This window comes from Phyllostomus discolor, chromosome 9 (assembly GCF_004126475.2).
Source record: "Phyllostomus discolor isolate MPI-MPIP mPhyDis1 chromosome 9, mPhyDis1.pri.v3, whole genome shotgun sequence".
NCBI classification, from domain to species: Eukaryota; Metazoa; Chordata; class Mammalia; order Chiroptera; family Phyllostomidae; genus Phyllostomus; species Phyllostomus discolor.
The window spans coordinates 79612923-79757101 of NC_040911.2; the positions used below are offsets into that span (position 1 = coordinate 79612923).

The 144179-nt window shown below is 40.6% G+C and overlaps 1 protein-coding gene, 1 non-coding gene and 1 pseudogene across 6 annotated transcripts; 2 read left to right on the forward strand and 1 right to left on the reverse strand.

Annotated features, from left to right (window-relative positions):
* Positions 1 to 38592: 38592 nt before the first annotated feature.
* On the forward strand, positions 38593 to 39440 carry LOC114506073 (annotated as a pseudogene).
* A 7449-nt stretch (positions 39441 to 46889) lies between these two features.
* On the reverse strand, positions 46890 to 47008 carry LOC114507180. Its single transcript, XR_003685449.1, has one exon. It is a non-coding gene; the product is annotated as a small nucleolar RNA SNORA26 (small nucleolar RNA).
* Positions 47009 to 59913: 12905 nt separating this feature from the next.
* Positions 59914 to 112652, forward strand: GPCPD1 (glycerophosphocholine phosphodiesterase 1). Of its 5 annotated transcripts, XR_004899347.1 has the most exons (21): positions 59949 to 60121; positions 65866 to 65939; positions 68919 to 69015; positions 71994 to 72078; positions 77935 to 78010; positions 80333 to 80374; positions 82446 to 82569; positions 86563 to 86794; positions 88593 to 88755; positions 89062 to 89194; positions 90240 to 90294; positions 92855 to 92947; positions 96105 to 96182; positions 96888 to 96927; positions 98197 to 98258; positions 101968 to 102033; positions 103323 to 103459; positions 103936 to 104071; positions 104508 to 104668; positions 106938 to 106994; positions 109381 to 109492. XR_004899347.1 is itself a non-coding variant. In XM_028525114.2 (20 exons), the coding sequence occupies exons 2-20, from the start codon at positions 65894 to 65896 to the stop codon at positions 109568 to 109570; spliced, it is 2016 nt and encodes a 671-aa protein (XP_028380915.1). In that variant the 5' UTR covers positions 59914 to 60121; positions 65866 to 65893; the 3' UTR covers positions 109571 to 112652. The 5 variants fall into 5 exon arrangements, 4 of the variants coding, with proteins under 4 accessions (XP_028380915.1, XP_035865481.1, XP_035865479.1 ...); XM_028525114.2 differs by lacking the exon at positions 106938 to 106994 and having other exon boundaries at positions 59914 to 60121; positions 109381 to 112652; XM_036009586.1 differs by lacking the exon at positions 106938 to 106994 and having other exon boundaries at positions 59950 to 60117; positions 109381 to 112652.
* Positions 112653 to 144179: the final 31527 nt, after the last annotated feature.

Here is a 144179-nt window from a genome sequence, read left to right on the forward strand (position 1 = left end):
ATGAATGCCAGGTGATCTGAATAATGAATGTCAGGTGGCCTGGATACGTGAACATTCTTTCCTATGTTCTTCAGAGGGTTATCTACAAAGTTCAAAAGTTAAAGTCATCCGGCTAAAGTTAACATCTGTTCCTTATGCTTCAGCCCATTTGGTTTGAACTGGTTTTGTCAGCTTAACTGTGCAGACTCCATTTTAAGTCAGCTTAGCTCTACTGGCTTCATCTTGTTTCCTTCACTCATTCTTTGGAATCAATGTCTGTAAAGGACCCAGAATGATGCCTGGTGCATAGTAATTATGTTATAATTATTATCTATTATTCCAACTTTTATTGTTGCTGTTAACATTTCAGCAAAATAAAATTCCAGCTAATCGTTGGAAGGCATGGTTTCACATCAAACAGGCCAAACAACAAATAAATAAATAAACAAACAAATAAATAAATAAACAGATGATAGGAGAAAAGGTTTTATCTTGTACACATACAGGAGCCAACAAAGGAAGTAGCTGGCTTGTCCAATAAAGTTAAAGGCTTATATACCCAACTTGGAAAGGGAAAGTGGAAGAGGGGAAGGCTTCTGTGGGAAGAGCAAACAGGTTTCTTTTTAAAAGACCAGTGGGTTTTCAAGAGACAAGTTTGCCACCATGTTTGTGCACATAGGCCTTTCTCTCCTCCTCAGGGCCACAACATCACCCCTCCTAAGGAATTTATGGGAGCCTCATTTCTCAGAGTTGCTGCTCTTCGTCGGATAAGGGAAGACTGGGGTGGCTATTTTTTCTGTATCTGTTGAATCTCAAATGTCTTCAACTTAAAATAATCTTTATGCTAACTCTCCAGTTCCAACTGAGTCCCCACAATGTGTACACACACACACACACACCAAGTTAATGAATGCTCAGAATAAGATTTTTGTTGTTGTTGCTTCGATTCCCAGTCAGGGCGCATGCCTAGGTTTCAGGCCAGGTCTCTGGTTGAGGGTGCGCTGCAGGACACAACCAACTGATGTTTCTCTCACACATTGATGTTCCTCTCTCTCTCTCTCTTTCTCCCTCCCTTCCCCCTCTCTAAAAATAAATAAATAAAATCTTTTTAAAAATCACACTACATGTCAAGTCAGACAGGGAATGCTCTGAAAGTCATGTTTGATCATCTGAGATCATTAAGCAAGACTAACAAAAACATAAAGCATAAAAAATACCCCCAAGCCCCAATATTTTTCAAAGTACTTTTAAGGAGAAAGAGCAGGGCCTTGAAACTTTTGGTTCTTTTTACTTCCTCTGTTGCAAATTGACCTCGTGGTTTTGGCTGTGTAGTGGAGAGTGTGTGTCACCTGTGGGTGGCCCTGCCCACAGCAGGTAGATAGAAGGAAATCTAGTCTAGGTGACTACATTTGGACTCTGAGAGGCAAGCGGAAGGTGAATAGGTAAACAGGTCAAAGTGGCCTTTCTCTGTCTCTCCCTCTCTCTCTTTCTCTCCACCTCCTCTCTCTCTCCCTCTCTTTTTCTCATGCTTAACTTTTCCTTTTCTGCTGCCCAGACATCCTCATCAATGAAAACATCATCATCCTTTTTACCCTTTGCTGCCTCAAACTCCTCACCTTCATCTTCATCCTCTTCCTCACCATCACCTTCTTCTGCCTGTTTTTCAGCCTCCTGCTCACAGTTTCCCTTTTAAGCATTCGTCCAAGCAGCGGGGGTCTCTCCCATTCCCTGCCTGCTCTACAACTTCCTCCAGCTGGTGGGGCATGCCGGGATCTGAAGCAGTAGATTAAAAAGATGTGTGAGGCTGGGGACTCTGGCAGCAAAGCTATGGGTGTCTGTGGTGGCTGCGGAAGTGGGACCCAGGGACATTACAGAGACGGCTTTTCAGTACAGCTGGTCTAATACAACTATTTCTTAGGGACACACAGGTTGACATAATCACCATAAGCACCTCATACCAGACTCATTCAGAATATTCATATATGAACTTATTTTTTTAAATTTTTTAAGATTTTATTTAATTTTTTTAGAGAGGGAAGGGAGGGAGAAAGAGAGAGAGAAACATCAATGTGCGGTTGCTGGGGGCAGTGGCCTGCAACCCAGGCATGTGCCCTGACTGGGAATCGAACCTGTGATGCTTTGGTTTAGAGCCTGTGCTCAATCCACTGAGCTATGCCAGCCAAGCCATATATGAACTTCTTAATTAAGATTTTTTATATCAGTGTTTTTGCCCTAAAGGTTCAGCTCATAATGTCCAGGAAAGAAAGTTCAGTATCTATAATGTGAAAGCAATGCTTCCTATCTCCAGGGAAGGCTGAAAGTTACCAAAGATGGGGGTGATGGGGGTGGGATGTGGTGCCTTGTGGAGACCAGGAGTGGGGGGGCAGTGATGCAGCATTAAATGGATGCTCTAGTGCCTCACCAGGATCCCCTCTTCAGGACCAAGACACTCATCCCCTCAGCTACCAGGAGGGTTGGCCTCTGGCAGCTGTCTTGACCAAGGCTTCATGCCCTTCCTGGGGATAGCCTGTGTCCAAAGACTGGTTGCATGAATTCAAGACAACTCTGAAGGGACACCCCAGTGCCCGAGCTCTAGGTGGGATCAGTTAAGCCTTCTGTAGTGACAACATCACAGCCCAACTTTGCTGACATAGGGAAGGTGTTGCCAGGGGTGTTCAGAGTGCTGACCCCCATTCTCAGCTCTCTGCCAACACCTGGGGGAGAGGATAAGGTTTCATAAGAGAATGGCTGCATACCAGAGAGAGATGATAAAAGTCTGCTAGAAGTCTGCATCTTTGCCTTCTACCTGATCTCCCTGTGCTACATTGATTAAATAATGTCCACATTAGCTGACAAACAATGCATGACCCCCACCCCTCAAAAGTCATCATGTGCTTGCTGTGTCTGCGACAAGGCCCTGGTGCCTTCCTTTGGGCTCACGTCTGCTGCCTTGTGTACTTTGGAGCGCAATCTTTCTTGGCACCTAAATGAATTCCCAGGGTTATTGCCAGAATTCAAATAAACAACCCTGACCTCAGCCTGAACTAATGAAAAAAAAGACAACCTCAAATAACCTTTTCTTCTCACTTTAGGCACACAGGCCTTTTTAGCACATGGCCCACTGAGAGTGCATCTTAAGGCAGTTCTATTCCCTGCCAACATATCTTGAGCTAGAACCTTATAGCTAGCCAAGAAGAACACGTCAGGGGTAGTCATTTATGCTAGATGTTGGCAGACTTTATTAGTGGCAGATGCCCTGTGTGACAAGGGCACTGACCAAGTAAACGCATGCCAGCCAGTCAGAACAGATGCCTGTAAACAAGCTGTACTGGTTTGTACTGGCACAGGTCTACTCTGCAGAGACCTGACTCATTAACTGTCCATAAATTATCAGTGCTAAGTGCTGTCTTAGTTGGATTCCACTCAAAAGCCAAATCAGAGAGAAGGACATAGGTGCAGGTAGTGTATTTGGCAGGTGATCCCAAGAAGCAGAAGGAAGGGCCTGGGAAGAATGAGACAAGGAAGGGATAAAAGACAACAAAGGTTTACTAATGAGCTAGTTAACACTGTGGGCAACTGAGGTGCAGTCCTGCTGGCACTAGGGAGAAAGCACGCCAGAAGTGTTCCACCAGAGGATGGTGGTTGTGGCACTTTACCATGATCCATCCCCCATTAGATGAACATCGCTTCCTGGGTTTGTTAACTCCCTTGCACCTTCAAGTTACCTGAATTTGACTAAGGTATCTTCTGCTACCTTAGAGAAAGCAGAGTGTTGTTTCCATGTATGCTTTATGAAGGGTGCTGGCAAAGTGTGTGAACTGTTTACCAAAGGCACATGAAATCGGATGCACTGAGAGGATGTGCCATATCATATCACAAACATCTGCTACAGATGCTTAATGAAAATATAAATGAAAGCACCTAGTTGGGTGCGCACACCTCCTTAAATCTTTTTTAAGATTTTATTTATTTCTCCCTGCCTGGTGTGGCTCAGTGGATTGTGTGCTGGCCTGTGAACTAAAAGGTCACCAGTCCAATTCTCAGTCAGGGCACATGCCTAGGTTGTGGGCCAGATCCCTGCTTGGGGGTGTGCGAGAGGCAACCAATCATGTATCTCTCACACATCTTTGTTCCTTTCCCTCTCTTCATCCCTTCCTTCCACTCTCTCTAAAAATAAATAGATAAAATCTAAGATTGTATAATTGTGTTTGGTCTATGTGGTATGCAAAATAATATAACCCTTCAAAGATATCACAATCCCTGGAAACTGTAAATATGTTAGATTATGTGGCAAAGGGGATTTAAGGTTGTAGAAGGAATTAAGATCACTAGTCAGCAGATCTTGGCATGGGAGATTATCCTGGATTATCTGCTGGGCGCATGTAATCACAAGGGTCCTCATAAATGCAAAAGTAAGGCAGTAGAACTCAAACCAGGAAGATGACAGCATGAACTGGATGTTACTGGCTTTGAAAGTGGGGAGTTTTCAACAGCTTTGCCTGGAAGTGATGCACTTTGCATCCACTAACCTTTCATTAACCAGAACACGGTCCCCTGGCTCTGCCCAACTGCAAAAAGGCTGGGAAATGTGTTCTATGGGTCCCAGGAGAAAGAGGAAAAGGATTTCAAGAGCAGCTGGGCATTTCAGCCTCTTAAGCTTGGCTGTGAAGTTCTTCCCCTTTTGATCTAACTGGAATTTATATTTATGCCAACAGATTCATCATGAACATAGTCATTTGTTTAAATGAGTCTGCTAAAATTCAGCCTTTACAGAAAGAGATGTAAAGACAATCTTCTATTTTTTTGTTAACCCTTTATTATAAGTTATACTGTCATAGAAAAGTATATGCGAAGTCAGGTAAAAAAAGATGGCCACCTTCTCCTGAGCTCCTAGACCTAGAGTATTTGCATATCAATATTTTGGTTCATAGTACTTATCAAAGAAGAAGAAGAAGAAGAAGAAGAAGAAGAAGAAGAAGAAGAAGGAGAAGAAGGAGAAGAAGGAGAAGAAGAAGAAGAACAAGAACAAGAAGAACAAGAACAAGAAGAACAAGAACAAGAAGAACAAGAACAAGAAGAACAAGAACAAGAAGAACAAGAACAAGAAGAAGAAGAGGAAGAGGAAGAAGAAGAAGAAGCCCCCACCGCCACCACCACTGCTGAGGGTGGCAAGAGTACTATCAGAAAACCCAAAGGATTTTTTTCTACCCCCACACATACTCCCCCACAAATGGAATATCAGGTTCGAAGGAAGCCTGTTCTGGCTCACAAAAGCTCATTAAGTGGTATTAAGTACATTCGCATTATTGTGCAACCAACACCACCATCCATCTTGTAACTCTTTCCATCTTGTAAAACTGGAACCCTGTACCAATTGAACAATAATTCTTCTTTCCCCAGCAACCATACTTTCTCAGCCCATGGCAACCAGCACCCTACTTTCTGTCACTATGATTCTGACTACTCCAGGTGCCTCATGTATGTGAACTCAAATGATGTCTGTCTTTTTGTAACTGACTTTTTTCACTTGGCATAAAGTCCTCAAGGTTTATGTTGAAGCCTGTCAGAATTTCCTGCCTTTTTAAAGCTGAATAATACTCTATTGTATATATATCATAATTTGCTTATCCATTTATTTGTCAATAAACTTTTGGGTTGCTTTCACCTTTTGGCTATTGTGAATAGTAATGCTGTGAACCCAAGTATATAAATATCTCTTTGAGAATTTGCTTTCACTTCTTTGGTATATATACACAGAAATGGAATTGCTGAGTCGTGTGGTAATTTCACATTTAATTTTTTTGGAAGAAACACCATACTATTTCCACAGCAACTATGCCATTTTACATCCCCACCAACAGTGCATAAGGATTCCAGTTTCTCCACATCTTCACCAACCCTTGTAATTTTCTTTTTTTTTTAATGTAGCAGCTATACTAAATGGGCATAAAGTGGCATCTCATTGTGGTTTTGATGTGCACTTCTCTAATGATTAGGATGTTGAGCATCTCTTAATGTATTTATTGGCCATTCATATTTCTTATTTAAGAAATGTCTATTCAGATCCTTTGCCCATTTTTGAATCAGGTTTTTTTGTTGTTATTGAAGTTTAAGAGCTCTTTGTATATTCTGGATATTAATCCCATATCAGACACATGATTTGTGAATGTTTTCTCCCATTCCACAGATTGCCTTTTTACTCTATTGACATTGTTCTTGATGCACAAAAGTTTTAAATTTTACAAAGTTCTGTTTGTCTATTTTTGCTTTTGTTTTCTGCGTCTTTGGTGTCATTTTTAAGAAATTGTTCTCAAATCCAATGTCATGAAGATTTTGCCCTATGTTTTCTTTGAAGAGTTTTGTTGTTTTACCTTTTATGTTTAGATTTGATCTATTTTGAGTTAATTTTTGTATATGATGTTAGGTAAGGGTTCACCATCCCCTTTTAAAACATCTAATTTAATTCTTGTGACAACCCAGTGAGCTAGGTACATACAGATGTACCCATTGTACAGATAACACAAAGAACAGCAAGTTTACTTGCCCAAGGAGACACAACTAGCAAGGAGTTGGAATCAAGATTCAAACCCCTGTGTGTCTGACTGCAGACCCAACTCCACTAGCCCCTTCACAACACTCCTTTGCATGTTTTGAGGGCCTCTATGTGAATATTTGTTTTCCACTGCCTAGTAAACCCTCACCACTTACACCAGGTGCTATAGGTGTTCTACCCATATCCTGTTATCCCCAGCAGTTCAGCTCATGCCAGCCAGGCTTCCAACTGCCAGCACCTGCAACTCTTTGCCTGAGAGCTTTCTGAAGTGCAGGTGCCTGCTCTGCATGCACACATTACAGGCCAGAACCACCAGAAAATTAATGCCCCAGGAGAAGCTCTCACCCAGTGATGATGGGTGTTGGTCATCCCTTTGTGCTTTTGTCCCTTGAATATGGTAGTTCTGGGGAATGGTCTACACTGTTTTCCAGCACCCTCAGGAGGATTAAGGTCCATTTAATCCTGCACTTGTTAAGTTCCTGAACTTGTTAACTTGCTTAATAATTCATTTTTATTGACTTCTTTCCTTTCCCTTTCTCGCTTTCTCATTCCTCTACTGGTGTTTCCTGGGATTATCACCTAAAACAGCTACTTGCCCTCAAATTCTTTTCTTGGAGTTGGCTTCTGGGGGAATCTGACCTAAGACACTGCTCCTTCAAAACCCAGCTCAAACTCCTTCTTTCCTGTGAAGTATTTTCCCCTTTCATCAGCAGTTGGCTGTTTCCTCCTCTGCCCATTGCTAGGGCGCACACTCCTGAAAGATCACATCATTCACATTGCCTTGCAGTGGTCAGTTTACAAATTGGGTGTAGGTTTTCCATTGCTGCTGTAACAAATGATCGCACAGTAGCTAAAACAACACCCATTTATTATCTCACAGTTCTGTAGGTCAGAAGTCCAGGTACAGCATGGCTGAGCTAAGTCCTCTGCTTAAAGTCTCATGAAGCTGTAATCAAGGTGATGGATGGCAAGGCTTTTTTCCTTTCTGGAGGGCCTGAGAATGGATCGGCTTCCAAGTCCATCTAGGTTTTTGGCTGAATTCAGTTTCTTGTGGCTGCAGGACTGAGGTCCCAGTTTATTTTCTGGTTGTCTGCCAGGGGCCAGTCTTTGCTTCTTCAAGACTTCCTGCATTACTTCTCATACTTTGCATGTGGCCCCACTAGCAAAAGCAGGTCCAGCTGGAGAAAGTTGCTTAAAGGTTTATGTAATTAGAGTAGGCCCAGATAATCCAGGATAATCTCCTTGTTTTAAGTTTCTTAACCTTAATTCCACTTGCAAAGTCCTTTTTACCATGTAATATATTATACTTACAGGTTCCAGGGATTCGAAAGTGAACATCTTTGGGGGCCATTTTGCTTACCCCATCAGCCCTCCCCACTGTATCAGCTACCTATTTCTTCATAAAGAAATCACCCCAAAATTTGATGGCTCAAAGCAACAACAATTTTGTGTCCTCAGGATTCCACAGTTGGGACTGGGCTCAGCTTGGAATTTCTTCTGCTGGAGTCACAAGGGGCCAAGCCTCAGAAGCCTATAGCAGGAAGGCAAGCCTGAAAGCTTTGCTCTCTTCCCTGTCTCACCTTCCCCGCTCTCTCAGTTGGGCTTCTTTATTCACCTCCCAAAGAAAGGCCTTGAACCCAAGTCTTCATCATAGGACTGTTACCATCACAGATTTAACATTTTCCTTATTAGTCTTATTTACTTCCTGGGGTTGTCTTCTTGTGGTGTTTCTACCTGATCCCAATCTATCTGAATGTATGTTACCTTTGCAACATGTTTTCTGCTATTATTAAAAATACAACCAGACCTCACTTCTGCCTCACTTGCTGGTCCACACTCCAGGTCTTCCTATGGTCAGAGATCAATTTCTCTGAGTAAATTTGTCCTACTTCAGCCTTTTGTTTCCTCACAGTTTGAGAAACATAGTCCAATTATCTAAATAAACTTCATGCTGAGCTAGAGATTTTAATTTCCTGATTTTCTCTATTACATTCTGCAACTTTCTACTTTTTCCCAAACTCCTGGTCTGAACTTGAAAGCACTGGTGGGTAACTAATTTCTGTTCCTTGACAAATAAAGTCCTGCTTACTTGCACAGCAGTGGAAATCATTAACAATAAAAAGACCACCCGCAGAATGGGAGAACATATTCACCAATACATCTGATGAGGGGTTGATATTCAAAATTTATAAGGCACTTATAAATCTCAGTACTTTGGGAGTAAAAGGGAGAAAACTGTATTTGAACAATGATTAAAATAAAATTTAAAAAATAAATAAATAAATCTCAGTACTAAAAAGCAACCCAATTAAAACATGGGAAAGGACCTGAATAGACACTTCTCCAAAGAGGACATACAGATGGCCAACAGGCATATGAAAAGATGCTCAATATCACTAATCATCAGAGAAATGCAAATTAAAACCACAATGAGATACTATCTCACACCTGTTAGAATAACTACCATCAATAAATCAACAGACAACAAGTACTGGTGAGGAGGTGGAGAAAGGGGAACCCTTTTGCACTGTTGGTGGGAATGCAGACTGGTGCAGCCACTGTGGAAAGCACTATGGAGATACCTCAATAAATTAAAAACAGATCTGCCTTTTGACCCAGAGACCCCACTTCTGGGACTGTATTTGAAGGAACCCAAAACACTAATTTGAAAGAACATAAGCACCCCTATGTTCATTACAGCATTATTTACAATAGCCGAGACAGGGAAACAGCCCAAGTGTCCATCAATAGATGAGTGGATAAAACAACTATGGGACATTTACACATTGGAATGCTACTCAGCCACAAAAAAGAAGAAAGTTTTACCTTTCACAACAGTATACATGAACCTGGAGAATATTATGTTAAGTGAAATAAGCCAATGAGAGAAAGACAAACACCATATAATTTCACTCATATGTGCAATCAGTTTGTGGAACAAACTGAACTAACAAGCAAAAGAGAGACAGACTTATAGATGGAGAGCAGATGACAGCTAGTGGGGGAGAAGGTTAGAGGGTAGAGGGATTCTTCAAAAAGAAAAAAGGACTCATGGGTGTGGACAACAGTGTGGTGATTGCTGGGGGGAGTGGGGTGTAAGGGGACTAAATGATAATGGAAAACATACAATAAAGATTAAATTTAAAATTAGAAGATCCTGTTTACATTTAGAGTTTCCTGTTCTGTTACATAAGAGCCCAGTAGCCACATTTCCTCCTTGTGCTGTGCAAGCAGTTTATATTGGGCTGCTCTACAGATAGCAAGAGAGTAACTGCAGAAATCTTAGGTTCATGGTCCTTCTGTATAACCAGAGTCTGAACACAGAATGTTCTCACTTGTCAGTAGAACATAGAACCTGAAAACAAAACAAAACAAAAAACAACAACAAGCCTATAATAAAAAAGATTAGACTTGTAGTTACCAGAGAGGAAGCTGGGTGTAGGGGGGAATTGGATGAAGGTTGTCCAAGGTTACAAACTTAACAGTTGTAAGATATGTAAGCACTAGGGATGTGGTGTACAACATAGTGATAATAGTTGACATTGCTGTATGGTACATATGAAAGTTATTAAGAGAGTAGGTCCTAAGAGTTCTCATTACAAGGATTTAAAAAAAAACTTCTTTCTTTTCTCTTGGCATTTATCTAAAATGATGGATGTTAACTAAACTTACTGTGGTAATCATTTGACTGAGTATACATAAGTCAAATCATCTTGCCATACACCTTAAACTTATGGTGTTGTATGCCTATTATGTCTCAGCCAAACTGGATAAAAATAAATAAACACAGAATGTTAGGGTTTGAGGGGCCATGATTTACTTTGTGCATTCAAAAAAAAAATATTCTTGAGTGGTGGAATTATGGGTAATTTAAATTTTTTTCTATCTACTCTTCTATAGTTTCCAAATTTTAATAATGGCCATGTCTTATTTTTATAATTAGAGAAAAAACAAGAAGTTTATTTATTTATTTTAATTTTATTTTAATCATTGTTCAAGTACAGTTTTCTCCCCCCTACTCCCATTCCAGCTCACCCACCCAACCTTTCCCACTTCCCCCCCATTACCCCCCACCCCTAGTTTTTGTCCATGTGTCCTCCAAATTTGTTCCTGTAAACCCTACCCATTCCCCCCAGAAGTTTATTTTTAAAAAGTAATGATCTAGTCAGCCTTTCCAATACTTTATTTATTTATTTATTTATTTATTTATTTATTCATTCATTCATTCGTTTATTTATTTATTTTAAATCCTCCTTTAGACTGACCAGCCACTCCCTTTCCAGATAGAAACCAAGGCCCAGACTGCTTACCTGAGGCCATCAGGGTGTTTAGTGGCTGACTAGGACCAGCAGTTCCTGGGAGGACCCTACATATAGGTCTTGTCTTCATGTGGAAACGCTCAGAAGCTCACTCAGAGTAGTAGCTAATGTGGGAGGTGATTCCAGAAAAAAACGCCAGTGAAAGGAGGGGTGGCAGGTGGAAGTGTGAGAAGAGAGGTGAGGATCATCAGTCAGTTGAGGCGAATTATCAAGTGAGCTACCACTCAGAAAGGGAGCTGTGTCCACAGGGGACCTCTGGGAGCCAGTGCAGATCACACCTCACTGCATCCCATTTCAGGGAGAGGGAGCTGGGGTGTGGAATATGCCACCTCTTGTCAGACATCAAGGACCACTCCCAGGGCAGTGACAGTTCCTGAGTATTCTAGCCTGTCACATGGATGGGCAAAGTGGGCTCTGGCAGCTAGAAGTGGGTCCTGCCCACTGAAGGGGTCAGAATGAGGGGACGTGGGTGAGCAACACCAGCATCTACCTCAGGAGTGACAGGGAAGAAACAAAATTGTGAACTTGGAGGGGCACCCCGATGCCTAACTACCAAAACCATAAGCCTGCTCTGGAGGTCATAGGGCCCCAGATTTACCACCTTGGAAAACTTCGTTTAGGTTAACAGATCTCCAGGAAATTATTTGTGAGAAGCAGCACATTATTTCATGGTGCTCAGTAACATCTATGTCAGTAAGGATTCTTTGGTTCCAAGTGACAAAATCCAACTCCAATTAGTGTGGACACAAAAGCAGGGGTGGGGGTGTCACTCCTTATGTAAATAGGACAGAGTGCAAACTTTTTGCAATTCATCCATGAAGTGAGCACAAATCTTGCAATTGGTCCACCCAAAAGAGATGCCTTTTTAAAATGTTACACAATGCCTCATATGCTAGCAGCAACCTAACTATTGCCAGAAGGGAAGGACACTGGCAGATTAACAAATGTCCTCCTCAACACCATGACAAACAAAGTGGCTACCACCCAACAGAAAATAGGGCTGTGAGGGAATCACCATTCACAATTACCCATTCACATTTACCCATTCACACTTGTGGGTAAAACTGTGAACTTATTGGGACATAGAGTCTTCGCAGATATCAATTTAAGATGCAGTCATGCTGCATTAGGATGAGCCTTAACCAACATGGCTGGCACCCTTTTAAGAAGAGAAGAGTCACAGACATGGGAAGAATTTCCTATAATGATGGAAACGGAAATTGGAGCAATGCACCTATAAACCGAGGAATGTCCAGGATTGCTGGCAAGTCCAGAAACTAAAAGAAAGTCATGGAACAAATTCTCCTATAGAGCTTCAAAGAGAGTATGGCACTGCTGACGTCTTCATTCTGGGCTTCTAGCCTTACAGCTATGAAAGAACAAATGTTTGTTGTGCACAGTTTGTTGTAATTTGTTATGGCAGAAGTCTTTGGTCTGCTGGCACCTTAATCTCAGACTTCCCAGTCTCCAGGACTATGAGAGATAAATGTTATGTGTAAGCCAGTCAGTCTGTGGTATTTTGTTATAGCAGCCCAAAAGTACTAAGACAACAGCCCTAGGATACCAGTGCAGTGATTGACTACACACAAATCTGGCAGGAAGGGAGGACCACACTACTGGCAGGACAAGGATATGTCAGCATGAGGACACTGGGTAACCAGAGATGAGAAGGGAACACATGCTGAGCCACTGAGGACTGAGGTGAATGCTCACCCACACACCTTCCTCACCGGGCTGTTTCCCAAGGTTGGCTGTCTCTGTGTAAGGAGTGACACTTTCTACCCAGGCAAAGGTGATGAAAAGGAATGTGGTATCACAATTTCTCCTTTAGATCATTGCAGATCTTCTTTTAGGTGGTTATGACCTCTGTGATCATAAAAGGCAGCAGATATTCTTGAAAGGAACGGTATCATACCTTACTTACAATTTCTATTCCTTGAGTCCATTATTAACAACCACTTAATTTCTCGATTAACCAATATGAGCTAAAGCATGGCAGGGGGCACAGAAGTCATGTATAACATAGCCCTGTTCACATATAACAGCCTATGTTAAGAGAGCAAAGTACAGTGGATTAAATAATAGTGAACCACGCATGATGATAAAACAAAACATAGATGCTCATCTCGTTCCTTGGTGCCTCTTGCTTGAATCACAGCCAATTATTTCTTACTCTGTATTTCTCTCTAATAGATTATATTATGGGCCCAAATATTTTATGACTCCTTTATTCATGTCATTTTCTGAGTAAGTTTGTAAATTTTTCCTACAAATGGATGGAGCCTAAATCCCAGCTCTTTAACTTTGGGTTCAGCCACCTGGCTAACTTTGGCCAATGGAATATAGGAAGAAGTGACAGTGGGCTACCTTGTATCCAGGCCTTAAGCCATGTGTATTTCTGCTTACTCCTCTGCCATTAGAATAATATATATATCTATATTATACACACACACATATGCAAGCTAGCCTATTCATTCCAGAGAAGGATGAGAGATATATGGAGCTGAGTCAAGTCACCCCATCCAAGTCAGCCTAGATCAGCTGACAATGAGACAGCTCTCAGACTTGTAAGCAAAATAATTAGTGCTATATGCTATAGAGAGTTTGGGGCTGTTTGTTACACAGTAATAACTAACTGACACTCTGTTGGGTAGAGCTGACTCTCACAGCTTTTATAGTGCTTATTGCACTAAGTTATCCATATGCCACATCTCTTCTATTATACTGTGAAATTCCATTGGGCAGGTAGTGGGGTTTTTCTTTTTTATTTTTCTGTTCTCAGTACCTAACCTGTGCCTAACACACAGTACCTAACACACAAGGTACATGCAATATATATTCAACCATATGGTTAAATTAATGACTATATGAAAGAATGAGCAAATGAATAGCATTTTCTGCATGGATTTGCTTGAAAATTATCCTTGAAGGTCCAAAAGATCTTGTTATGCAATCTATGAAACTGCTTTTGAATTTTAAACACTGTGTAAAAATGTTATATATATTTATGTCTATAAGTTTATTGAAACAGTATATAAAATAATCATCATAGCTAGCATATCTACTATTGTAAACCTTTTACATCACCTCCAAAATAAAACCAACCAGCTAACATACAACTTGCCCTTAAAACAGAACAACTTCTTCAGGTATTTATTGATTAATAAAAGAAAGTATTTTAAAAAAACATTAGGTACATAAGAATTCTTTATTTGATCCCATAAGGAAAGAGATTTGATTGACCTGAATAATTGCTTTGATCCAAGGAAAATGTCAGTCATCCAGAGACCGTATGTCCTATTTCCAGACACCAGGGCTCCACCAGAGCAGAATACCAACAGCACCCCAAAGGGTCCTATTGGGGCAGCTGGTGAGGATAAAGCAGTCAGGAGTGAAAATGCCCAGGATGACAAAACAATCTCTGTCTACCTAGGTAAACAGGTCAGAGATATGGAAGGACTATTCAATGAAGTCTTTTCTTAAATACAAAATAGATTTCAACATAATACAGACACACTATCATCTGTTTTATAGATGGAAAGTAAATTGCACAAGTTTCCTGAAATCAAAACATGAGACTGGCCGAAAGTTTTTTAAAGCAGATTTGCAACACTTTGACAGCTGTTTGCCCTTCTTTTCCAGGCTGTTAAACTGGCCTCCATCCATTACTAACTTTTACACTGAAAAAAATATTGTGGAATGTTTTAGTGAAAGGTAATCTGATGGAGAAGAAAAAATATGCTAAAGTGTTGACTCTTCTGTTTCACAATTTTAGATAGTTAATCTCCCTTTCATATAGTTCTGTATCTAATAATTTGTTTATTACCAAGTAAAAACAAAATGATTTGCGATGGAAAAAGTAATAAACTTGCATTGCAATCAGATCAGATTCTCTGGTTGCTTTGTTTGGAGGTGGTAAAACAAAGAAAAGTGAAGAATATTAAGAATGCTGTAATGGAAACTGGATCCATTTCTCATACCAAGACTGAAATTCTCATTCTCCTTCCTAGAGGCAACCATTTGCTGTTTCTAGAATATTATCCCTAAAATATCCCATGTGTACATAAGCATCTCATATCTTTGAATATTTAAACAAATGCCAAATCTCTAACACCTGTTGTTTTACATCTTGTCTTTTTCATGTGGAAAAAATCATGGATCTCATTTTATAAGTGACTTCCATTTCAACAGAATCTCTCCAAAGTGACAAGAAAACATGGGAAACCAAGACTGTTTTGAGTTGGTTACTAGTGAAATAATTAGCAAGCAGTCCTTCATGAAAGCACATAGCATGTCCTCTAGCATTCATGAGCTATGTATATGGAAAACTCAGTATGAGACTGAGAAACCAGCTGAAGACCTATGTTGTAATGGCCATTGACTAGAACATTAGCAACATTAACATGGGCCTCATGATAATAATCAGTTTCATGACTTTCATGTCACTGTTGGGGATCATGAGGCATAGTAAAGAGTGCTCTTTAGTGGGGAAGTGCAAATTCAAACAACAATGAGCTATGATTTCAGAACCATTAGTTAACAAAGTTTTCAAGTCATTATAACACCACCTGTGGTGAGAATGGAGAATCAGAAACTGCCTTTCATACTTCATCTGTGGAAGTAAATTTGCAATAATTACAACAGGGAGCAATTTTGTAATACTTAGTAAAGTTAATATGTACATGAGCTCACTTCTGGCCAAGATGGAGTTGTAGGTAGATACACTTTGCTTCCTCACACAACGGAAAAGACAACAACAAATTTAAAAACAAAAAATAACCAGAAATGCCAGAAATTCACACTGTGTGGAAGTCCAACAACCAAGGAATTAAAGAAGAAATATTCATTCAGAATGGTAGGAGGGGCAGAGATGGGTAGCTGGGGCAGAGAGGATGCATGGTAAGGTGGCAGCTGGAGGACCGGGGGTGCCACATTTGTATGAGGATAAACCAGGATGAACAACAAGGAAGCAAGACAGACCAAGCCACCCAGGGTTCCAGTGCTGGAAAAGAAAGCCTTAAAAATATCTGGCTGTAAAAACCTGTGGGAGTTGTGGTGGAGGGAGAAACTCCCAGCCTCATAGGAGAGTTCATTGGAGAGACCCACAGGGTCCTAGAATGTACACAAACCCACTTGCCTGGGAATCAGCACCAGAAGGGCCCAATTTGCTAGTGGGTAGCAGGGGAAGAGACTGAAAGCTAGTGGAGAGCTGAGCAAGGGGCATTGTTCCCTCTCAGACCCCTCCCCCACATACAGCACCACAGCACACCAACTTGGCTTGCTTTACCCTGGCAAATACCTAAGGCTCTACCCCTTCAAATGTAAGTGGTGTGTCAAGACAAAGAAATATATGAAAGAACAGATCAAAACTCCAAAAATAGAACTAATCAATGATGAGATAGGCAACCTATCAGATGCAGAGTTCAAAACACTGGTAATCAGGATGCTCAAAGAAATGGTAGAGTATGGTTGCAAAATACAGGAAAATTGAAGACTATGCAAAGTGAAATAAAGAAAAATATACAGGGAACCAACAGTAAGGGGAAGGAATCTGGGACTTAAATCAACAATTTGGAGCAGAAGGAAGAAATAAACCTTCAACTAGGACAGAATGGGGAAACAAGCATTTGAAACATGAGGAGAGACTTAGGAACCTCTGGGACAACTTTAAATGTTCCAGCATCTGAATCGTAAGGGTGCCAGAAGGAGAAGAGGAGGAGCAACAAATTGAAAATTTATTTGAAAACATAATGAAGGAGAACTTCCCTAATCTGGCAAAGAAAATAGACTTCTAGGGAGTCCAGGAAGCCCAGATAGTCCCAAAGAAGTTGGACCCAAGGAAGCACACACCAAGGCACATCAAAACATTATCCAAGAGTAAAGATAAGGAGAGACTCTTAAAAGCATCAAGAGAAAAGAAGACAGTTACCTACAAAAGAGTTCCTGTAAGACTATCAGCTGATCTCTCAAAAGAAACCTTGCAGGCAAGAAGGGGCTGGAAAGAAGTATTCCAAGTCATGAAAGGCGAGGACCTACATCTAAGGTTACTCTATCCAGCAAAGCTATCATTTAGAAGAGAAGGGCAGATAAAGTGCTTCCCACATAAGGTCAAGTTAAAGGAGTTCATCATCACCAAGTCCTTATTATATAAATTGTTAAAGGTATTTATCTAAGAAGAAGAAGATGATCAAAAATATGAATAGTAAAATGACGACAAACTCACAACTATCAACAACCAAACCTAAAAACAAAAAGGAACTAAGCAAACAACTAGAACAGGAACAGAATCACAGAAATGGAGATCACAAGGAGGGTTATCAGTGGGGACTGGGAAGGAGGAGAATGCGGGGAAAGGCACAGGGAATAAGAAGCATAAATGGTAGGCTCAAAATAGATGGGGGGGGTGGTTAAGAATGGTGTGGGAAATGGAGAAGCCAAAGAACATATATGTATGACCCATGCACATGAACTAAGGTGGGAGGGTGATACTGGTGGGAGGAGGGATGCAGAGTGGAGGAGAATAAAAGGGAGAAAAGAATGGGACAACTGTAATAGCATAATCAATAAAATATACTTTAAAATTATGTACATAATCTCAACTCAGCAAACACACTTTCATGTATAGACTGAAGCAACATTTTTGTACAAATGGATCTGCCATGTGTACATAATAAGCCTGTTCAATGCAACATTGCTTGTGATAGCAAAATGATGGAATACCATAGGGGCAGTTGAAATAAGTGTATGAATTAGAGCTACGTTTTACTTCAGCATGGGTAAATATTTTTAAAAAATGGTAAATGAACAAACCCAAGCTGCAAAAACACATGTAAAAATATGACATTATTTAAGTAAATTTGTAAAATATACAAACAATCCTTTGCTTTGTTGTGGACACATATTCTCAAGTTGGCAGATCCACCTGCCAGCCTTCTCAATCACTCTCTGGCCCTGGGACGGTTTACGGACTTCATCTTCCAGCTCTCTTCCATTGGATTCAGTCGGGTTCACCTAATAGGAGGCACTAGCAGGAGTCTGAAGGGAAGAGAGAGGGAGTCTGAGTGTCACACCCTCTACCCTTTGCAGAGGCTGCATTTTTTCACTGAAGGCCACAGCTGCTGTCAGGTAGTCTGCACCTAGAGTGGCAGGTCTTTCTGGATCTGGTTGCAGTTGTGGGTGTGCAGTGGGTATTTCTCTGTGTCCCTCCAAGCTTAGGCATAATAATGAGTCCATTCAGTTGCCACCTCCCAAGTGCTTCACCATCCCTTGTAGAGCTCCATTATCACAGCCTACACATTTGCAAGTAGAACCTTTAGTAGATGTTCTCTATCACCTGCCAAGATCCCAAAAGATGCACACATTTATGTGAGCAGATTCAAAACTATGCCTGCTAATGTTATACACTCAGTTCAGGAGACTGGTTAGCTGTGTGAAAAGAAGTAGATCTGAGGATGAAGAGAAGGAGAAGGCTTCAGCTATATTTCCAAAGTTTTTTAAAATAAAATGTTTGAAATGGCAGAAGGTATTACATAAAAATGTTTCAATCAGTTAAATCTGGACAGTTAATACATAGGTGCTGTGTAATGTTTTGATTGAAATATTTCTGAAAATACTTTGTTATAATAACAGACTTGAGAAAGTGAAATTCTTCCTCATTCGGGATGACACAAGAGTGTTGCATGAGGCTCTAAACACATTGCATTCGGTGGAAAGTGCTTCTCCCTTACCCTGATTGTTTCTTCACTAGCACTTCCTCTGAAGGCCCAAGATAATTTTGCATCATTGTGTGAGGCATTCCATCCTCTGTGCTTGGAAGTTGTGGGGAAGTGCAGATGTGACACTGGAACTATGACACCTGCAGAAAGTGAGGTAACATTGGCCCCCAGGCAACTCTGGAAGGCATTGTGGTAGGTGACAGCCAGGCAGGGGTGTTCAACTCACTGTGGGCCATATGGGGCTCAGGATGGCTATGAATGCTGCCCAACACAAAATCATAAATTTACTTAAAACCTGGTCTTTGGCTCATCAGATTTTGTTAGTGTTTGTGTATTTAATGTGTGGCCCAAGACAACTCTTCCTCTTCCAGTGGGCCCAGAGATGCCAAAAGGTTGGACACCCCTGGACTAAATAGATCATTTGCATCTTTTTATTTCTGCAAACTATTGTTACTAAGGCTTCAACTCACTCGTTTCCATGTTGCTGAGGAAGTTGCTTGCATCGCCAAAATAGACACAAAACAGGACTGAAAATTGCAGTTATTCAACTTCCTTGAGAGAAACATTTGTTACTCAATCTTGGGGCTTAGAGTCAAAGCCTGTATAACCTTGCCTGTATGTGCATGCATGCTTGTGATTTTAAGGTTCTTAAATATTTTATTGCTTCCTGGGGTATTTACACCAGTCACACTTATTTTGGCAGCAAAGTAATCAAAATGAAGTGTAGAGTTGACAGGACAAGTCCCCTGGGCTCTTCCAGCCCCTCCTAAAGTCCTCCCTTCCCCAGAAATAAATGCTGTTATTAATGAGGTGTGTTCTCCTGAACCATTTTCTGTGCATGTGTGGGCATGTGTGTATAGAAATATTGTCTTTTCTGTTAAAGCTTTAAGACTCTTCTTGGTATTCTACAACTTATTGTCCTCATCTAATAATATGTGCTCTAGTAATGTTTGATACATTTCTGTGACACAAGTACAGTTCATTCTCATTTAAAAAGAAACTATTATTTTCCCCATTTTTCAAATGGAATAGCAGAAGCATAGAAAGCTTATCTGAGCATAGACAGCCAGGGAGTGCCAGTGCCAGGACTGGACTCCCAACAGGCTGGAGTCAGAGCCCTCATTGGCTTCCCCTGCACTGTATATCTCGTCTTTAAGACCTTGTCACGTCACTCCATACAGCTCTTCCTAGATCTTTTTAGGTGCTGCATGGTTCTCTGTAGAATGGAGATGGTGTCTGGACCATTTGGCTCTCACCACTCACACCAAGTGCTTCTTAATACAAGCATAAAGGATTTCCACCTGAGCTAACTCTAGGGTGGGTGGGGAAATAATAGCTCTGGGAGCAGCTCTCAACCAGTGACTGATGGAATTGGTGATAAATACCTGAGCTACCTGAATCCTCAGGTAGGACCAATCTGAGGTGTGCTCTTCACACTCTCCCAGAGTTCTCAGTGACTGAGGCCCAATTGCCCATTCTTCAGTAACACATCCACTGCTTCCTTCCTTTTCCTATGTTGCTTCTTTGCTGCCCTGAAGGTGCTTCCTGGGATCACCTCCAAAATAAACCACTTATATGCACATCCTTGTTTTTGGGCCTATTCCTCGGGAAACCTGTAGCAATGCTCATACAAGGCAATCTCAGCACCCCAGCACCACCCATGTTGGGTGGGCACCTGGCTGTGCCAACTGGATTCCCTCTCCAGGATTCTGGTGTTGGAACAGACAGGATGTTGGTCAGTTTCTGCAGGAGACTGGGGCTCTGACACGTGACCTTGGGAGTTTTGCAAGGTCATAATGTATCACATGTGTGAGAAGCAGAGAGCCAGTCTGAAGGTGGGGGATGGTGGAGAGAATGGGCAAGAGAATCAGAGATGAGAGATGGCTTCCTGTTATAGGACCCTTCCCTTCCTGAAACCCTCTGACATCTGCTTCCTGGTCTGTGAGTTATGCCAGTATAGGTGTAATAAATTTCCCCCTTAAACTAACATAAATAACTTGTTACATACTACCAAACAATGGATGAACACAGAAGATCATCACAATATTAAACTCATTGTGGAAATCTGTGTTCCAAGACTGTTCCCCTTCCCCCATCCCCATTCTCTTCCCAGCCTGGTTCTCTGCTGGGACTCAGGAGGAGAGGAACTCTGATGTCTGACCTCTTCCTGTGACTGGCCTCCTGGTGACTGGCCCGCAGGCTGGGCCTACCAATCATGGCCCCCAGGGAGTTGGTGGGCTCTGCTGAAACGGTCTATTTGTTCTGAATACCCCCTTAGGCAGGGGCAGTCATGTCTGCCCTCACTCCGCCTGTGCCGGCCTCCAAGCCTGGAGCTCTCTCTGGGTGAAGTATCCCCTTGCTGGACAATAACTGGTCCCACCCCTCGCTGTTAGTCCCTTGCTGTCAGCCCCTTGCTTTGTGCCCCTTCATAAGGAGTCTGGGGGTCTTTTCAGGTTCTCTTCACGCCCTCGGCCTAAGGGACACAGGGTGAGGAACATGCTCTCCCCACCCTCTCCTTTTGGGGCATGCTGCAGTGTGGTCACTGCTCATCCAGTATGGGCTGCTTCATTGAGCCCCCGTGTTTCAGAATTTTTTATTCAAAAAGCACGGCTGATCTTGAAGTTCACCAGCACCCCCAAATTCAAAGGGACATATATAAATTCTCCCAAGAATCACCAAGTGCCCCGGGCTGATCTTCTGATATCCTCCCCAGACCTGTTTCTCTATGGCAGGCATCCCTAATCCCAGGGCTGTGGATGGGTACCAGTCCAAGGCCTGTAAGGAACCAGGAGGCACAGCAGTACTGCCTGAGCTCTGCCTCCTGTCTCCTCCCCCAACCCCTTCTGTGGAAAAATTGCCTTCCCCAAAACCAATCCCTGGTGCAAAAATGCCGGGGACTGCTGCTCTACAGGCTCTTCCCATCACAGCTAATGGCAGGCAATTCTATCCTTCCAGATGCTTGGGTCCAAACCCTTCTTCACTCCTTTCTTTTTCCCCACTTTACATCCAATCTGAGAGCAAATCCAGTTAGTTCTATCTTAAAGATATATCCAGAATCCTACCATTTCTCACCACCTGCCTTGCTACTTCCATGTCTTGCCTGAGTGACTGAAATATCCTCTTACCACATCTCCTCCTTCCAGCTTGCTCCCTATATCAGTGGTCCATCATTCTGAGAATGTCAAAGAAACAACCACAAAACCTCAGTGGCATTCATCAGTGATGCATCTGGGCTTGACGGGGGCTCAGCTAAGTGGCTCATCATATCCATGCCTAGGGGTCATCTGGCTGGTTGACAGAGGTTCAGCTCTGCTCCATGTGCTTCTCAGCAGTCAGTGAGCTCACCTGGCAAGTTCTCAAGATGGTAGCATAGATGCAAGACAGCAAGTGGAAAACTGCAAGGCTCCCGAAACCTGGGCTTAGAAGGGTCCTGCCACCACTTTCACCTCCTTCATTCAACCAAAGAAAGTCATAGGGTCAAGCCTTGGTGAGGGGCACCCTTACCAACTTACATGGCTGAAACTAAGTCTAGTGACAGGGAAATGTATTTTGTCTCATAAGAATAAACCCAGACATAAATAGTATCAACAGTGTGAATCCATTTACTAGAAATTCTAGCCCTGGTTGATGTGGCTCAGTGGATTAAGTGCTGGCCTGTGAACTAAAAGGTCAATGGTTCAATTCCTAGTCAGGACACATGTATGGGTGTGAACCAGGTCCCCTGTTGGGGGCACACAAGAGGCAATCACACATTGATGTTTCTCTCCTTCTTTCTCTCTCCCTTTCCCTCTCTTTAAAAATAAATAAATAAAATCTTGGGAAAAAAAGAAATTCTAGAAAAGGCAAAACTGTGTAGACATAAAACCAATCAGTAATTGACTAAGGCTTGGGGTGGGGGAAGATGATATGTCAGGACATTTTGGGGTGATAAAAATGTTCCATATCTTGATTGTGGTGGCAATGAAAATCTTTGTTGAAGGGTAGAGCTCCATTGTATAAGGATGAGGGATATAGTGTGGTTGGAGGGTGTTAGTCTTCCTGAAAACTAGGAATGTTTACAGAACTACAGAGATAAGACTTCCAAATAGGCTGGCTGCAAGTGTGAATAGGGTTTGGGACCCCAAGTGCCACTCTGAGGCCTTGGCAAACAGCCCCTACCTGAACCTGAGGGGAGGGGACAATGGAGGGGGGGGCGTGAAACTCTACTTCTTCCAACTGATCAGAAGGCAAAATATTCTGACTGACCAGGGTACCAGCATGGTTGGGTTCTGGTGAGAACTCTCTTGCTGGCTTGGAGATGGCTGCCTTCTCAATGTGTGCTCACATGGACTTTCCTTTGTACTTGAGTGTGGAGAGAGAAATCTCTCTCTCTTTCTCTTCTTATGAAGTTACCAAGTCTATGACATCAGGACTCAACTCTTATGACCTCATTTAAATTTGATTATCTCTTAAAAGCCCCATTTCCAAATAGTCACATTAGGAGTTATGGCTTCAACATGTGAACTTCTGGGGGGACACAATCCAGTCCATAGCAAAGAGTAAGCAGCCCCTCCCTTGTCTCAGCATGGAAATGTCAATTTAGGCACTGCAGAACCTGTAAGTCATGAAGCAATAATAACTGGTAAGAGTAAAAGAAGACTTTCCAAAGTTGATGTTCTTGTGGGACCATCAAGACTGAGTGCAGATTTTCTACACCCTGAATCCAGCCAGATGTTCCCATGCTCAGTGGCTTCCTATTGCTCTTAAGAAAACATACAGACTCTTTTTAAAAAAAAAAAAATAATTCTCACTGGAGGATATATTCATTGATTTAAGTGAGAAAAGAAGGGGGAGAAAGAGAAGGGGAGAGAGTGAGAAATAACAACGTGAGAGAGAAACATCAGTTTGTTGCCTCTTGTCCATGCCCTGACTGGGGACCAAACACTGCAGCTTAGGCCTATGCCCTGGCTGGGAATTGAACCTGTGACCTTTCAGTGCACCAGATGATGCTCCAACCATTGAACCACATAAGCTAGAGCAACATACAGACTCTTTATCACTGCCTTCTGAATCCCGCATTCCACCTCCCAGCCTCTTTTCTTGCCATGCTCTGACACAATCCTACTGAGCTTTCCTTCAGTCCCAAGGGACTCTCCTTCACCTTCAGGCCTGTACCCCTGTGGTTTCCTCTACCCAAAACACTTATATGCCCCAAACCTCACATTTCATTCTCTCTCCCCCTTGTTTTGTGCCTGCTAGTTCCTCTCATCTCTGAGGTCTCAGTTGAAAGGACACTTCCTTCAGAAAACCTCAGACTACCCCATCAGGGCTGGTTTGTGGAGGAACTCCACCCACAGAGACCCCTGGGCTGCCACGGATGAGAATAAGTCTACCAAGACATGATCTGCTTTGGGAGGAAAGATGGCCAATCTTTCAGAAAAGAAGGGCCCTGAACCTATTCCTCAAGTCCAGGGCTTTTACTGGGTTCAATCTGCACAGGAATACAGGTAAAGCTCATCAATTATTGTCAGGCAGTAATATTCAAACAATAAATATCATTCAAAGAACTATGACGGCTTATTCTGAGTCAGGGTCAGATAGCTAAAGGGCCATAACAAACTCATTTTACGCTCGGACGCTTATCAGAAAATTGAGGGCATTCTTAGCAAAGCAGGTTTCACAGGATTTTACGCATTCTTTCTTTGGCCCGATTGACCCGGGCAACCGCCTGTTCTTGCCCAGTGCTGCACCACCCTCCGACATTGTTTTGGGCTGAAGTCAGGTGGGGGAAGTAAGGCAGCCAAGAGATTAGGAGACTTCTCACAGACCGAAGGAGGACTCAGGCTATATCAAAGCCAAGAGGTAAGGATCCATCACCCCCTTTTTCTACAGTCCCCCAAGTCCTTCCCTGATGGCCCCTCGTGACCATGCCTGTCTTAGGTCATCCCTCCCTTGAGGAATCTTACCTATGGGAGATTGGCTAACCAGTCATCTGCCCGGGGCCAACCATGGTGAAGTAAAGGGTACAGAGGCTGTGCCCCTGCCCGGCGGATAAGCTTTGTCTCCTTAGTGGCTTATGGTCCCAAGGTATTTTTACTCAGCCTTAGCCACAGGGATTTACAGCTTCTGAAACCAGGCAGGGTGGTTCCCAACACTGGTTGCATGCTTTTCATGTTCACTACAGTCCATGGTAGAGAGAACTGTATCGTGAAGTCCCGTGCAGTCACCTCTCAATTTTGTTGGTGGTGAAATATAATCAAACATTCTACCAGTATTTAAATTTCCCCAGTCATCTCGTAAGTAATTCCAATAGCTTATTTGTTTGAATCAAGATCCAGAGTTCACACTTTATGCAATGCAGGGGTCCCTGTTCAGGTGCCACCTGCAGGGGTCCAGCCTCAGCGGGTCTCAGGGTCCCCGAAGGAGGAATGGCTCAGGCGAAACAAGACAGACACCAGATGTGATGCTGGAGGACAACCAGGCTCTCTAGACCTGACTGACTCACAGAGAAAAATCAATCTTTGTTTTTATAGGGGAGGTTATACAACATTCAATACATAATGTGATTATTAAAACAAAAACGAGTACCACAGAAATAATTTCTAAAAACACAGAAGGTTTTACAAATTAATCATGTTAAACAAAGAAATAACTGAAAAGTACAGGAAGTCCCACGGATCAACCATATTAAACAAAGGTTATTTTGACCAAGAGGGTTATTACTCAGATAGCCAATGAAGCTATACAAGCACAAACGTTCAAATGCTGACTATAATTAAATATCTACTAAGTTTCTATAGATTGGTCTAAATCAAAGGGGTATAAAGAGTGATTTAAAAATTAGTTATTGTTTATAGAAATTAGATTGTCTGAATTAGATAAATGATTTTTTGCCTAGCTCTATTAACTACATATCTGGAGGGTGGCTATATTATGTTTCCATATACTGAGATTATTATATTTTAATTAAAACTCCTTCCTCCCCTATTTACCTGGTCCCATCAATAACTGCTGCTGCCCAGGGCATGGGAAAGGCAGTGGTTCTAATAAATCTTGAGCTTTGGAATGGTGACTGCCTAAACATTCCTAGCAACGGCCTCCTCCAGCATTCTGGCAGCTAGTCTGCCAATAGTTTAAATCTATTCTTAACTTTCCAGGTGCAGGGAGTGGGCAGCATTAGGATTATTAGAGGCTTCTAGTTAGCGGCCAGCAAATCATTTCATACAGAATCAGAGGCATCGTGCAAGGTTTTTGTTATAAAGCACAGGTGTCCAAAAATCTCACCACCTGATGCTAATAGGGACAGGCATATGGAAAGAGATAGACAGGAGACCCAGCCACAGCCGCTTCTGCTGTGCAGACACATCTCACCCGACCCGACTGTGTCCAAGGTCAGCTGTAGGTCGGCTCCCAACAATACAATAGCACTTAAAATTTTCTTCTGAATTATTATATGTAATATTTACCCACTGCACATCCTTTATCACATCGGTTGGACCACAAAGCATTTGTCTGCCCCTTATACCCCAGACCACAAACTTGGTATGCACACTTGAAGTCCACACTTGTATTTACAAAGCTAATCTGTAACCACAAACTGCTATTGACATTGTTCCCTCAAAGAGAACTCACACAAATTTATTGACATACAGCCCAGATACACCACCAATATGGTCTTTTCAGCACAATCTCACTTCACTGTAAGGTTCTCCAAGAGCTAGGAAATTGACAATGTGCTTTAAAGGAAGAGGAGGGGAAGGATGTGTGATGCTCTGGCTGGCAGACCCAGAGCACAGCCTTTGAGGGCATCTCAGGAAGTTTATAATGTGTTGCATACGTGTTTGTGTACATGTACCCTGTGAGACATAAGCTTTTTGTGCAAAAGCTAGGTCTAAGTTTAGGTGAATTCCAAGATCTTCTCCTGCCAGATCCTCTGAAAATAGCTTCTGCGTTACTTAGGAAACCTGTCTTGCTCCTGAACAGAAATATACTTTGACTTGACTCCAATAGGAAAAAAAAGTACTATCAGCTGAAAGAAAAAACAGGGCACCCTGGCTTGGTACCTCAGTTGTTTAGAACATCATCCTGGTACACCAAAGTTGAAGGTTTCAGCCCAAGTCAGGACATATACAAGAAACAACCAATGGCCCTGGCTGGCATGGCACAGTTAGTTGGAGTGTCATCAACTAACTGAAAGGTTGCAGGTTCAACTCCTGGTAGGGGCATATGCCTGATCTCGAGTTCTATCTCTGGTCTGGGCGGGTGTGTGTAATCCCCCCATCTGAATGTGGGCCCCTGGTCTGGCCACAAGTGGGAGGCAGCTGGTCAGTGCTTCTCTCTCTCATTGGTATTTCTCTCTCTCCCTTCTTCTCTTCCTTCCTCTCTCTCTAAAAGCAATGAAAAGAAAATGCCCTCGGGTGAGGATAACAAATAAATAAAATAAAAATAAAGAAATACTGAAAAAAAGAATCAACTACTGAATGTGTAACTTAGTGGAACAATAAATTGATGTTTCTCTCTCCTTCTCTCTCTCTCCTTGCCTCAAATGAATAAATAAAAATTAAAAACAAACCAAACAAAAACAAAACAGAGCCCTTATGAGGGACCTGGATGGGTAAGGAACTACCTGAAATTACTTTCCTCGTCTTTTAGAAGGTAGGCAATCTCCCTCTCCCCATTGCTGTGTGCTACACTGAAAACAGTGGAGAGGGGCTGCACCATTGAAATCTGGTGAGTGTAGGAAGAAGGAGATACAGGCAGCATTTTAAGTCCTGCTTTGTGACACAGAGCATGTAAGAGAGCAAAATGCTGAAAAACAGAATAGGGGAGGATTTATATTTCCATGTTGGCAGTTGATCACATTCAGTCTTATTCAGCAAAGCTGCTTCAGTGACTGTTGCTATGGGAACCAGACATGAGTAAGTGGTTTACTGAATGCAGCTTTCATGAGCTGACATTCTAAAGCTGGGTCAGGGTTTCGCTCTCACTCCAGGTGTTCTAAAGCTGCCAGAATGTTTTTTTCTGGTAGGTGTGTTTTTAATTTCACTATCTATGAAAACCCAAAACATCTATGATGAAAAGGTTGCTCTCATGAACCTAATAGTTGTAGGATTTTATTATCTTTCAGGAATGAAATAATTTGATGTATTTGCCAGAAGGAGGATATAATCATAATTTCTATGTGAGTGCATGCTGAGTTTTGCATCACACTGTAGAAGGGATCATCTTACCTTGTGAGATCACCAAGGCCTGATTCGTAATCTTTTCTCTTTCCTGACTCTGCCAATTCAGAAAAACATTCACCATTGTAGTGCCTTCTTTGTAATCTTTCCAAGTTCTTCATTATTCCCCATTTGTTCAAACTGGATAATTCTCTGGTGAGAACCTGGCCAGACACTGTGCCTCCCTAACCACATGACGAAATGCAGTATCACTGGTTTCCTCCTCACGTTCAGCCCTCCAGTTTCCCGTACTCACCTCACACACATGGATGGGCAGCTGACACTGAGGTACTGTGTATCTGGGACTCTTTCCAGAAACACTGTGCAGTGGTCAGTGTGTAGAAATTGGCACACAGTAAGCAGAAAGCAACAAGTTGGAGCAGTGCTGTCTAGGAGGCCTGCATGCAGACCTGGACTCTATTTCTTAGAAGCTGAGTGACTTGTTTCCTTTGACACAACTGCATTATGACTCCTGGGACATGCTGCCCAGATTCCTCTTTCAGCTAGGTCTTATTTTCCCAGTTGCTGACAGTTTTGTCAGCTAATGTCTGAGTGCCTTTTCAGGAATTGCCTGCTCTTGAAAGGAGCCGGCTTCCTCAGGGCCACGCGTCCTCCTGGGCACCCGACAAACAATATCTAGTTCATGGAATTAGGGGGTATACAGGCTCAGCCCTCTTACTCCCACCCATCTTACTCTGAGTAAGCTACCTCTGAAGGGTCATCCCAGCTCCAGGGATCCCTGTAGAGCTGCTGAATGCTTGTTGAAATCCTTTGCAGTCCAGCTTCTCCCTCTTCTCAGCCCTGCTGCCTTCCTTTCCTTTCCAGGGGTGCTACTCATAAGGGAGCTCCCTAATACATCTGTACATTAATGTTCGTCTCGGAACTTGCTTCCCAGGATAAAAATCTGTGGTAACCCTGAACTTGCTTTGGGACGTTCCCTCCCCTATTATTGCAATGCAATTTGGGGGTGATTTATTCCATACTCAGCCTCAGGCTTGTGGCATTTGGAAAAATCCATCCTTTCCTTATCCCTGGGCCACACTGATTTCTGAATTGGGGCAACAAAACAATGAGAGGGGGTCTGGAGGCTCTGAAAAAGAAGCTTTCCCAGTTTTCCAAAAGATTTACCAGAGAGATATTCTCTGTCATGGGATGTGAACAAAGAAGCGTGTGGCCTCTGAGTTGCTGACAGACATCTTAAGGTCATGAGAGAAGCTTGCTGAGATTATAGCCAACACGGGCAAGTGGAAGTGAGAAATAATCACAAGATTTGAGCCACTGGTTCCAACTACACCTGTACTAGACACACCTGAAGCCAGCCTACCTCAGGATTTCTCAACCTGTGAACCAATAAATTCACTTTATTTTCTAAGTCAACTTCAAGTTGTCACTGTAAAATAGCATTGATGGTACTGGAACCTACTTCATGGGGATGTTTTAGAGAATAAATGATCAATTCTTTCAGCACATCAGAAGTGCCCTGCAGATGTTAGTCACCCACATGGCTTCAAATCCCATAGCTGATCTATATAATAGAAGGTCATGCATTTCTTTTAAGCATGGGCTCGTCAGAGGTACAAAGGTCTTTATTGGACAACATTTCAGACTTTCCTTCTACCTATAGTATGAAGCTTCATCCAGAGCTGAGATTTTTAATTTTTAAGTGGTAGCATTTTTGAAAACTGAAATCTCATGTGAAAACCACAGATAGGTATATTCACAATAATCACAAAAATGCTCAGGGCCCTTGCTATGTGCCAGGTACTGTGCTTAGCACTTTACTTCTAGGTTATATGTGTGTGTTTGTGTTATATATGAATTCACTGAAACCTCCCAACAACCGTGTGAGGTAAGCTCTAGTGTTATCTCTATTGCAGTTTTCAGGAAACCTCTCTGATTCATTCACAAGAGTACAGAGAATCCCATGTGCAATTTGTAACTTTGATTCTTTTATTTATTTATATCCTCACCTGAGGACATTTTTTTTCATTGCTTTTAGAGAGAGAGAAAGAGCAAGATTGATGTGAGAGAGAAGCATCGATCGGTTGCCTCCAGCATGCACTTGAACCAGGGATTGAATTGTGCCCTGACCAGGAATTGAACCCGCAACCTTTTGGTTACAAGATGATGCTCTAACCAACTGAGCCACACCAACCAGGGCATAGACTCTTTATTTACTCTGGATAACAGATAGTTTGAATGCAGCTTTGGGTCACAAGACTTTTTTTAAGATTTTATTTATTTATTTTTAGAGAGAGGGGAAAGGTGGGAGAAAGAGAGAGAGCAACATCAATGTGAGAGAGGTACATTGATCAGCTGCCTCTCACACACCCACAACTGGGGACCTGGCCCACTACCCAGGCCACGTGCCTTGCCTGGGAATCAAACCAGCAACCTGTTGGTTCACAGGCCGGCGCTCAATCCACTGAGCCACACCAGTCAGGGAAAGACTTTTTTTTTTAAAGCAGGAGATAGTATATAGTTAGCACAAATAGCCTAAAGTAATCACACACACAAATATATTTATTTCAGAGCTTCAGTTGGTCTTTGTGTGGCTGAGAGCAGTTGCTGAGAAATGCTGCAGCTCAGTCACAGACCTTTTTCATATTCCAGACAGGCCTGAGAAAACCATTTGAAAGGGGCAAGGAGAGGGCAAGGCCGATTAAAGAAAGAAATGAATAATACTGCCTTATATAGAAATGCAAAATTTTATATTCATTGGGGAGAAATAACTATGCAAATTATAGGGTGTGTTAGGAAAATGTTTCACTTCCTCCTTTTGGGTTTACCCTGCACAGTCAGAGAATTAATGTCTGCCTTTGGGAAGCTGCCTATGTTTGTGTGTGTAGAAACCTTCAATTCCCTGATGGGCAACTAGGAAATGAAGAGTTATATCTGCAACTACACTGATAGGGATTAAGCCAAAAAAAGAAAAAGAAAAAGGACTCATGGACATGGACAACAGTGTGGTAATTACACTGGCAGGGAGATTTGGAGTTCAGGTTTAGGATTTAGGAGGGATCCCTGTCTGAGGCAGGAGATACTCAGGAAGTAGGAAACTCCAGAAGCACCCAGAGCTGAGATAAAGGACTGGGATACAAGACAGAGATGCTGTTCTAAGAACAGTTGTTCCCATTGTTTAAAAGCGATGAATCATGGTGAATCATGAATGCACCTGCCAGAAGATGCTAGATGACCCCTGTTTCATTATAATAGCATTTAATAAATTAACATTGTGCGACCCCCTTCTCTGGTGGCCAATCAAGGAAAATCATGGGAGACCACATGCGCAGTAGCTTTAAAGTAATATAACTACTTGTACATGCACAATAAAAGCCCACCAAAACTAACGAGGATATATCCACCCTATAAGAGTAGAATCCCTTCAGCCCCTGAGGTCAATCTCTGCTTGGAGTTGGTCCACTCCCATATTCTGCAGAGGGTACTATTACTTAATAAATCTGTTCTCTTTCTGCTATAAACTCTCTGTGTGCTTGATTCAGTTCTTTGTGATCACCAAGAACCTGGTTTCCTGTGCTCACCTGTGACATGTCCACACTGGACTCTTTGAAAGGGAGTGGAATGCTAAAACCTTTGAGAACTGACCTGACACCCACACTCCCAAGGTGTGGACTCAGACTAAACAAATGAGCTTCAGGGCCGTGTTCCACTCAGGGAGGGACCTGATGCGGAGCCAAGTCCAAGTCTGATGGCAAGATATCAGGGTAGCAAGAAAGGAGAGTGGTATGGAATGAGAAGCCAAGAGCTCCAGTTTCAACACAACACCAGCCAGCAGGGTAACCTCAGGCATATTTCTTCTCGGTTTCTTGGAGCCTCAGATTTCTCTTCTTTAAAATGAGAGGTTTGCAAATTCCACAATTAGAGATTCATTCTTTTGGCCTGCAGTGTTTCTTCCTGGTAAAATATATATTCATCTGAGAATGTTGTCAGAAACTATAATCAGGCATTTATGCTAAAGTGATTTTTTTCAAGAACAGGCTTTGATGGGAGAACTGGAAGGAGCCACTGAAGTGGATAAAGGGCACAGAAAGGGGAGGCCAGACAGGCCAATGTACATTTATGATTGGAACTAATAAGATAAGAAAAATGAAGAGTTTTGACAGTGTCACTTTGTCAAGGGAAGAGGGAGGTAGAATACATATACATGTCACCACAGTAAAAGTTGAGTTTTACTATATTTGTAAACAACTGCTTACATGGATAAACAACTGCTAGCAATGCTGATTGAAACCCCAGAGTACAGAAGCATCATCCTGAGTTTCTTCCAGGGTGGTGGTATGATTGCCAGGTATACTCTGAGTGGGAAAATTAATTCCTTTCTTTCAAATCTCCCCTCTAAATGTATGTCCTGTCATCATTTTCTAATTAAGTCATTTATATATTGAGAATGTAGGAAAGTTTACTTTGTTTTATCAACTCTAAATCAAAGATTTATTGCTCTGGCTGGTGTGGCCAAATCATACCACTGCACCCACCCCCCACCACCCAAGGAATATTTCAAGTATTTCAAAATAAGTCAGTGGACTGAGTGCCAGCCAGAGAATTGAAAAGTTTTTGGTTTGATTCCCAGTCAGGGCACATGTCTGGGTTGTGGGCCAGATCCCTAGTTGGGGTCATTCGAGAAGCAACCAATCAGTGTATCTCTCACACATTGATGTTTTTCCCCTTCTTTTTCTCCTTCCCTTATCCTCTCTTTAAAAGCAAATAAATAAATTTTTTTAAAAAATCAAATCAAAGACTTTTTTAAAAAATTAGAGCTTTGGCCCTGGCTGGCATAGCTCAGTGGATTGAGCGTGGGCTTCGAACCAGGCATCGCAGGTTCGATTCCCAGTCAGGGCACATGCCTAGGTTGCAGGCCCTGGCCCCCAGCAACCGCACATTGATGTCTCTCTCTCTCTCTCTCTCTGTCTCTCTCTCCCTTCCCTCTCTAAAAAAAAAATAAATAAATAAAATCTTTTAAAAAATTAGAGCTTTAGAGAAAATAATCTGCATGTCTCTATTCTAGCTTTAAAATATTTTGGCTGTGTGTCATGCCTTAATTCCTGAAGGTGGAGGTGTCTGAAGGAGGACCAGCCCCATGGGGACCAATTAAAAGATAAGGTGCCATACTCAGGGCTGACCAATTTTGCTGACTCGTTGAAATCAGAAATATATCCTGTCTGCAGTTGTTGAGAAATAAAAGGAGAGCTGTGTTTTGTAGCTCATGGGATCTTACCATTTCTTCCAGGAGTTTGGCAATCACGGTGAATTAGAGATCAAACTGATATATATTTCTGCATAGAAGTTAAGCCGGGCAACTCAGCGCAGTGCACAGTATAGACAACTCCCTCTAGAAGCAGCCAAGAAAATGGTTTAACAGAAGTAGCATGTGTAGGTGGTTTAGAACCACCACTTCGCCCAATCTTCTGACTCTTAGAGTTCAAAAAACAGAACAAAATGCTTCTCTCCACGTCATTTTAAATTTTTAATTGGGTTCTGATTAAGAATTGTCTTAAAGTGGCAGGAGAAAATTAAGGCATTTTAGCTCTGAAGAAAGCTTTTTTTCCTCACAGAAACGTGTACGAACAACTGGACTTATTTCCTCTTTCAAGTTTCCTCAGGGACAGATGAGCCTGTGATCTTTGACCTTGTGGTATCTGGTGACTCACTTTCTATGTGCAAAAATCATTTTAGTTGTCTGAAGATTTACTAACACAGGTCTATTCCCTGCAGAATACACTTTTCCCAGAGAATTCTGTCTACCCATTCACTAATTTATGGTTTATTTTGAAGCATTTGACTTATTTTGAAGTACTTGAAACATTCCTTGGGTGGTGGGGGCCGGGTGCAGTGGTATGATTTGAATTCACCCGACAAAATCTAGGCTGCTTTGGGTGTTAGAACTTCAGGATCTGTAACTCAACAAAGGAGATTTGTGGCTTTTATGAATGTTGGAAAGTAGGAGCTTCAATGGGTTAAATTCCACCAAAAATTTGCTAGTGATTTATACCCAACATTCAGTGATTTTTTTTTAAGATTTTATTTATTTATTTTTAGAGAGAGCAGAAGGGAGAGAGAAAGAAAGAGAGAAACATTGATCGGCTGTCTCTCACACACACCCTAACCAGGCACCAATCCCACAACTCAGGTTTGTGCCCTGAGCAGAATCAAACCAGAGACCTTTTACTTTGTGGGATTATGCCCAACCAACTGAGCCACACAAGTCAGGGCCATTTAGTGATCTATTGACAAAACATAGAAGCTGTTTAAGTTGTTAGAACAGAATTCAAACTCCTGAGTATGTTTTAACCAAGTAAATGATAACTTCAAGTGCATAATTATCAAGTGGTCAGCTCAGTGTATATGACACTTTAAAGGATATATTTTTTCAATGTTATTTTCTGTCAAGTGAAGAGTTTTAAGGTGCCAAAATCTAGTCTGGAGTTTCATTCATGCACTCATATACGAAAGTATTTAAGTTTAGTTCAAACCCTTTTCTCTTATTCCATCAAGACAAGGTCCATCTCATGGGAGTTTGGTCTTAGAGGAGGGAAAAAAAGACAGCAACAATAAATTCCAATGAGAAATACAGGAAATGAGACTTGTCGTGAGAAAATTCTTCCAGTCTTTGCATGTTAGCTTTAGTGAAGCTATGTCATTGAGGGCCAAGACCTCAAGAAAACAAGAACTGTTTAGCTAAATGCTTTCCACTGCAGGGGTCTCAAGAATGTCTTTATTTTTGGTTTAAGATGCTGATTTACTTCAACAATTTTTAGATATGGGTCACATCCAGAAAGATCCCAAGTTAGGAGAGAAGTAGTTCATTGTTCATACTGGCTTTGATTTGTTTCCACTTAACAAGTTCCTTAAAATCTCCTGTTATCCTCATTTTTGGAAAAAAAATAGGCTGGCATTATTACTATGGGAATAACCGTGATGATGGAAAGCAAAAAGGAGCTAAGAAGAGGATTACCTTAGACAGAATTGTCAAAAGAGACCTCTCTGGGTAAGCAATAATTAAGCTAAAATAAAAAAAAAAAACAGAACAACAACAAAACCAGACAGAACCAACATAAGAAGAGAATAGGAAGAGCTCCTATGAAAAAAGAAACAGCATATGCAAAGGCTCTGAGGCTGAACAAAGCTGGGGTAGTGAGCCAAAGAGAGAGTGGTATAAAATGAGCTTAGGAAGGATGTAGGTTCCATAGTAGCTTAAAGGGACTGCAAGTTTATATTTAATTCAAGTTTATATTTAATCCTAAGTGTAGTAGAAATCTATTAAAGGATATTAAGTAGACTGTTGCACAATCTGATTTTTATTCTAAGATCCATTTATTTTCTGTATAGATAATGGGCTGGAGAGGGCAAGGAGATGGGGTGATAATGGAGGTGGACAGGTTTCAAATGGGCTTTCAAGATAAAATCACCAACACTTCTGATGAATTGAATATAGAAAGTGAGAAACAGGATGAGTCAAGATATAGTGAAGTTTCTCCCTAAATGAAAGGTGCTACCATTTATAAGACAGGTAAGGCTTAGGGTGGGGCAATAGGTTTCGGAGGTGAGGAACAAAGAGTGCCAGGAGACACATTGTGACATCTGTGAAATTCCCTAGTGAGAATTTCAGGAAGGTAGTTGAAATCTTGAGTTCTAGAAAGAGATCAAGGATAGAGATATTAACATTGACATTGTTGGCATCTAAATGGTATCTCAGCCATGGGATTGGATAAGATCACACAGAAAGAGCGTAGAAAGACAAGAGACAAAATGCTCAGGATTCCCAACATTTAGAGGTGAATAGTGGTGAAAGAACTTACATAAATGGCAAGGGGGTGGCAAACAAAGAGAAAATGATATCCCAGAAACCAGAAAGAATATTTCTAGAAACAATAGGGTCAGTGCTGCTTAGAAATCAGTAAATTCAAAAACAACAACAACGCAATGTCCATCCAGTTGGACAACAAGGAGGCCGTTGTTAACCATGATGAAAGCAGGTCTGATGAAGTGGTGGGGGCACAGCCAGACCAGAAGGAAAGGGGAGGTGAGGAAGTAGAGACAGCATGTAGAGGGCATTCTTCCAAGAAATTTGGCCCTGACGAAAGCCATCTAAAAAACTTTGTTTTCCTACACATTGTAAAAGAACAAAGCTCTAAGGTTCTTGTCATATTACAGTCTGGTTTCCCTTCCTGTTTTGATTGCAAAATTCTCTTGTTCAATTTTCAATTAGCACTAACCAGAAAAACACCTCCTTTCATCCCAGCATGAAACCTGGACATTATTGTCCTGTAAAGTAACTACTAATTATGTTGGCAAAAGTAAACTTCCTGAAAGTCTGTGTCCTTGCTGAACAAAGATTTCATTTAGGCGACCCTGATTTCTTGTTAGAAGCTGAAAATATCTTTCCATGTTGACAAAACCAATTAATTATTCAGGAGAAATATTCCCCTTATAGTTCAGCCAAGAAATTGAAAATGACCTTTTAAGGGCAGGAGCAGCTTGTTTCCTACCATTAGAATAAGAATAACTTTGAGAGGAAAGGAATTGGTTTATATTCTTCTTGCTTCTGTCGCACCTCCTGTCTTTAACAAGATGTGTGAGGGACTATCTGTTCTCAAGACTTTCTACCCCATTCCCAGCTCCAGAACCTAAACCAGTGTTTTACATTTCCTTAAAATCCCTCTGGCTCCAACATTATATATGTCCTTTGTCTCTTTCCACCTCAACACCATCCCTTCCTTGGCTTAACTAAATTCAGTTGCCAAGATGGCCCCCAAAGGTGCCTACCTCCTAATATTTACGCCCTTGAGTCATCCCCTTTTTCACTAAATAGGGTCGATCTCTGACCAATAGGTTATTACAGAGATGACAGAGAATGACTTCCAAGGCTAGGTCACAAAAAGCATTATAGCCTCTCCCTTGCTCCCTCTTGGATTGTTTACTCTGGAAAAAGTCAGCCACTTTGTCAAGGGAAAGGTAAAGTAATGCATGGAGAGGTCCTTATGTGAAGGATCAGAAAGTTCCTGCCTATAACCAGAACTATGTGAGTGCACCATCATGGAAACAGATTTTCCAGTCCCAGTCAAGCTTTCAGATGACCACAGCCCCAACTGACAGCTTTCTGTGAGCCCCAGAGCCAGAACTGAGGCAGAAGACAGCATAGGAAGAATTCAGAGACTGCACTGCTGTTACTGGCCAGCATCTAGCATCTTGGTTGCCAGGAAATGCCTTTTAGCACTTAGGTAGAGTGAAGAGCAAACCAAGGCAGGAAGGAGAAGGGAGACATGTCTCACCCACTAATTCAGCAGTCCTGAGCCTGTTCCAATAATATTGCCAGGTATTCCAACATCACAAGAACTACTATGTTAGCATGGGAGGAGGGAAGTCCTTGAAATTCTATGTAGCGTTTCCACTATCTGGGAAAGAAAGCCTTGAAACTGTGCTTCCATCCCAAGGCCTGAAACGTGGGACAGGGTCCACAGTGCCCAAAGAAGAAGTCCATAAATAACTTCGGGTAACTGCTCCAACTTTAATTAACTGCCTCCTGCCACGTATCTATTTTACAACAAGATGAACAAATGGAGTCTGGGGCAAGATAAGTGTTCGGGCTAACAGACCCCCACATGTACTTAAATCTGGGTAGTCACATCCCCCAGGGGAAAGCTGGCACCACATTTACCTGTCAATCAATATGTAACTTTTTTATTCCCATCATGCCAGCTATACAAGTCCTCGAAAAAAGGACTAGCTCCCTTGGCTCCCTGGCCACCTGGCCTATGGCCACCTGGGGGCCTGCCATGCCAGCCGGCCTTCAGTTGCCTTTACTTTTGCCACCCTGGGGTGCCCAGAACCTATGCCTTTCACACCCACCCCCAACATTAGCTGGGCCCATTCTCTTCCATGGGAACAAATCACTAATAAATGCTGATTGCACTCTAATAGATTTGCTGATCTGTATCGGCAAGAAGAACCAGGTCTCTCCCCTCAACAGAACCACTCAGCTAAGCTGCTTCTAAATTCCTGACCCATAGAAACTACGATATAAAATGATTATTGTTTTACAACACTAAGCTTCAGGGTTATATAGCAATAGATAACTAATACATCACTGAGACTAAATTACTGGGAGCAGCTCCACAACCTTCTAAAGAGAAATGTTTTAAGCTCAAACCTGTAACTGATAAATTTTAGAAAACAGAAAAAGTGGCGTAAAAGATTCAAGGCAGAGGATAAGATGAGGACGTAATTTTTCTGTGCTTGTGTGTGTTTTTGAAAGCAGGTGAGGGCAGAAGATGCTAATATACGGTTAAGTGGGTCCTGATAGCCTGTCTTCAAATTCAGCCCCTCCTAAACCTGTGCTTCTTGTCAGAGCTTCTTTTCTTCCTTCCCTTTAAAAAAATATTTCATTGAAATAGATGATGGTAGATATGAAATAGCCATTCTGGGGGAAGCGAGCCACCTTGAAAGATGTCTGACTATCTTTAGACCACCACGCTGGGAGAAAACCCAAGATAACCATCTGGAGAGGTACTTGAAAAGAGAGATGCCTGGCCAGCCTCCAGCTACTCCAGCCACCCCAAGTGAAGTGCTAGACATGCAAGAGGAGAAGCCGTCTTGGACACCTGGTCCAGTCTGCCTTTCGGCCAAATGCAGCCCCACCCGCTGTCTAACTGCAACTACACAAGAAACTCTGAGCAAGAACCGCCCAACTGAGCCCAGTCAGCCCACAGAATTGAAATGATAAAATGGTCGTTTTAAGCCACTAAGTTTTGGAGTGGTTTGTCCTGCAGCAAAAAGAATCAGAATAATGAAAAAGGGAGTAGCGCCAGCATCTCTGGAGACAGCAGCCTTGGATTCAAGCTTTCTTCTTTCGTCTCCCTTCCCACAGGAGTATCCTTCCCTTCACCCCACACCTTGGATGTGAACTTCTTGGCTAAGGACTGGAAAGACTAGTTCAAAAATGGAAAACCAAGAAGCAGCAGATTCTTCCTGAAAAACCAAACAGTTCGTTATTTCAGAAGAGTTAATTGCAGAAGGAAAATGGGTCAAGTTTGAAAAAACAACTTACATGGATCCTACTAGTAAAACAAGAACTTGGGAAACTGTGAAACGTACAACCAGGAAAGGACCGTTGGCTGATGGTGTGACAATTATCCCAGTGCTGCAAAGAACTCTTCATTATGATTGTATCTTTCTGATGAAACAGTCCCGTCCACCCGTGGGAGGCTGCTGCCTAGAATTCCCCACAGGTCTCATAGGTGGTGACGAAAGTCCAGAAACAGATGCTCTGCAAGAGTTGGAGGAAGAAACTGGCTATAAAGGTGATGTTGCTGAATGTTCTCCAGCTGTCTGTATGGATCCAGGCTTGTCAAACTGTACCACACACGTCATGACAGTAACTATTAATGGAGATGAGGCTGAAAATGTTGGTCTTGAGCCAAAGCTAGAAGTTGGAGAATTTGTGGAAGTAATTTCCTTACCCAATGAAGAAACTCGAAGCTCTGGTAGCTGAAGAACACCTGACAGTGGATACTAGGGTCGACTCCTGTGCTGCAGCACCGAAACGTGCAAACAAAAGCCTTCTGAAGGGCCCTTCCTGAGAGCTGGAGGCCAGAGGAGAGTAGCCGTGTTTCTTTATATAAATGAGGTCGCCAGGCTTCCTTCACCAAGGCTTTGAATTCAGCTAAGTTTAATGGAGATTTGAAATGACTTTTTTCATAAAATATAAACAACAAAGACTGCAAAAGAAGAAGAAGCATGAAAAGGGAATTTATCAAAGAACACTAGGACTTCTTGTCAAGGCTGGTGGTTACTGATTTGTAGCAGAGCCATCGGTCTAACTGTGTGACTTTCTCCAGTTCAGTTTCTCAGGTTCAGGATCAGAGGGAATGAACAGCAGGGCTTACGCAAGATCGTTATTTTGCCACATGATGTGAAGAGACATCAAACACCCAAGGAGAGATAAATGGGCATTTAACGAGACTGTGTTTGATCTTAAAAAGAGAAAAGGAATCCAGAAAATGAAGGTATGGTTCCCAAAGATTTATTGCCTAGGCCAGCGTTGCCCAAAGAATTAAACTGTTTAAAAAATATATTTTTAAAGCTAATGGTTGACCATTAGCAGTTTTCTCTTCCGAACTCTCAGTCACCTTGTTTCACGCACAGTTTTGTACCTTCGACTGTAATTACATAGGCAGACACTTGAGCCAATCCCTGCTATGAGATGATGGCATCCACCAGGGCAAGGGCCATCTTATTCTTTTGAACAGCCCTACAGCCCCCTGTCCTATGCTTCAAACAGGCCTTCGAGAAACTTTTGTAGTGCTGCTAGGCATTTACTTTTTAAGAAGTATCAGTGTAAGAATGTCCAAACCTCTAGAGAATTTTTATAATAACTTATTTGAGTCAAACAGAGGATTCTTGGAAGCAAGATCACATAGTGAGAAAAAAATGCTTTGGAGAGCAGTGTGCAGTTTCTTTTATGCATTTGAGTTTAAGGAGAGAATTATATGGAAGATCATATGAAGGTGGGAGAAAGCATGGCAGGGATCAGATTACAGGATAATTAAGATTCCGTACTCTCTTGAGGGTGGTCACCTTTAGAAAGAGAAGTCCAAAAGGGGACATTTCAAAGGTGTGTTAACCTAGATCCACAGAAACAATGGACAGGGCTTGCTGGAGGCAAAGATAAGCCTTAAAGAAGTTACTTGCCTGGGGGCGTGACTACCCACCATGACCTGTCCAGTTAGGAATTTATTATCAGATCACTTTAGAGATTACTTTTCACAGAATGCCCACAAAAGAAACCTCAGCATCCTCTTATTGTTAACATTTCTTTTTTTTTAAGATTTTATTTATTTATTTTTGGAGAAAAAGGAAGGGACGGAGAAAGAGAAGGTAAGAAACATTGATCAGCTGCTTCTTGCAGGTCCCCCAGCCAGGAAACTAGCCCCTGGTCTGAAACCCAGGCATGTGCCCTGACCAGGAATCAAACTGGCGACCTTTCCGTTTGTGGGATGCCACCTGACTAACTGAGCCACACCAGTCAGAGTTTGTTAATGTTTCTTGGTCATGAAACTGAGAGCTGGAAGCTTTCAAAACCACCTGAAATATGCTTCCTATCATGGTCTTTGGTCACTTTGATGACTCCTGTTGGTCAGGTCAATCTCTTCCTTCTTGAGGTAGCTCTTGACTTTGTTGAAGGCTTCCAATAGCAAATACTTCAAGCTCAGATGTTAACTATACCATTTAATAATAATAAAAAATGCTGACTTTTCAGTGAAGTAGGAAAAAGCAGCATGACTTTTTTAAAAAATATAAGAGTCTGGCAGGATCTCTGGCTGACAAGAAGATGGCATTTGAGAGATTAGAGAAAAGACTTTGGAACTGAGTGTCCCTAGGCTTACCAAGTGGATGGTTTCTACTAACATATAGTCAAGAATAAGGGGATTTATTTCAGAAAGTAGGGACATGCTATTAGGAGTCAACAGGTGGCATGCTCTCCGTCTTAGGTGCATGTCTGCGCCCTTCCCTTCCCAACCTTGGTCCCCCCAGACACATTACCTTTGCCTTCTCCTAAACTCTAAGGACCCTTCTACCTCTCTAAGTTGTTCCTGAGCCTATGCAGCCCTCCTGGATCACTTCTACAATTCTACCTCGGTAACATTCTAAATAAACTTTCTCTTATAATTTGAAAAAAAAAAGACAGTCAATAGAACCCAAGTTTATTCTCTTGACTTGTACCACCCACTATTTTGAGGCTGTTCTACCTGGAGAACAAAGTGTGACTTCTTGCCTCATGTTTCTATAGAATCAGGTCAACGTTTCTTGATAAGTTACAACTCTGCAACAACCACTCCCAAACCAACAAAACAGGCCTGAACCCATTCTTGATTGGTGAGTAGCTGTAATTTCACAAAACAAAAGTAAGAAAAGTAAAAGTGGGTAGAGACCAAGATTTCATCCCATAATTGTGTTGACTGGGTGTGGAATGGAGAATATGCAGAGTTTACACAACTGAGTTTTTAATCCCACTAAATATATACGAACTTTCAAAATATTGACAGCAGACAATCAAATCTAAATATTTGATTACATCCACCAAAGCCTAAAAAATTAAGGATAGAAAACACTGGCTTTATTTTCTACACAGCTTGAAAAAGGATTTTTAGATGAGTTAATATTTTTGAAATTAAAGCAGCTGTAATTATCTAAACTCATTGTATCAAACAAATGGGTAGGATATTTTGTGAGTCTATCATTCAACTTGGAAAACTTTTCTTTTTGTCATTTAAAGAACACTTTAAAGAGGGACTCCTGGCTGGCGTAGCTCAGTGGATTGAGCGCAGGCTGCAAACCAAGCGTCGCAGGTTCGATTCCCAGCCAGGGTACATGCCTGGGTTGCAGGCCATAACCCCCAGCAACCGTACATTGATGTTCCTCTCTCTCTCTCTATCTCCCTCCCTCCCCTCTCTAAAAATAAATAAATAAAATCCTTAAAAAAAAAAGACGGACTAATAGGTCTCTGTGTCTCTTCCACATGAATTTTGTTAGTAGCTTTTAATCCTTTTGTTATTAAAAGAGTGGCATCTTGAAATTAAATGGTAGATATTTGTGGTAATAAGTACAGTATAGATAAAAGTCTTTGAAAGGTAAAATCCTTATTAAGTAAAATGAATTTTTTAAAATTATGAACTATTTAAATAAATGAATTTTTAAAATTATGAACTATTTAAATAAACTTTGTCTTTTTTAAATACATTTTATTGATTATGCTATTACAGTTGTTCCATTTTCCCCCCTTCACTCCCCTCCACCCTGCACACCCTCTCCCACCCACATCCCTCCCCTTTAGTCCATGTCCATGTGTCATACTTATAAGTCCTTGGCTTCTACATTTCCCATACTATTCTTACCCTCCCCCTCTCTATTTCTACCTACCATGTATGCTACTTATTCTCTGTACCTTTTCCGCCTCACTCCTCCTCCCACTCCTCTGTTGCTAACCCTCCATGTGATCTTCATTTCTGTGGTTCTGTTCCTGTTCTAGTTGTTTGCTTAGTTCGTTTTTGTTTTAGGTGTGGTTGTTAATTATTGTGAGTTTGCTGTCATTTTACTGTACATGTTTTTTCTTTATCTTCTTTTCTTAGATAAGTCCCTTTAACATTTCATACAATAAGGGCTTGGTGATGATGAACTCCTTTAACTTGACCTTATCTGAGAAGCACTTTATCTGCCCTTCCATTCTAAATGAAAGCTTTGCTGAATACAGCAATCTTGGATGTAGGTCCTTGCCTTTCATGACTTGGAATTCTTCTTTCCAGCCCCTTCTTGCCTGCAAGATCTCTTTTGAGAAATCAGCTGACAGTCTGATGGGAACTCCTTTGTAGGTGACTGTCCTCTTATCTCTTGCTGCTTCCAGGATTCTCTCCTTCATTTTAATCTTGGGTAATGTACTTATGATGTGCCTTGGTGTGTTCCTCCTTGTGTCCAACTTTTTTGGGATTCTCTGAGCTTGCTGGACTTCCTGGAAGTCTATTTCCTTAGCCAGAATGGGGAAGTTCTCCTTTATTATATGTTCAAATAAGTTTTCCACTTACTGCTTTTCCTCTTCTTCTTCTGGTACCCCTATAATTCGGATGTTGGAATGTTTAAAAATGTTCTGGAGGTTCCTAAGCTTCTCATTTTTTTTGAATTCTTATTTCTTCATTCTTTTCTGATTGGATGTTTCTTTCTTCCTTCTGGTCCACTCCATTGATTTGAGTCCCAGTTTCCTTCCCATCACTATTGGTTCCCTGTACATTTAACTTTATTTCATTTAGTAACTTTCATTTTTTCATCTAATTTGTGACCAAATTCAACCAATTCTGTGAGCATCCTGATCACCAGTGTTTTGAACTGTGCATCTGATAGGTTGGCTATCTCTTCGTTGCTTAATCATATTTTTTCTGGAGCTTTGATCTGTTCTTTTGTTTGGGTCATTTTTTTTTGTCTTGTCTCGTCTGTTACTTATGAGGGGCAGAGCCTTAGGTGTTCACCAGAGTGGGGCCACCCAGTTGCTGGGTTGTGACTCTGTACGTGGGGGTGGGGTCCAAGAGGGGACAACGGCTCTTGCTCCGCTCTCTGCCGGATTTCAGTTACTTCCCCCACTTTCCACAAGCAAATTGTGCCCTTCTGGTGCTGATTCCATGTGGGTGGGTTTGTGTACATTCTAGGACCCTGTGGGTCTCTCCAACGAATTCTCCTGTGAGGCTGGGAGTCTCTCTGGGTGCCTCAACCCCTACAGGTGTTTTTAATTGATGTTTTGAGGCTTTATTTCCCCTCAGTGGGAGCCTGGATTGCATGGTCTGTCTTGCTCCCCAGTTTTGCCTGGTTTATCTGTGTGCGAATTTGGGACTAGATGCGCTGCACCCCTTTACCATCCACCACCTCCCTGGGTCTGCCAGCTGCTGCTTTGCCTGCCTGGGGTCCACCTGCTGCTGCCTTGTGCTCTGGGTCTAATCCGACAGAGGCCCTGCTGTGAGCCTTCTGGGTCCCAGCTCCCCAACTCCACCCCTCTTACTGGTCTGGATGAATGTGTCTACTTTAACTCCTTGGTTGTCGGACTTCCATACAGTTCAATTTTCTGTCAGTTCTGGTTGTTTTTTTGTTTTTAAATTATTGTTGTCCTTCTTTTGGTTGTGTGAGGAGGCACAGTATATCTACGCGTGCCTCCATCTTGGCCGAAAGTCCACCTAATTGCCTTTTTATTTGTTTGATCAATAACGCTTTAAAGATATATATCACATTGCAATTGTTTAAATTCTAAGCTATAAATTCTAAGTTATTTATATTTAATATAAATAGCTATCCTTTTAGCAACTGAGACTGGAAACGAGAGGGCACATTTCACAAATAATCAAGTTGTGTGGGATCTGCAAGCTCAAAAGAAACATTTGTGTAGGTGAAAATGATCTGGTATAGCTTATTGTAGCCTGACTTCTACTTGCCTTGAGAAATTTGTAGGCTTTATCTCTGTATTTGCGACTGCCACAGCTAGCTTTTACAGAAAAACAATTTTTGTGGAGACAAATCACCCAACCCACTTTTTCACAGTATTGTTGGTGGGTTATAAGCATGATTTTCTCTGCTTACTAGCTGTAGAAATAACATGTGGTTACATGATTTATCTAAAGTCACCACAAATGTGATGTGAGACAAGATAAATAAAATTGGAACAAAAGATGTTGAGTGTAATCTTGATGTTTGATATTTACCTTGTATGCAAATACATCCCAGCTATCGGTTTGCTCTCATGAATTATGGAAAAGCAACTGTGCAACTGCAGGGCGTGGGTGATCAACTGGCATCTGCTTGCAAGGGAGGTGATTTAAACCCAAGTTTGCGGCACCAGGTCAAGCGCAGTGAATAAGGCTACGATTTTAGGTGCTTTGTGTTTGCTTAGTGATTTACCATCCAGAGCTCCTAAAATATATCATCTAACCCAAAAACACCAGGTGAGAGATAGATGCTAAAGGCCTACAAAATGATGTATTCCTTGAACATTCTCCCCTGTGGTTGGACTGCGGTGCACCTTGCTACTTAAGAGGCTGGTAGCATCAGCATCCCCTGGGAGCTCGTTAGAAATACAGAATCTGTAGAAGTGATCTGCAAGGAATCAGATTCCCTGTGTGAAGTAGTTTAAAATGTCATTCAGTGTTCAGTACTCAGGTACGTAGTAACTACTGTAGTTTTTTTTTGGGGGGGGGGCAGATGTGTAGATATTTTTAAATATTTGCCATCATTTCACTCCTTTTTTTGTATTTTTATCTGATGGCATTGTTTCTTATAACAAAACACTTTTCTGATTGAAAAACAAAGCAATACAGAATCTCAGGTCCTAAACCTGCTGAAACAGAATGTGCATTTTAACAAGAGCCACCCACTATACCCCCAAGTGATTCAAAGATAATTTAAAGTTTGTGAGGCACTGACCTAGCCCTAGATTCTAGGGCATCCCATAATTTTATTTGATTCCTGTGAATTATCCAATGATCCATGACACCTCTTTCCCTCTCTCCTCTACCCACTTCTCTTGTTCTCTGCATCTTCTTCTCTATCTCTTCCTCCCTTCCCTCTTCCCTCTCTTCTTCCTCTTCTCTTCTTCTCCCTCCTCCCCTTTCTCTCTCTGTCTCTCTCCACACACATACACACACAGATGACTACTTATCCAAATCATTTGTGAAAAACTGTATCCATCATGCCCCTTACACACACACACACATGCACACACACAACCTTTTTATGTGGGAGAGCAGAGGATCACACAATATTTTCTCAAACTTGTGACTTCAGTTTCATGATTTTGGATATTATTTATACTGTTTATTTAATAAGAAACTCAAAGTTCACCATACTAGAGAGCTTGCCTCATTCATAAATGTCACTCATAGTTAAGTAGGGCTTTCTTTTTTCTTTTATGCCTGCTTCAATACTTTATAATCTTTGGGAATAAGTGGCTACATTTTAACTAACATTCTAGTCATGTATGTGTAATTTTTGATATGTCAGAAGGGAAAACTGATGAGGACTTACCACTGTTTGGATTTGAGTATGGTATTTTTTTCCTCCCAGATTTATTGGGATATAATTAACATATAACATTGTGTAAGTTTAAGGTGTTTGATGTGTTGACTTGATACATTTCTATATTGCAAAATGATTACCACCAAAGCATTAGCTAACACTTCCACCCCACCACATAATTACCATTTCTTTCTTGTGGTGAGAACATTAAAGATTTACTCTCTTAGCAACTTTCTTTTTTTTTTAAGAAAAGTTTTTAAGTGACCTTTTAAACAGATAGGAAAAAAAACCTTGAGGTACATTCTTTCCAGTTTGTTTCAAAGGATGTCCAGGAAAGGCCTTGGGTACATGTGTTCCATCCTCTGGATTTTTTCCACCCTCAAAGATAACCAAAGTATCCACATTCTCTTATCTATCTGAATATACTAGATGGTATCCCCTGAGGAATTTTAAAAGCATACCTGAAGGTATCATCAAAGCTAGGTTAAGTTTAAATTTATATACATAATATGTACTGTGTAAAAATATCACAAAGTACTCAAAGGAATTTTTTTCCTGGTTCAGCAGTGACTCCAGAAATAATCCAAAGAGGAGTTTTAGACAATCTCTTTTCTGGGAGTTATGGAGACTTTACCCTCTGTGTTACCCTCTCAAGGCACTGTGGCAACCTTACAAGGACACAGGAAAGGGCGTCTTAGGAGCTTTCAAGCACAGTCATACCTCAGTACTTCAGGCTTCAGAATTTGTCAAACCCTGTACTCGTTGCATTTGGATGAGAAAAAAATGTGTCAGTACTAGGTTCTTGCTCAGGACTGGCCACTCACTGTACTTGCTAGAACTTGTGTGAGTCACGATGCCACCCAGCAAGAGAAAGTGCTTCGTCTTCAGGTGAGGAGGTGGGAAGGGAGAAAGTTTACTGCACTGATCAAAGAAGTGTGAGGGAAATGGGTTGAACTTCAGAACTTTGTGGAAAAGCGTCACCCAGACAAAGTTCTAGGAAGCCGAAAACATGAACCTGTTAATGAACAATGTCACACTTTAGAAACCCTTTGAAACAGGGACAGAAACAAGTTTCTCTTGATAAGTTTTTAGAGAAGCTCCATAAATCTGAGTCTCCAACAGTGTTCAGTGAAGCCAAGAGACAGAAAACAGAAGAAATCCCTAAGAAATCGCCTGAAATTGTCATGGAAGAAGAACCCTATTCCAACAATTAACCCCTCTCCTCTCCCTCCTCCTCTACCTCGCCAACCATCCCACTATGCCAGGAACCCCTGTCAGTACAAGTGAAGTGAAGTTAAATTTTACTTTATTTTTATAGAATCAATTACTTTTAAATCCATGTCTGTTTAATTTTAAGGTTTTGTATTACAAAACAACCTCATTACTTAGTATTGTACCAGTAAATGTGAAAGTTCAGGGAACTTTCATAAATTATTTCTAATTGCATTATTTTTTATGGGAAAAACTTGTTCAGTACCAGTTTCAGCACTTGTCACGAGTTCCAGAACAAATTAACATGAATACCAAGGTCTACTCTATAGTACACTTTATGTCATATTATTAGCTATGATCACCATGCTGTACATTAGATCCCCATGGACATTAGACCTTATAACTGCACCCTTTGACCATCTCTCTCCATTTCCCGCACCCTCCAGGCTCCCGTAACCACCACTCCAATCTCTGTTGCCTCCTCCCCTCCAACAGCTGTCAATCTGTTCCATGTATCCATGCTTTTGTTTCTGTTTTGTTTGTTAGTTTATTTTGTTCATTCCATAAAACTGCATCCTGAGGCTATAAAGATTCTATCCTATATTTTCTTCTAATACTTATAAAATTTTCTTTTCACATTTAAGTTCTTTGTCTTTGTGCAATTTATTTAGTGTATGATAAAGGAGGAATCCAACTACATATGCCACATTTACACAATCGTGTAAATCAGAATTTCTTTGCCAACAACATACTATATTCCTTAAGAAGAAAGAGATGTAATATAGTGAATTATGTGCATTCAAAAGTCTTGGGAAGACTGAAGATAGGCTCTAGACTGGGCTTCAAAGAATACTCTCAACAAACCAATGTGTTAACATTGAAACAGCTCCAGATGTTAGACCTCGGTCCTTGAGTTTTGGCTAAAAAGAATTCGGAGTCAAGACTCAGATAGTAGCAAAAGTTCATTTAGAAAGTTGCTGAAGTAGAAGTGAGCTTGCTGGGCTGTTTGAGATCAGAAAACAAGTTACAAAGGCAAAAGCAGGGCCCTTGGAGTTTAGGAGAAAGTAAAATGTGCCTTGAGGAAAGAAGGGGGGGGGGGGGAGATGTAGGTATGCTCAAGAGAGAGAGCATGCCCAAAGGCATGGGAGTGTGTGTGTGACAGAGAGAGCGCCACTTAGATTATATGTTTTTGACTTACCCCAAGTATTATTGTGCCCTTCCACCTTTGTTTTTTCTAAACTACAATTGGTGAATTTTAGAAGGCTCGTGCAAGAAATGTTTTGATAGGATTGATACTAAGGACTCCATGACCAAATTTCAAATTCTCAACTCCAATAAACTATGGAGTAAACTGTGTTTACAGCCAGGGTGGAAGAGCCAAGCAGCTCTCTGCAACAGTAAAAATAGCCTGTCCTTCAGGTATCAGCGTGGGCTTGGGAAATGCAAAAAATTTGTGGGGCCAGACTCTCAATGGACAGGACCCAGCAAGGCCATGCTGGGCGGTGGACTCTTTGGAGTCTTGGGGAAGGGAATATGAGTATTTGTCAGAAAGGATAGGCCTAATATTAGTTAATGTTCTTTGGACTACAGAATAACAAAAGGGTGTCTCTCCTTACCTTGTAAGAAAGGGAATATATTGAAATATAGTAACTGATACTGAGAGCCTGGTCAGACTGCTGGGAGCAGGCAGAGGGTAGGGAACACAGATCTTTGTCTCAGAGTTTGCTTTGGAGAACTACAAATTAAAATAATAAGAAGGAGAAATCCGATTGTTCCACGCTGACACTGTTCCTCACTTTTGGATCAAATAGCTACAGGCTGGGTCTCTTAACACAGAGCTGGCCAGTTCTTACACACCCTGAGGGATGAGCACAGTTTCCAAGCCATGAAGAATTGTTGTGAGCCCCACAGGCACTGCAAGGGAGGCCTGAAGGAACTCGCAGCTTGTGAAAATGTGTATACAAGGAGGCATTTGAGAGGAAGGAAGTTGATGTGGAATCAAAAGGAACTGAATCTCCGCTGCAGAGCTTGTGGGTGTGATGTGTCTGAAACTCAGGGGCTTCAGTGCATTTAGCTCGGTGGTTATCAGGCTGAGAAGTTGTGATCCAACAAAGTAAGTTTTTAAAAATTTGGGCCTGGACATAGGATTGCCAGGCTGTAATTTTGCCAAATAGAACATTATAAAATAAAACAAATTCTTGTTGTTTCCATTTTAATGAATATTTTGGCCATTAAAACATAAATGTGAAGGACATTTATCATAGGATATCTTTCTAAGGAAATCAATTTGGCTTCGTGGAAAACTTATGACATTTTCTTTCTATTTCTCACTTTTCTTGTGGCTGGTAAGCATGTCTTGAGGAATCATCACCTGTTTTCCATGGACTTTGGGGAACATCACTCTTTTTCTCAGAGTTCTTCCTAATGGTTTTACAGAATAGAAAGAGAAACTCTCTCCAGTGAACCAAAAGAAGAAAATGAGTGAATTAATGGAAGGGATGCATGGAAACCACACTCTCCATTTTTCAGGGTTGTTTCCTCTCCTTCCCTCTATACATGTGTTCCACCTCTTTCTCCCCTTTCCCATTGCCTTCCTCTGTTGACTCACCTCAGATGTGGCCTGATAATTTACAACCTCCAGGCCTAAATATATAGCATGTATTGAGGACTTACTTCTCAGTGTCTGTTATGGGATGAACTGTGCCCCTCAAAAAGATATGTTCAAATTCTAACCCCCATATCTGTGAATATGACCTTATTTTAAAATAAAGTCTTTGCAGTTGTAACGAAGATGAAGCCGTTAGGGTGGTCATCAGTCCAGCATGACTGCTGTCCTAAGAGGAGAAGACACAGAGACAGGCATGCACAGAGGGAAGACAGCGTGAAGACAGATGATGTGAGGACGGAGACAGAGATTGGAATGTTGCATTTACACATCAAGGAATGCCAGAGATGTTGGCAACACCAGAAGCTAAGAGAAAAGCACGGGGCAGATTCTCTCCTCGTGCCTTCAGAAAAAGCAGGGCTCTGTCAACACGTTGATTTTGTAATTTTTGTCTCCAGAACTATGACCAAATAAGTTTCTGTTGCTTTTAGCCACTAAGTTTGTGGTACTTTGTTGCAGGATTCCTAGAAAGCTAATACAGTATCCTGGCTGAAGCTGCAGGGAGAGGCCGATTAGCTTCCTCTGATCATGGGTTGAACCCTCATCCAATCAAAAGCCAGCCTAGCTTTTCTTCCCAGCCTGGGCAACTAGGTGTGGGACAGTTTGACCTACATGTCTAACACAGGAAAGCTGGCAAGCAAAGACCTACTCCAGAAAGGCCAGTGAGTGTGACCAGTGGATTGAAGACAATGAGGAAAATGAAGACTCACCTGTACCTCCCCACCCCCATTTGATTGAACTTCCACAATGAACTCCAATAGAAAGTTTCCCATTTCTGCCCTGGCTGGTGTGCCTAAGTTGGTTGGAGCATCATCTTGTGGACCAAAAGCTTGTGGACTTGATGCCCAATCATGGCACATGCCCAGGTTGAGGGTTGGATATCAGGTTGGGGCATGTATGAGAAGGCAACCAATTGTTTCTCACATCTGTGTTTCTCTCTCTCTCTCTGCCCCCCTCCTCTCTCTCTAAAAGTGATGGGATAAAAATGTTTTGGATGATGTTTTTCAATGTTTTAAAAAAAGTTTCCAATTGTGTCAGCCATAATGAGGGAGTCTTCATATTTTATCATGAAGGAAAGGGAAGTTTTTCGTGGTTGAACACCAACCACTGAATTAATGTTGGCCAATACTGCCTCATGTTGACAAAATATCTTAATTTCTCCATGCCAGGTGTTCTTGCAAGACACAGTTCCTGAGGAGAGGAAACACTGTCTGGTTAATGAACTGGCTACTTCAAGGCACAAGTATGCCAAACAAACTGGGCTATTCAGAAAACAAGTCATTGAGGCTGCTCTCCCCTCGGGAGCACATCCCTCACCTTTTCCTCCCCTTCTCCCCCCAACGGCACCCCCCCCCCCCCCCCCGCCATCCTCCAGCCTCCAGGCACATTACCTTTCCTAAGCTCCAAGAGTCATACTTTTGCTTCCGTAACTTGTTTCTTAAGACTTCGCAGCCCAGCTGGCTCATTTCTACTACTTCGGTAACTTTCTAAATAAGTTTTCTTATGTTAAAAACAAATTATTAGTCTGGGCTCTTTATGGTACCAAAGGGCAAGATAAACATTTTTTTAAAGCACATATCAGCACCTGAAGATGTTTTGTGGGGTATATTGTGTTTCCCTGATCAGACTGAAAGAGTTGAAATGGGAAAAAATCTTTTTCTGGAGGCTTTTTGTTGTTGTCTTGTTTTTTGTTTTGGGGGGTTTTGTGTTTTTTTGTTTTGTTTTGTTTTGTTTTTGCCATTCTTGTAATTCCTTCACATTCCAGCTGGGGAAATAGGCCTTGGGACTTGCAGAGCCAAGTTATGAATCATTCCCCGAAAGTAAATAATAAACCCTGTATTTGAGCCAGACCAGTAAATTCATTAACTTTCAGTCTGGGAGCTGTGGTGTGCTGCTAAATAGCCAACAATTGTCTATCCGAGGAGAAAAGCCCTGATCTGCAGTTTGTTGGATTTTGACTCCATGGATAATTTCAAGTCACCAGTCTAAGACAGTGAACTTGAAGTTGGAAGGAGAGGTGCAAAGCTGCCACCCAAGCTAGCTTCTACACACTATTGCTTGGGAGTCTGTCCTAATGGTCACACGTGACATCTGTAGAAAACTTTTAAAAAATTGTTTTCTTTATACCAGGTGTTTTACATAAGATCTTCTTGATAGCTGACATTCTTTTTCAGCCTTACACTTGATGAGGTAAACACTATCTACATTTTATAGGCCATAAAGTTGAGGGCCTAGGAAAATAAGTGGTTTGTATAAAGCCAGGTAGTCAAGCTGAACGAGGAAAGGTATTTAACCTGAATAGTCTTGGTTTCCTTTTCTGCATGGTGTGTTATAATGGTATCTCAAAGATGATTGGGAGGGTTTAATTAGATAATGCATGTTAAATTCTTAGCACATTGCCAGGTATGTAGTTTTCTCCATTTCAAGTGCAATAAATATTCACTGTAGAACATTAGAAAGCACCGATATGCAACAAAGGGAAAAATTTAAAATACTTATGACTAGTAACAATCTTGGTATGGAATTCTGGTTCTGGCTTAATATGATTTATGAACAGCAGGCAGTGCAAGCACATGAAATGCTTTTTTTCAGTACTGAAGCATTTGAGCAATTGTTGAATGCAATTCTGTTTGAATCATGATGGAAGCTTAGGTTGCATATCAATGTATTTAAATTACTTTTTAAAATAAATTACAGCAGGAATAATATGTCATGTTCTATGCTATTCTTCCTGGAGTGGGAGTCCAAAGAAAGAAAATGCAATCAAGGCCCAGGGTGTTTAATAACCATAATGGGACACCCACGGGGACACGTGGTATCTATAAATCACACCTCGCATGAATGCTGCAAGAGAGATGAAGGGAGAACTGAGTTGGACAAATTCACAGTTAGGGAGAGCTAATGTGTTTCTTGCAAGCCCAGTCTGTTGGAAGTGTTCCCTGGAGTACTGTGTTGAGCAGCCCTGTCAATGGGGCCCCAGGCCAATGGGGCCTGTCCCGTAGGGCGAGTGGCAGGGTGGTGGGGGTGGGGAGGAAAGGGAGAGGAGTGGGGTAGAAGGGCGGTTGCAGGACTGTGTGTGCATTGTGTCCACACTGGGCAGAGGAGGGGGGGCAGTGGTTCAAATGCCACGTGTGTCCTATTTTTGGTAGGTGATAGATCTCTACCTGATTTGATTAAAAATTTTTTTTCAGTGGAAACAAAAAGGGATAGTTTTGTCTTGAAATTTTCACATGCTCTTGTTTTATTTGTGTTTCTTTTGTTACCATAATTTAGTATTTCTAAGATAGGCTTATAGTTTAGTTTGTTTATACACAAAAAAAATCTTTTCTATCATTTTCAGGTACAATTTAAAAATTAACATATATTGCCCTGGCTGGGTGGCTCATTTGGTTGGAGCACCATCATGTGCACCAAAAAAGTTGTGGGTTCAATCCCCAGTCAGGGGAATGTACTGGAGGCAACTGATGGATGTTTCTCTCTCACATCAATGTCTCTCTCTCTCTCTTTCTCTTTCCCTTCCTCTCTCTAAAATCAATAAAACATACTTTGAGGGGAGAATTTAAAAATCTGTTTTAAATTAACATGTATTCACTTAGGATATTTGAAAAATTAGAAAGATGCAAAGCAGCAAAATCTTCATATATCCCCACGACTTTTTATGCATTCATTTAGCCTTTTAAAAATGCTATACCAACATATAATTCTATAACTATATACATATATAAATTAGATTTTAAAAGACAAGTGGGATCACACTATACATACTACCATTTACTTTTTTTAATTGAACAGTAGAATGTGGACATCTTTCCAATTGGCTATACAAGAAGTAATCACATTCTTTTAGTGGATGTGTATTTCTGTGTAAATAAATGAGCATCATTTATGTAACTATTGTAAAATATCACACTGAGGGATGTTTACATTGCTTTTACTTAATGTTTTTTGTGTGATTTTAAGCTATGTTACATGAATATTCTTGGTATATCCATTTGCCTATACTAGTATTTCTGTAAATATACATTTCTAGACATACAATTTCTGGGTTTAAAACTTATGCACAGTTAAATTTTTCATAGTTATGACCTCAGTATTCTCCATAAAAGTGTTATCACTGAATACCCTTAGCATTAATGTACCAAATAATTCATTTCCTCCCAGCTTCCCAAAACTGGGTGTTAGAAATCCTTGCTTTTATCATTGACAAGTTTCTGTAGTTCCCTTAAGGCCTGATTATAGGAGGAAAAAATAGAGATATAACAGATAAAAGCAACAGAGTGTTATTTCTCAGCCTCATTTTCATTTCATAGGTAAAATAATAAAGGAATGGGGACAGTAGAAGAGAGAGCAGACTCATCGCCTCTTATCGCCTCATCTAAATCACTAAATCATTCACATAATAAATACACGGCCATTGCCAAGACCCTCTGCTATCCTGACTCCAGTCCCAGCTCTCTGGCCCACTGCCAGCCTGGTGTGAGCAGCTGGGTTTTTGAGCCTGGTGCATAATAGCAGTGCTGTCAGAAATCTTTTTGTTCAGAGTAAGGATATGCCCTGAAAATAGCAGCTCATTCTGAAGACAGTCATCAATATTTTCACTAAAGTGATAGAATGGTAGCCAGTCAATTATTGAACAATTTGAGCAGCAAAGGAAATTCCCTTGGGGAATTCACATTAATGCAGAACGCAGGAGACTGAGAGACAAAAAGTAATAACAAACAGAACAGGCTAAAAAAATGGCTCAGTTCAGTGGTTTCTGATATAACTTTTGTTTCTTAGTTTCTCGGTTTTACAAGGTCTTGACTGCTGAAGTGTCCATAGGAGAGATAGTTTTCAGAGTTGCAATGATGTTCAATTATGTTATGGGTGGTGATTTTTCTTTATTATTTTAAAAGAATATGTATTTACTTTTAGAGAAGAGGAAAGGGAGGAAGAAAGAGAGGGAGAGAAACATCAGTGTGTGAGAGATACATTTATCCTTGCCTCTCACAGGGGGGACAACTGGGGGCCTGGCTGGCAGCCCAGGCATGTGCCCTGACTGGGAATTGAACCAGAAACCTTTTGGTTTACAGGCCAATGCTCAATCCACTGAGCCACACCAGCCAAGGGCAGTGGTGATTTTTCTTTAGAGAGTGTTTCATAATATCCAGTTTCATCAATGTACTAGTATTTTACAAACAGTATCTCACTGATCGAGATGTTTCTATACCACATTGTATTAACTGAACACGAAAATTTGAACTAACACTTGTAGGGGGCTGATGGTCCACAAATGATTTCTTTAGAGATGAAAAGTTACCTTTGATTTTCCCAATCAGTTATGAAAAATGATTATTCTACTGTTATTTTTTTTTGTGGAGGACTCTACATAGTAATGGACAAATCTTTCTAGATTATTTCTCCATTAAATAAAAACTTTTGAAGCTCTCCCTTTTTAATTTTATAGATTTAAAACATGGGTAAGGAGCCCTGATCAGTGTGGCTCAGTTGGTTGGGCATTGTCCCACAAAGCAAAACATTGCAGGTTCAATTCCCATTCAGGGCACATGATGGGATTTCATGGTGGGAATCTGGGTTTCAGATTGGGACCCTGGTCAGGGGGCATGTATGAGAGGCTACAGATTGATGTTTCTCTTACACATTTATGTTTCTCTCCCTCTCTTTCTCCCTTCCTTTCCCTCCTCTAAAATAAATAAATAAAATCTTTTTTAAAAATGGGTAAGGAAATATAATGGGTAACTAACTGTAGATTGACTATCTGTCTGTCTGTCTACACAATTAAATTGCCACACTTCAGCAAATTAAGGTGGGTATTACTTTATTTCACCCATTTTGAGGTCTCTTTTTTATAATTTTAATGTCTGAAATCACTGCTGGCCAGGCAGTGATCCTGACACAGTTGTCATCCTCTGGGTTTTCTTGAATGTGGCTGTTTTTCCTGGTGGCATGACTAACAGCCGTAAGGACCATCTGAAGATGGAAGAGTCTGGACTGTTGTCTGCAGACCTTCACTCCTACCTTCTTTTGAGATCAGTGGATTGGAGAAAGTCCCAGGGATATTATTTGAACACTAATGTTATTGGATAATCTGTTTAGAAAAACAAGAACAACAAAATGTTACTGAGAATTGAACTATAAACAAAATGTTACAGAGAATTGAACTATACATGTGAAGTCTGAGGAATACTTGATTTATTTCACTTGAGCAGTAAAGGGAATTCCCTTGGAAAATTCACATGAATGAAGAATGCACAAGACTGAGATGCATTTGGAAAGATAAAAAATAATAAGTGGAATTTTCTTTTGTATATATGCACAAGAATGGTATATAAGCTCTGGCCAGGTAGCTCAGTTGGTTAGAGCATTGTCCCAATAAGCCAAGATTGTGGATTTGATCCCTTGCAGAGCATATGCTAGATCAACCAATGAATGCATAAGTAGAACAAGAAATCAATGCCCCCCCTCTTACTCTCTCTCTCATCACTAAATTTTTTTAAAAGAATGATATATAATACAATTTATATCTAAATAGGTATAAAAGAATACTTTCAGTAAGTAAAGTGAAACATTCTAAATTACAAGACAGTATGATGGCATAGTTGAAAGGGCAGTTCTTTTTTTTTCATTTTAGTGTTGTCTTACAACAGACTTCTCAGATTTGATGAAACTCATAGTTCCTTTATATAACTGAGGATCAGTGAAGGCCTCGGAGGGATACAAACATTGGGAGCAGCGTGTACTGTGGTAGATGCTGGGTGTCTTCTCAAACTTCATCTCAAATAACCTGTGTTGTTTAAATTTCCATTCTACTGATGAAGAAAAAGGTCAAGGAGGACATTCTGACCCTGCCATTTGAATCTCTTCCGCTACAGATGTTTTGATCCTATGATGCATTTGAAAGCTTGGAAAGTAATATACTGGAAAAGCTGCAGCCAGTTTGAAGTTAGTTTAAAGGTTCACATTCAAGGCACCTAAATAGTTTTAAAAATCAGCAATTTAGTGTGTGTGTGTGTGTGTGTGTGTGTGAAATTTTATCAAAGTTGATTTGAGCCAAACCGATGACATATGCCAGGAAGCAGGGTCTCAAATCATCTGGAAATCAACAATTTTCTTGGTTTCCTAAATATAAAATTGACCTTTATATGAAAGAAAAATCTATTGCAAAAACTGAACTATAACAATTATGTCACCTGTATGAAAAATAAGTAGTGCACACTGTAATTTGGGACATTGTTCATGGACTAATGCAGAGGAAATGAAAGGTATGGACAGTATGTTTGGGGAGCAGGGCCACTAGTGAGATAAATAAGCTACAGAAAATCAAGAGTGTTTTAAGTCTGACAGTGGAGCAATTGTGGAATATCTCAGGAGAATATTTACAGTATTTTGATGGAATGATCAAGAGATAAGTGCAAATGGTCAGCCTTCTATCCAAGTCATAATGAAGATTTCTGAGAGAAGAATCAGTCCAAAACAACGATGGTAGCATCCTTTGACAGGATTTGGGGAAGGAGCACGAATTAGGTCCATCGGCTTGACCTACAAGCATTAGGCAAGTAATTGCGTGACTAAATGGTCATTACAGGAAAATAAAGATCTATAATAAACATTTAAAGGAAGCAAACTTGTATGAAAGAAATTCATCACTGTAGTATGACTAACAGCAGAGGAATGAAATAAACTCCAAGTTACTAGGAAATGCAGAACAGCAGACTTTAGCAGATAATGGTACATAATTAGGAGGAAATTTTAATTCTTCAAGAAATGTGGAATTAATATGAAGGCCATCAAAAAAAAACCCATTTTATCCTGTGCCTATCACAAAGTAGACACCTAATAATTACTTATTATCTGAATGGATGACATTGTCTAAAATGCCCTGGGATCTAATCTAAGTTCAGATGCCAAATGTCATGAACAATCTGATTTACAAAACTGGAAGTTCTAAAGCTAGAGCTCTTCTAATCCAAATGCCTCCCCAGTAGGCTCATTCCAACCAATTCACAACTCAAACTATCTCTATTACATGTCCTTCAACATTCCCTACAGAAGTGGCTCTGTGGAGAGCAGGACCCCTACAATGGCAATTGTCTGATTAAGATGGCAAAGTGGAATCACTTATGCTAACTAAAATGGCTCTCAGTCAGCCATGAAACTTTGGTCCAAGAGGTAAATTACCTAAGTCAGAGCAAAAGTATCTGGCAAGGAGACACACTTAAGATGTGTGGTCAGAGTAGCTGTGTCTGCAGGGCAGGACCACCCATATAAAGAATCCTGGGCAAATCCCCCACTTGGCATCAGGGGTATCAAGACATTTATCTAAAAGACTCAGAAGGGTGGAGTACACTACTTTAGAAGTATAACCGAGGCAAGCTCCAGACCATTGCTGAGACAGCTGAGCTCCACACACCAGAGTGCTGCTCCACATACCACGCTGATTTCCCTTCACATCGGCCACCAGAGGCTCTGCCCTGCTGGACTGAGGACTTCACCTGCCCTGCTGCCCACCTGGCTCTGGAGATCCTTCTTTGCAAGATGCTGACAACTCCTTTGCCCACCATGCTGTCTGTCTCCCGGACCTGCAGACCGAGACTCTGGGACTTGTGTTCCTTATCCCCCAATTGATTACTGTGTGTGTATGTTATATTCCTCTTAGATAGTTAGAGTGTGAGTAGGACATTAATGTGTGTTGATGTTCCATTCTGAGTGAAACTGCATTCAATAAAAGCTGAGTGAATAGCATAGTTACTGTGTGTGACCCTTGTCTATTCCTTGGTGCCTAGCTGCTCAAGCTAGCTGAACAATTGCCTGGCTGACTTATAGGAAAGACTGTATCAGGAACAGATGTTCCTGACAGGCTCTTTTTAATTTTCAGTATCTCACTGATTTTAACGAATCTGGTAACATAGTTTTTATGTTAGTGGTTAGTTGGGGTTAATCTTGATGCTGGAAAGACAACAGTTTAAGTTGGTAACTAGCAAACGCTGATCAATTTTTCTGGGACCACCAAAAGAGAAAAACAAACTTTTTTTGTGTGGGGCCCATGTATTTTCCAGAAAATAAATGACAAAAGACTTTGACAGAGGATCTTTTTTAGCTTTCCGAAAAGTTCCTTCCCACTTTAATTTACATACAAATAACCTGGGGCTCTTGTTACGCGGATTTGATTTGGCAGGTCTGTGAGTCCTGAGACTGCAACTTAGACAACTCCCAAGTGGTGCAGCTGGCTCGTACACCGTACTTTGCGTGGCCACAGTTACAAACACTTAACCATCTGAAGTCATTAATTCTCGCTTTCAACTTTAAAGATGTGATCCAAGTGTGCTAGTCGTTTAGTAATAAAAGTTTCCAAAAAACATCTGGTCTGCTAATTTTCCTCACTTTCGAACAGGAAACAGTGCAATTCAGAATTGCAGCTCCAGCCTCCAGATACTTGGTTGTTCTAAATAGCCTTTGAAAAACAAGGTACGCGTCTATGATTATGAGCCGGGTCTCCTCCGGGTCGCCGCGGCTCCTCTGTCACAGTCTACTGCGGCTCCGGGTCAGCGGAAAAAGCGGATCCCAGGAGCTCCGGGGATGCCCCACAACCTTCGGGCGCTGACTCGGCCCCTTTCCAGGAACGCAGGGCCCGCCCCTCCGCGCGCGACCGCCGATTGGCAGGGTGGGCGCCGGGCTTGACGTCAAGCCCCGCCCCGCCGTGCCTCAGGCTCCGCCCCGCGGGGTGGCCTGGCGGTTTGGTCTGGAGCAGCTGAAACCGGTTTGAGCGCAGCCGCTTCCTGCCGCTGGGCGCTGCTGCGGGCTGCCTTGGGGAGCGCTGGCGAGGCGCGGCGGCCGAACCCGGCAGTTCGGCTGGGGGGTCTCACTCTTGGGCGCAGCGGCGTCCGCAGCGGGGATCCGCCGACCCGCGGGCCCGGCAGGTGAGATGGGCAGCCGAGCGGGCGGGGGCTCGATGCAGGGACCTGGGCGGCCGCTCACGTGTCAGCCGAGCTGTCAGGGCGGCCGAGCCTGGGGACGCGGCGGGGCGGGGGGCGTCGGGACACGCGGCTGGGCCGAGGGGTGGACAGTGTCCCCCACCCCAGGCCGGGCACTGCTTGACGGGGAATCAGCGGCCTGGACGTTCCGTCGGGTAAGTGGGTGGGTAGCATCTATTTATTCGACTTTTATTGTTTGCTGCCACGTTTCCGCTGGTCTGTTGCTTAGTTCCTCTCTGAAATTTTTGCGAAGTAATGCAAAGAGCGTAGGACCACCGCGAGTATGGGAAGGACCAAGCTAAGGAACGAAGAAACAAAAATGAAGCCGAAGTTGTCTGTGTACCCTAACCCACAGCTTGTCCCTTGCCCACCACTGCTCTCCCCGTCCGTCCCTACATCGGAGTGCTGTGACAACTGCTTATTTTCTGAAATTGCCTAACCACGTAATCGGGGGCATGCTTGGATAATTCAGTTATTCCAAGAAACCAATGTGCCTTACCCTCCTAGGAAAAGGTTCCAGGAATAGACATCTGTGCCCTCGATGCAGTTTTAAAACAGCAGCGCTCTTTTCTCCAGAGCTCTACTTTTTCTGAAGCTTTCCTGATTGCCTTGATGAGTTCTGGGAGAAAGCCTCAGTCAGTTAGGTGCTTCATCAGCCCCTCCTCTTACCCCCACTGCCCTGTTATAAAGGAAGCCTGCCATGTATTCCGTCTTGAGCTGGAGAGAATTCTTTCTTTCACCTTGAGGCAGCTGTTGAGTCTCCTGTGGTACCGACATAGGGGAACTGATGGGACCGAGCAGGATGTTCGGACCCGATGTTATCTCTACGCCTGTCACCTTCCGCAGGTCTCCCCAGCTTCTACCCACTACTCTTCCCCTTCGTGATTCTCCATCTTGCTACATTTCTGACAGTTGTGATTTAGCTAAAAAGTAGATACAAGCTATCAGTACATTTTGCAACTCCTAATATTTTGGCTACAAATAACACAAAATAAACATTTAGTAAAACTGCACATGGCACTGTCTGTTCTTGGTTTAAGAACTAGGGAGAACCAATATTCTAGACAAAATAAGACTTAGGGAAGTTGGACTCAGAGAAATAATGACTACAAAAGGAGTCCTACAGTGGCAGTAAATTTGCATGTACAAAAAATAGATCGGTGAATCAAATTGTTGTGTATAAGTTAACTAGGAAAATTACATGAAATGTATATGCAAATAATATCACAACAGTATAAAATGGAAAATATTTGGAAAAACTTGACTGCAATGTTTGGAAGGTGATCAAGGCATTAACTTGGCTTAATGAAATCCAGAAATGCTTTCTTAATAAAAATCCATTCATGTCTGCATACATTTGATTAAAATATTGGCTCAAAGTACACTGGGATCAGAGTAGTAAGGTGGTAATGATCTTCCACCAGAATGAACAGAAATTAACTCAGGAATATGTACATATATTCCTTCCTTACAGCCAGTTATGAGACTCAAAGCTATTAGAGTCTAGGAAAGAGCAAGGAGGTTTGGAAACAGCTTTTTCTTTGAAAAAGAAATGAGGGGAAACAGTGAGAGATGTTCTTTTTAGCCAGAGAAACATGTTTTAGCTAAAAATATCTGACTTAGATTTAGCTCTAAACTAAATGTCCCTGTACCATATTTGGCTTAAAACTCCCTTTTGCCCCCTAAGCTGCTGGTAAACTAGTAAGGTCATGTATTGGAATAGTTTCTTTGACAAACAGAAGAGAGTAAAATTTATTGTGCCAGGTAGTGTAAAATCAGAAATATTTAAAAATGTAAATAATGTCATATTTTGCTAATTGCTTGAGTACTCAAAAAACATTCAGGTAGTGTTAAAGGCTACTCAAAATCTCAGATGGGAATGCTGTTTAATATTTATCTTCAAAAAGCACAAAGTGAAGGTTAAAAACAAAAGCAAACCAAAAACCTGTCTTAGGAAGCATAGTCCATACATGAGGTAATAGGTGAGTTGGTTAAATTACGTATACAGTCAGCTCACGTGTGCAGAATTTTTCATCTTGTTTTATGTATATTTGGAAGACCTCCCCAGCAAGTGTCTTTTGCTTTGTTGTTTTGCTTGTTTGGATGAAGAGGGAGTGTTGTTGAGTCTGTGAATTTTGCATTCCTCCACAGTGCAGTATTTTTACTTAGTCACCACTGTTTTGGTGATAGCTGGGTGCTTCAGTCCTGCACCAGAATTTTGGCCTCTATCCATGATAAGGAAACCGCTGAAGCAGCAGCTCCTCCCGGCTTTTATTTGGTATGGCATTAAATTAAGGGAATAGGGTGGAAATTAATCAAAATTATATGACTTTTGGCAGTCCAAGTGGAAGATGATGCTTTGTTGACATTTGGGGAGTTTTTGTGGGGATAACCTTGTCCTTTTATAGCTTTGTATAGTACATTTACTACAGCTGTGTCCAACCGAGTTACTGTAGCCACTCTTACAAGCCATTTAAAAATAAAAGGCTCAGTTTTAATAAGCAATTGATATCCCTTTTATTAAATTGAATTTAGATAGTTTTCTCATTTAATGCAGTAGAAATTTAGAGAAAATTTTGTATCATTTGTTGAACTTAATGCATAAGAGTAATTACATCTGATTTCCCTAAAATTGGTTAAAATATTTAAAATTAGTCATCTAAGAGTGGAGTACTGTGGGATTATGTAGACAAGATTGTCCTTAGTTGACAGCTGTGGTAGTAAACACTGGGTGAAAGTACAAGCAGGTGGAGAGTAAGGTTGGTTACTCAGCAGTTTTCCTGGATGGTGGGGCTTTTTGGTGTGTTTCAAAATTAATTCAATGACATAAATTGAGCTTTTTGCTAGCCTTAAGGTTTCTTCTTGGTATTATATGAATTTAAATGGAAGATTGCAGTGCTTCAGTGAGCCATATTTATTTATTTGAAAAGAAAATACTTGTATTCAGAGTTACATACTCAGATTCATATCGGATGTCATGTTAAAAGAGAACTATTAAGATATTTCGATAATAATAGGTTATTTTGGGGGGAGGTTAACAATCTAGGTAGTTTCTAGACTTAGGACATTCTTTGGCAATGCTTGAACTGGATGTATGTGCTTTAAATACGTCATGTTTACTTTTAGAAAGCAGATTACGGTATCTTAGAAATGATTTTGATCAAGGACAGATTTTTCTCCAGTGCAGAATCTTGGATTTTTCTAACTGAAATGGTAGAGTTGCCAAATAGGGAAGTATTTATCCAAGTGACAAGAAACCACACTGATTGATGGTCTTGTTTATGTATATTCAACCTTTACATTTATAATTGATATAAGTGGGATGATACATAATTTATAGCTAACATTGAGCCTGGACTCTTGATCCCCATAGCAGCCCCATATGGATAGATATTAAAGGCCAGGTTTCTCAGTCTCAGCCCTATTGAAATTTGGAGCAGGACAGTTAGGTGTGGAGAACTGTTCTCTGCATTCTATGGTGTTGAGCAGCATGGTCTCTACCCACTAGATGGCAGGGGCATCACCCCCGATTGTGGTGACCAAAAATGTCTCCTGATACTGCCAGGATACTCTTGGAGGGCAAAATTGCCTCCAGGGAGAAGAGACTGGTGGTCTCTTCTCATCTTGCCAGATGGGAAGGGGATTGGGGAGTTGGGTGAAAAAGGTGAAGGGATTAAGAAGTTTAAATTGATACTCACAAAATACAGGGATGTAAAGCACAGCATAGGGAATATAGTCAGTAATACTGTAATAACTGTATATGGTACCAGGCAGGTACTAGACTTACTCATACGTTACACAAATGTCTGTCAGTAAGGTTATATACCTAAAGTGACTGTAATACTGAATGTTAGTGCTAACTGAACATTTTTTAAAAATTAGAAAATAGTAAACTATATGTTCACTTCATAAGACTTCTTTAAAAAGTGCCTCCATTGGGAACCACTACTATAGGTCTGTCTACCTTGACTTAAAAGTGTGGCTAACTCTGGGTTGCAGTATCCATTCAGTGACCATTGCATAATAGTACATGTGTTCCCAGGGAGCCAAGGGAGAACAAAGGGGAAATAGAAGAATGAACCGTGAAAGCTTCTTCAGGACTTTTAAATATAAAATAATGTATAAAATTAACACTTTAGTAAGTTAGTAGAAATGATGTAGAATAACAACATTATTGGAATTTTTTAAGGCACATTGGTGGATTGGGGCGCAGAAGTTTTGGGGGAGTACTGAAAACTTATGTAGCTATGATGTGCCCTTGTGTGGCATATATATGTTCTTTCTATATTTAAATTATATAACCTTCTTGAGAATTGACATTGTATATTTTAAAAAGATAATCTTTTTTAAAAAATATTTTACTTATTTATTTTTAGAGAGGGAAGGGAAGGAGAGAGAGAGAGAGAGAGAAACGTCAATGTGCGGTTGCTGGGGGTCATGGCCTGCAACCCAGGCATGTACCCTGACTGGGAATCAAACCTGCGACACTTTGGTTCGCAGCCTGTGCTCAATCCACTGAGCTACGCCAGGCGGGGCTTATTTTTATCTTCCCTTAGGTACTTAAGTTAGGGGATGGTAAACAGATTGGTTTGGCTTGGGGAAACAAGTGAAAATTCAGAGGCAAAAAGATGGATAAATGATAAAAGACATCAAAAGCTTAGGGATTTAGATTTCTGTAAGTAATTGAAGTGACTTCAAAAATATTGAGGAAGGCTATTCTAAATAACATAAAATATTATTACTGGGAAGAGGTTTAGAAGCCAAAATACAGGGAGGAGAATTAGGGTTTTGAATGAAGTTCAGATATTAGAAAGACAAGCATCTATGTGAGGTCAAATAGAATCAATAGGGTTTGCTAATAGGTTGGAAAGTTGAGACTCCAAATTCAAGTTTGCAGAACTGGACTTGATGGTTTTAAGGATACTAAAGAGAAAGTATGAAAAGAATGATTCTTAGGGGAAGGCTTTTGTGTGTTTGTCATTAGTTACTAAGAAGCACATTCTTAAACTTGCTGTACACCATGACTGGTTTGTTTCAGTGGATGATACTTTGTCTTTGGTTCTTTCTCTTTTATTGAAGTTGAAACCTAAAGTAAAAGTCCTCTCTTGACCCAAGCCTTTTCTATCTATGGGTTTTTGGTTTGTTTTTGTTTTTGTTTTTTTTGCTTCCACTATACCATGAGCCTGGTCAGGAAATATAGGTTGAGTTCAGAACAGCTGCTTTTCAGAAGAGAAAGTCTATGACAAAAGAATCTTGCATCCTTAAAAAAATTTGGGCGGGCACTCTTGTTTTGCAGTTTTTATGGTCCATGCACTCTTATGGAACAGTTTTGTAGCACTATGGGCCCTAAAACTTGCTAGGTACTACCTAAGTAATGAAGTTTGTCTCTGTAGGGTCTCAGAAATCTTTTGCTCACACTTAAGATTCATTTTGGGGTCCTGGCCAGGCAGCTCAGTTGGTTAGAGAACATTGTCCTGATATGCCCAGGTTGCCGGTTTGGTCCCCAGGCAGGACTCATACAAGCATCAACCAATGAATGCATAAATAAGTGGAACAACTTGATGTTTCTCTCTCTCTCTTCTTTCCCCTTCCTCTCTAAAATTAAAAAAAATTCATTTTTGTTTTTGTGAAGCTATTTAGAACTGATATTTTCATATATTATAAATGGTATCTTTTCTTTTTCTTTCTAGCACAACATCCTAAAATAAATCTGTCAGAATGACACCTCAGGTTACCTTTGAAATAAGAGGAACTCTGTTACCAGGTATTGTAAATGAGCATTTTTCTTATCTGGCTTATCTTAAATATGGAGTTGTTATTAGAGTGGGCCTGATTTTTTTGGTGAAAATATCTTTATGGCTTACCTGATACCAGAAAAGTATTTGGAGTATAGTAAACTCAAGGAAAAACAAAACAAAACAAAACACCCCCACCCCCATTTTCCAAGAAAGCTGTGATTTTATTTAACTTTGCACATGACAAAGATAATTAAGCTATGATTTTTAAGTGGCATAAAAATAAGGGAAATTTTGTAAGAGCAAGAAGTTGGTAAAATATTTGGCTAACGTTGTCCCCTACTTATATATTTTTATATTTAGCTTTATTGCATTTATTGTCGTCTACTTAAGCAATGTGAAATAATTTTAATTTAACTTTTTTTGTTTTTAGTGTGAAATTATTTTACTGTGAAATAACATGTCAAAACAGTATTGCACCTGGGTTATATGCCTCCTTGTTTAATATACTCTGGGTATGCTCCCCAGTCCTTAAAGTAGTTGCATTCCTGCTGTAGAATCATTGGGACTTTCTCAAATTATTTCTTTTGCCCAGATCTATGTGACCTCCTTAATTCTCTTTCCTGCAATCTCCCACTTTCAACTAAGGTCCCTGTGAAATCAGGGTTCCAGGACTTGAGCACCTTTTATAGATTTTATGGAATTATCTAAGTAAATTTTTTGGTGGATAGGTTATAAACTCTATGTAAAAATGTAACTTTGTCTTGTTCATGCTGAATTCCTGCACCTCTCACAATGCCTGGCTCACAGCAGGGGTAAGTATGTGTTCAAAGAATGAATGAATGATTGATTCACTCTATATATTTAGCATCTTTGTTTTAGGAGCTATCACAGCAGTTGACAGAGTTTCGTGTCTAAGTGTAAATTCTTAGCCAAGATGATCTGATACAGCTCATCTCTGGGCAAGATTCTACAGATTGAAGATTGCTAGTTAGCTGATGGGTTGGCTCCCTTGGGTTGAGTCCTCACCTCCAGCCCTCTGTGTAGCTACCTCTGTGGGAGAAGACTACAGAACTGTATCATTCCCATTTAGGGAGTTGTACAAAGGCAGTTTAGCTAGAAGGAGCTGGCTATGTCAGGCAAATAGACTGACCACACAATTAACCATAAAAGGATCATTTTGGCAAGAGGGAACTCTCATTCTCGAGGACTAGAGGGAGATAATGGTGGATATAGATGCAGATGAATATGTAGGTGGGAAGGAGAGGACACAGAAAGACAGGGAGGGGATGTTGGGAAGACTCCCACAATCCCCAGTTCTCTCCCATCACCTTGATTTCTTCTCCAAAGGAGGAGGAAGTGTTGTCTGCTGAATGTCGAGCGAGTAGGGAATGCAGAGAGGGGTGAGGTTAGAGGGGACAAGTAAAAAGAATATGTGGGGGTGCTGTTTGCAAATTCCTTTAAAGTCTTTATAATATTTTATAAATGAAAGCTAATTAAACAAAGAGATCTCTCTGTTCTAGTAGTTTCCTCCTTTTCCCTCCTAGAAGCCGTATTAAAGGCAGTCAGCAGAAAGACAAAGTACAATAACAGTGCGGAGGAGTTGGTAAAATGCAGGAGCACCTATAGGAGGAAAGAGTGAACCACCAACTGATTGCCTAGGTTTTGCTTCTCTATTTGGGGTATATGTTCTTTCCAGTGCAAAGAGTAGCTGCTGTTTTGTGCGGGGCTAAGGAATAACTGGCTCCATGAAAAAGTATGAATGGACTCTCCTTTCCAAAGGAGGTATAATAAAGGGCCCAAATCAGTGATTTTGTGGTAATCTGTGTTTTGAGCTAGGAGCCACAATGTATGCTATAATGTGCAGAGCAACATACACATTCTTGAGAGTGAATATTTGTGCCTTGAATTTAGCAATAGTGTTTACCCTTAAAAAAACACACACACAAAAGTTATGATAACCTAATTGTAATTGATTACTTAAAAGGGTTTATGTATTTGAAATATTTTGATGTAAAATCCTCATAGACAATCACCTTGTGCTTTATGCACATTTATTTAGAACTCTGAAACCTGAGTGACTCTCATACCTAGAATTTTTACTTAAGTTTTACAGTCCAAGTTTACAAAATGCTTGTGCAGGCGGCTAAGCCACCTGTAATTCAGGTCTTACCAAACTAGTGCCTAAAGCTGGAAACCAAGCTAGTCTCAGAAAGTGGAGGAATTTGTCTTAAGGTTTATCATTCAGGCCCAGTTCATTATCTTTCTCATTATGAATTTTAATTATTTTAATTCAGTATGTGTTAGAAGTTAAAGAGTTCTGCATATTTATATCCATGAAGGTGTGGACTTCTGCTAAATATATGTAAGTTCAGCAAATTTAGATGATAACTCTGTTAGTTTGTTGATGAGAAGTATTCTTTTTTCTCTTACAGCATTGTTCTATTTTTTATTTATTTTTAATTATTTTATCGTTCAATTACAGCCATCTGCATTTAGATGAGAAGTGTTCTGATGAAACAATAGTCATTATTTTTATAAGGTATACTAGATTTTTCAATGTATTTTTTGAGGATTTTTGTTGTTACATTGCTCCTGTCCTGGAAATTATCAATTACTGTTTCTTTAGAATACTTATATGCATTTAGCGATTGCCCCTTTAAATTGGAAGCTGCCTTGAAGTGGGGGACTGTGGTCTGATCACTTTGTCTTCTTGGTGCTTGTTTATTGGTTCAATATGTAGCTGAACGAATGAAGAAAAGTTCATCCTTCCACATCCCTCTTTGTCTCTGTCTTTGATTCTATAGAGGTGGGTCAAGTTAATAAGGCAGGTGCTGGTATGGTACCTGGGCTCAAACCCATGTTTCCAGTGAGGGTCCTCCATCTCTGCTGCAGGGGACTCTGTATCCAGTAGAACGAATGCACTGACTGCTCGTTTCTTGCTCTCTGAAACTCAAACTTGAAATTCTCCTATTTATGCCACTGTAACTGGTGTTCTGTTCCTTTAGGAGAAGTTTTTGCAATTTGTGGAAACTGTGATGTTTTGGGAAACTGGAATCCTCAAAATGCTGTGGCTCTTACTCCAGAGAATGAGACAGGTGAAAGGTAAGCATGGAGATGTTAGGTTACAGAGTAATTGTGACATTCAGATTATAAACTTGGGGACTTCTAAGATAGCTTGGTATATTTTTCTTTTAATTTTAATTTTTGTCAAAGTTATCACATGTGCCTGTGAAGAGTGATACTTGTACAAAGTTTGTGGTGAGGAAAGATTTAGCCTGTTCCTCAATTTTCTACCTCTCAGACAACTATTTTCAACTCTTAGTTGGTTTTTCTGAATAATAAGCTTATATTGCTATTCCTTTTTTAAAAAACCTTTTTAAGGCAGTATCTTTTTCTCAATACATATTCTTGATAAAAGATTTAATTTTTGCTTTAGCCTATAAAATTTTTTTCAGATGTGTATAGTATTAACTAAAAGCTGAAAGTAGAACACATACTTATTTAGATATCTTAGCTAATGTAATAAAATGAGTTCACTGTGGAGATTAGATGCACCATTAAACTTAGCATGGCTGTATTGGTGCATTGGGCTGGGGGAAGGTGGATTTGGGTGCTGGTTTCAAATCTGCACTTACCTGTGATCTTGGGCAGATCCAGTATCTCTAGGCCTTGGCTACCTGGTCTACACAGTAATGAGGTTAAGATAGAATGAATGAATGTCAACAAAGAGGGTGCTTCTCCACTTGGGGATACTTGAGAGTGTTATGGGTTGTCAGGATCTAGATATGGGGGCAGGGTGAGGAGAGATGAGATCCTAAATAGTATACAGACAGATGCATGCAATACTCCTTGGGAGAAATACTAAATTTCATGATTATAAAGCTCTAATTCTGTTTTCCTATGGAGCAGTGCTACTAAAAATGTGGACTGTGGACCATGCTGAACAAAACTTTTTTTTTAAAATTAGGACATAATATGAGAAACATAGACATTGAGAGCAGGGATTTAGAAATGTTTATAGCAGTTTGACATGCTAGAGCATCCTTGCATGTCACCGTGGACTCATCCCGTTGAACTGAGTATGGAGACCAGACATATTGGTTGCAGGACTGGTTGAGTAAAACAAACAAAAAAAGAAAAATAGACCTTTGCAGCAGATAGTTTGAGAAGCACTAATGGCAAAGCAAAGGAAAATAACAAGGAAATAAGCTAAGGAAAAAAAAAACCAAAAATATATGTAGAACACACCCTTTCTGCTGTTTGTTATTAATGTGGCACATTTTCTCAGCCACAAGTGTTCTATTAATAAATGATACTAGAATCACAGAGGAACGAGATGTTTATTCCTTTTATGTGGCTATTTTTTCTTGATTTTTGGATCAGCCACTCCTGTGAAGTGAAATTTCTTATCTTTCTAAATTTGTTCCTAAAACACCCTTCTGCTCTGAACTTTTGAGCTGCCCTGTCACCTAAGTCCATTTCATCCAGCCTCGTCAAAGTGATGTAGACAGAACGAGGTAATACCTAACTGCTTAACTTAATGGGACCAGCCACTTTCACATTGCTGATGTACACTGAAATATAATGGATTAATATATGGCAGATAAACAATGCACAAGCAGAAAGGAAGTAGATGATACAAAAGGCAAGCATCGTTTGCCTTTGGACACTAGCTTTGTGTTTTAGAAATGAGTTTCTTTGGCATTTCAGTGTACTGTAACAGAGACAGGAAATAAATTTCACCTTATACTTGGTAGAGCTTGCTTGGACTCCTGTGTTGAAAATGATTCTGAAGCCTCTGAAGGAAAAGTAGTAGGGGCACATAGGCCAAGCATTTGCTATCCTTGTGTTATAGCAGTGATTCACAACCAATCATATATATCCAATGCTTAGGAAGTTTTATCAAACTCCATATGACCAGGCTCTACCCCAGACCTGTGAAATTAAGAGTCTCTCGGGGTAGAGTCAGGGTATATGTATTTTGTTACCACCAGATTAATCTGATTGCTGAAGGTAGGACCATGGATGACAGCTGGTTGTGAATATTTCTTAGGAACCGCAGTTGAGTCAGAGTGGCTGGTCCCTAAAGCCTGCCTTGGCAGATCCAGGTAGGGAGCAGTGCTAGCCATCTGGTGTCATGGAAGAACATTTGGAGCTGTTGTGTATTCACTGAACTGTTCATGTAGAATTAATATTTGAGTAATGGTCTGTGCCAGAGATTCTCAAACTTCAGTTTTTGTCATGGGAGTCACTTGCTAAATTACAGGTTGTTGGGCCCCACCTGAGACTCTAATTAAATAGACCTGGGTGTGGCCTGAGAATTTGCATTTCTACCAGACTCCCAGGTTAGGCTGATGGTCCTGGGACCATGCTTTGGGTACTCCTGGTCTGTGCTTGAAGCTAAAAATCAGTTCTAATCGTGAATTTTTTCACTGTTGAGTTAAACTCGTGGAATAGCATAATTCAGAAGGAGACATTGGATTGAAACAGGAAAGAAATACAGATACTGATTGCTTAGCTAGGGGAGTAGACATGGAGTGGGGGAGGATAGTTAGAACAAGGGACTGCTGGGAACATGGGTGTAACTAGCCAGCTTTAGTCCCAAAGCCTCTTAACAGCCATGTAACATCTCTAGCTAAGTAGAAAGTCTGACTCCGGCTTCCACTTCTGCTCTCCTTGCTTTTTCTGTTTGGAATACTTCCAGCTGCTGTATGTCTTGTTTTTTCCCATCATTTAGCTCTCAGCTCAGACAATTCTTCCTCACTGAGGCCTCCTATTCAAAAGCCTCCTCCAAAATTTCCTGTCACATCAGAAAGGTCAAATAGCCCTTGTTATGTATGCTGCTTGGTTATTTGTTTGTCTACCCACACAAGAAAGCAATCTCCATGAAGAAGGGGCTTTCTGTGCCTCATTCATCGTGTTCTCAGCGCCTGGTACAGATTAAGCCTAAAATAAATTTGTGTAGGAATAGATAAGTGGTATGGGTCATAGACCTTACTTGAGTGGTTTCGTGAATTATAGTCTTTACACATTTTACTTTGATATTAATGCTGCTGCTTTAATTTTTTTTTTCCACACAGCATGTTATGGAAAGCAACCATTGTTCTCAGTAGAGGAGTATCGGTTCAGTATCGCTACTTCAAAGGGTGCTTTTTAGAACCAAAGGTATGTTTTCTTCATCTAGTTTCCAGTTTCTTTAGCAGACTTCTTTCAAAAGCAACTGATTTATATTTTGAAACATTAAAAGTAAAATGAATTTGTTTTGATTAAATAAGGAAAACAGAACTCTAGATTAATAACATTTTAGTATCAAAAAAGCAAGGAAGTAACCACTTCAGATGCAGACGATGTGTGTAATGGAATTTTTAAAAGACTCATAGTAAGTATGTTGCAATATTGTCATCATGAAATAGGTTTTAATGATAAGTAAATGTTCTTGATGGGTAGGTATGCATTTTCTCTAACTCTTGTAAACAAATTAGTAACCAGTTGCAAGGGTTTTTCTTTCTGTGTTTTTTTTTTAATCTTTGTTTGGTATAAATACATTTAAAGGCGTATATAGCCAACTTTAAGTGAGTAATTTTAAAAATTATTTCACGGCAGCTGTCTCTTAATGGCAGCATTGTAACTTCTATCAAAACTGATGTCATTTCTCTTGGATTTTTTTCAACAATGGTGTTGATAGACCAGGATCTCTCCTGAAGGCCCTTGGAATAGCTATTAAATCTAAATCTGCTTGCTCACAATGATTTATTATTTTGGTATTGTTTTCATATTTAGAAAAAAAAGTTGATTCTTTTCCTCTTATTTTGAAGATACTTGCTGAAAGGATTCTTTTCCTTCAGAATTTTACCTTTGAGCATACTTGGGCTGCATGTGAACAAAGATTTAGGCAGTAGTCTGGGAACAGAACATGGATTAGAACTCTTAAAAGATTTTATTTCGTTTTGTGGTCATTCAATACTTGTTAAATGTGAAAAATGCAAGCAGCCACTGTTAGCTCATTCTTTTAGCCACCATTATAAAAAAGAAAAAACTGACAAACCCACTTCAGCTGTCTTTTGCACCTATTACGTTTCTTATTCCAAGAATATATTGTAAATACTCAGTAATTAAACTTAAATTACATTATGGTTGATCACTGTGTTGGCTTATCTTGACAATAGTCTCACTTTATGACTTAGGAAAAGGTCATGTATTTAGTGTAGGGGTTATGCATCATGGCATTGTTCTTCAGTATAAATTGAACAATTGTGCATAGATACATTGAAAGTTTATTTGTGGGTCATGGTATGTGAAATTTGTAATGTGAAATCAACTAAATTTTACTTGAAAGGGGCATTTGGATAAGAAAAATCATAATGAGTCCTTTGGGCATATTTTTTTAAAGTAAGACTATTGTCAACACAGGTTAAATTAAGCCAACCTACAGTATGTCCCTACTTCATTGAAAATGTAACCAAAAGCAGCAAATCAGTCTAAAATGCCTTTTTTAAAAAATTGGCAACAAGTTTACTTAGAGTAAGAAACAAGTTTTTCCCCTTGTAATACTTGCAAAAGTTTACAGTATGTGTTGGTGAGTGTGTTTCTTTAAGTAGGTGCTCTGTATCGTGTACACATGTACCGTGTGATGCAGGGGCTGCCATGGTAAGTATGTTTTTCATGGAATAGAGTAAATAGCTACATAAAATCCCATGCATATGGCTAGAGGCCTTTTTCCCCCACATGCCAGCTTAAAGTGGCACTTTTTTTTAAAGTTGGTGGCGCTTTTTAAATGAAACTGAATTTTTAATAGAAATACTTACAAAACTTTGTCTCAATTTTGTATTGTCAAACGACAGAACAAATGTACAAGGAATCTTAAATCTTGAACTGTTGTAAATTATTAGAATATATATTGTATGAATATAAAGAATAATAGGAAAGCAAAGTAATTATGAAAGCATTGAAAAGCTGAAATGGGTAATAAAATTAATTTTACTGGGTTAAGGTCTCGGAGGTAGTCTACCCAAGCAGTTGTAGAACCTAAGCTAAAAATCTTGTGATCTTGTCACTTGACCTTCAGATTTAAGCTTCCTCATCTTTAAAATGAAGGGTTGAACTATAAATTTCTTAGGTCCCTTCCATTATTAGTATTGTATTGAAATAATGTAAAATTTTACTATTCATATGCTCTTTTATATTTTGCTCCTTCTGGCATATTCCTTTTACTTTAGAAGTTGAATCTTGCAGTCCTTTTTCTCTTAGTTTTTCATAGCTACGTGTTCTCTTACACTTTTTAGAATTAGAATAAGGTGTTAATTTGTTGAATTTAAGATAATTTTATAGGTGACAAATCAAAATATTAACTTATATAAATATAGGAAACAAAGGTAGTAGATATTCCTGGAATGAAAACATTGCATGAGCCTGCAGATAGTCCATTAATTTCACATCTTCACAAAATTTTAATTTTTGATTTAACACACAATTTAAACATTTTTAAAATCCATGTCCACCCCTCTTATGGCTAGCATTAGGGTAGTTGCCTTTACAGAAATACTAGCCAATTTTTAATTATATTGTCTTTGAAATATTTCCTTCATCTCAGTGTAAATAGCTCTTTATTTTTCAGTAACATATCTGTTTCTAATTTTTATAGGTGTTAACATTCACTCATAATTAGATTCATTACAAACTCTTTTACTTTATTCTTAATCTCTCTTGATTTTTATTAAATCTTTTAACAAAAGAATCAGTCATCTGTGATAGACAGATAGATGATGGTTTATCTTTAGAATATCCTACGGTGTTATTTTACAGAATGGTTTCTTAATATAATAAAAATCTTCTAAATGCTAAATACCCTCAAGTGTTAACTTCCAGTCTGAACCACCTCATAGATATTGGTCCACATAGCATCTTTTACTTGGCTCATTCCTAGGCAACCATTTTTCTTAATAGTCTTATTAAAAATAGTGATTTTTATAAATAACTATGGTCTGGCCTCTGACAGCATAGATAAAGTTTCCTCAGAGAACCTTTTCCATGCATGTTTTTTTCCAAAATTGTGAAAAACAGTAAAATTCTAAAAATTCGTATTTATGTTTTTCATGATATTAAAAACAGTGATAGTACATGAGTATTTGCTTGGTAGTTTGTTAAAATGAAATGAACTCCAATTTAAATGTTGGATAATAATCTTGTTTATTTCTCTCAGTGTTTGATGTAGCTGAGTGATTGTCCATACTGTTGAAGAAAGCAGCCATTAAGATTTCTTGTTGCGTGTGGAAACATAGATGTGTTTTCATTTTTGTTAGCATGCGTGTTTGAAAAACATTCCAGCAAACCTCTGATTTAAACTACGCTAATTTGTGAAATACCGTGATTCTACTAGTACTGCAAATGGAATATTGTCTTGGACTGATACTGTCTTGCCACACCGCCTCCCATGCCCAAGGTCACTTTCCACCTGACTCTAAAATGCTTAAAATTGTGGCAGCCTTTTACAGAATGAAACTTTTCTTTTTTTCTAAGATCTTGAAGATTGTTTTTCATGGGATAGAGCTTTAAAAAAGATTCATGTTTTGGAGTCATTACTGAGATTTTTTAATATATTACTGCTCAGGCCTTAACATTTTTTTAAAAGAACTTCAGTAAGCTCAAATTTAAAATTACCTTCTAAAGTTTAATAAAGTAGTCATAACAATTTAGGAAATTCACTGTATTTTAAAACTTAGTACATCCCCCCCCAGTATTATAACACTTTGTGTACCAAACAACATGGGTTTGTAGTGTGAACGCTAGTGGACATAATTTTAAGACATCTGTTCAGTCAGCTCTTTGGACTGCTCCTCACATAGCCATTCTGTGCAAGCCCAAATTGTTTTATGCTGTGACTAGTGGCTTTGCAACTAAAACGTATGAGGGTAGAGTTCATTGAAATTACTACTAAAATATATTCCCTATCAAATATTTAATCCACAGGGCTATTCTTAACATGATTAACTGTAGATACTATAGTGAACACATTGTCAAGTTCCCCTGACATCTAAACTAAAACAAAAACAAAGCAAATTCTCTTTTTTCTTCTATCCACTTTTTATCCTTGCTGATAGTTAACATTATATTCATGGCACCCTTTCAAATCACCTTTGGTTAGTAACTTCCATAAAAATATAAATTCATACCATCTTTGTAGTGAAGAGGATTTTATTTATTTTTTTGGTAGGGGATGTGGGGAACATGGGAGGAAGGGAGTAGTTTCGTTTTTTCTGGCTGCTTATTATTGTTAAGGAACATCATTCTATTTTTAATGTATACATTTGTATCTCTTGAGGATTGGAAAGTTTGGTGTTTAAAAAAACAAATTCAGAAAACTGACAGGAAAAGTTGTAGTAAAAAAACATCTAGGCAAAGTAGGATTATATGCATCTCTTTCTTTTAGTTGTAATGAAAATTAAATTCACCATATTTTAATATGAACAGTTTCACATTTACATTTTAAAAACTGTCTACCTAGTCTAACAATTCATAAGTAAATCTTTTTAACAAGGATGTATTTGTCTAGAGAAAAAGAGCAGTTCCTGTGTTATCCCAGGATAAGTGATTTGAATGAGTATGTAGTGCTATTTTAGTTTTCAAATTTTGAAACTTTGCAAGTTTTAAAAAAGATTTTAACCTTTGGTTATTTTAAGTGGTAGAATTATTTCATATTTAATAACCTAATAATGTGCCTAATTTGTTACCTACTTATTATCATTTGACACAGTTATTAAATATAATCAATATTGAAATCCTGCAACATGTTATAAGAGAATATTTAATGTCATCTAAAGGTGTACAATATTCTTAGAGAGAAGCTTATATTTTTCAGGCTTTTTAAGAGTACATTTAGTATACACCTAGAAAAGGGCTTGAGGATTATATATGAAAATGTTGATAGTGATTAATCCTGAGTGGTGTGAGAATGGGTGACTTTGTTTTTTCTTTTTGCTTCCCTGTGTTTTAGTACATTACTCAGAAGACATGTAAAGATCAAAAAGTAAAGTAACTTGTAAAGGTTACAGTTGAAAATTTGCTTTTAAAATATGTATTGAAGTGTTTTGGCATATAAATTTAGTCATTTTTTTAAATAACTAAAGGAAAATTAGGAAGCATTTAATACACAGTCTATTAGGTATGGTATATACCTGAAATCTGTTGGTAGGTTTATTCTTGTTTTTAAATTGGTGTAGATGTTATCGACACCATATAAAGCTTTATTTTCTCTTTCAGTAAGAGAACTTGATAACAGGACAATATTAGGAGTTACCACAGTATATGAATTTATAAACTCGAAGGCATAAAGAGTAAAACTGGATGTTAGTCCCCCGTTTATCAGATTTGTTCTTCAGATTTACCCATGCATGTGTCTTTTTTTTTTAGGGTTTCCTGTGCCCTTTAGAAACACTGGTTACTGTGATAAGAGAAATCTGATGTTCTTTCTGTTACCTACTTACTATTCTTAAATGTATATAGTAACAGACTTTATTATGCCTCAAGTTTCTTGAGTACCTTATAATTGAAGTATTTGTTCCTACTATTCCTATGATATAGAGTTTAGGCTTTTTCCAAACACTTTGAGAGTTACTTAAGTTGAGATAACTTTATCCAGTAACACCCCATTGACTGCTGACTTACCAAACATAAAGTATATTTCTAGTTAACTTTAATTTAGGACAGAATAATCAGTTGAAGATTAAAATTACATTAAAAAAATTGAGTATCATAGACAGATTTAAGAATGGGTTTAAAATGGTTTTATGTGCCAGTTCATCTCATTTTTCTTTGTTTACGATCTCATCCTCATTTTTTTCCAGCACTCATCAAATTTTGTGACCTAGTACTTTCCTGATTGGGGGCATATTATATTGATAATTAACAAGATTAATCACTTGGTTTCATATTTAGTATAAACTTAGGCCACAAACATCTCATGGAGTCATGGGTAGAAAATAAGATATAAGAAATTATTGCAGACATTTAACTTTTAAATTGCAGACTATCGGTGGTCCATGTCAAGTCATAGTTCACAAGTGGGAGACTCATCTACAACCACGATCAATAACCCCTTTAGGTATGGGCATTAACTGCATCTGTTTGAGGCATATGCATAAAGTTACTAATATGCTGCACAATGGCTTAGTGGGATTTAATAAGTTTTTATTCTAAAGTTTAAGGACAATTTTCACTTAGCATATCATGAATCTTTCAAAACTAAGTAGTTCTTAATTGCTTTTTTTTATAAACTTTATTAGAAATGTTTGCCTAGCTATTTTTATTTTCTTGGATTAGGTTAATTTATTGTAGAATATTTATTTTCATTTGGATAATTAACAAAGTTTATAAATAACCATATTTGCTGAGCGTCCATGGCTTTATTTGATTACTTGGCTTAGAGAACTTAGAGAACTTTTGAGGAAAGAATTAATTCAAAACAAAGATTCACTTTTTAAAAAATTATTTACAAATTTTTTTATTTATGGATTTTAGAGGGAAAGGGAAATGGGGAGAGAGAAAGAAACATGGATTTGTTGTTCCACTTACTTATGCATTCATTGGTTGATTTTTGTATGTGCCCTGACCAGGGATCGAACACACGATCTTGGTGTGTAAGGATGATGCTTTAACCAACTGAGCTACCTAGCCAGGGCAAAAACAAAGATTCTTAAATTTTTTAACTTTAAATAGTAAGAATAGAACAAGTTATTTTATGCTTTCTGTGTGTTTTTTTTAACCAGTAAATACTTGAATAAACATGTATAAATAAATTCAGATTTCTTGGTTGTAGCAGACATATTTTCCTCATAACTTAAATACCTTGCTGGCTGTGTTAAAATTCATATTCAGGTAGTTTATTTTTTAATGGCTGAATTTCCTGCAGCCTTTTTTTTATATAGATTTTATTTATTTACTTTCAGAGAGAGGGGAAGGGAGGGAGAAGGAGAGGGAGAGAAACATCAGTGTGTGAGAGATACATTGGTTGGTTGCCTCTCACATGTCCCCAGCTGGGGACCTGGCCCACAGCCTAGGCATGTGCCCTGGATGGGAATCAAGTGGGAAGCCTTTTGGTTCATTGGCTGGTGCACAGCCTACCGAGCCACACCAGCCAGGGCAGTTTCTTTTTCTTTTTTTTTTTTTAACCTTATTCAGTTTTCTTATGCCTAAAAATGGCATTTCTCTTCATACAAGTATTTTTAAAATTCCTTTTTCATACTAAGATTAAAATTTGAAGTTTATTTCATATTTATTAAATTATTCACTTGGAATTCATCTGTAAATTGACTCAGTACTGAGAAATGTATCTTTCAGTTTCTAGGGAAAATTAGAATGTAAAGATAACAAATGGCTTTCTAGTTACCAGCTTAGAAAGCAGCGGGAGATGCTGCTTTACCCTGAGTAGAAACATCTTGTTTAAACAGATATCTCATTCTATCCTCTTTATTGGATTTTCTTTTTCTATGTTTTAATCCTTTTTATAGTGTATTTAGAATTTTTCTGATAGTGTGCTTTAGAATTATTACAGTTCTATACTGAGGTTGACAATTATTAGGTACTGAATATTTAAAAATAATATGCATTTTGAAGCATCTTGCAGTTAAATATATTTATTATTATGAGAAGTGGGATGATTTTCCTCTTGGTGTTTTAAAAAGATATTTATACTTTTGGTAAAATAGAATTTCTAAACTTAAGAGCTGTGTGAAATCTATCAGAGAATCTTCATTAGGAACTATCACACTTATTTTGACAAATATTTCAGACATATTTAAAGTAAACCAGGAGAGGAAGGAGCAGGGAATTAGTATATTAGAGGGTGGGGCTTGATGGCTTATTTCATTCCATTGAACTTTCTGTTTAGGAGGGCATATATGTGCTAGAACTTACTGTTTTGGTAGTTCCTCACAGCTCTGGGTATACAGGTAAGTTTACGCTGTTTGTAAAGCTTTTAGCTGGCTGTACAGGATAGATGAGGAGAATCACATTTTAGATAAGTTCAGAATATGCACTACATAAGAATAAGCATTTTAATTGTGCCAAGACCTTTGGTTTAAAAAATGAACCAAGAGATATTGTCCCGCAATCTGTCAGTCTCACACATTGGTGGGTGTGGAGGTTTGTTCCAGTGCCTCTAGAGCACCTGTCTGAGTAGTTTTCTTTCTCTTCCTTGTAACATCGTGAATAATCACCAAGTATGTAAGAACTGTTACTGTTTGATAGCCTTCTTCAAAGGGGATTCTATATTGAGGGCTACAATAAATATGCTTATTCACTTTGGGCTGCTTTTAAATTTTAGAGTTTATATTTTTAAAAATGCTTAAGGTAGGTAATTTCTCAATTGTTTATTCTATATACATCATGAATTTTAACTAGCTTTTCTATTTTCCTTCAATTCTAGAAAATGAAATTATTATTGACGATGGACAATTTGGAATCCACAGTAAGTGAGACTGAGTTTTCAAATTTTTTACTGATGTGGTTGAGATGTTATGCAACATTCATTAGAAACAAATAGCATAGGGAAATATGACAGGGTTGGATATTGAAAATAGAGGCTAAATCTCAGAAACAAATAACATTCTCTTTAATAGTAGTTTCTAGTATGTATAATTCTTATGCTTTAAAATTTTGATCATTTTGGTTTTTACTTGATTGATGATTTCAGGTATTTGAGTTAATGTTAATACTATCACTTTTTAACATTATTATGTTTGAAAATGATATGAACAGTTCTAAACATTTAAGGTGTGAAACATTACTCTTACGCTAAACTTACGAGTTTTGTATGTTTCTGTGCATTTACAGTAAAATCCAGATTAAGCAGAATCTTCTAGTAATTCTGACTTAGTCTTTAACATTTAATTTACAGTATATTAGAAAATCCTTTTACCTCTGAATATGTTGAAAATGCTACTCATTTGTATACTTCTGCTTCAGTAAACACTTTATCTTGAGAATTCAGGTTTTCAGTGAGTTGAATTCTCACAACGTATCAGCATTATCAACATTATGCTAAACTGCATTTTCATTTTAAATACTTTACTATAGCAGTCAAACAGTGTAAAGGGGCGGGCAGATTGTCTGCTTGTGCTGACTGAACCAGAGATAGATCGCTGGTAACCAGTTTGCTTCCCTGTCAAGAACAGGAAGTAACAGATCTGAATGTTTTGGTTATGGTTTTACTACGCACACATATTTTTAGAAATGTACATGTTTTGGCAGTGTTTGGATAGGAATTTGGATTTTATTTGGGATTATTTGTATTACATCAGAAGGTAATCTCAAATACTTAAAAAGCTTCAATGTTTAGTATATTATAGTCTTGTTCTTTTTATTTACAAAAGATATTTGCGCTACATGTTTTGGAGAGCTTTATGGATGAATAGTTTTCTTATTTCTTTAACTGTAATGCATGACATTATATATCTCTATTATTCTTTTTAATTAAGTGAATTTATTGGGATGACATTGGTTTACAAAACTATGTAGGTTTCAAGTGTACAGCTGAATAAAACATCATCTGCACACTGCAGAGTTCACCCATAGCACCAAGCAAAGTCTCTTTCTGTCCCCATTTTCCCCCTCTTTGCCCACCTCCATCTAGCTACCTCTGTTAAAATGCATGGAAATTTTGTTGTTCTTCTAGATTCAGCTTTAGTTAGCTTTTAGGAAGGAAAGCCATATCTCTATTTCTGAATATTATATTTCTGAAACCTATATGGAGAAATACTGTATTTCTCCATTATATTTCTGAAAACAGTTCAGAGATGATAGTGGCTTCTCTTTATTTTTAAAATTTGCTAATTATTATTAAACGTTTTAAAGCTATATTTAAGGAGAAATGTTTCTTGACTTTTGTTTTGTTTTTTTAAGTCCTCTTGAAAACCTCAGGTCCAAAACAGCAACTCATTTGCCAGTATTCAGTATTATGAAAAATGTGTTACCTATTTTAGTAGGAAACTGTGATTAAACAGGGCTAATACAGTGCTATCATAGTTGTACAATTTATGGTACATTATATAAGTGTGAGAGTACAGGATTGACTCACAATTTTAGTCTTGTCCTCTCATATCTCAGTCCCTAGCACTATTGGTATAACTAGTTTCAGCTGAATAAATATAAATATATATCTCAGATCTGGGAAGCTTTCAAAGCTTAGTTGTAATCTCCAATGGAACAACTGTAGGTTACAAGCCATCTTGGAGCATGTATTCTTTCTGAAATAGATTTTTATTACTTCGGTAGTGAATTTAGAATGGATTGTAAGAATATTTTTATTTAAGTTGTTCAACTATGGCTACTGTTAACATTCATTTCACTTTTCTCCCCCTTTTTTATCATATAAAAGTTCTTTTTCAATGACAGATTTAAGACTACATATATATACCAGTGACATATAACTTTAGTGTATTAAAATCTGAATGTGAACTAGAATTGTCAGCATGTATTGTATTGACTGGATTATTTTAAAAATATGTATAATAATTACTGTTCTTTCTATTACTTACCAGATGGTGTTGAGACTTTGGATTCGGGATGGCTGACATGTCAGACTGAAATAAGATTACGTTTGCATTATTCTGAAAAGCCTCCTGTCTCAATAACCAAGAAGAAATTTAAAAAATCTAGATTTAGGTAGGACCATGTGTGTTTGTTACTTAGGCCATTTATTTTCACTAATGCTATAGGTTTCTGGTATTAGCCTTAAAGTGTATAAACTGAGAAAAGAGCAGAGTTATAATGTCTCATTTTCTAATAACTGTAGGGTCTGGTGACAGTGGCCTGCTGCCTGCCTCAGGTTGCTGCAGTTACATGTACTTATGCTAGTCTTAATCTCTAAATTTGAAGCTAGTATAATTTGTTTTTTATGTAAATGTTCCCAAGTTTATTCATCTGTATAGCTTATTCCATTTAATTTCTTTTTTTTTAAAGGTTGCAGGTTTTGTTTTGTTTTTTAATTTTTTTTTAAGATTTTATTTGTTTGTTTTTAGAGGGGAAGGGAGGGAGATAGAGAGAGAGAAACATCAATGTGTGGTTGCTGGGGGTTATGGCCTGCAACCCAGGCATGTACCCTGGCTGGGAATCGAACCTGGGACACTTTGGTTCCCAGTCCATTTATAATTTCTTAATGTAGCAGTCGCTAGTTTAAGATTGATATAAGGAAATGATTTTGTGCTAAGTGAGGGCAGAATGGCATAAACAGAAAAATTATTGTTGGAAATATCCTTCAGTGTCCTAAACTTCCCTATAGCTAAAAAATGAAAACCTTTCCATGAAGAAAGATAGCCCTTAGCATAGCAGTTCCATATTAGTTTCTTTTTAATCCTATGTTAATTTTAAGAAACAGATGTTAAGCTTTGTGTGAATAGCTAAATAAATAGTAACTTTATTTTACTGTAATGTCATTATATATACCTTTGAGTGAACTGGCTTCTAAGTAACCCAGGCAGCTCTGTCATTTGGATATAATTCATAACAATACTATAGTTTGAAAATCCTTAAATGTTTTACCATAACTGCTTAAATATTATAATACTTATCCCAATCATAAAATACATAAGGGAAAGCATATGTAACCCTTCATAGTTATTTGCATTGGCTGCTCTGAGAGTGAGTAAAGGGTTTTGGGTGTACCTTGTCTCTGTGCATTTCTAGGCCTCTTCTTTGCTTCAGAAAAACCGAGGCTGTTGGACCAAATGGTTGATCTGCAGGATCCATTTGACTGCAAAGATTCTCTAACCAGTTAGTCATATAATTGAATATTCTGTCTACATGTTAAAAGAAGCAAATAAATTGTGTGGCAGCTATAAACTGTCTCATTAGCATAAGACCTTGAACTAAACTAGAAGAAGATAAAGCCTTGGTTGATTGGGCTTATTAGGATTATTTTCCTTGACTGTAATTAAGAAATTAATAGATATTAATGGTTGGGGTTCTGATTGGTTTGCAAATATATGCTGAGTCCTGTACTGTTCTTGTCTATAGAAATTATTTTGAGTGCTAGTTTATATAATATTACTAATATTATAGTGTTACTGAGGCTTAAGTTGGAATATTTTTGTATAACCGTACTTCATTGGACTCTACAAATTAGTAACAGGTTGTTATTGAAATAATCATGCATGGCTAAAAACTGATGTTTGTTCGGACTATGTTCCCCCACCCCCAGATTTGCATTAGTGATAGATCAAACTTTCATGGACAGGAAATAAATTTATAGGTATATTAATACCTGAAAAGGATATAAGGACTTTAAAAATGGAGCAACAGCTTACACATTTTATTTTATTTTGTTTTTATTTATAGATTTTAGAGAGGGGGGGAAAGACAGACAGACAGACATCAGTTTGTTATTCCACTTATATATGCATTCATTGGTTGTTTCTTGTTTGTGCCCTGACCAGGGATCAAACCTGCAACCTTGGTGTATTGGGACGACACTCTAACCAGCTGAGCCACCCAACCAGGGCAACTTACATTTGAAATAAACTAGACATGCTGTTTGATCTTACTGCCATCAAATTTAAACACAAGTTTCTCTTTCAATTGACTCTAATAAGTGGAAAACAGTGACAGAGTATAACATTTATGTAGCTATTTGAAGAAATCCTGTAACAAATTCTTTCATAGATCCTTTTAAATATGATTTTTTTTCTCTTTTTTTATAGATGCACATTGTTATTTGCAGGATAACCTTTTTATCTTCTATGCCTTTCTTGCCTGTTAAATACTGTCCATTTGTGTTCTCTTTATGTATCCTGGTAGAGAATGTTTCTTCCTTCAGGTTCACCAACAGAATCAGTTGTCTAGATGAGAAGAGATGATGATTTTTGTTTGGATTATTGAAGTGCTACTTTTGATATTATAGTATGATTACAAAACAGTATTACTAATTGAATAATATATATAGATGTCCCCTCTGGGAGACCTCAGAATTATGTGGGTGAGAGACAAGGCTCAGCAGTGGTTGGAGGCAGGAGGCCATGCAGAGAGAGCAGGCTCCACTAATACAATTCCATTATTTGTATTATCAGTCAGATTCTATTTAAATCTAAAATGAAAAGTTTTGTAGCTCAGCTGTTACTCAGTACCAGCGATTTTTATCTGGTGTGCTGCAAGAATTTTGAAAACATACATTACCTGACTATTTAGGGGCACTGACCTCTTTTCTCTTAAATTGTCAAATAAAAGAATGACAGCAGCCAACACAACAATAACTATCCTGTGTGAAAGGAATCAAAATTACATCTATTTTGGGGGTCAGATTGGCAGTAAATACATTTTTTGGTGTGCCACAGAATTTTATTAATTAGCTTGTGTATGCCATGAGATGAAAAAGATCAAAAATTGCTGCTCTATACACTAACATTGCTTCCTACATAAATAGTATTAGAAGTGTTTAAGCACATTTCAGTTGGTGCAAGAAATATTCTAGAGTTGAGTACTTTTTTGCATTACACATGCTCTGTGCAAGTAATTGCCTTTCATAAGGAATAGACTAGCCTGTGTGGCCCTATGACATGGGTAATTGGTCTTTTTTTTTCACTGCTCTGAGGCCTATAAGAGTTTTAGACTCTTGGTTTATGTTTTGGCTCATTTGTTTCATTTTAAAAAAGCACATGTGTGTAAATATATATAAACACATAAAAATGCATATATTCAAATATACTTAATTCAGTGTTTTTCTTTAATAATATACTTTTTGAAAGATAAATACCATATGATCTCACCTATAAGTGGAACCTAATTAACAAAACAAACAAGCAAGCAAAATACAGCGAGAGACATTGAAATAAAGAACAAACTTACAGTAACGAGAGGGGAGGGAAATAATGGGGGAAAGAAGGGAAAGGGTTGTCAAAGAATGTGTATAAAGGACCCATGGACAAAGTCAAAGGGGGGTAGGATTGAGGGTGGGGGGACAGGAATGGTGGTGGGAAAATGGAGATGACTGTATTTGAATATTAATAAAAATGATTAAAAATAAAAGCATGAAAATATGTTTATATACTGTTCATAGAGTACCTCAATTCACTGTGGTAAAGTAGAAGTAAGGGGAAAATTTTTAGTTTACAACCTCCAAGTCTAATAGTCTTAGTGCACACTGTCAGAATCTGGTTCAATTTTGCATTCGTTTTATGTATATCCATTTGTTAAACTTCTCAAAAGAAATGGAGATAGCCAGTTACAAATTGGGTAACAATAAATACCTTTTACATTCATTAGGAAAAATTAATGAAAACAACCTTAGGCATAATGAGCATTTGTCTCATTTTAATACTTTAAAGAAATATATATAGACTAAAATGTCAGTGTTTTATAAAATATACCTAATGCCTTAACCTGTACCATGTGTAATCTGTGTTTAATACATGGGGGTGGGGGGGCAAAAGTAGGCTTACAGTTATTTTTATGGACAATAATGCAGTAACTGTTAATAATACAAGAATAAACTGTTTTGCATACTCGCAATGGTAAACCCACTTTTGCCCCACCCTGTATTATTTTTATTTCTTGAAGATTTTGCATATTCAGGGAAAACTGCTGAATTTTAGCATTTAGGTAACATTTGTATGAGTTTCCCTTCTGTTCCACTTTTTTGCATTTCATTTTTTTCCTCTCATTTAGAGTAAAGCTGACAATAGAAGGTCTGGAGGAAGATGATGATGATAGGGTGTCTCCCACTGTGCTTCACAAAATGTCCAATAGCCTGGAGATATCCTTAATAAGTGACAATGAGTTCAAGTGCAGACATTCACAGCCAGAGTGTGGATACGGCTTACAGCCTGATCGTTGGACTGAATATAGCATACAGACAATGGAACCAGATAACCTGGAATTAATATTTGATTTTTTTGAGGTGAGTAGTTCTTTGACTTGAGAAAGAATGCAGGCATAAGATTATTTTTACATATGTTTTGATTTTTATTGTAGTCTAATTTGTGTAAACCCATGACTTGTATGCTTTAGATGTTTAATCCTCTATACATTTTAGCAGGCTTAAAAAAATTAAAGTTGACAGACTCAAGTACTATTAAGAATATAATTAAGAGAACTTCAGCAGAATTAGTTTCAGATCAAGACTAGATATCCTGATGTCTGTGTCTGTTCTAAATACAGATGAATTATGTCTGAATTTACCCCCAAGGATAAATACAGGGATGGGCAGGCTGTGTGACTCTTGGTAGGCAACGTGGTGTAACTAGCATGATTGAGTCGTTTTCATGACTGAAGTCTGGTTTATTGAGGCATTTTATTATAAGAATTCATTGTAACAGTGGGCTCATTTTTGCAACTGTACTTGAGATTGTAAATATGTAATTAGAGAGAGGTGCTCTAAAAATTGTGCCAGGTTGTTCAGAATCTCTACTGCCAACTTTACAGAGCTACTTGTGACGCTTACACTAAAGCTCTCTAGCTTATTGGCTGCTCAGATGCTCCCCGCAGGTTATCCTTGGCCCTCCCTTGATGTCCTTGCTCTGTTGTGCTCTGTAGTTATGTGTACCGCTTCCTTAGACTTGTGTTTTGCCACTTCCATTCCCATTTCCATGAGATTAAAGTTTAAATCTTTGAAGGTAGGTAATATACCTTGGCTAGCAGTAGCAGCTATCCACAGTTTTCTTGAAAATGACAGAATTCAGAATGGTTTTAAACCCACTAGATAACATTTGTTGCACATAACTAAAATGATAATCTTCAAATAGTTTAATTTGATCATTCCTTTAGGCATGGCCCCCCCTTTTTTAAAAGATTGTATTTATTTACTTTAGAGAGAGGAGAGGGGAGGGAGAACAAGAGGGAGAGAAACATGAGTGTGTGTGAGATATATCAATTGGTTGCCTCTCACATATGTCCCCAAAGCCCCAACTGGGGACCTGGCCCACAACCCAGGCATGTGCCCCAACTGGGAATGACCCTTTGGTTTGTAGGGTGGCACTCAATCTACTGAGCCACACCAGCCAGGGCTAGGCATAGCCTTTGTGGGTGGCTTTTTAGCTACCTTGCATTAGATGGAATTCAAAGTTGTTTAGTTTCAAAAAACCAAAAACACTTTAAGAAAACTATAATTAGATCTTACCTAAGTAATAAGACCTGTGGAATTTTATTATAAAAATAGAAAGTTTTGGTTGTAATGTTTCCTTGTTCTTTAAGGGACCTACCTTTTAATAATCTCTTGAACAGCTAACTTCCCTTTCATTTGGTTAGCAGTTTTGGAAATACTATTTTATTTATAAACTAGGCTGATAAAATACCATTTTTGACAAAGTATTTGATTTCCTGGAGAGCTCTCATCCCCCCATATCATCTGTGTGGATGCATTTTTAGAGAATGTAATATACATTAAAAAGCTCACTACAAGTGTATCTTAGTCTTTGAGTGTACAGTACCTAGTAACTTTCAGTCAGGACTTTAAATTCACCTGATACATATTAAAGGATCAGAAGTACAAGTCAGTAGAGTTATGGTTAATGAAGTAACACATAAAGTCTTAATATGTACAAAAAAGTATTATTTATTACCAAAAAATGCTCTCTAAATCATGTGGGTATAAATTTGATTGTATTTCTTATTGATCTTCCTCTGTAGAGTGTTTTGATCTTTAAATGGAAAATATTGAAGTATAAGAATTTGGATTATTCTAAACCTCATTTTTTTAGGAAGACCTCAGTGAACATGTAGTTCAGGGTGATGCTCTTCCTGGACATGTGGGTACAGCCTGCCTCTTATCATCCACCATTGCTGAGAGTGGGAAGAGTGCTGGGATCCTTACTCTCCCTATCATGAGCAGAAATTCCAGAAAAACAATAGGTAGAGTGAGAGGTAAGCCTGGAGAAGCAGGGTGGTCCTTTACAAATAAGCAGAGTTAAAATTTTTATTAGATTCAAATTGAGCTTTTGAGAATTTTAAAGATCAAATTAGTGATTTGTTTTAGAATATTAACTGTATCAACAAGGATATACCTGTTGGATTTTCTAAGCTTTGAATCAGTTTTGACTTGATTTTTTTCCTATTTGATAGAGATTGATAAAGCTAGTTTGAGTGGTATTTAAATGTAATTGAGCTCATCGTGGCCTTTTTAATTGTCTTTATTTTTGTGTCCCCCCCCCCTTTTTTTCCCTACCAAAGTTGACTATATAATTATTAAGCCATTACCAGGATACAGTTGTGACATGAAATCTTCATTTTCCAAGTACTGGAAGCCAAGAACACCACTGGATGTTGGACATCGAGGTGCAGGGAATTCTACAACAACTGCTCAGTAGGTTGAATGTTTGAGCAGTGTTAGCATTTGGTAGCTGAAACTTGATAATGTTAAATCGGTTTGACTGACAAAAGGTCAAATGATTCTTTTATTACTACCCTGCAACTCAAATTTAATTTGGTGACTGGGTTTCCCAATTCAAATTAATTAGAAACTGACTCTCTTAAGATTCTGTTAGTGTTTTTAATATTCAACTAAATTGATACAAGAGACATTAAAATTAGAAAGCCAGGCCCCAGAGAAGAGGAGAGTGGAGGAATGGGTGAAAAAGGTGAAGGGGAATAAGAGGTACAAACTTCCAGCTGTGAAGTAAATAAGCCATGGGGATGTAGTTTACAGCACAGAGAATATAGTTAATAGTATTGTAATAACTTTGACAGATGGTTACTAGACTAATTGTGGTGATCATATCACAAGGTATGTACATGTTGAACACTGTGTTGTATACCTGAAACTAATCTAATGTATGCCAACTGTACTTCATGAAATATGTCTTTTAGAAATTCAAACTAGAAAGCCAGGAGGACAAGCTTACTGCCCAACGAGTCAGCCTGATGACATAAATGTGCCTGCATTGTGGTCCTGACTTTTAGCATGTTGCCCTTTCTGGGTCTCAGTTTCCTCACCTGTTCTCAGTATAGTTTCCATACTTCCACCCTATTGGAGTGTCAGCCTTTTCCCATTCCTCCAGTCTGCCAGTAGTAAATCATCTGAGGAGTCATCACCAGGAGCAAGTTCAGTATCTCTACCACTTCCTGCCACTGCAGAGGTTCTTTTTCTCTCTTGGTCACCTCACCTGGGGTGGTTGTATTAGCATAGGATATGTCTATATTCAGCTTATAAATACTTAAAATTTTGGAATAAATGCATACACCAACCAGGTGATGGTGAGTCTTATTTTGGGAATGGCCAAATTAGTCTCAAAATAGAGAGTAAGTGCTGTTTCCATTGTTGGAAATGTAGCTGGCTTCTTTATTACATTTGTTTTCTTTATCTTCTCTATAGTATATGATAACTACATTTCTATACATTTCTCTTTCAGACTTGCTAAAGTTCAAGAAAATACTATTGCTTCTTTAAGAAATGCTGCTAGTCATGTAAGTGAACCTCTCTTTTTGTAACTTTGGACTGTTGGTCCAAAGGTAGAAAAGTACAGATACATGGTTCGGTCTGGGGAGTCTTCTCCAGTCAGCATTAATAGGTTAAAAAGGAGAATGAATATTTATGCATTGTCTGAACATGTTTCTAAGGGAAGTTGAAGTGTCTAGACATTTGTATTTAGATTCATGGTGCAGTTGAGATAAAAACAGTGGAATTAGAAGCATCCTTTTATTTTTTTTTTGAAATAAATTTTGAGTGGTTGGGCAAGAAAAATGTTCCCCATTAAACACTGGTTTTCATCAGCCAAATAATATGCTCACTCAGATACTCACTTTGGGAATAATGCTAATGTTACATTTTTAACTCTTTTCATCCAGTTCTAAAGGGTTAGAGTCTTTTTTAGATTTTAGTTTTTTTCAGCAAGTGCAACTTGACTTTTTTAAATTAAGAGCCTGAGATTCCCCTCCCACTTCCCATTCCTCTCTGTACCTGGTTAAAAAGTCTCATGTTCCAGAGTTAAACTAGGGGGAAAGTGAAGGAACGTTTCATTCTTTTATTTCTACTTTTACCACAGTGTCCTCTACATGCCTTTCTGAACTTTGCCTTTTTAAAAATAGTTTAATAGTAAACTTGGATCATCAGATGTTTGACTTTATCACTTATAAATGAGCAAACATCTATTCTAAGACACACTTTTTTCTTTCTTTTTTTTTTTTAGATTTTATTTATTTTTAGAGAGAGGGTAAGGGAGGGAGAGAAACATCAGGCTGCCCCCTATGCCCCCCCCCAAAACTGGAGATTCAGTCCACAACCCAGGTACATGCTCTAACAGAAAATCAAACCAGTGACCACCTGGTTCACAGGCTGCCTGGCACTCGATCCACTGAGCCACACCAGCCAGGGCCTTTTTTCATATTTTAACATCTCTAAAATTGGGATGGGTTTTACAGCTTTCTTAGCTTTTTATCATGGTCTGACTGGCAGTGGTACTTTTTCCCTCTTAGTGATACGTAAAATAATGATACATTTTACCGTAATTACTTATTTTAATGTATATAAATATTAATGGATAGTTTTTACTTTTGTTGAAAGGATGATATTAAATATGTGTAGGCCTTGATTTATTATTTGGAACCAGTTTTAATTCATTGCAGCTAGCTAATCTAAAAACTGGAACCAGTTTTAATTCATTGCAGCTAGCTAATCATGAGCTGTAAACACATGAAGATCCCTGTTAAAGAACTTGCAGAGTCTCTGCTTTTCAGAGAGGTTTTCAATAGCCTTTTTATTTTGTATTTTAATAAATTCCTTTGTAACTCATGTGGATCACATTTTAGAATATCTTATGTTATTAATGATTGGTTTGTTTTAATATTAAAAACATGTCTTTGAAGAGGCTTTTGTCCGTTATTGCCTTATTTCCTAAACTCACACATGAATTTTGGGATCAAATTTTATCTCTTAGTAAAATTATTTTCATAAAGGATGATGATTATGTCAAATTAAACATTTAAACTGGAAAGCTATAATTTAATATGTTTAATCATTACAACTATTTGGAAGTGGTACGGTTTGTCTTTTTCGGTACAAATGGTCTGTGTTATTGTCTTGTTTATATAATAGAAAGAGCTAAGCTTATTTCCTGCTTTAGAAATCATCAGAGAACTTGGCTTCTGCATTTTGAGTCTGTTATCCATGTTTACTCATTAGCTGGGCAAGGTTTGGAAATGTATCCACCCACTGTTACTCAGTACTTCTCTGGGCCATGAAACATCACGGAAAACTCAGACCTTGTTTCCTTAGACCCCAGCTGGCTTTCTTGCAGTGAACACAAATTTGTATGTCAGGTTATATTCTCAGCCTTTATTTGGATTAATTCATATATCAGATGATTCTGACTTAAAAAATACATCCTTAACTCTAATTTTTGCCCTCCTTCCTTCTGTTTAGGCTTCTATTAGGAAATTTGCCATGTGCATCATTCTTGTTGCCCATTTCTGCTTTCTCTGTCTTTTCAACAGCAGTTGTAGTTTCTTCTTTAATCGGGTTACAGAGGTTTTGCTACAAAAGGCTGTGGTGTTCTGCTCAAATGGATCGAGGAGCAGAGCTAAGAGACTGCAGCCTGTTCTTTTTCCTGCCTCTTCTTTAAGACGCACTGTCCAGCTAAGGTGTGCAGGGGTGGCAGGGTGTGAGGCAGCCCTGTGCTCCAGGTGCCTGCTCAGCTCCATTTCTGCTAAGAGCAGTGGCAAAGGTGAAGGCTGTCCCATCCCGCAGAGGGGGCCCCAGGGCATGTGCAAGTGATCAGTGCCCTTTTTTGCCAGGAAAAAATTGCTCTGCTCTAGCAAAAAGGAAAATACTTAAAATGGTTTTAAGAGAAGAAACTACTTTTTAGGATAAAGCTTGAAGTGTAGCATTGAATCACGAAGACGTTTTATGTTTTTGTATACAGGTCTGTGATTTTATAGTGAACAATAAATTTCTTACATCCTTATAGTTTTAAATGTATTGTGAGCCAGATGACAGTTTTCAAATACTTGTTTCCTTTATTTCTGTCAGGGTGCAGCCTTTGTAGAATTTGATGTACATCTTTCAAAAGATTTTGTGCCTGTGGTATATCATGACCTCACCTGTTGTTTGACTATGAAAAAGGTATGTTGAAATTCTTTCATTTAAAATAGATATATAGATGGTTATTAAATAAAGCTGACCAGTTTGTTTTCTTGGTGAGTAACTGTCAGTCCTTGTTTCTCTCAAGCTCCTACAACATTGAGACAGGAAGATTAATGTCCTAGAGTAGGAGGGTCTCTGTAGTGCCGAATTGGCTTTTTGATATGACCTAACAAGGATATTCTACTCAGAGGTGTCAAACTCATTTTCACTGGGGACCACATCAGTCTCATGGCTGCCTTCAAAGGGCTGAATGTAAGTTTAGGACTATATAAATGTAACTACTCCTTAACTAGGGGCAAGGAGCTCAGTACTTCCACTGGGTAGAAACAAGGTGCGAAGCTGGATAAAACAAGGTGGAGGGCCGGATTTGGCCCATGGGCCTTGTGTTCGCCACCTGTGTTCTAGGTGGTTTTCTTTACAATGTGCAGCTGTCTCTATATTGAGGCAGGAGAGGAAGCTATCAGAGTGTTTGTTTTCTAGGCTGCCTTCTATTTCTGCTTCCAGCTTTTCCTTAAATTAATAGGGTAATATGATTGGCCAAAGTGGGAAGAGCCACAGTGAAAAATTATTAGAAAAGTGCTTTGGAGCCAGGTAGTGGAGGGCCTCTGTGAAGGGGTTTAGACTTAGGAGCTAGGGAGATATGAAAGACTTTGGAACCAAGAAAGGACATGTTCAGAATTAAACTTCCAGGTTAATAATTCGATACCTGATGTAAGGGGAATTTAAGAAGACAGAGAGTAGAAGCAAGGGAATTATAATGCGGACTGAAGGTAAGGTAAGCCTGAACTGGAGTGGAGACAGTGAGAGTGGAGAGGAGGGCATGACAGGAGAAAGTCCAGAGGAGATTTGAAAATGCATATAATTTCTTAAAAGTTGTAATTATCGTACCCTGGCTTGTATGGCTCACTTGGTTGGAGTGTTTTTCTGTAGCTGAAGGTTGCGGGCTTGATTCCTGGTCAAGGCACATACCTGGGTTGCGGGTTTGTTCCCCTTTCCAGGCGCATATGATTGCCAGTTTGAGTGTGTGGAATCCCTGGTCTGGGTACTTATGGGAGGCAACTAATTGGTGCTTCTCTCTTGAATTGATGTTTCTAAGCTCTCCCTTCCTCCCTCGCTAAAAGCAAAAAAAAAAGTGGGTGAGGATTTTAAAAAATTGTAATTGTTGTACAAACATAATTGTGACAATTATATAGTGCCTCCACTTAGTACACAAATTAACCAAGTCTTATGAGGTACTAGATACTATTTTCCATGGAGTTCATTTAAATTAAGACTTGATTGCTTGCATGTATAACATGGTACCAGACACTGCATGTTCTATTAGTAGATGACAAGGCATCTGGCTCTGCCTGCTAGTGGATTCTTATCAGGCATATGGGTGTGGGTTACTATGATGTACAGAGAAGGACTCTTCTGTTTCTGTGAAATGGTATTAGGAGAGGGAGGGTAGGAGATGCACCTTTAGATGACAGAAGTAGAATAAGTGAATGGAAATGGAGCAGGTTGTTTTTGCTGTGAGGAAACATTAGTGCAAAGTGAAAGGAGAAGGATGGAGGGGAGTGGAAAGGATCTTACTAACCAAGATGGGGGTTGATTAATTCAGTTTTAATTTCTAAAAAGCTATTAGAGTTAATTGAAGAGTATTATTGACATCCCTTTTTCACCAGACTTTATCTTGCTCTTTTTTTCCTTTTTTTAAAAAATGTGTTCTTTGTCTTGCTCTTAAGTTGAATTTGGATGAATTATTTGGGGAATGAAAGTAATGAACTGTGTGTATTTTTCATTTTAATTTTTAAGCTGGTATTTTCCAATAAATTAATAGTTCATAAGATTATGAAATAAATATAAAGTTTCCTTTCTCTTTGGCTCCACCCCTTTACTCTTAATGGTTTCTTATGTAATCTCCCAGAAAAACTTTTATGTCCATATTATACATACATGAATGAGTATAAAGGTAATAGATTTTTAGCCCTGGCTAGGTGGCCCTGTTGGAGGAGCATTGTCCTGTACAGCAAAAGGTTGTAGGTTTGATTTCTTTTTTTCTTTTTAAGATTTTATTTATTTATTTTTAGAGGGGGAGGGAGGGAGAAAGAGAAAAATATCAATGTGTGTTTGCCTCTTGCACTTCCCCTACTGGGGACCTGGCCCAAAACCCTGGAAATCAAACCAGCTACCCCTTGCTTCTCAGGCCACACTCAGTCCACTGAGTCACACCAGCCAGGGCTAGATTTGGTTTCTGATCAGGGCACATAACTCAGGTTGCAGGTTCAATCCCCTGCTAGGTTGCATACAGGAGACAGCCAACCAATGTTTCCTTCTCTTTCTCTCTCTCCCCATCCCCCATTCTTTCTCTCAAATCAATAAAAACATCTTTGGGGTGAGGATTTTTTGTAGAAAAAACAGTAATGGATTTTAGTATACAGGAGTGTGCAAAATAAGTTTTCAGTTGTGAGTATCCAAAACAGTTTATACTTGTATTGTTTATTTGTATTACCACTGTAAACCTACTTTTGCCCACCCCTGTATTTGTTGGACTGATGATTATTGGTGGAACATCAACTGATCTTATTAAGATAGAGGTGCCTAAACAGTGTGACATTTGATATTGTATTAAAGTCTAATAAGACAGATTTGCTCATGGGGAAAATGTTTATGATAGAATACCTGTTAAGTATTACTGCTCATAGCTAAATAGGCATTTTTAGTAATAATTGATTTTTATGGCTGTTTTTAACCAAACTTAAGTTTAGAAGGTTACAAACTTAAATTGATCAGAAATAAGTTATGTAGTAGTTGCCTGCTGATTTCCTAGTCATGTGGCATGGTATATGGCAGATGAAATACACACAGGATGACAGAAAATAGAGGAAATCACTGTACTCTGGTTTTGTTTTCAGTTTGTCTTCAATGCCATAGCTTGCTCCCAACTCTTTTTTTTCTTCCAGGCACTACCACTTACCTTAAAAACAAAAGCTAGAATTAAGAGCTGGGGAGTTGGTGTTAAGAAGGGCTCCTCTATATGGGCTCACTGTAGTCACAAACTGTTCTCATCAGCCAGTAAACTAAGATATTAGGCCTGTGTAGGGTAAACTTGTTAATAATTTGGGGCTCACTTTTCTCTTTATTTTTTATTCAGAAATTTGATGCTGATCCAGTGGAATTATTTGAAATCCCAGTAAAGGAGTTAACATTTGACCAACTCCAGTTGCTAAAGGTAGTAATAATAATGTAAAATATAAATTATCTTTTAATTTCAAGACTATTTGTACCTGTCTGTATATGGTAATACTCTCTTTGCACATGGAGGTGATGTATTCAACATGCAGAGAGCGTATGCTTTGGTTTTCTGTCCTGTTAGGAAGAAGGGGTTTGTGTTAATCCCTCTCTTTGTTTTCATGGACCTCATTGGATTTTGCATTCCTGAAAGGGCTAGGCTACACATCTTTGGAGGCCATAGGGGCTAGCCCTTCTCATCCGTAATCTTAGGTTGCCTCCTAACTGCTTTAGCCATTTTTTATATAACTCACTATTTTATAATTGGCCTTTTGTGCTGCTGTTGGTTTCATACTTATGTTACTATCTAAAGTCTCTGTATATTTTGTTATAACACAAAATTTTATACAATCCGTCTTTCTGTTCTCATTAGTTACCTAAATGAATGGTGAATTGAGTATAAACAGTTTCCTAACTTATGAATTTTTATATCCTTCCTTACTTGGGTATTTGTGATCTTATATGTATGTATAAACATATAAAATATATTCAGTGATTATTGCATATTTTTATTAAACTTATTATTCTACATTTGATAGTTTTCTCTAATTTGCTAGCTCTTCATGTTTTAGTTCTTCATAAATTACATGTCTTTGTAAACAAACACTTTTCTAATGACTGCATTTTTTGTATGTTTTGTTTTTAGCTTGCTCATGTGACTGCACTAAAATCTAAAGATCGAAAAGGTAGGTACACATGTGGAAACACTGTTTTCATTTCATAGTTAGCATACATATGGTATTTCCTTATCCATGTTAACACTCTTGGTCATTTTAATGAATATAATACTGGGCTATCCAAATGTAATTTTATAAACATGAAAGCTTTTCACATATTAATCTTCAAATGCATATATGTCATAAATAGTAACCATGATTTTTTACTTTTATGAATTTTCTTAGCTTCTGTATAATTTTGAACCCTTCAGTCTTTCCAACATTCTTCACATTATAAAGTAGAAAATATATCAAGCATAGAATATGGCTCCAGAGCCCAGAGTTTGAATCCAGCTTTATCCAGTATTTACCAGTTGTGACCTGGGGCAGTTTACTTAACTACTCAGTGCCTCAGGTTCCTCAAAGCTTGTCCTTCTTACAAAATCCCTTTGTAATTCTACTTTACTTTCTACTTCCATGGAACTTAATACCCTATGCCCTTCATTTGAGGCTTAGTGTATCCTTTTTTTAACCCTTTATATTTGTATATGTCCTGTCTTTTGATAGCAGAATGCTTAGGATGACTTTATGAAAAAAATTGGAAAGGGCTTAAAGACTCCAAAGATTATATCCCCAGAGCATAAATATGACTTACAGGCTCATAGATATTTCAAAAACTGTCCATAGTAGAATGAATTTGACCTTTATCTTAATCAGCTGGAAAATTTTACATGATTTTCTTCTAATTTGTATTATGTGGGCTTTTTTTTTTTTTTTTAAAGAAAAGAAAAGCTTGGTATTACTTTTTTTCTCTTTTGGGAAAAAAATCTTGTGTGTCTGAAGATGGAATCTGTTTGGGATTAAATGTAATGCTAACCAAATCACATTAATAGCTGTAGATCCCCTTAATTTCTAACTTTTGAGCTGATTTTGATATTTCAGATAGTCTTAGCAAGATAACATAGTTCTTAATTACAATGAGAAATAACAAATCACTGCTTATGACTACTTTTTAAAAAGTAATATTACAATTTTTATAAAAAAAGAATCACTGTTTGGGCTACAAACTATGGTATTTCTATTAAATGTTGCAAACTAGTCTTCAAAACAGATGCTTATGTCAAAAATTGGGGGTTTAATGGTTACAAATAATAAATAAATATAAAAGCCTTTAAACCTATATATGAAAGGATTTCATAATTACTTTAGCATGTCTTTTTTTGCCTTAAGAATTTAGGGAAAGATCTTAGTAATAAAATGATATTTTATCTACTGAGCTTTTATAATTTAAAATTTCAGAATCTATGGTTGCAGAAGAAAATTCTTTTTCTGAAAATCAGCCATTTCCTTCTCTTAAGATGGTAAGTTCCTTAGGAAAACTAAAGCAAGGCTATCTCATTAATTTTGTTATGTCTGAATAATTAATTTTGTCTCTTAAATGAGCACCAAAAAGGTTGTGTCATAGGCAATATTAATATAAACTTGTCATCACTTAAACTTTTTACAGAAGATACAGTCGTATGTGGTGTACTTATGCTACCTTTTAAAAAAAGAGTAACCTATCTGCTCACATGAAAAATTCTCACCTCAGTTGGTCAATTTGGTAAGAATAGCAAATTCCTAAATTTCTGTATTATAAGCAGGAAGGAGAGGGCATGGGCTGGATAAAGGGTAAGAGGGAGATTTGATGGTAAGGGATGTGTTTTTACAATATTTTTAACTATTCCCCAGCTTTTGGAGAGAATTGAGATTCTCCAAAGAAAACAGTACCCTGGTTACTGAAAATTAGACACAAACTTAAAGGCTTTACTCTGAAAAGTATAACAGAAACAAGCATGAAGATTTAAAAACTAAACACAATTCATGCAGGAATCCATTTGACAGCATCGGGCAAGCCTACATGGACACCAGACACTCCCCTTAGCCCTGCTGGGTCGGCTTTTATTGTGCTGGCTTCATTTCCTCACTTCTTCTCTTCTCCATAGTCTTTTCTCAGTGATGTCACCTATAGTAGGTTTCTTGGGCAAAAAATAGGCCAATTCAGTTTATCACAATTATTTACCCTACAAAAAGGATGTTACAAGAGACCTTGTAATATGGACATTGTCTGGTGTCAACAATAAAAATAAAGTTAAAAAATAAAAATTAATGAAAGTAAATAAAATACTGTAGTTTGCTGTGTGTCGTGTGCTTTCTTGTATAATTCACACCCACGTTTTTGGCCCATGCCTTTAGGGGAAAATCTTCTGCTTTATTTTTTTAATTCAATCCTTTATTTATTTATATTTAGATACTTGTTTTGTATTATAAAGGAATTTTATAATTTTTTGTATTATAAAAGAATTTAGCCCTGGCTGGCGTAGCTCAGTGGATTGAGCGCAGGCTGGGAACCAAAGTGTCCCAGGTTTGATTCCCAGCCAGGGTACATGCCTGGGTTGCAGGCCATAACCCCCAGCAACCGCACATTGATGTTTCTCTCTCTCTCTCTATCTCCCTCCCTTCCCTCTCTAAAAATAAGTAAATAAAATCTTTAAAAAAAAAAAAGCAATGTCCTTACCTATTTAAAAAAAAAAGAATTTTAAAGGAGTTACACTTGTAATGCATTAGCATAAATAAAAGAATTAAAAACATTTACATAGACACGGAATTAGCACTACCCATGTTTAATGTGCATCCTTATTTTCTCTCAAAAATTTGGGCAAAAAAGTGTTCATTATACACAGCAAAATACACTACATGTTTATCATAAAGTCGTGCTAAAGGAAAGTCTGTAGACTGTTAGTGTTAAGTAAGAGTAAGGAACAACAGCAATATGAGTTGTTTTGTAAGAAATAAACAGAACTATGAAAAAAAATAAAATAAGCCTTGTCCTAGTGCATTTAACAAGGGATTTGAATAATTTGTCAGATGTTTATGAAGGCCACCTAAGTAAAGTTATTTTTTTCTAGTCCAAAATTCTAAAATTGTTTTTTATAAATTTCATGATTTCTAGACCTGTGATTTTAAAGAATGGGAAAACAGTTTTTTAAAAAAATTGTTTGTGAAAGATTTGACAACATTTTTTAACCACGTAAGTTAAACACACACACACTCATACTTACTTATTCACTCACTTTGCCATCTCTGCAATTGAATCACAGAGAAACTTTAAAACTAAAAAAAGGCCAAACACAATCACAGTATAAAGGGATATCTTTCTACAAATTTGATGTTTAGCAGTCTCAGTGCTAATATATACTATTGTCCGTATTTTTCTAATTTTGCGTTAGCCCAGTAAAAATGTGACAGGTATGGTAAATAAATATGGTTAAAGAGATCAAAGAAGAAGATACAAAAGCCCCACACGAAACTGAGTACAAACCCTTTTAGGTCCGTACTTTCCATGCAGCTCTTTAGTACAGACACAGGTCCCCAGAGTCCCACGGAATGTTCTTACTATTGCATTGTTCTGTTAGTGTGTTTATTTGGTGTTCCTAAATCAGATATCATATATACTATATATGTTAAATGATTTCTAAACTTCTGAAATAAATTGAAGTTAAAAACAAGCTGCTTGAAATCCATTTTGCCCTGAACATGCTTATGCATATTTGCTCTTATGCTCTTTGTAGGTTAGCAGCCAGGCTTCATATTTTCTATTTGATTACCTAGTTACCCTGCCAAAAGGGTTTTATTGCAAAATGTTTAGATAACTTAGTTTAATAAATAAGTTGACACCTTATTATTTGTTCATTTATATAGTCATAGCCTTATTTATGAGCCTTGGCATAATCTTTCATTTGGAGGTAACATCTTTTCTGGGAGTTACCAGCATAATATTGTTATGCGTCATCACTTTCAAAACAAGCTAGGAACTGTTACAGGAGAAACTCAGTTCTTCTTGTTCATGTGATAAAGAATTATAGGCCAGCAAGTCTATTAGTGGGCAAGCAGAGTTTATGAGGGACACATTCTCGTGGAAGAGAAAGGGCCTTCCCGAGGTAGAGGTGAGAAAGACGTAGGTTCAGGGCAAAGCAAGGCAAGGGTGGCAAGAGCATCAGGTCTTTTGTTCTGAGGACTTATTACATAGTTGGTGGGATGGGGGTGTGGGAGTCACATATTGATTGGTGGGTAAAAGTGGTGCCAGCTTTCACAGGGGGCATGTGACTACCCAAAAGAAGGTATGTGGTGGGGGAGGGGGTCTGCTAGCCCCAATTCTTATCTTGCTCCAGACTGCATTTGTTCATCTTGTTGTAAAACAGGTACATGACAGGGGGCAGTTAATTAAAGTTGAGGCAGTTACCCAAAGTTATTTATGGGCTCTTTCTGTAAGCGTTAGGGACTCCCTCATAAAACAGTGACCACGCGTAGGCAATTAACTAAAGCTATTTTATGGGCTGCTGCTTTGGGCACTGTGGACCCCCTCCACTTCCCCTTCTAGGCCTTTGAATGAATACACAGTTTCAAAGGCTTGTTCCCCAGATAGTGGAGATACATACAGAATTTCAAGGGCTCTCTCCTCGTCCTGTGTTAGCATGGCATTGCTTGTGATGTTCAGAACACCTGGCAGTATTGTTGGACCAGGCTCAAGACTGCTGAGTTAGTGGGTGAGACACGTCTCCCTCCCCCTCCCTGCCTTGGTTTACTACCTGTCCTACCTAACAGAACTATGGGTTTTCAACCATATGTCAATATAGTAGATGGACATACTTGAATGAAATTCAGAAAATGTGACAAATGTCTTCTTAAATCCTTGAGGTCACCTAAATTATTACAGCTCACTTTCAATATCCAATAGTAATGGTGAAAAGAATTTTAGGTTAGGGGTCCATCTTTGTGGTAGCAGTGACCACTTATCACAGATACTGCTCGAGACTATTGCTTTTGCTGTTTAATTCCATTTGACTCTTAATCAACGGGGTGTCAGTTTGAGTATGAGAAAAGATACTGGTTTATGCTGACGGCACAAAACATTTTACCCTTACTAGTGATATGTGTTCTTACAGATTGCTTTTTGTATTAATACTGTTTTCCTTTCCCCCCTCTTATTTTACCATTATCTCACCAAAAATAAAACAAACAAAACTCTAGGTTTTAGAGTCTTTGCCAGAAGATGTGGGGTTTAACATAGAAATAAAGTGGATCTGCCAACAAAGGGTGAGTAAATTCTCTGTGTAACATGTTCTTCTTCCCTTGTCGCCCCCACCCATTTCTTTAATGCATTTATTCCTGTCACTTTGTTTTAATGGAGTAAGTGAAATTGAAAACTTATTGTGGCTTCTTCCAGTAAGCACAGTGCTTTTAGACCTTTTTAATAAAGCATGTTTTACACTAAGATGTGAGTACTTAAAAGTAGTGATGAATGCATTAAGTAGAAATTTCCATTTACAGGTGTCTCGTGTGCACATTTTAGGGGTGGTTTCTAGGCACACTTACAGGGTGAGCAATGAGAGCGCCCTGGACAGTCAGAGCTCTACAGCTCTGGTTAGTGTTTGTTCTATCCTGCTATCTAAAAACATACTTGAAGTAATCTCCTAAGCAGTTTTTTGTTAAGTAGCTAGCAATAATTAACCAGGAAAAGAAATTTCTGCAAACGTGTTTTAAATCACTCCCAGATTCAGTCGTTCTTTTGTTCAGTAGTTATATTGAAAAGCTACTATGGGCCAGACATTTTCTGGGCATTGGACAAAACAGAATAAAGTCTTGCTTTCCTGGAACTTATATTCTAGTTGAGGAGAACAACTGTTGGATGTATCAGGTAGGGAGATGTGTAAAAAGGTGGGATGCATGGTAAGAGGACTAGTTGGGATGGAGGGCATTAGAGGCAGTTAATTCAGGTATGATTGGGCAAGCAGAACAGTAGCCTGGAATTTGTTGTGCTCAGAATAATTATAACTGCTCTCCAGTCATGCCTTCATTTAGGATAAGGTAATTTTTTGTTTTCTGAGCTTTTAGATTTTTTTTACTGAATAAATTCATTTTATTTTAATATTCTAATTAAAATATTTAGTATTTGAATATCAACAGCACTCTTGGCATCTCGGCTATATTTCAGGGTAAGACCCAAAGAATGTGCTAGTAATTCAGAATTACCAGGGGCTTTTTTGGTAATGAGTTAGCAAATGAAGTGGAGTCTTTTTGTCCTAAAGTCTTTAAGTCTTAGTAGGTGGCAGATTTCCAGGGTTTTAGTTTTTATTTTGTTAACTTATTAAAACAAAAGTCTATTGATGGTATAACTCCTTTGCATATGAGTGTCCCTATAATCGAATTACAGTAGCTGCACTGTCGCTAAGTAGCCACGTGGTCATTGGCAAGTCACTTCATCTTTTCAGGACTTTGCTTTTTCTCATCTATAAAATAAGAGTTGGACTAGATGTTCTCAAGAGTTTTTCTAGCACTGTGATTAGGGTATTTTAATAGCTTTTGTTTATTTTTTTCCTGCATAGGATGGAATGTGGGATGGTAACTTATCAGCATATTTTGACATGAATCTGTTTTTGGATATAATTTTAAAAACTGTATTAGAAAATTCTGGGAAGAGGAGAATAGTGTTTTCTTCATTTGATGCAGATATTTGCACAATGTGAGTAATAATCATTTTTTCCTTCTATACTGTAGCTAGGACTTAGGGTACAAAGGTTATGGTTGGAGGTGAGGAAGTGCCCAGACCTCACCCTTATCTGTCCTCTAAGTCAAGTTGTGTATACTCTCACTTCCCTTGAGGACTGCCCGCTGGGATGCCCTCCACTCCTGGGAACTCCACACCCACTGGGTCCTAATGCCTCACGCCCTGTGTTGCATGTGACATCTTCCTTCAATTGTGGCCCTTAAGGGCTTTCTTGTTGCTCATTTCTGAGAATATTTTAGCTCTTGTGTAGTTTAAATTATTTGGCTGAAAGGCAATATATATACATGTAAATGGTGGTTATATCTCAGTAATGGGATTATGCTTTGGTGGGTTTGTTTTCTTTATATATTTAGTATTTCCTGAAGTAACAACACAATATATTATAATTATAGTCTCCGATGAAAAGTAGTTTTTAAATTGTCTCTCTTTAGGGTTCGACACAAGCAGAACAGATACCCCATATTATTTTTGACTCAAGGAAAGTCTGATATTTACCCTGAACTCATGGATCTCAGATCTCGAACAACTGCTATTGCAATGAGCTTTGCACAGTTTGAAAATCTACTGGTAAGTTATGTTTGAATTTCTTAATTTTAATTTTTTGAAAAATGTGTTTTAGAGCAATAGTAAATAAGGTTTTAAGTTACACTACACATCTGATTGGTTAGTAGTGACCTATGTATATAACAGATCTACTTAAAAATGAGGGTATTGGATCTCAGAATCAAAAACACTAACAGGAACAAAAATACATACTAGATTAAGTAAAATGCAGACCTAGATTAAGTAATTTTGCAGTTTTATAGTTGAGCGGATTTTATGAATCATCTAAAATGGCTAGAATGTAAACTGACTTGATAAAATAAGTTGAATAAGAAAAAAATTGTAACATTTTCTTTCCCTGCCCACTCTACTGTGGAGAGCACTGATCTAGAGTATGACCGTTTAGCATTTGCAGTTACAAAGTTACTTCTTCATCAGTAATTTGTTTTTCTTCCATTAGGGGATAAATGCACATACTGAAGACCTGCTCAGAAACCCATCCTACATTCAAGAGGCAAAAGCAAAGGGACTAGTCATATTCTGCTGGGGTGATGATACCAACGATCCCGAAAACAGGAGGAAATTAAAGGAGTTGGGAGTTAATGGTCTAATTTATGATAGGTACTTGTTTTTCATGAAAAATTCTCATGAACTGTTAAGGAAAAAGTAGCTTTCTTTCATCTTATAAAATTATAAATAATGTCAAACTTAGTAAAAATGCTGTAGTTCAACCTGTCGTTTTCTTAGCATTTGTCAGTGGAATTTTTCAAACTTTGGAACATATCACAGTCACTCGGGAAGTTTGTTCAGGTGACTGGGCCCTAAGTCACCTTGGGCATGGGAATGGCTGGCTGCCCCAGGCAATTTCTCTGTCTACACCAAGTTTTTTGCTGATCTTATCCGATGCTGTGGTTTTTCATACCTTTATGTATTCCTAAATTTTTGTATCTCTTACTCAGACCTTCCCCCTGATTTATATCCAGCTATCAATACATGTTCTTCCTGAAGACTTCCTGATTTCAGTGTAAATGACAACTCTGCCTTTCCAGGTTCTCTGGCCAAATCCTTGGAGTCCTGCATGACTCTGTTCTTTATTTCATATCCCAAATCCAGTCCAACAAAATCTAGTTGATTCTGTCTTTAAATATATCCTGAGTTTATCTACTCACCACGTTTACACTTGTCACTCTCCCTTAAGCTACCTCATTTCTCATGTGAGTAATTAAAGGAGCCTGCCCACTGACCACTGCCTCCACCCATCCCTCCCTTGCCCTGTTCTCAGTGCTGTGACCAGAGGGAGCTTGTTAAAGCCTGAGTCAGATCATGTTACTGCTTAAAACTCTCCCACCATTTTCCGTCACCTAGAGTAACATCTGGGATCCTTACCACCCCTCCCCCCATGTCAACATCTCAGTAAAAAGCTTTTGTTGAATATCCTAATTCAGAGAGCAACCTCCACTCACAGTGCACTTCTAACTTTTCTCCATAGCATTGACTACCATCTCACATACAATATTTTACTTTTTTTTCTCCCTGGCTCCCCCACCCCCATATAATCATCAGCTCCATAAGGGCAGACCCTTTTCCTGTTTTGTTCATTGTTGTATGTCCAAAGGTTAAAACAATGTGCGATACAGAGTAGGAGTTAAAATAGTTATTGAACAAGTCTTTCCTTTTTAATAAGCCCCCTGGGTGTTCATGATGTAAGTTTAAAAGTCACTAATCTGAGAACTGAGAAGGGCTGTTTAGTATAAAGAACATGGGGTAGGAAGCATGTCATTTACTCTGCTTGCTAGTACTTGAGCAGCACCATGCAAAGGGTAACTGATGGAATCTTACCAGGCCTCCTTTAAAAATACTTTCCTTGGATTTAGTTCGTATTACTACTTCTCCTATAAAGTTATGTCACTTTCTTAATAAAACTTTTTTTTCTACTATTTTGTTTGAATGAGTCTGGTTTTAAAATTGCAGCCCAGATAGTACCTGCCTTTCTTCTTAACTATTAATTTTGCTTTGAGCAATGTGTTTCATAGCTCTTTTTAATAGACATTTCCAACTATTGAAAGGAAAATTCAAATTTTAAATCAATTTTAAGGAAGTCTTTGCTTTAGCAAAATTTTGAAGAATATTTCTTTGTTTTGTTGAGGAAGAGGAAGAAATGATTGCAGATATTTTCAGGCAAGAAAATGTGAGGTTGTAACATGGAATGACTTGGTAGGGTACACACAGTCTAGGCAGCCTCTCCATCTCAAGGGCCTAACTTGGTTGGAGCCAAACACTGACTGACGTGTAATGGAGGACAGGAGGGTGCTCTGTGATATAAAGGGCCTTAAAGAAAATGAGCTCTTCCTGACCTGGGGTCAATATGAGTAATTTTAAAGAAGCATTAGGTGGATTTTGGGGTGTGGTGAAGTGTGCTTTGACAGGATTTGCGTTTTAGGCAGAGGCTAGAGCATGGATTGGGTGTGTCTGTGTTGAAGGTGTGGAAGATTTTGAGGAGACACCCACCTCTGGACTCCTGCTAGGGTCTGATGACAGGTGAGGTGGATTGTGTTAGAGTTGGTTCTTATCCTTGAAAATGATTTTTTAGTTTTAATCAAATAACTTGTGTATATATGTATATATAACTATATATGTGCATATGTGTGGCTTTATATAAAGCCACACATATGGCTTTAAAATTACGTATACAGTTTAAAAATTTAAATATTTCTATAAGACTTAAAGCTTAAGAATAAAAAAGCATTCCCTACACATATCCCTTTCGTTGTCTCTAGCTGAGGTTTTGTGCCCTAATTTTAGCTATTCCTTCTGGTACACCAGGGAGAATTGTGATGAGGATGGGTATTTTAGTTTATCAGAAACTAATTTGTTCTCTTCTTTTACAAAGGATTTAACACAGTAGATTTCCATTTCATCGTGGTTTTGTGATATATTATATAAACCGGTACGTTTGATTTGCTGATAGTTGGAGTTTTTGCATTTATGATAATCACTAAGATGGCCTTTAATTTACTTTTCTCCAAATTGTTTGATATTGGTGTGGAAATAATACTTGCTTCATAGAGTAAATTGGCCAGTGTACCCTCTTTTTAAAGTAAAGAATTAATGTGCCTACTCAAATAGTTTTTAAAAATACTGTATAGACACCCACCTTTAAAGAACATCACTGCATTTTGAAGTCCCCTGTGTTCCTCTTTCTAACTCTATTCCCTTATCTCCTCCCTCAGATGTAATTGCTTGTCAAATTATTACTCTCTTTAAAATTTCTTCTATTTCTGTCACTTAATATATATACCATTTAGTTTTGCATGGCTTTAATCTTTATTTGTACTTTTATTGCATGTAGCTATAATCTACTCATCTTCGTGGCTGTATAATATTCATGGTTGTATGTGTCTACCATAATTTATCCTACTACTGGAGAACATTTTGGTGGTTGTGAAGTTTTTGCCATTATATTTGCTGTAGACATTGTTGACCAAGTCTCCTAGAATATACATGTAAACTTTCTCTTGGGCAGTGACTTTCAAACCTTTCTGACCCCAACCCAATTAGAAATAAATTTACATTGCAACCCAGTACACACATAGACAAATATATCTACAAGCATTGTAGCCAGGCATAAAATTCCACATTAGAATCATTTCCTGTAGAATTTTCAAAGTATTTCTCCATTACCTTCATAATTCCAGTGTTGCTGTTGAGGAGCATAAACCATGTTGATTCCTGTTCCTTCACAGATGTTTTTCTGTTTCCTGTAGAGAAGCTTGTAAGAGTCTTCTTTTTGTCACCAGTTTTCTAAAATTCCAGAGATGAGTCTTACGGGTCTGTTTTCACCCATTGTGCTCTGAGTTTGGTAGCCTTTTAGCCTATTGATATATGTCCTTGAAAATGTGAAAAATTACGTGAATTATTTATTCAATTTTTGTCCCTTTCATTTTTCTAGTTTTATTTTTTCCCTTATAAATCATTTTGTTTGCATATTATACACTCGTGGCCCAGACTTCTGTCTTTTTAAAAAATTGTCTATCTTTGTCTTTTTGCTCCATTTTGAAAGATTTCTTCAACCTTCTGCCCATTCTGTTGAGGTTTTCACATCTGCTATTGAGTTTTTAATTTCCAAGAACTGTCTTCCCCACCCCCCAATTCTCTTTTTTTCTGTGTCTGTAATGTCATGTTTTCATTTGACACTATTTCTCTGAAAGCATGAAGGACTTTTTGTTTGTTCTTTGGGAATTTTCTTCTCTTTTGCTCCTACCTTCTATGTTTTCCTTCATGTTTCCTTTAACATCTTGTTGTCTGGTTTTTCCCATACCCGTGGGGGTTTTTCTATTAAAGATTTTATTTACCACCTTTTTAGAGGAGGGGAAGGGACAGAGGAAGAAAGGGAGAGAAATACTGGTGTGTGAGAGAACAATTGCTTTTCTCTCGCACACCCCTACTGAGGACCTGGCCTGCAGCCCAGGCAGTGCCCTGACCAGGAATCAGTCGGTGACCCTGGTGACCTCTTGGGTGGTAGGACGACACCCAACCCACTGAGCCACATCAGTCAGGGCAGATGTGTGTGTGTATTTATATCCCTTTGCTTTATTTTTCACAGGATATGGGAGAAAGTGACGTTAGATGTTTCTGTTCAATCTGATACCATGACCCAAAGGTCACTTTTCATTCTTATATATATCTTTAATTAACAGGCATCTTTGTTTTATAATAGTCTGATATTTAATAGAGTCAGCACATATTTTAATCTTGTTTATGAAATGTTTCCCCCTGTGACATCATACAGCGTGTCTTATACTGTGTCATATAAGTTGCCTGGCTTTCACATTTAGGCATAAAAGGCCATCTCTCTGCTGGTGTGCAGTGACAGTGCTGCCATCGTCACCTGGGGCTTTTTGACTCTGGCACATCTGCCACCACCACACAGCTTTAGCATAGTTCTCACACAGGTGAGAAGCTCTCATTTTGACCTTTGTGCTTTGAAGTCAGAACTGGGTATTAATTCCAACTCTGCATCTTAAATAGCTTCCTGTTTGTAAAATAGGACATTGCTAATTGATTGCCTTGGAGAGAAGATACTGGAAAAATCATGAGTAAGCTGCAGGTTTCATTTTCTGTTTTAGTTGCTTTCTAATCAGCTCTTTTGCATCAGGGAACGAGACTGGGGAGAAGAGAAATATTTTCATATAGAACCAATGCTTACATCTTTAAAAAAAGATGGGTGTTCTAGGCATTCAGTAAACAAATTTTTCTAAGAGGTTAAGTCAGACTGGTCTGAGGAAGCCATAAAATTACCCTATTTTACGTGTTTTGTGTTTGTTTCATCATAGGATATATGATTGGATGCCTGAACAGCCAAATATATTCCAAGTGGAGCAGTTGGAACGCCTGAAGCAAGAGTTGCCAGAGCTTAAGAGCTGTTTGTGCCCCACTGCTAGCCGCTTTGTTCCCGCATCTTTGTGTGGGGAGCCTGGTATCCACGTGGGTGCCAACAGCATTGATAATGTGGACAGTGCTTAGTTTTTATTGGACAGAGGCCATATGGGGCATGCACCGCTGTTCTGGGTATTCACTTTTCATCGAGCGTTGTTTTTCTATGCCTTTTAGGTTTCTCAGTCCAATGAAGCAATAATGAAGTATTCTACTGTTTCACTACAGTTCTTGCTAGAATTTCAAGTATGCTATTTAAATCATTTGGCCAGGTATAATTACCAGTCAGCCTCTTTACAATGAGAAAATTTATTGGTTGGTAAATGTTTTAAACTAAATATGTGTATGGATAATGTTAAACGTCCATTAAAAGCATAGCACTTTGAAATTAACTGTATAAATATCTCATATTTACTCTTCTTACAGTTTTCAATCAGGTCTGAAATATATAGCACTTGAGGAACATGACTATGCATAATTATACCTGACCATAGAAAAAAATGGGTACCTCAAATGCATGCATTTGCACTGGCGATTCCAACCGCACAAATTTTTGTGCCATCTATGTATATATGTATTTTTTACATGGATTGACATGCACATAGACCATTTTCATTCAGTATGAACCCGAGGCTGCTGCCGCTTTCCCACTGAACCAACCCAATGCCTGTGTAAAAAAGTCTGAAGGTGATCCTGGAAAACTTGTTTCAGAGTTGTTTTGCATAAATGTTAAAATTTAATGCTGCAGGGTAATTTAATGTATAAAATATTAGAAGTATGTATTGCATACTTAGTAGAGTAGATCATTATGTATAAATTCTATTGAATGCATGCTTTAGGTTTTAAGCATGAGATTGTACATGTTTACTCGAGGTCCTTGCATCTGTGGTGCTAGGTGAGTGTGAGAAGGTGTCAAGGACTGAAAATATTTTATTGCCTAACAAGAAAAAAAGCCTGTTATTAAGCATTTTAAATATGCTTATTTTAAGTCTCTCACTACCTTTACACACCATTGCTTTATGGTTTTGTTTGTGTGTGTGCGCGCGTGTGTGTGTTGTATAGTAGTTTGATCTCCATGCAGAAAAATAAATGTCCTGAATTCTCATATTGGTATTCTTTATTGGTTAATGTGTATCATGCATGTAATTTATTTACAAATGTAGAAGATCTGACTAAATGTATATGCATGTTCTGAGGGTCATGCTAAGATTTCTTTCATTAGAAGCAGATTGTTTTGGCATAACTGTAATTTAAGAATGAATGTTGAATAAAACGCACAGATTTAGTATCTTCATGATAAAGTGAAATTGTAGGAAGGTGTTACTTTTGTGGAATCGGTTCTATAATATTATAAGAAATTGGAATTTAGCATCTATCCTAAAGGGATGGCTTATTTCCATCTGCCTTTCACCGCATGTTCTTCATTATACAGTTTATTCATGGTAGTAGCTGAGAACCCAAGACTTGGAAGTACACATTGTATCTTTTTATTTTTTTTAAGCCAAGCAATGCAATTTTGGTCAGATCTTGATTGTAGGAAGATGGGCTTTGAAGACCTATGGTATTGTGTTTGTAACACTGATATTTAATCAAAAATAGTTTTGGAAATGGACTATTCTGCCAGGGTTGTATTTTTTCCCCCCCACACTGAATGAGATTTTCCAACACTTTGTACATTAGGTACTTTTAGAAAACTCCTGAAAAAGAATTCATTTTCTTCTGTGCAATACAATTACCATTACCCTGTGGTAACTTGATTAGCCAAATGTATGCATTTCTAGTTCTGTTTGTTGGCCCCTCCCTATGCCTGTCAAGTTCCAGCTCCATTTTGAAAACTTGCAGATCATAAAGGGGAGGAAGAAGAGGGAAAGGAGGGGGTGAGGGTAGGTTTCCTGAACAGTGTCATTTGCTGAGAAGAGCTTACAGCCTCCCTGCTCACTTTCTGGTCTCTTCCTGAGCTTACAAACCAGGTTTAGCAGAGGATTAAAGCAAGCAGCATCTCCACGTTGTATAGGACGAAGTTCAGGCTTCCAGAGCACTTGTTTTTGCCTTCACACTCTGCTCCAGCCACACTGTACCTGTGCTAGGCCCTGACCGTGTCATGCTCCCTGTCTGTAGCCACGTGCCCTCTGCACTTCCTCCTTGCCAGATTCATTTCTCCTTGAGCCATTGGCCTTTCTCCCTCAAGCCTTTGTGAAACTCCTTCAGAAGGGAGGAATCCACGTTTTGACTCCATAGTGGGTCGCACCTTGATCATGCCGTGCGTCTAGGTGGGCATAGCTGATTTTGTCTCACCTGCCAGGATGTGTACTCTTCAAGAGCAGAGACCTCGTCCTACTCATTTTCATTTTCACAGTAAATGGAATGTAGTAGAAAATGTATGTTGGAATTATTGGGATGATATAATTTATATCAAATGTCCTTTTGAATTAAGAGTTAGTTATATTTACTAAGAATGTAAACTTTGAATTGGTTTACATTTTGATGATTGGAACAATTTATTGATGTCAGAGGTATAATGTTATTTTCTGGAAATTAAGTGAAATGTTTGATAAAACGCCGCCATTCTTTGTATTTCCATCTCTCTGGAATCATGTACTGTAACTGACTGGGTGTAAGTGTGAGGAATACAGTTCATACTGTGTCGGTAGTGCCCGAGGGCCACCACCGCCGCCCCTTTACTTCACTCCCGTGCTTCCTGTGATGCTTGTCTTCTCCCCTCCAAACCCCATGCTTACGCCTACCTCAGCCCCGCTGTCCTGGTCTGAAATGCCTTCTCTCTCTCCTTTCGGTGTCCAGCTCAGGTGCCACCTACACCACCAAACCTTCCTCAGCTTTTAATCAGAATCATGATGCAAACAAATGCAGACAACCTCGAAATCTCGCTACTTCATTTTGCAGCTGAAGTAATAAACCCAGAGATGTTAACTGGCCATGTTGGGACTGGGTTTTGTGACGATGCTGTGTTCTTAAACTGCGCTGCCTTCTGAATTCTTGTGGCATTTGTTAGCATATGCTTGCTTATAGAGCAACTTTTTATGTGCCTGTTGTATTTCCTTAATAAGATTGTAAGCCCCATAAGGGCAGGGACTTCTCTGCATCTCGGGCACTGCTGTAGTGTTCTACACTTAGTTATGCACTAGATAAATAAATGGTGGTGGTAACAATCCTAGTTTCTTAATTCAGATTGTTTGATAGTGTACATATCATTTTGTGTGGCATGCCAGGCCATATTGTCTGGAGTGTGCATGCGCAAGTGTGCATATATGTTTGTGTGTGTTTGCATGTTTACATGTGGAGTTTTCACTCTGCCCCGGTTGGTTGAGGTTACATATTTGATGGGTTACTATAAACCAATCTTCTACTTCATGTTTAATGAGAGCAGTTTGGGGAATAAGGAATGGCGTTCCCCGCCGGCCTGGGTGACCCTCGTGGAGGCAGTACAGCTAAACCCTACAGCTGGCAGCCTGGCAGTGGAGAAGTGCTGCGTTGGGCAGGGCTTGTGTGACCTGTGGGGTGGCCGCCTCATTGGTTCTGATGGACCATCATTGCTCTTTGCGCCTTGGTGCTTTCTCTTCACAGCCGGACTGCATTCTGACTTGCCCATTTTTCCTGGTTTGGTACTCAAGGTTGACAGTGGAGTGAGTCCTGTTAATTTGAATGGAACTGGTTTACCTTGCAGTTGAGTTTTGATCATGTACTTTTGGTGTAGAAAACAAAATGTATTAGCAATACTGCATTATTTGGGGGTTTATGGGTGGAAATTGATTCAAGTATAAACTCTTAGTGGGTTTATATAGTTTGAGAAGTAGATTTGAATGTTTAAAATGCAAGAGCATATGATGAAGACCATAGGAATGCATTGGAGGTGAGGAGAGGTCCTGGAGTTGGAACAAAGACTTCATGAACCTCTCAAGTTCTCCCAGAGTTGGGTGGAGGTCAGAGTTGTTGTGAAGCTGGTTTGGGGTCTGGCCTTCGTCATCTTAGAGGCCAGGGTGGCATTCGAGGGGAAGTGAAGCCTTCCCAACAATGAGAGGATATTTGAATGTCAGAGGCTGTGCATCCTTACAGGAGATTAGGGTATATTAATTACTTTAAAGGAAAATGATATTAAAGGTGTATTTTAAAATAGTGAAGAAAATACTAGTACAGGAATAAAAGAAGTGCAGATGTTAAATGATCTAATTCTCTACGAAATTGGTCCAAACATACCTCTGCCTGTTTCCTTAGAAAACAAATGTAATGGGTGAACTTATGAAATTTACTTGCAGACTACATAATTTCACAGGAAGAAGACTAAAGGCCTAGTAAGAGTTCCGTGGAATCACATGGTTTTAAATGTTTCTCTGTAGCCCAGACTACTCCTCAAGCTCCAGATCCACACATCTAGCTGTCTGTCCATCGCCATTTACAGGTGTAATGGGTGTCTCACATTTAGTGGACACCCATTTAGTGGACCTCAATGAAGCTCATCCTCCAACCACTGCTCCCACCCCACCTCCTCCAATGTTCTACAGCTCAATAACAGTATCTAGGATTTGTCCATGAGTTTTCTCTTACTGAAAACTCGTGGCTAGTGTAGCTTTGTATCATATGTGATGGGTCAATAGCCCATTTGTTCTTTCAATTGAAAAAAATTGTTTCACCCTGGCTGGTGTGGCTCAGTGGATTGAGCATGGGCCTGTGAACCAAAGGGTTACTGGTTTAATTCCCAGTCAGGGCACATGCCTGGGTTGCAGGCCAGGTCCCCAGTAGGAGGTGCACAAGGGGCAATCACACATTGATGTTTATCTTCCCCTTTCTCCCTCTTCCCCTCTCTCTAAAAATAAAATCTTTAAATATTTTTTTCCACATATTTTGTTTAATGTGAGATTCACCTTCTGGAAAACCAAGTACTGGAAGGTTCCCCTGGGGTTTTGATCAGTGTTCATTGATTTTCTAGGTTAATGTGTGGGAAGGGTTAATATATATTTTTTAAATATGATGGCCTTCTATCCAGATCATGGTGTCTCCATTTATTCAGAATTTTTATGTCCTTCAGTAAAATGAAATTTTTCCATTTAGGTGTTGTGTGCTTTTTAAGGTTTATTCCTTTAGCCCTGGTTGGCGTGGCCCTGTTGGGGCATCATCCTATAAACCTGAAGGTTGCTGGTTCAGTTCCTGGTCAGGGCATCTGTCTGGTTTGTAGGTTCAGTCCCTGGTTGAGGCGCATGCAAGAGGCAACAGACGGATGTTTCTCTCTCTCTCCCCCTCCCTCCCTCCCTCTCCCTCTCTCTAAAATCAATAAGCATGTTCTCAGGTGAGGATTAAAAAAAAAAGTTTATTCCTTTAGTTTTAAAAAACTACTCAAGAATTCTTTTTATAAAATTTCTATTACATTTCCTTAAATGCATTCTTCATCAATAATGAGCAGATAATTTTTGTTTTCTCTCTAGTGACTTTGTTGAATTCAACTAGTCAAAATAGTTTTTTATTTAAGTTTGGGATTTTCTAGAGGATTATTTTATCTGAAAGTGCATTTTTCTCATTTTTAATAACGGATCTTATGTAGGCATCCTTGTTTCTTTCTTGAGTGCCGTGGGAAATAGTGTGATGGCCGCTCGAGTTCCCAGTAGATAGGCTTTATTAAATTATGGAAATTTCCTTTTCTTGGCTAAAGGGCCTCTTCCTCTCCCCCCACCCACAAGGGGGAGGTTTTGAATTTATCCAATGAGTTTTTGAAGATTTAGAAAATAATCATAGTTTTTCATTTATTAATTTTAATGCAGTGCATGAGGCTAATATATTTTCTAATGTTGAATTACCCTTCAATAACTGGTGTAAAACCTATTTATGAATGTTTTGTGACACTTATTTGCTAATTTGTTTAGAACTTATTATCTATACCCATAAATGAGATGACATAGTTTTTTTATGCAATTATATCTTGTTTTAGAGACCCTTAGGATAGTCTTACACAATAAAAAGCTTTTCAGAAGTTTTTTTTCCCCACGTAGTGGTCCAGTTTATATAATGTGAGAATGATCTGTGCATGGAAGGTTTGATAAACTCCTGTAAAACTACTTGCATATTTTCAAGTACTTTTTACTGCCTTATAGTTTCTTCTTGAGTTATAGTCTGTTTATGTTCCTACATTTTCATTAAATTTGTATTTCCTTGGGAAAATCATTCCAGTTTTTCTGGATAAAATATATATATAAAACTAAGTGTCATATTTAGTGAGAGTGCATAAAATCTTCCCAGTTATGACCACTTTTTTGCTCTTAATATTTTCTTTTGGGTGAGGAGCTGCATTCTTTTTTTTTTAATCATCGTTCAAGTTTTTTTTTAATTTTATTTTAATCATTGTTCAAGTAATGGAGCTGTATTCTTAATTAGATTGCCAAAGGTATTTTTTAAAAACTAGGCTCTGGTAGTATTGAGCACCATGTTTACTATTTCATTAATTTCTGCTCTTATATTTAGTTTCTAGAATTCTACCTAATTTGGATTATTTTGTGCCTTGTCTTGCTTCTTGAGTTGAACCTACCTCATTGTTAAATACGAATCTGGTTCTGTAGCAGTGAAATAGTAGAGGTGACCTTGGAGTGTACTGTTGAAACATTTAGTTTCTGGCTAGTCTGATTGAACTGAATTTTTTTATATTGTAATTCATTAAAGCATAACCAAAATCAAATACATGTTGAGGGCTTGGATAGGAGAATAAAACAGCTTCTGTCTTTAACATGCTCATTATGTAGTTGGGGTAATACTTGTTTTTAAAAGTGGAAGATTGTAGCAGTTGTCTTAAGAGAGCACAATTACCAAGTCAGACCTCAGTGCTCACTTAGCAACACACATCAGTCCTGCCGTCTCCACTTGAACCGAAGTGGCTGTGCTGTGACCTTTTTGTTTATTCCAGCAGAGATGTGATTTGACATGGGGTTCCTTAGCTAAAAATATTTGACGTGCCTATTAGACATGTAAGTGGAGGGGTTTGTGTTGCATTTTGGGTGATTTCAGTATTGTTTTCCAGTTCACTTATTCATTCTATATCTACCTTACTCTGTTTATTGCATTTTAAATATTAAACTATCTTTTTCATTTCTGTGATTTTGAATTGATTGTGTCCAACTGATTTTCTTTTTCTTACATAATTTACAGTTCTTTTTTAATGGAAGTGTAACTTTTCATTTATGTCTTTAAACATTCTCAGCCTAAATTACCGTACCCTGTTTAGGCTCTTGTGGGATGCATTCCTGTTCTGGTTTTGTTGGTTTAATTGGTAGCCTTGACATTGAGTTTCTTTGTGTTCATTGGAGCTTTGCTATGCAAGGTTATGTTTTTGTTTCTTCCCTCTTTCAGCCTCTCTGATAATCTTGTGGTTGCTTCCCTTATGAGCTTCAGGACCTCAAGTTAAATTCAGGTATATGATTTTCCCCGATGGACCTGATAATAATGCCCATCAGGACACTGGGGATATTGCACCCTACCCCAGAGTCACCAGATGGCATCATTTTGATTTCTGGTTCAAAGAGATTATGTTTGTGCGTGTACGCATACACATATAGATGTATGTGTGTGTGTGTGTAGTTGTGATATGTAGTTGTATCTATGCATACATATATATACATATATATATATATCGACATACATTGAATATATGTGGGTTTCTCTTTTTGTGTACTCATTTTTCCTGAGGAGCCAATATTTGTTTTTGTTTTTGTTTTTAGCAAGCTCACCAAATCATGATGCAGTGTTAACAATCCCACCATCCCAGAGGAGCGTCGTAGGTTCCCCCTTCCCAGAGGGGCCCAGAGTTGATGTGGTGTGCGTGGTGGTGGTTTGCGGTTCTTCAGCTGCCCAGCACCCCACCACCTGCTGTGGGGAGGAGCATTTGTCCCCTGTTGGGTAGTCTTTGGGGAATGTAAGATAAAGCATACTCTTTCCCCAGCCAAGAGTTGAGCACATGAACAAAGCCAAACCAACTGGACTCTCTCCTGGATTTTTACGTATCAGTCAGAGCAACCAGAGGATAGAGCAGGTGTTTAGACTGTTTACAATCCAGGGCAACTTCAGCGGGTTCTGTAGTGAAGCCCACAGGATCTCCCAGATCCCCGTTCTTTCCCACCTGCCTCTTGGGCCTTCCGTTCAATGCTGTTAGACCCCTGTGTTGTCCTAGCATTAGAGGCAGCTCTGTTGCTTACACCCAGGAACACTTGACTGATAGAATACGTACCCTTACAGATGTGTGTGCATCTACAAGCATGTGAACTTTCAAATAGAACGTTTATATACCACGCTTACACTCCAGCAACTTACATTTTCTTCACACGTATATTTAGCATCAAGAAGCACCTATTAAGTAGTTCAAGTTGGTAGAAGCCCCGTCTCAGTAACTTTGTTTTCATCATTTTATTTCTATTACTTTACCTCTCCTTTCTGCAATGCCCTGAAGACTTGTGAATACCCCAGCCTACAGAGTGGTGTGCCCTTCCTTCCATCCCCCTCCCTGAATTCCCAGATTAGCTGAATGTTGCTGACCTGACAGTTGCTTGCCTAGTTATGTGTCTTTAAGTCCAGGATATAAAGGACAATGAGACATTGCTCTGATGGCACGTCAGGCTTGTTTCAGTGCTTGATACACATACACTTGCTTTCTGCCCTTTGAGTGCTTATGATGTCATATTCATGCTGTTTGATAAAGTAAGTCAGCAGATCCCAGTCACACAGGACATTTATATCGTAACCTAGCACCCAGCACCAGAGACAGTGAGGAAACCAGCTGCCCCAAAAGAAATTTGACTCCACTTCCACCTGCTTCCGGAAACTTACAGTGTGTAACTTTCTTCCCAGCATCTCTCACTTCTTCCCTCGGGGCATGAAACCCCTCCCATGGTCTATGCCATGCTTGTCTTCCCACCTCTCATGGGCACTGGCTGATGATTGCAGAGGGGACAGCATCATCTACCTCCAATTAGCCAATGGGTGACAACCAATGGCCACGTCTTCCCATAACTGGTTCTGTGGCAGAACCACTGGGTTCTATGGCTCAGTTCTATTGCCCACCGCCAGTAAGAACCATGAGTTCAATGCCAGTGTCTTATGAAAAGGAAAGGAACTATTGATTCAAATGCTACAGAATATTAGAAAAAAGGCAGGATTCTGCCATTAAGTCCAACACTTATTAAAAACCAAAACACCCACAAACACACAGTCCTGCCTCCCCTCCCCAAAGCAGGCCCATCAGAGGTGCCGTCTTCAGGAAAAGAAACACAAGTCTGTAGCTTAGCTGGGCAGACTCCCACCTATATTCCAGCTTCTTCCAGTTGTCCGTTCTCGGCTAGCTAGGCTTCTGCTCTTAATCCAAAACCGCACCCTCATGGTGGGCTAGTGGGGCATTCTCCTGCATCCTTTCAAACCACATGCCCAAGACCCCCTTCTCTGCTCCCAAGCTTCATGGTTCAGAGACATACAGACAGACAGACAGACAGAGCACCTCTGATGGCTCCCCCACTCCTTCCCACATGGTCCAAAGCTCCTGCATGGCTAAGAGAGAGACTGGCTGCCCCACACCTGAGTTTAAATCCCAGTGTAGATTTTCCTTTGTAACCTCATGTACAACTCCCTCCACACTGGGTTACACCTGCCAGTGCTCTGGTTTCTTCTGCCTTCCTCACCTGCCACTGTTAGTCCAGGCAAGTGCATACATAGCCCACTGATGCAGAGCTAACTGCCTTCCTGCTCTAGCACAGGTGCAGCAAGCCCCTCTGGCTACGTCTTATCACAGGCTAGAGTCACTCCCATCTCCCTGGCTCCGAGCAGACACAGCCCTTTAACATTACTAAAACACTGGTCAAGTTCTTGAGTCATACAAAGTAACTTTCAGTGGCTCTGCTCTGCTTCCCGCATCCCCTGAACAATAGCTGCGGGGGGGTTCTCTATTTATGGGGACCTCTAGCTCAACACCCCATTACAGTTCTGGCTCTTAAACTGTCAGAAACTTTTTTGGGAGTTGCACATTAATGAGACCAAGCACCTGTACATCCTCAATGAATACAGCCTGGATCTGTGGTCACCAATCTGGCCCTATAGGTAGCCCCTAGGAATCCCTTGTTTATACCATATGTAGCATACATAAGGTGCTTGGGCTGAGTCTTCAAATCCGTTAACTGACTTTTAGCAGGTGACATAGGTGAAGGGGATTAACAGGGACAGACTTCCAGTTATAGAATAAATTAGTCACAGGAAAATGGTGGTGAAGAGATCACACGTTTCCAGTCCAAGGGGTTTGGTGAACGCAGAGGCTTCAATAGATAGCTGCTGGCTGGTCAGGGGATAGCAAGGTCTTGAGAGCAACAGAAGCCTGGCCTATTAAAAGGTGACTGGTGATGGTGGGGACCTCAACAAGCCCCATCAAGGATGCCATTCCCTCCCCAAGGGCAAAGGGAGCTTGTGTGCTGGTGTACTCATGATCATCCCCGGGACATAGAATTCTCAGTCAGGGTCCTCATGGATACTGTGGCTGTGTTTAAAAAGTTCTTGCCTGCTAGAAATAGACAATGATGTAATTACCAGTAAAGTGATATTATGGATTTGCTTTAAAATAATTCAGCCAAAAATTAGGAGGTGAATGTTAGGGAGGCGGCAATATGAAACAAGAATGGCAGAAAGTTAGTAATTGTTGAAGCTGACTGATGGGCAGTCTTTGACTGTTAGGGCTATCATAACAGAACACTGGGTGGTGTCAACAATTTTAATTACTCACAGTTCTGGAGCCCAGAAGCCCAAAATCAAGGTTTTCTTTTGTTTATTTCTGAAAGGGAAACCCACTTTCAGCAATATAGCAGATAAGATACATTCAAAACAGCTTCCCACCACAAAACACTTATGTTAAAACTAAAAAAAAAAACAAGAAAAATCCACAAAAGACAAAACCAAAACTGAGGCCACAGCTACCCTGAAGAGTCTGCTCCTCCAGAAAACTAGAGACTAGATTTCCAAGGCAATGTGGAGGGACTGGAGACAATGTCTTTGGCCCGTACAAGGTGGGAGAACGGAGCGGAGACCCTACGAATGGCCAAAAGGTTGCAGTTTCAGTGAAAGGGTGATTTAGGAAAAAAAATTGTAGCTACCAGCAAGTCACCATCTGTCTTGGGCCTCTGTGCAGGGTTAAGGGGTAGGAAACTCTCCCCTAAAATTTTAAATCATAGGTCTAACCTCACATAGGTTCCAGGTTTGAATTTGCACTACCACATGATCAGAAAAACCCCAGATTGAGAACTAATTTTCTAGTGCATCCTGGATGGTCGCAGCCTGGGGTGTGTAACAGACGCAAATGCAAATTCCATATAGAGAAGTCACTCTCCCCCAGGCCCCTGAGAAGTCCTTGGAACGTAAGCCAAATATTGGTACACAATAAAGAGTTGCCAAACAAACGAGCAAGCCACCGTGAGTGAGTCAGCAGAAATGTCACACAGCAGGTCCGGATCCCCAAGGACTCCAGGCAGTAGGTTTCCTGTCCTAGTTGGACCTGGAGGAGGTGAAGCCCAGGAGGCAGCGATGGCAGAAGCAGCAAACTGACCTGTGGCTGACACTCAGCTTCTGACTCCTTTGCTGGAGGACGTGTGGGCTGCATTGAATGGACTTTCATGTGTGGGACCAATCTGTTGACCGCTTCATGGCATGATCCATTGGGTCCCCATCTCTCTTCCACAATGTCTTTCCCAGTTTCCTGGTAGTGAAAGGGCCATTTGCTCCCTCCTCTCTCTCTCCCACCGAAGGTTTCCAGATAGATGTATATACCTCAGCAGTTGGGACCTTAATCTCAGTTTTCATGTGTTCCCTCCATTAGACCACAAGCCCTCGTTTTGTTGTTGTTGTTTTAGATTTTATTCATTTTTAGAGAGATGGGAAAGGAGGGGAAAAAAAGAGGGAGAGAAACATCAATGTGCGAGAGATACATTGATCTGCTACCTCTTGCATGACCTTGTTGGGAACCGCCCTGCCTGGTTTCAGGAGCTGTAACCTCCCCATGGCTAAGGCTGAATGAGCGACCTTCAGACCATAAGCCACTAAGGAGACAAAGCTTATCTCCATGGCAGGGTGCCACCTCTGCTCCTTTTACTCCACTCTGCCTGGCTCCCAATGCTTGATCGGTTAGCCAATGACGGGTAAGATTCCTCAAGGGATTGTATCTAAGACAGGCACAATCACGGGGCCCCCAGGGAAGGACTTGGAGGCTACAGAAAAGGGGTGATGGACCCTGGACCCTTGGCTTTGACGTAGCCTGAGTCCTCATTCTGTGAGAAGTCTCCTAATCTCTTGGCTGCCTTACTTCCCCTGCCTGACTTAAGCCTGAAACAATGCTGGTGGTGGGTGCAGCCCTGTGCTGGAAAGGGCAGGTTCCCTAGGGCAATCAGGCCTAAGAAAGAATATGTAAAATCCTGAGAAACCTGTTTTGTTTAGAATGCTCTCAATTAAATGATAAGGGTTTAAGCAAGAAGTGAGTTTGTTCCACAAAGTTTTGTGGCCATTTAACTATCTGACCCTGACTCAAAATAGGCCCTCAGAGTTCTTTATATATTATCTACTGTTTGATCCTTACTGCCTGATAATGATTAATGAGCTTTACATATACACCCTGTATTCCTATGAAAATTGAATCCAATAAAAGCCTCTGAAGGCAAGGGTCAGGGCGTTCTCCTCTTGAGAGAGGAGTCGTGCCGTCCCTTTTCCTCCACAGGACTCGGTAGTCCATGTGAGTCTATTTTGTCTCACCCATGATGCTGCAGACACTGCAGGCCAGTGTCCGCGTCATGACCCCAACTGGAGACCTGGCCTGCAACCCAGGCATGTGCCCTGACTGGGGATCGAACCAGAGACCCTTTGCTTTGCAGGCCAGCACTCAATCCGCTGAGCCACACCAGCCAGGGCAAGCCCATAAGCCCTTTGAGTGCACACAAAATAGCTACTCTGTGACATTAGCACTGATCTGGAAATAATGCGCACCTGTAATATTTATCAAATGGGTGTATATTTAATAGAGGAAAGAAGAAATTGTTGTTTTGTGTTTAGTAAGCATTTTATTCCTTTCAGCCACCCAGCGAGGCAGGTCCTGTCACTCCCACTGGCCTGAGAAGAGACTGCTGGTCACTTCGGAGAGAAGGAATGATGTCCTCAACACCATCGTGGCAGGAGTGATGGGGGCAGGGGAGGTTCAGATCTGAGACACTGAGCAGGAGAGTATGCAGGGTCAAGGTGGGCACATGAGGTGAGGGAAAGGGATGCCTAGGTCTCTGGCTTGGGCACTGGGTGGATGACATTGCCATGAGCTGACAGGGAGAATATAGTGGTTTCCCCTCTGGGGGCTGTCTGGTTTTGAGCGTCTGGGGACACCCAAGGGGAAAGTCCCATTGGCAGCTGGATACACTTGTCTGGAACGGAGCAGGGTATCCAGGTAGAGCAATCAGAGTTATCAGCATGTCCATCTGCCTGTCATTTTCCCTGTGGCATGCACGTTCACACACACGAGCCAGGAAACTCTATTACACAGAAATTCCAACAGCTGGCCATTTAGCAGAGTTATTGGCCTCTTCTTAAAAGGCTAGAACTCTAGGACAAGGTTTCCGTTGTGGGTGACACGGAATTCTGGAGCCAACAGGACCATGTAAATTCTATAGGTGAAAGGTTAGGGATACGTTCCCACCCCCAACCTGTAGGAATTTTGACTGACAGCATATCAGAAACTCTGGGAAATCAGTAGTAGAGAAATATGTTTAACATTAAAAATCATGTGTCTGCATCCTCTTTTTCTGGGAAATGCTGCAGTAGGGAGATTTCAATCCCATCAGTCATTTACACATCAGTGTGGATTAATTTCCACCTGCAGGTGTTGGAGTGGAGGTTCTGAATGGCGAGGAAGGCGGGCAGATCATTTTGAGCACAGGATATTAGGGTCTTGTACTGACCTCCAGAATATGGGGGTGCAAGACAGCCTGGGGGACAAGAGCCAGAGGTGGGGGCGGGAACAGATCAATGATGTAAAGGAAGATGGAAGAGGGTGCCAAAGAGAAACTGAAAGAGCCCTTAGCCTAGTGTGGCCCTGAACCAGGAAAGAGACTGGTCTCTTGTCTTCCTCTCCCCTCTGGCCCAGACTGATAGTACGTACCCTGAAGTTCAGCAGTGTACAGGTGTGGGGGGCCAGCCTGGAACTCTCCATGCCTTGTAGAACATGCCCAATGGGTAAGTGGTATTCAAGCTCTAGGAATCAACTTATAAGCAACCTTCAGCAACACAGTTTCTTGTGTCAATGAGTGTCTCCATCTGAGATGAGTGTCCGACTCCACTGACTTTCAGGAAGGCTGTCCTGAGACAGAAGGGCCAAGGTTTGGGGTGTGTGCTTGATGAAGGTATTCCAGGCTTGGTGTTGGGGGGAATGGAGGCCATGGGGGTGGTGGAGGGGGGAGAAGTCCAGGCTCCAGGTGTGTTTTAAGGGCTCTGCCAAAAGTGCAGGAATCAAGCATCCTTCCCCACCTCCCAGGGAAATCTTCAAGGACCCACTTACCAACTGCAAGGAAGAGCCCATTGGGTGGGGGAACTCCAGTGTCCACAGGCACCGTCTTCCTCTCCAGAGGCATTTTCATGGGTCACAAACATGTCTGGAGCTGGACCCAGCAATTTTATTGGCACCTTGATAAAGTTTGAGTGGTGACGCCATTGGCTCAGGAGAAGTCTCCAAAATGTTTGCACCTCTTGCAATTATTTTTAAACTTGGGAGGCATTAGGAAACAAGGAAGCTGGTGGCTGGTGATGTTAAAAATGTAGCAGCAGCAACCCCTCTGCTGTGGTCCTGGTCATGTGCCCTGTGACGGGGCAGGTCAAGCACGAGCAGGACTCCACGCTGTGCTGCTGAGCCCTCAGTGTTCCTGTGGGGCACTGTTTGGGGTGCAGGGACTGCTCATGATTTCACATAGTCCAGAGACACCCACAGGAGACCCTGAGTTTGACCGAGGCATTGATGGTGCCGTGCGGGGCTGCAGGGCCTCAGCACTGAGGACACGGTTGCCCCTCATGAAGCTTCACATCAACAGCATCAAACTCGTTGGAATCCTGGCTCCACCTGTGCGAACGTATTTGTCTGAGCCTCAGTCTCCTGTTCTGGAAAATGGGTAATAGTCCCAAACTGGCAGGGTATGCTGTGGGTTACAGATATGTGTGTAGCATGCTGGGTGTTTGGTCATAAGACATCATTGTTGTGTTACCTGCTGGTGGGATGTGTTCAGGGCTGAGACCCAGGAGGCTCCCGTGGACCCCTCACAGCACAGTGCCAGAGAGAACCCCGAGGGGAACACAAGGCCACAGCGCTGCTCAGGCTCCAGCCGCTGCCTCCAATGGTGCTGGGTCGTACTTGGGGCCAGCATGCCCTGGCAAAGAGCAGGGGCTCCCCAAATAACAGCCTCAGGTTAGTCTCACCCTTACATCACCCAGACAAGTCTCCTTAAGCCGAAGCAACCTCTTTGTCAGGCCATATTGCTTCTGCGCGGATGAGGGTCTCTGGTGCCGAGAGTGGTCAAAGTGCTGCACACAGAGCTCCTTCCCCTGCTACCTGCATCCCTGCCCAGGGCCTGGGCAGCCTGAACAAGAGTAGGGATTTATCTAGAACTTCCTGGTATCATCACTCTGCCTATAGCACTTAGCACGTTGCTTTGTGATTTTGATTTATGTGCCCTTTGTCTTACTCTGTTCAGGTTGCTGTAACAAAACACCAGTAACCTGATGGCCTAAACAATAGAAATTGATTTTTCACAGTTCTGGAGGCTGGGAACTCTGAGATCAGGGAGCTGCATGATCCGTACCTGGGGAAGGCCCTCCTCCTGGCTTGCAGATGGTCCCCTTCTCACTGGGCCCTCACACGGCCCTTCCTCTGTGTGTACACGTGGGAGGAGAGCAATCTTTCTCGTGCTCTTCTTCTAAGGGCATTAATCCCATTGTGAGGGCCCCCTGGCATGACCTCATCTGAACCTAACCACCCCAAAGAGCCCATCTCCTAATGTGGACTGGGTGGGTGGACACAGATCAGTCCTCGCCACCCTTCTCCTCTCCTGGACAGAGCTTAACCCCAGCACTTAGGTCAGAGCCAGGCACTCACTAGGCCCCGGTCAATACTCAGATGAATAAATAAAAGTGACCTAAGCGTATAGGTCACTCTCAGATCTGTCTCCTGTCCTCCAGAATGGTCTGCATCCTCCACCTTTCCTTCTGTTTCTGCCTATGTGGTTATGAAGTCGTCATGTTAAGAGGAAACAAAAAACAAAGCGTGAGATCTGGGCACGCAGAGGGCCTCCAAAACCTTAAAAGAAAGGGGCTGTATAAACTCAGAGTAAAACTTTCAAGGCGTCTTGTTACCTTGAAGCCAAAGGCAAAGAGGTGACTAAAGTCAGTTTATAATGACAGCAACTGTAAGCAACAGGAAAAGCCAGGTAACCCCTAAGGAATGGGCAGTATTGGGAGAAGCCCAGAGTGTCACACAAGTCCCTCTGGACCGGCAGGACATAGGTGTCAACAACAGTCTTTGTGCAGAGATGTGCATGGGACATCTTACTATGCCAAAAGCCAGGCAGGTGTCAAACACTAATGGAATGACCTCAAAGAACACATGCACCATCTTCAGGGACTTTCACCCACCTAAGGACAAACAGCTTTAGCACCAAAACAGGTAGTGGACTGAAACAATTGCAATGACACAAGAACAAAGTGAAACAATGACCCTTTTCGTCTGTCACCACTAGATGTTGCCGGGGCCCAAAATGTTCTCTTGACAACTGGTAAATGAAGGGACAGAATCAAGCATTCATCATACCCTTTCCTTTATAAGGAAGCACTTTTCTTTGTAGAAATCCAGCTAGCAGAAGCAAAAGGAATGACAGAACTTGAAAATGTACCATCTTGCACTCCGGCTGGTGTGGCTCCATTGGTTGGTGTGTCGCCCCGCAACCTGAAAGCTGGGAAGTTTGGTTCTGGGTCAGGGCACACGGCATATTCTGCCATGTATAATGTGCACCCATGTTTTTGGCCCAAACTTTCAGGAAAAAAAATCTCTCATTTTAATTTTTAATTCAATTTTTATTTTTTTATACTTAGAAATAAAACCAATGATCATATTCCAGGCTTTATTTTGCATACAGACATCATTATTGCTTTCTAGAGTTACACTTTCAATACATAAGAATAAATAAAAGAATTTTAAAAATTTATATGGATACAGATAGTACAATTAGTACTATCCATGTATAATGCGCATCCTTAATTCTCCCTCAAAAATTTGGGCAAAAAAGTGCACATTATACACAGAAAAATACAGTACCTAGAGTTTGGTCTGGCCGAGGTACAAATGAGAGGCAACCAATCTAATGTTCCTCTCTCACATCAATGAGATGTTTCCCTCTCTCTGTTTCCCTCCCTTTACCTCTCTTTAAAATCAATGAGCCATGCTCTTGGGTAAGGATTAAAAATCATTACCATCTTGTGAGCATTTATGAAACAGTAAACTCAGACAATGGTCATCATGAGAGGTTAGAATCTCCAGTGAAAGTTGCTGGGGAGGGAGCTTTATAATGGAGGGATCAGGTGAGCACCACCTGAGCCTGCAGGGCCATCTTGGCAGCGCCAGAAGTGGGAGCTGTGATACGCCTCCTGGGGGACAGCCACAGCAAATCCACAATACTTCCTCCCAATTCTTCTTGCAGAAAAAGCTGAACCCGAGCACGCCTCTGGTCCTGACTTCCTACATATGGGAAATGCAGGGAACAGAGGAGCACTGTGGGCCACAGAGGACATCTGAGGAAGCGAAAAGCACAGAGCATGGAACATTCCAGAAGACAATTGATCTACTCTAAGAAATCAATGGCCTTAAAATAAAAGGAGAAGTAAGATTGCTACAGATGCTAAAAGAGACCTGAGGAGACATACAACCAAGTGAGGTGTGTGGGCCTTCTCAAACCTGATGCAGACGACACCAACAGTCATGACAACGTTTAGATAATCAGGGAGGTGACTATAGACAGGTTCTAGATGATAATAAATAAATTATTGTCAACCCTGGCTGCTACTGTGGCTCAGTGGATTGAGCTCCAGCCTGTGAACCAAAGGATCACTGGTTCGATTCCCAGTCAGGGCACATGCCTGGATTGCAGGCTGGGTCCCCAGTGGGGGGGCATGTGAGGGGCAACCACACATTGATGTTTCTCTCCCTCTCTTTGTCCCTCCCTTCCCCTCTCTATGTCTCAAAATAGCTGAATAAAATATTTAAAAATAAATAAATTATTGTTAACGTTATTGATGTTCAATGGTGTGTGTTTTTCTTCCTTTTAAAAATATTCTTATCAGATCAGTAAGAGAAGCATGCTAACGTAGTGATAAGAAACATGACCCAGATCTTGGGTTGCTTCAAAAGAACACAGTACCCACAGAAGGGGAACTAGGTAAAACAGCACTCGCAAAATGGTGATGATTGTTGTCGCCGAGTGATGAGTACATATGGGCTGATTATACTATTTTGTCCAATTTTGTACATGTTTGAAATTTTCTGTAATGAAAAGCTAAAAGAGACAGCAGAAAGAGTGTTCTGGGCTCTGGTTTCAGTTCTGTCACTACCAGTTTTCAAACTTGACCAGGTCGGTTTCCCTCCCGGGCTTCAGTTTCCTTATCAGCAGATCAGCTCCTAGAAAGGACAAGCTTCCAGGGCCTGAGGGCTGAGTGCGGTTCCTCACCCTCTCTTCAACCTGGAAGCCGTTTCTGCCGGACTCTCCACTGGCGCCCTGGAGGGGCTGCACCTGAGTGCGGGCTGTGTGCCGAGAGAGGGGATCACAGGGGGAAGTGGAATGCGGAACCAGCCCAAGGTTACACGTGATAATCAGACTTTGTTTGTGCTTCTTTTCAACTCATCAGGGAACAGCAAAAAGGCAAACAGAATCATCTGATGCAATTTCCTTTCCTGGTTTTTTGTTGTTGTTGTTGTTTTTTCAGTGTACACTGTTGGTTCATTTCTGCGCTGAGGGCCTGGACAGAACTGCTTCTTCACCAGCTGAGCTGGCCCAGTGCAGAGGGAATGGCTTTGGAGTGTTGTGGCTGGTTCAGCTCAAAAGACTGTTACCCAACATTTCACTTTTTGTAACAAAAGTCCAGATGTGTAGGAAAATGTTTGCAATGAGGCAGGAGCAATTTATGAGAAGGGCAAACAAAGGAAAGTTCTGAATGAGTAGCTGTAACTTTTGGAGAAACACCAATCTGGCTTCTGAATCCCTGTCATCTCTTTCAGCCAGTATGTGTTCAGGGTAATATCACACTGAGCTGAATGTCAATGGGATGATATCTATGCAAAAAAAGAGAAAAAGTGCACCCTACAGGGAAATGACTGGATTGAGCTAGAGTTCTCTGATGCTAGAGCTCACATCCCATAGCTTCAAATACAACCTAGATGCCAAAGACTCTCAGGTTTGCATCCCTACCCTCATCTCTCCGGGGAAGCACAGACCCCTACAGCCAATTCCCTCTTCAAGGTCTCTACTTGGAGGTTTGTCAGGTTCCTCAAACCTGACCTATCCACCCCCGTGTGAACTCAGGATGTCCCCTCCCGCCACCATCCAGTATTCTACCTGCAGTCTTCCCCTTTCAATAAAAGGCACCTCCATGCTTCCAGTCGCTCAGGCCAAATCTTGGAGTGACATTTGACTCTCCTTTTACTCCCACGTCCTGCCTCCAATTCATCAGCAAATCCTATTTGATGCTTCCTTCAAAATATTTCTGTTTTCCCTGCCTCCTCCTTTAGCAGAGTATGAATTGGGGTCCCTGATTAGAACTGGTTCATCACCTTACCTCCAAAAGTCCCACGACCTTGTCTCCAGTTCTGCCTTGAGAAAAATAGGACTCTATGACGTCTGTCTATGCTTCTTGCAGGCACAACAAGAATCCCAGGACTCCCTGGAGATCCCTCAGCTGGAGACACTTGTCCCCATATGGCTGTGCATCTGCCTTTCTAATTCCGCCAGCCCCCTGAGACTTTCCACCCACCCGGCCTTCTGGAACACTCTGTCAGTTGTCAGCTAAGTGCTCTGTGTCCTCCACCTGTTCTCTAGGTGTCCCTTCATCATCTTTCTCTGACCCAGCACTGCCCAAAAGACATGCATTATGAGCCCCAGATGCAGTTCTTAGTTTTCTGGTAGTCACATTAAAATAAGTAGAAACAGGTAAAATTAATTTTAATCAAATATTTTAACAAGCACAATAAATCTGACATGCAAAAGCATGTTTGTGCAACCCGACATATTTCCACATAAAAAAGTAAAAAATGTTAATGGGGTATTTTACATCTTCTTTTTATACTACCTTTGAAACCTGGAGTGTATATTACCCTTAGAGCATATCTCAATTTATCTCAATTTAGGTTTTCAGTGGTTATTGAAAAATGTAATCCTACCAGAACAATGAAGTTGTGTGTTGGAAACCACCCTGCCTGGTATCAGAAGCTGTAACCCCCGCCAAGGCTAAGGCTGAGGGAGTGACCTTGGACCATAAGCCAGCAAGGAGACAAAAGCTTATCTCCCTGGCAGGAGCACCACTTCTACACCTTTTACTTCACCCTGCCTGACCCCCAGTGCTTGGTCGGTTAGCCAATGATGGGTAAGATTCCCCAAGGGGGGAACAACCTAAGACAGGCACGATCATGTGGGAAGACCCCAAGGAAGGACTTTGGGGGCTACAGCAAAAGGGGGTGATGGACCCTCACCCCTCAGCTTTGACAAAGCCTGAGTCCTCATTGTCTTCAAGAAAATCTCCTTGTCTCTTAGTTGCCTTAGTTCCCTTGCTCCACCTAAGCCTGAAACAATGACAGGGTGGTGCAGTTCTGTGCTGAAAAGGGCGGGTTCCCTGGGTGATCAGGCCTAAGAAAGAATATGTAAAATCCTGTGAAACCTGCTTTGTTTAAAATTCTCTCAGTTGAATGAGAAGGGTCCAAGGAAGAAGTAAGTTTGTTCCTCAAAGTTTTACAGCTCTTTGACCCTGACTCAAAATAGGCCCTCAGACTTCCTTGTTACCTATTGTTTGATCCTACTTCCTAGCAATGAGTAATGAGCTTTTACCTGAATTCTTATGCAAACAAAACTAATAAAAAGCCTCTCTGGCGGGGGGGGGGGGGGTGGAACAGCGCGCTCCCCATGTGAGGAGTGGCCATTCTTTTTTTTTTTTTAAGCTTCTTTTTTTTTATATATTTTATTGATTATGCTATTACAGTTGTCCCATTTCCCCCCTTCTCTCCCCTCCACCCTGTACCCCCTCCCACCCACATTTCCCCCTATAGTTCATGTCCATGTGTCATATTTATGAGTTCTTTAGTTTCTACATTTCCCATACTATTCTTGCCCTCCCCCTATCTAATTTCAACCTACATTCTATGCTACTTATTCTCTATACCTTTTCCCCCTCTCTCCTCCTCCCACCCTCCTGCTGCTAACCCTCTATGTGCCCTCCATTTCTGTGGTTCTGTTCCTCTTCTAATTGTTTACTTAGTTTCTTTTGGTTTTGCTTTAGGTGTGGTTGTTAATATTTGTGAGTTTGCTGTCCTTTTACTATACATGTCTTTTCTTTATCTTCTTTTCTTAGATAAGTCCCTTTAGCATTTCATAAAATAAGGGCTTGGTGATGATGAACTCCTTTAACTTGACCTTATCTGAGAAGCACTTTATCTGCCCTTCCATTCTAATTGAGAGCTTTGCTGGATAGAGCAATCTGGGATGTAGGTCCTTGTCTTTCATGACTTGGAATATTTCTTTCCAGCCCCTTCTTGCCTGTAAGGTCTCTTTGGAGAAATCAGCTGACAGTCTGATGGGAACTCCTTTGTAGGTGACTGTCCCCTTACCTCTTGCTGCTTCTAGGATTCTCTCCTTCGTTTTTACCTTGGCTAATGTAATTATGATGTGCCTTGGTGTGTTTCTTCTTGGGTCCAACTTCTTTGGGGCTCTCTGAGCTTCTTGGATTTCTTGGAAGACTGTTCCCTTTGCCAGATTGGGGAAGTTCTCCTTTATTATTTGTTCAAATACGTGCTCAATCTGTTGCTTTTCCCCTTCCAATTCTGGTACCCCTATAATTCGGATATTGGAACGTTTAAAGGTGTCTTGGATGTTCTTAATCTTTTCCTCAATTTTTTGAATTCTTATTTCATCATGCTTTCCTGCTTGGTTGATTCTATCTTCCTTCTGGTCCACTGTATTGTTTTGAGACTCATATTCCTTCCTTTCACTATTGGCTCTCCTCCGCTTGTCTTCCTGCATCTGTTTTATGGTAATCTGCATTCTTTCATCTAAATTTCGTCCAAAATCCACCAGTTCCATGAGCTTTCTGATCACCAGTGTTTTGAACTGCGCATCTGATAGATTGGCTAATTCTTGGTCGCTCAAAAGGATGAGTCCTGGGGGACTGATTTGCTCTGTTGAAAACATGGTTTTTTTTTTCCCCCCTTTCTCTCCTTTTTTTTTTTCCCCCCCCCGGTCTGGTTGCTCTTGTTACGGTGGGGGGGCAGAGCCTTAGGTGCTCACCGGGGCTGGGCACCCCGTCGCTAGATTGTGATGTATATGTGGGGGCGGGGCGGGAGAAAACAATGGCAGTAGTTCCGTTCCCCTGGACTCAGACCCTTGTCTGGGCTTCTGGGCCGCGAGTTCTGCCCTGGTCCACAATCGCTACCCCTCTGGGTCTGCCAGCTGCAGCTTGCGTACTCAGGGATCACCGCTGCCTTCTTGCGCCCCCGGATGGCTTTTGCGCCGATTTCCCGCCAAACCTTCCCCCGACCTCCGCGCGCCGCCGACCCGAGCCAGCCCTGCGCCCACCGGCTCGTCTTCTCCTACCAGTCCGGATGAACGCGTCTACTTCAACCTCTTGGCTGCCCGACTTCCATTCAGATAAATCCTCTGCCGGATCTGGGTGTTATTCTGATAGTAAATTATTGTCGTAAATTATTGGTTTTCTAATCTTGGTTGTATGAGGAGGTACAGTGCGACCACCTATTCCTCCATCTTAGGAGTGGCCATTCTGTTCCTACTTCCCCACAGGACCTGGTTGTCTCTGTGTATGTTTTTCTCACATATTGATGAGCCATCCGCAGCGTTCCTCGGTCACTGCCGGTCAGTGATCGTGTCAGTTGTGTGTAACAGAAAAATATTTTATACTGCTTCAGTTTTTAAATTCACTGGAATTAAATTCAATGAACAATTCTGTTCCTCTGCTGCACCAGCTGCATTTCAAGTGCTCAGCAGCCACACGTGGCTGGCCGCCACCCTACCAGACTGCGCAGGGCCGAGTGAAACCTCGCCTTGCTCGCTGCTCTCTCACCGGTGGGCATTTTCAGCAGGTGCGTGTTTGTGTATCTAGGTGCCTGAGCATGTTCCATGCCATCCATTGCCCCTTTCCTGGAACATTCTCTCTCCCATGACCGTGTCTCCCATCCTTGTGGCTACAGTAGCCTACCCAAGTTGGTGTAGGTGATTTATTCCTTGAAGATTTCACTTCCTGGCTCCCTGTTACTTCCCCTAACACTCTCCTGTCACGATCCTTGGTAACATCAATATCATTGTAAATGATATTTTCAACATACTGGTCTTTCAGCTCTTCACTAATGGTCTTGTCTCCTCAGCCCTTCCTTCCGTGGCCTTGCCCGACCTGTCCTATCCAATATCAACACTCTCTCATGCATCCCAGTGTCCCATCACTCCCTCTGGTACTGGATTGTTAACAAGACCACAAGTTACACAATATTCCTGATGGAAGAGAAAGACCACTTTCAGGTAGAGCAGCAATTTACAACTTTCTTTATCTCATGGCACACGTAAAGTAATTACTGCAATTCTGTGAAATACATATACATATATAGCCAATCTGACAAAATAGGTATAGTTTTTATTAATTTACAATAATAATATTAATTACCTATTCTTTTTGCTCCAAAGTGACTTTTTAAAAAATCAGGTGCCTAGCCCTGGCAGGGTAGCTAAACCAGTCAGAGCATCCTGGGGATACGCCAAGGTTGCAGGTTCCATCCCCTTGAGGACGCATACAAGAATCAATGAATTAATGCATAAATAAGTGGACAAATTGATGGTTTTCTCTCTCTCTCCTCCCTTCCCTCTCTCTAACCAATAAATAAAAAATTAAGGAAATAATGAGGTGCTTATACCTGTATATAGAGAATTTGGATACCCAGGATTAATCAATCAGATGCAACCTTATTATGTGTCTGTGACCAGTAAGATGCAACTATGACCTGTATATTTATGGTTCAAGGCAGGAGGCACTCACACCCACTGGCTATCCTGATGGCTGTTGTCATTATTTTCTTTGACAAGCTAAGGGAAAAGAGGTCAGTGCCCCTGACTAACTAGTCAGGTACTGCATGCTTTAAAAATTCTTGCAGCACACCGGTTGAAAGTCGCTAAGAGTATTGGTCCCATTCTTTCTCCATTACAAAGCCTACACATGAGCGCCACCTAGAGGAGCCATCATGTACTGGGGGAGTGTTGGGAGGCAGGTAGGCGAGAGTGTGCTCTTGAGTTTACTAGCTCCCTGCCATTACCAATCTTACTTTTCCTGCCTTTATAGTAAGAATAATAACTGCTACTCCAGCAGTTGCAATAGTTTAATGTGTAATACATGTAAGGCATCGCTAATGTGCACAGCATCGAGTTAAATTCTCAATAAAAATGAACAGCAGCAATGAGAAGACAGTGTCCAGCATAGCCACCCCCAAGCTATGAACCCACACAGGAAACGTGTGCTGAACAAATCCTTTTATTAAGTATCATTGATTTCTGGCTTCAGGTGCAAGATACATGGTCTACACTAAAAAGTGAAGAATTATAATTATGCAACTGGTACTCATGGTTTGAATCTACTTCAAGAAATTCTTTATGTGTTTGTTACACATTATCATAAAAATATGTTTCATCATGAATCCTTAAGTGTAGGATTTTTAATGCTGGTAGGAGAATTACTGGAAGACAATTTAAGTGCAACGTTTGTTCCTGGAAAAGAATCTTTAAACACTGTGTGCATGTGCTGCCACCTAGTGGTAGTTTGGGGAACATGTCTCTAATTGTATTCTGGAGCTGGTAGCTGACCTAGTTTACCCTTCCTGAGCAGGGTTTCTAGCTTGGTTGCTGGGCTATTGGGCTTGTATTATTCTCTTCTGAGTCCTCCTGGACAATCCTAGCTTCCATACTGGTGGGTGAGGGTGTGTCACAATGGGCCCCTTATGATGTCACTGCCCCTCCCTTGGTTACTTAATTCTGGGAATTGCCTGTCAGCGTGCCCCAGCCCAGCTCCCAGGCTCAGAGAGACTCACCCAGTGACTGTCCTTCTCTCCTTCCAGCTCCAGCTTCCCCTATCCCTGCCCCTGCCCTACACATCCAGAGTGAAGTCAATTACACGTCCCCTGTTTGCACCAGGAAGAAATAAATGGTGCTCAAAGAGTAACATTGCCAAAGGTTGAGAGCCCAGGTGTGCAGAAGCAGTAAATGCAGAGATGGAGCCCCCAGGTGAGTGGCCCAGCAGTGGGAAGTCAGAGAACGAAAGGGAAGCACTGCAGCCTGGGTGTCTGGACCTGGGGAGTCGGGTGGCAGCGATCTGGATGACAGGAAAGCGGGTGCTCAGCCGCTTAACTTGGGGACCATGGGAGGATGTGTGGCTGAGGGATGTTCCTGGGTCTTTCTTTGTGGCCAGCGCTAGGACCAGCCTGAGGAAGACACATTGGGGCATGTAGGATGGGCTGTCTATGGAAGATGCTTAAAGGTTCCGGGGTGGTGCGGAGGTGGCTCTCCCAGCCGGGTGCTGTGTGAGCAGAGGCCTGAGACTTACAGGAGCACCGTTAGTGGGTCAGCACTGGGTGGTAGCCAGGAAAGAGGCTCCCTTCTTTTAGTATCTATTTTTTAAATTGAATTTTTTTATTCACATGGATTGAACAGATAACCTCTAAGAGGTTTTATTTCAGGAAATGCAACTTCCTACCTTAATAATCCCTCCCTCTCCCCCTGTCCCCACATGCCAGCTCCAGGTCAAGGCGTCCTGCTGTCCCCCTTCTGTTCTGTGAGCGGTTAGATCTCACCCTTGCTGCGCTGCAATTTGCTGCAACAATTTAGGCCTTTGCTTTAAGGCTGTGACTTTCTGGTGGGTGTTCTCAGTAAAGCCTTGCTTTCCTTTCCTTTCCTTTTCCATTCTTCTTTTGGTAGAGTTTTTGTGCTTCTCTCTAGCTTTTTCTTACTTACTTTTGGATACATTAAGTTTTTCCCAAAGGGGTTTTTAGCAGGTAGTTTCTCTGGAGGGGATGGAGTGCTGCGGCTCCGGTTCTTGTAAATAATCGTTGGAGCCAAGGTTCGTGTGTTTGGGTGTTTTCCTCCATCTTAAAAACGAAATGGTCACCAGCAGGAAAGACCATATAAATTGCTCATGTGAAGCAGAAAGAGAACCAATCACAGACCCCCTCCCCCTGCAGCTATTCCTCGGTCTACAGACGGACCCCCCCCCCCCCCCGTGATGACGTCCCCAGTCACAGCCTGGAACACCACAATCGAATTTTATGGTTCTCCCTCAGCTGCCTTTCTTCGTAGTTTAATTACAACCGTTTGTATTTGCCAAGACACACTGAAGAGTTTTGGATATCTTTACACCCCCTCTTGCTCTGTAACCTTGTTCGAGCTTTCTTGCATATCCGAGCGGAGAGGGGTGGTTTGTGCGTTTTTACTGCTGCGACGTATTCCACTGTGATGGCTCTGCCACAGTTCATTTATTCGCTCTTCTGTCGAGGTACAGCTGATTGTTTTCATTCTGCTTTCTTGAACAAATTTGCTGGTCTTCCAGGACACATGCTAACTTTTATCTAGCAGTGGAATGGCGGGGCCGAATTGCACGTGCCCCCTCAGTGGATAAGGCCAGACTCTTTGAGAGTGGCCATATCAGTCTCAGTGTGAGTCTGTTCTGTCCTGCTTCTTTGCAAACACATTTAATTTTGCATTAACATTAACCCTTCGCTTTTTACCCAGCCAACAGTGACAGGTAATGTAAGGCTGTTCACAAGAATAAGTATCCACTCCGCCCTTTACAATGTTTTTAGTTATAGCAATTTCACCATCCACTGCCCCTCTCTTCCTTTATTGCTGGTTTTCTCTCCCTCTTACAATGTAAGTTCCAGGAGGCAGGGATTTCATTGCTCTTTTCAAAGCTGTTCCTTGTTGTGTAGAACCCCGTAAGACACATAGGTACTCAATACATACTTGTTAAAACCTTGAATGAATAAAAAACGCAAAATAAATCAGAATTAAGGTAAAAATACTAAAATACATACAACCTTAAAATGACACAAATGCTTGTGAAGAGGGCCAGCATCAAACAGGAACCTGCAGGCCCTGGCTGGTGCAGCCTGGTTGGAGTGTCTTCCCCAAAACTGGAAGGTTACCAGTTCAATTCCTGGTCGGGACACATACCTGGGTTGTGGGCACATACCTGGGTTGTGGGCTCAGTCCCTGGTCTGGGCGCAAACGAGAGGCAACTGATCAATGTCTCTCTCTCTCTCTCACATAGATGTTTCTCTCCCTCCCTTCTCCTCTCTCTAAAATCAGTAAGCCTGTCCTTGTGTGAGGATTAAGGAAAACAAAGGAACCTGCAGAATTGCCTGGAGGATGTTCTGTCTCCCTCTCCCCTGCGTGGGTGAAGTTCTCCGTTTACAGACTCTTTTCCATCCATGGACCAACTTTTGGTCACTTCTTCTTTATCCCTCTTTACCCAATTTCCACTCCTTGTTCCATTCACAGGCAAATTTCCTGAGACAACAACAGATTGTGAACAGCTATAGCTCAGTCCTGTCTGCTCTCAGAACCTCCCAGGCCGACCTAGCCTTTCGTGGGGTGGTGACCAGCTCTCCCGTTTTCATTTGACCCTGAACTTCTGGACACGGTCCCCAGCTCCACCATCCCATTCTTCCTGGCCCCTCTGTGCCCTGGGCCTCCCTGGCACCACACCCCCACAGCTCCAATATGTTAGTTCCCCCCGCCACACACACACAGGATTTTCCCCCCAATGTCTTTGTGCAGGATCCTAGAAGCAGAGCTGGGTACGAGGCTGAGGAACACACCACTTGCTGAGGCTGCTCTCAGGAGAAATGCAGGGAGTGGGTTTTGCCCACCTCGGGGTTTGGTGAAATCTGGCCTCCACTTGATCTTGGGGTGTTCTCAGAGGTAAATGGGTGTTGCAGGGACGTGAACATGTGCTGGCATCAGCTATGTTGGGCATGCGGATGTCCAGAGACACTCATGGGCATGGCTGCACCTGGGCTCCCCCCTCCCTCGGCCCCTGCTGCCCAGAAGAGTGGTGCAGGGGGGTGTCTCAGTCCAGAATCAGGGGCCTCAGGCTGGAACTGAGGCGGGAATTTGCCACCATCCTGGGTGCTTCAGACACAGAGTAAAGTGAGGCTTTCCCCTCACAGCGGTGCCCCTCAGGTTCAAGGACTTCTCCGGAGGGAGCACTGAGCAAAGGCAGCCTTCAGACTTCATGTGTGCCATTGCCCCCCACCCCCGAGCCCCTGCTCTCCAGCCAGGGACCTGGGACAGGAACCGTCCGTCAGCTCCTTCAGTCTGCAGTGTGCCTGCCTTCAAGCTAGAGCTGCAAGATTCAGGCCTGTCCTGGAGCCCGCTGGCCCAGACGGCAGACTTCAGACTCACCAGCTTCCCTGTCATGGGAGCCATTTCTTTTTATACTAAATCTCTTTCTATATGTGTACATTCCTATTCTGTTGTTTTTCTGGTGAATCCTAACTAGTACAATGCCCCCAGTCGAACTACTGGGTCTATACCATATCTTTCAAAACTCCTGTTGGCTTCTTTACAAAAATTGACAAGCTGATCCTAAAATTCATGCAGAGATGCAAGAGACCCAGAATGGCCAGATGATCTTGGGAAAGAAGAACAGATTTCCCGATCTCAAAACGTACCCAAACTCCAGTAATCGGCACACTCTGGGACTGGCAGTGAGGACAAACGTACGGATCAGTGGAGTAGACTTTCGAGTACAGAGATAAGCCCATATATTTACGGTGAGTTGCTTTTCAAGGAAGATGCCAACCAACTCCTTACGGCAAGGACAGCCTTGTCAACACACGGAGCAGGAACGGCTGGACAGCCACAGAGGAAAGCACAAAGGTGGGACCCATATCACACCTTCCACAACAATCCGTTCAAAATGGACCGAAGACTTCAGTGTAAGAGCTAAACGATAAAACTTTTAGAAGACACAGCAGTAAATCTTTGCCTAATATTGCATTAGGCAATATTTTATTAGATAGAACACCAAAACATATGTGACTGAAGAAAAAAAATGAATGTCATCAACATTTAAAATGTGCTTCAAGAAGACCACCAAGAAAGTGAAAGGACAGCTCACAGAATGGATGTAAATATTTGCACATTATACATCTGATAAGAGGCTTTCATCAATATTCCACAGAGGACTCTTACAACTCAACAAAAAGACAAAAACCCAACTTAATATGAGCAAAGGAAAAAGATGCTCAGCACCACTGATCACTAGGGAAATGCAAATGAAAGTCACAATGTGGTGCCAGTTCACACCCGCTGGGAAAGGTGGGATGGCCTTACACTGCTGGTGAGAACGCACAGTGATGCAGGCACTTTGAAAAGCTGGTTGGGCTCTGGCTGGTGTCACTCAGTGGGTTGAGTCCTGAACTGCAAGCTGGAAGGACGCCAGTTTGATTCTCGGTCAGGGCACATGCCGGGGTTGCAGGCCAGGTCCCCATTTGCAGGCATGCAAGAGGCAACTGATTGATGTTTCTCTCACACACTGATGTTTCTCCCCTCTGTTTCTCCTTCCCTCTCCCTCCTTCTAAATAAACACATAAAATCTTTTTTAAAGATTTTATTTTATTTTTATTTATTTATTTATTTAGAGAGAGAGAGTGAGAGAGAAATATCAATGTGCGATGTGCGGTTGCTGGGGGCTGTGGCCTGCAACCCAGGCATGTGCCCTGACTGGAAATCAAACCTGCGATACTTTGTTTCTCAGCCCGAGATAAAATCTTCCTTAAAAAGTTAAAAAGAAAAATAGGCTGACAGTTCCTCAAAATGTTGACCACAGATTTCCACTTGATCCAGAAATTCCAACCCCAGGTATATACTCAAGAGAAATGAAAACATATATCAACCCCAAATTTGACATGCATGCTCAAAGCAAATTTATTCCTAGGGACATATACAGGAAATGGCCCCAATGTCCATCCCCTGATGAGTGGGTAAACAGAATGAGGTTTATACATGCAATGGGATATTTTTTTTAAATAACAAAGAAATGACATTCTGGTACCTGATTCAACAAGTACAGACTCTGAAAAAACATACTGACTGAAAGGACAGAGTCGCAAAAGGCCACAAGCTGTATGAATTTCATTCATATGAAATGTCCAAATTGGCAAGTTTATAAAGACAAAGTCAATTAGTACGGGGGGCTGTGAGGAATGGAGATGACCATTGGTGGGCACAGAATTTTCCTTTGGGGGTCATAAGAATGTTCTAAAATTATGTTGTCATGAAGGATGCCCAACTCTGTGAGTACTAAAACCCAGTGGGCATTTTAAATGGGTGAATAGTGCAGTGTGTGTTTTATACCTCAATAAAACCCTTTTTAAAAAGCAACAAGGTAGAAATGAACCTAAGAGCCTATGGTTGAGCTCCCCTGAATTCCCCACCCAGTCTCCCCACTCCTGGCTCTGAGGTGCTATCTTTCACCCAGGTACCTGATGCCCACCTAGTTGGTCATCAGTGAGCCGTTTTTCTCAGCCAATCAGGATCATCGGCAGTGGTTCCTTGGAGACAGAATCAGTTAAACCGACAAAGCCTCCACCAGACAGTTTGGGGGTCTCAGTGAGTTAGGGCTGTCTGCTGACCCAGGCCCAGTCAGTCAGGAGGTCAGCTGGTGGACGGTTCACAGTCAGGTAAGTGGCGCATCATCAGCAGGTCAGGCCACACAGGGACAAGGTGTGAGCCTGTGCAAGGGTCCCCAAGAAGTACAAACACCTGATGGCTCATGGGCAGGCAGGGAAGCTCTCGAGGATGGACAAGGTCACCATCGGCCTGGTGAGAGGTGGCAGTACACAGCAGGGTACCCCTCCTGGCTCAGGTGGTCCCCCAGGGGCTGCTCTGCCTTTCCTAGCCTGAGGGCAGGTCTCTGTCACAGCAGACTGGGGACAGCCTGGGGACCTGGGGGCAGGGAGGAGCAGCTCTGGACATAGGGACTAGGAGAGGGTCCCAGGATCTGAGCTGTCAGGTGGAGAGGGGCTGCCTGTCCCCTGGGGAGGGAGAAGGGCACCCACCATGGTTGACACTGGAGTTCAAGATCTGAACCTGGATTCTGGTTTTACCTAGCCCCTGCTGGGGTGCAAAGGCCCCATGAGAGCGGCAGTCTAGTGGAGGGGGGAGGGACCCAGTGTCCAACTCTTCAGGACTTAAGTGCGCCCACCTGCTGACCCGCAGATCCTGTCCCTGGAGGCTGTGCTCCAGGGGCTTCAATACCCTGGGCCACATCCCGGTTCTGACATGACAACAAAGCCACCCTCTGTAGGTGATGTTGCTCCCCTGTGCCTCTGTTTCCCTGTATTTTAGTGCCAGGGACAGCCCCCCCATGGGGTGATCATGGGCACTCCTCCTGCTCTAGAAGCTGCCCCTGGGGAATGGCCCCCTCCTCCTGCTGACCCATCCAGGGCTGGAGTGGCCCCAGGAAGATGCGACCTCTTCTCTTACAACCTGAGGCACTGTCACCTCCCGGTGACTGGTGAGGGACTAGACTCAGACAGTCTAGTCCCCATGGCTTCCTCCTATTCCTCTCCTGGGGGTCAGCCCGACCACGCCCTGTTGTGTTCTGGTTTTTAAGTTAGCAGAGGAAATGTTACCACTGTGTCATTCCTTTCACTTGAAAGAAACCTACGGGTTTGGAGTGTTTGGTGGGGAAACGCCTCCCTGCAGCCCCAGGAGCCTGGGGGGCCAGAGAGGACGAGTTTGAGAATCTCTGGGGTAGCTAAGAATTGGGTCTGGGAGGGGGTGAGGCTCTGTGGGTGCAGCAAGGAGGTGAAGGTGAGGACCCAGGCTGATGTCCCGTTCTCGATGCCCACTGTCCAACCCTCACACCAGCTTGGCACTGGTCGTGGTAAAGGTGCTCACCCTGCTGTTGAAATGGCCCCAACAGCCTACACAGAGGGGACAGGACCCTGGTACTGGAAAGTGAGCTCTAAGCCAGACAACTGGGTTCCCACGCCAGCTGCCTCACTATGAACTCTCTGGCCTCAGGCACCTATGACTCCTCTCTGGGTTTCCACGTCCTCACCTGTAAGTGGGGGTGGGGAGAGCACCTCCCAATGGGAATGAGTCAGGATCTGGAGTGAATCCATGAAACAGGCTTCGAGCACTGCGGGGCCTCTAGGAACACCACACACAAGTCAGGGGCGATAAGAACTAAGCAGCACAGAGAGTCCTGTTGGCAGGCAGAACATGCTGATCAGTGGGGACCTGGGAGCCATCCCGGGACGTGAAGCTATTGGGCTCTGTCCTCTGCACAGAGATCCCCCTGAAATGTCTTTGGGCAGAGTGGGGAAGGAAGGGACCGCAGCCACAACCAGGATGGCCAGGGGCCCCTTGGTCACTGGGCAGGGTGGCACAGTGCCCAGGGCCACAACCTTATGAGGCCCATGTAAATAGTCTCCTGAGCTCATCAGAAGAATCACCTGGGCCCTCAGGCAAAGGGAAGGTTTTGCTGAGCAAGTACCCACAAACACAGGGGGACACAATGGAGAAGGGACACACTGAGACACGCCCTCATTCAGACAAATCTTACTGTCCTCCCTGCAGCCCAGAAGCAGCATCTGGTGGGGGGTCCTCCATGCTGCATATCCGGGGGGAATGTTTCCGGAGCCCTCCCTGTCAAAACCTCTCTCCCTGGCCAAAACGAGCTAGTAGGTGCTGGACAATGATGTGCGTGTGTAGAAAGAGAGGTGGGAAGGAAGGTCAGGCGAGGAAAACCACCTACAAATGTCATGTAAGGAGATTGGGACCCCCAAGAACAAATAAAAGGATAGGATGGAGCAGAGTGAGGGAGCCGAATATGAGAAAGTGGCTCGCACACCAGCTCCATCAAAGTACCACGTAACAGTAAAACAGCGATGCTGCCGCGTACTGAGAATGAGGCTCACAGCATCTCAGCAAATATCTTCTCTTCCTGTTCGAGCTTCATAAGAAGAATAATATCTTGTTTGTTCTCTCTAGCAATCAGCCGTGACTCCTTTGTGTTGCCAGCCCTTCCAGCCCATCGCCTCCTCCCTCTGGGCTGCTGCCCCTGAGTGTGGCTCCAGGAGTGGCAGACACGGGACAGGAACGTGGGACCAGCCTCCCCACTCAGCAAGTCCCGGCGCAGCCCAGGTGGGCAGAGGCCCAACCCCACAATGGCTGCAGTGGCCATGGTCACAAGAAAAGCCCAGCACACACATCACTGGACCAGGGACCGCGCGGCTCAGAGGAGACAGAAATGAAAAATCAGGTCACCGGGCTCCGCTGCACAGCCCACTCCTCTAAGGAGTGGAAAGGTTAGGCCCGAAACACTCACCTGGGCTCCCTTGTGTTGTAGATAGTCAGCCACTTCAGCTCTAGGGACCAGTTCTGCCACATAAAATACCTGACCTCCCCCATCCCAGGCTGCCATAGGAGGCACACCCGTCCCCAGCCCACCTGGCCTGGACCCTGCAGTTTAGATAACAGGAGTGTGGTCACTTACTTCACTGCCCCTTAGGGGGCCACAGTCATGGAAACAAAATGAAACTTCTAATAACCCTTTGAGTGTGGTGTTATTCTTTATAACCCTCACATGTCTGAAAAACCCAATTGTAAGACAAGAGTGAAGGAACTGAAGGAGTAGCAGGTAGGCCTCAGGGCTGAGCACGTTCCCCTCACTGATCCTGCTGCAGCCGGTGCCAGCTGTGCTGCAGGCATCAGGGGTCAGACTCCCAGAGGGACTGTCAGGGAGCACGTGCACCCACATAACTCTGCCTGAGCCAGTGGCATTGGCCACTGTGCCCAGGGAGGGGAGGAAACAGGGCTGGCCCTGGCTTCTGCTCTCTCATGACCATCTGCTCCCTGTCCATCTCAGCCTCTCATTTGGAACAGAAAATGAGCAATGCAGAGCAAGACCCAGAGCACCAGCAGAGTCAGTAGGGATCATGGCAGCCCTCGGGCCTTTTACTCTCTTCTTTTGCCATTCACAGGTGTTGCCTGGTTTGGATGCTGAGGGAGCTAAAGGAGGTGGACTCATGGCTGACTCCCTCCTCCCAGAGCTGGGACCCACACCCCTCTGTGGCCTCAGGTTCAGGCTCCAGAGCTGAGGGAGGCTGTGGGTGCCCACACCACCTTCCACCTGGAACAGGACAGAACTTGGAGACTTCAGGAAGATTCTACACCTTCTGGCTTCCCCTGGAAACTTCTGCCCTGAAGGGTTCTCTCGGCTGCCACCCTGGTCCTCATTTCTGCCAGGAGGGGCCTGGATGGACTCAGAGAGAACCTGGGACCTGCACACAGCCCCTGCTGGTCAGGCTGGGTCCATTCTGGGCTCCCAGGGCTCAGCCAGCTGAGCAGTGAGGCCC

Bases quoted from the DNA above. Each gene is read 5' to 3' on its own strand.
- GPCPD1 (XM_028525114.2), top strand. From the start codon at position 65,894: ATGACACCTCAGGTTACCTTTGAAATAAGAGGAACTCTGTTACCAG. The intron at 82,570-86,562 runs GTAGGACCATGT...CCTCTCATTTAG, and splicing joins TTTAAAAAATCTAGATTTAG to AGTAAAGCTGACAATAGAAG. The intron at 86,795-88,592 runs GTGAGTAGTTCT...TCATTTTTTTAG, and splicing joins TAATATTTGATTTTTTTGAG to GAAGACCTCAGTGAACATGT.